Below are 144,179 nucleotides of genomic sequence, written 5' to 3' on the forward strand. Positions count from 1 at the left end.
GCTGAACAGTTTAAAATATACACGTGCCAACAGAGCCACATCTGCCTCTTTCTATGCCGTCAGACCCTCCTCCGCAGGACCCAGCATTTGTCACACATGTCCCCATGCTCACCAGCTACTGACAGTAGTGCCCCTTATTTACATTATGCCACACGGTATGAGCCAAATTCACATTATGCCATACGGTATGAGCCAAATTCATATTATGCTACACGGTATGAGCCGAAATTCATATTATGCCACACGGTATAAGCCAAATTCACATTATGCCACACGGTATGAGCCAAATTCATATTATGCCACGCAGTATGAGCTGAAATTCACATTATGCCACACAGTATGAGCTGAAATTCACATTATGCCACATGGTATGAGCCAAATTCACATTATGCCATGCAGTATGAGCTGAAATTCACATTATGCCACGCAGTATGAGCTGAAATTCACATTATGCCACACGGTATGAGCCAAATTCACATTATGCCATGCAGTATGAGCTGAAATTCACATTATGCTCACGGTATGAGCCAAATTCACATTATGTCCAGAGCCGGCCCTAATGAATTTGTTGCCCCTAGCATCACCACTACAGATGTAGCCAGCCTCATTGTTGTCGCAGTGTGTACCCATGAACATACGCATCACGGCAAGCTGCACTGAATGCCGTATTGCGAATAGCTGCCGCCAGCGTTTGCGTGAATATGCATGTGCGCAACACAATTGCACACCAGTTCTTTTAGTCTCATCCTGTACTTTTAATGACATCTATTCTGTGCCTCAATAGTCAGGGAAGATGCACAATGCTAGACACACTCTGAGCAAAGTAACAGAAAGCCTTACACAGGCAGAAAGGTGGCACATGTAATAAAGATAGCCATAATACACACACACACACACACACACACACACACACACACACACACACACACACTGACAAATGCACTGACACACACACTGATGTGATACCCGGGACTTTAATTATTTACGGGTATCCCTAACCTTGAATGACAGCTTCAAAGGAACTATAATGTGGTGTGGGGAATGTTGACATGTGTAAGACATGGAGGTCGTATAGACCCAGTACGGTGGAGTTGAACGGAAAAAGTGTCCCCGCGCCGCTGGCGGGACACATACAGGGAATCTAAGGAGAGAGCTTAAAAGAGAGGAGAGAGAGAGCTCGAGCGTGGTGACGCAGACGACTCAGGAGGCGAAGGACGGAGCAGCTGTGAGGAGAAAGCGCTAGACCGAGAGGCGGATCGGAGGGCACAGGGAAGAAAAGGTCAGACGCTTACCGCTAACAAGTCGAGCGGGTCCCCGGCACACAGAGAAGAACAGAAGGGTTGTGCAGAGCCGGTGACGGGAGTGGATTCAGCTGCGCTGAGAAGTTTATGCTGGCAGATTTCTGGTGAGGTACGGGGCAGCATTGTAATCACCCGCCTCAGTAGCAGGGAGGAAGCGACTCCGTGGAAGTCCGCCCAAAGGGAGGCACTAGGTGGGGAATTGACTGGTAATTAAGAGTGAAGAGGTGGAGGCAGGACACAATGTAAGGGTGATAAATTACTCCTAACCAGACTAGTACGAAGCATTGAGGCTGTCCTGCAGTTCACACTCTCCAACCCCACACTCCCCATCCAGATTAAATTGTATACAGAATAAGTGAGGGAGAAAACTACCTCTGCTACTCCTGCAATATTTTGCCCATACCGGTTGCTATTAAATGCGTCATTACCCCAAGCTGTGCCACACAGACTCAAAGTTAAAAGCGGATAGAGAGACTGATATTGCTGTCAACTAACGCTCGTCAGCGATCCCTTATAAGTGAGGGAGAAAACTACTTCTGCCACTCCTGCAATATTTTGCCCATACCGGTTGCTATTAAATGCGTCATTACCCCAAGCTGTGCCACACAGACTCAAAGTTAAAAGCGGATAGAGAGACTGATATTGCTGTCAACTAACGCTCGTCAGCGATCCCTTATAAGTGAGGGAGAAAACTACTTCTGCCACTCCTGCAATATTTTGCCCATACCGGTTGCTATTAAATGCGTCATTACCCCAAGCTGTGCCACACAGACTCAAAGTTAACAGCGGATAGAGAGACTAATATTGCTGTCAACTAACGCTCGTCAGCGATCCCTTAATATTAACTCCTCAACCTTAATCGCCTCAGCTAAACCCTCTTTCATCCCCAGAAGTGAGTTTGAGTACAGCAGTGCAGTTATCGTTGGCCGTACATACTTGACAGGGAGGAGAAAGACAAGGAAAGTGCCCTTAAGGCGTACTAGCTGTGGACCAGCACCAGATAGAAATTTGCGACTTATAAGAGGACAGCCGGAACAGATAATCTTAAATATATAGAAACCAAGAGTTGTGCCAGGACAGTAAAAGAGATATTACGAGACGGTTACTGTTAGAGTCTTACTGTAGTTCAATGATATAATTGACAAAGGATTACAATTCAGTAAGAAAAATAAGATTCAGAGAAGGATATCTGTAAATATCACACTTCTACAGAGAGATCTTCATATGAAACTTGGCAGGGATTCATGTAGAGACTATTTTATGTGCACCAACGAGAGAGCTCTCAGCTGAACTGGGATAGTCTTACAGGGATACTGAGTATTATATTAGAAATGCAATATAACCTGAAAGTGTAATATTAACATACAGGTCTAAGTTATAGTGAGTTATGAATTGTATGTACTAGAGAACTAACCTTTAATTAGCCCTTTTCTGTGTTCACGGTATAGAGTACAACGGTGTTCCCGTTTCCAGTTCAATAAATTATTTTAACATGTGCATTCAATTATTGTAAAGTATATAAGTCTGCTCGCAGTTGTGTTATTCTCGTACTCCGTGAAAGAGATAGAGAACAAGAACATCTTGGCCAAGGTTTAAATCCTACGGTGATCTAGGCTCAGGTCCAGGACAAACCTACGGAAAAAAGAAAAGGAAAGAAAGAAACAAGGTAAAATTTACACGCCTGTACACACTTACCTGATACTTACTTAATTATAACACTTGGATATCACATTAGTAGACTTTTGTGGCGTCACGAACAGGATTCATAACTTAAAACGAGGAACCCTATATAAGTAAAGGATGTCTAAAGAGCAACCTATGAAGACTGGGGCATTCAGTGGAGAGTCTAGCAAGCCTACGCAAGAGACGCCTAGCATGGCGCAGATAAACCCAATTACTTTACCCTACTATTTCGGGGCCCCATGGCTTCCCACCTATTATGGCGACCGATACAAGGCGGAGGGGAATACATTGACCGACTTCAAGAACAAGATGAAGTCGATGTTCCGTCTCTACCCATTAAATGAGCAACAAAAGGTTGAGATCCTCATCGGTCAACTGAAAGGGTCAGCACAAAGAGAGGTGATCTCGTGGCCCACTGAGGAGAGGAGAAATATTGAACAGATACTCCAACGGTTAGCCACCACGTTTGAGCTTCATACAATTTCGGAGTTAAAAATGAAATTCTATGCTAGAAAACAACGTTTGGGAGAGACCTTGAGAGATTATGCGCTGAGCCTACAAGAAGCTTTGAAGGCAATATGGACAGTTGATGAGAATGAAATCGAAAACAGCGATGAAGCTCTCATATCCCAATTCATAGAAGGGGCAAATAAAGAAAGCATACAAGCTCAATTGAGATTGTTGAGGATGCAGAAACCCGAGCAATCGTTTTTAGACTTCAAAGAAGTTGCTATTAAGGTGGTCGGAACAGAGAGGGCCCAAGAAGTAGAATTTCCGGAAATGCCCGGGTACCAGGAGAACCAATTATCGAATGAGGATGTCCCTCTCCATATACTTAGGAACAAGAGAATCGGAGACACCATTGGTCAAGGCTTCCAGACGCCCATGGCAGATCCCATAAGAACTTTAAAGAAGCAGATGGAAGAGCTCGCTATGGGAATGACAGAAATGTGTAAGGAAGTACAGAATTTAGCTCGAAGGCAGGGATCCAATCCCAATGAAACTAGGTGGCCCCGGGAGCGAAGGAGAGCCAGAAGTGATTGGTGGAGCCCACCTCAGACTAGCGGAAGGAGGAGCACGGATCGTTTCGATCTCCAAGGCCGTCCTATTTGTCGGCGTTGTCAACAGCCTGGGCATATCGAATGAAACTGTGACCAGGAGGAAGCTTTAAACTCCAGTGCCCCGAGGTTGGAGACCGAGCCTCGGGGGGAGATACCGCAGTAAGTGCAAGGTCTGAAAAATAGTGGTCCCAGTACGTGGGGTGATGCCCTCACATCCCCATTTCCATCAATGGGGTAGAAATCATGGCTATGGTCGACACCAGTTCCCAAATAACCAGCATCCAGCATTCCACCTTCCTCCAGCATTGGGGAGAACACCAAATTGTGACCCCTCCTCCCGCATGGCTCCAATTCATAGCAAGTAATGGATCGAGTATCGCATGTGTGGGCTACTGGGAGGCTGAAGTCAAAGTAGGGGACACCGAGATGCCTCACCAAGGGTGCCTGATCACCCATACGAGTGACCCGAATGCTATCCCTATGACTTTAGAAATTAATATTCTACAAAGATGCCCAGATGAATTAATCACTATTCTCAAGCGTGACTTAGCAGAAAAATTGACAACCGAGCGGTATGCCTTGCAGAAGACTATCAAGACGTTGCAGAACCAGCGGGCATTTGTACATGGTAATGGCTATTTAGGGAAAGTGCGGATTACAGACAGTAAACCAATCAAATTGCTTCCTAATTCCGAAGTGATCATTTGGGGCAAGGCTCATTGTGGACCAGGAGGAACCAGTTACGAAGCACTGGTTGAACCTTGTGAGAAAAATGAGGAAGATGGAATTGTAGTCGCTCATTGTTTAGCCCATATACAAAATGGAAGGGTTCCCGTTCGAGTTTTAAATCCTCATAATCACGTGATCAAGTTGTATCGTCAACGACCCCTTGCTAACTTGACCTGGATCACCTTTCAGGATGTTATACATGCCCAGACACAAGCTCGTCAACAGAGTGAGGATGATAACAGGGAAGAAGATGGCACGTCAAGGGAATGGTGGATGGATATCCACCTTGGAGATGAGAATACCCCTCTGGAACACAAGGAAGGAGCCCTACGAGTGGTAAAAGAGAATGCCTTAACTTTTAGCCAAAATCCCTTGGATTTTGGGACTGTCACGACTATAAAACATCGTATTCAGACAGGAAATGCTGTGCCCATAAGAGAGAAACATCGGCCGTTAGCTCCAGCTCTATATCAGCCCGTTAGAAAAATGCTAGAGGATATGAAGGCCACTGGTGTCATACAGGAGAGTCATAGCCCTTGGGCCGCACCGATGGTGCTGGTCCAAAAGAAGAACAGTCATTTGCGGTTTTGCGTTGATTACCAGAAATTAAATCAGGTCACTCATAGGGACGCGTATCCGCTCCCCAGAATAGAAGAATCGTTAGCCGCATTGAAGTCTGCAAAGTATTTCTCCACATTAAACCTAACGAGTGGATACTGGCAGATAATGATGGCGCCGGAAGATCAGGAGAAGACGGCCTTCACTACCCCTATGGGACTTCATGAGTTTAAAAGAATGCCCTTTGGATTGTGTAATGCCCCCGCAACCTTCCAAAGGATGATGGAACACTGCTTGGGGCATAGAAACTTCGAAATGATATTATTATACTTGGACGATATAATCATCTTTTCCAAGTCCTATCCGGAACATTTGCAGCACTTACACAAAGTTTTCCAGCGATAAGCCCAGTACGGGCTAAAGGTGAACCCAGCCAAATGTAATTTGTTGAAACCCCAAGTTCACTATCTGGGACATTTAGTCAGTTCCGAAGGGATCGCTCCAGATCCAGAAAAAAATAGAGTTGTCCAAGAATGGCCAGCACCCCAAACTATTAAAGACGTAAGAAGATTCCTGGGTTTTGTAGGGTACTATAGGCGCTTCGTGAAAAATTTTGCCAAGATAGCCACTCCATTGCATGAGTTGCTGAGGGATGTACCCCAAGTTAGTCAAAGTCGACGATTACCAATTACCTGGACCTCTCGACAACAGGCGGCATTTGAGCATCTAAAGAGAATCTTAACGCAAGCGCCCCTTTTGACATATCCAGATTATAGCAAACCTTTTATCGTGCAAACGGATGCAAGTCAACAGGGGCTTGGTGCGGTGCTCGCACAGTTACAAGACGGGAAAGAAAAAGTGATAGCCTATGCCAGTAGAGGCCTTCGGAGAACGGAACGTAACAATGCGAACTATAGTGCTTTCAAATTAGAATTTTTAGCACTAGTGTGGGCCATTACGGAAAAATTCCGGGATTATCTTGCTGCCACCCCATTCGTGGTCTACACCGATTGCAATCCCCTTGCTCATTTAGCTACCGCCAAGATGGGAGCACTGGAACAACGATGGTATGCTCGTCTATCCCATTACAACTTTACCATCAAATATCGACCAAGACAAAATAATGGTAACGCTGACGCGTTATCCCGCCTCAACGATCAAGGGGAATATGAAGCAAAGGAGCAATGGGAATCGGTAGAATTGCCCCCTTTCCAATTAACAAGACAACCCGTGATGCAACATAACACTACCTCGAAAAGAAGTGAAATAGAGGTGCAATTGGAAGAAAGGGATTTGAGTGAATGGCAGGCATGGCAGGAAGAATACCCGCCTTTCCGTCAATTGAAAAAATTGATTCTGCAAAAGAAAAGTTTGCCAAGGGCTGAAAGACAGGCATTAACACCAGAAGTGATGAAATTGTGGAGACAGCGGGATCGCTTAGAGATCCATCACAATGTCTTGAGTCGGAAAAGTATTGACCCTAAAACTCACTTAACGGTCACTCAAGTGCTAGTCCCCGTGACAAAAGCATCCACCCTGTTAGATGCTAGCAAAAAGAAAGAAATGAACCTTAGGCAACGGTTTTATTGGGTGGGGTTACGTAAAAAGGTGGAGGAATGGTGTAAGAATTGTCCTGAATGTAATCTCAGAAGAACACCTCTTCCCACTGAAAAGGCTCCGCTCCATCCGATAGTTAGTCATCAACCACTCGAACTGGTCACCATAGACCATGTGAAACTCGAAAGGAGTCGACTGGGCTACGAATATGCCATCATGATAGTAGATCACTACACTAAATTCGCAGTGGCTTTACCAGTGAAGAATATGACAGCCAAGACAACTGCAGAAATCTTTTGGAGGGCTTTTGTAAGAACATATGGGTTTCCTGACAAGATTTTGACCGATCAGGGGCCCGCCTTTACATCTAAACTTTTCCAGGAACTATGTCTACTTTATAGATGTAAGAAAATTAAGACTACCCCATACCATCCTCAAGGAAATGGACTTTGTGAAAGAACTAACCAGACATTAATTCAAATGTTACGGGCCCTCCCGGCACAGCAGCGAAACGAGTGGCCTTTGTTGTTACCAGAGTTCATGTTCATATATAATAATACTATTCACAGCTCAACAGGGTATACACCATATTACTTACTGTTCAGTCGACAAGGAAAATTGCCCATAGATGTAAGTTTAAACATGGAACTAGAAACCGAGCCATTCTTGGAAGCCGACTGGGTGGTCGAACACCAACGCCGATTAAATGCCGCACATAACCTGGTAGAGCAACGTAGAGAAGTGGTGCAAAAGCGGCAAGAAAACTATTATAACCTGAAGGCACAAGCCGAACCACTGCCAGTTGGATGTAAAGTACTGAAAAGAAACAACCAACGACGAAACAAATTAGATCACCAATGGGAGCCCCTGCCTTATAGAGTGTCCGAAAGACCGAATCCAGAAGTTGCTATATATCGTATTATGCGAGAAGACGGAAGTGGACAAGGCCTAGTTCACAGAGACCAACTGAAATTATGTCCTGTCTGGCCGGAGATTGAGTGTCAGGTCCTTCAGCTACAAGAGATAGATTCAAATGTGAATCCATACCCAGACACAATGATGAGCCTTTGTTGGCCAGTTCTAGGCATCTTCGAATCACCCCCGTCCTCTGGGGGTACCGAGATGATAACTGAAATTGAAACTGACCCTATAAGTACAGAGGTCCCTTCGTTGAGACGCTCTGAAAGGAGCGCGAGGGGAAAGTTACCTATTAGGTATCAGTCTTAAAGTATTACTATTAAACTAGTAATTTAAAGTTGTGAGGTAAAATAAGTTCATAGATATGAGTGTATAAATACCGTTAAAATAGCATGTTATGCTTAGCTAGAGTGCCATGGCCTGTTGTTTTCAGTAGTTCTAGGAGGGTCAAGAGACTACCCATGATTCACTGACGCATAAGGATATGCATCAAATTACTTGGGAGGAATGTGATACCCGGACTTTAATTATTTACGGGTATCCCTAACCTTGAATGACAGCTTCAAAGGAACTATAATGTGGTGTGGGGAATGTTGACATGTGTAAGACATGGAGGTCGTATAGACCCAGTACGGCGGAGTTGAACGGAAAAAGTGTCCCCGCGCCGCTGGCGGGACACATACGGGGAATCTAAGGAGAGAGCTTAAAAGAGAGGAGAGAGAGAGCTCGAGCGTGGTGACGCAGACGACTGAGGAGACGAAGGACGGAGCAGCTATGAGGAGGAAGCGCTAGACCGAGAGGTGGATCGGAGGGCACAGGGAAGAAAAGGTCAGACGCTTACCGCTAACAAGTCGAGCGGATCCCCGGCACACAGAGAAGAACAGAGGGTTGTGCAGACCCGGTGACGGGAGTGGATTCAGCTGCGCTGAGAAGTTTATGCTGGCAGATTTCTGGTGAGGTACGGGGCAGCATTGTAATCCCCTGCCTCAGTAGCAGGGAGGAAGCGACTCCGTGGAAGTCCGCCCAAAGGGAGGCACTAGGTGGGGAATTGACTGGTAATTAAGAGTGAAGAGGTGGAGGCAGGACACAATGTAAGGGTGATAAATTACTCCTAACCAGACTAGTACGAAGCATTAAGGCTGTCCTGCAGTTCACACTCTCCAACCCCACACTCCCCATCCAGATTAAATTGTATACAGAATAAGTGAGGGAGAAAACTACCTCTGCTACTCCTGCAATATTTTGCCCATACCGGTTGCTATTAAATGCGTCATTACCCCAAGCTGTGCCACACAGACTCAAAGTTAAAAGCGGATAGAGAGACTGATATTGCTGTCAACTAACGCTCGTCAGCGATCCATTATAAGTGAGGGAGAAAACTACTTCTGCCACTCCTGCAATATTTTGCCATACCGGTTGCTATTAAATGCGTCATTACCCCAAGCTGTGCCACACAGACTCAAAGTTAAAAGTAGAGATGTGCACTTGAAATTTTTCGGGTTTTGTGTTTTGGTTTTGGGTTCGGTTCCGCGGCCGTGTTTTGGGTTCGACCGCGTTTTGGCAAAACCTCACCGAATTTTTTTTGTCGGATTCGGGTGTGTTTTGGATTCGGGTGTTTTTTTCAAAAAACACTAAAAAACAGCTTAAATCATAGAATTTGGGGGTCATTTTGATCCCAAAGTATTATTAACCTCAAAAACCATAATTTCCACTCATTTTCAGTCTATTCTGAAAACCTCACACCTCACAATATTATTTTTAGTCCTAAAATTTGCACCGAGGTCGCTGGATGACTAAGCTAAGCGACCCTAGTGGCCGACACAAACACCTGGCCCATCTAGGAGTGGCACTGCAGTGTCACGCAGGATGGCCCTTCCAAAAAACACTCCCCAAACAGCACATGACGCAAAGAAAAAAAGAGGCGCAATGAGGTAGCTGTGTGAGTAAGATAAGCGACCCTAGTGGCCGACACAAACACCTGGCCCATCTAGGAGTGGCACTGCAGTGTCACGCAGGATGGCCCTTCCAAAAAACACTCCCCAAACAGCACATGACACAAAGAAAAAAAGAGGCGCAATGAGGTAGCTGTGTGAGTAAGCTAAGCGACCCTAGTGGCCGACACAAACACCTGGCCCATCTAGGAGTGGCACTGCAGTGTCACGCAGGATGGCCCTTCCAAAAAACACTCCCCAAACAGCACATGACGCAAAGAAAAAAAGAGGCGCAATGAGGTAGCTGTGTGAGTAAGATAAGCGACCCTAGTGGCCGACACAAACACCTGGCCCATCTAGGAGTGGCACTGCAGTGTCACGCAGGATGGCCCTTCCAAAAAACACTCCCCAAACAGCACATGACGCAAAGAAAAAAAGAGGCGCAATGAGGTAGCTGTGTGAGTAAGCTAAGCGACCCTAGTGGCCGACACAAACACCTGGCCCATCTAGGAGTGGCACTGCAGTGTCACGCAGGATGGCCCTTCCAAAAAACACTCCCCAAACAGCACATGACGCAAAGAAAAAAAGAGGCGCAATGAGGTAGCTGTGTGAGTAAGATAAGCGACCCTAGTGGCCGACACAAACACCTGGCCCATCTAGGAGTGGCACTGCAGTGTCACGCAGGATGGCCCTTCCAAAAAACACTCCCCAAACAGCACATGACGCAAAGAAAAAAAGAGGCGCAATGAGGTAGCTGTGTGAGTAAGATAAGCGACCCTAGTGGCCGACACAAACACCTGGCCCATCTAGGAGTGGCACTGCAGTGTCACGCAGGATGGCCCTTCCAAAAAACACTCCCCAAACAGCACATGACGCAAAGAAAAAAAGAGGCGCAATGAGGTAGCTGTGTGAGTAAGCTAAGCGACCCTAGTGGCCGACACAAACACCTGGCCCATCTAGGAGTGGCACTGCAGTGTCACGCAGGATGGCCCTTCCAAAAAACACTCCCCAAACAGCACATGACGCAAAGAAAAATAGAGGCGCAATGAGGTAGCTGTGTGAGTAAGCTAAGCGACCCTAGTGGCCGACACAAACACCTGGCCCATCTAGGAGTGGCACTGCAGTGTCACGCAGGATGGCCCTTCCAAAAAACACTCCCCAAACAGCACATGACGCAAAGAAAAAAAGAGGCGCAATGAGGTAGCTGTGTGAGTAAGCTAAGCGACCCTAGTGGCCGACACAAACACCTGGCCCATCTAGGAGTGGCACTGCAGTGTCACGCAGGATGGCCCTTCCAAAAAACACTCCCCAAACAGCACATGACGCAAAGAAAAAAAGAGGCGCAATGAGGTAGCTGTGTGAGTAAGCTAAGCGACCCTAGTGGCCGACACAAACACCTGGCCCATCTAGGAGTGGCACTGCAGTGTCACGCAGGATGGCCCTTCCAAAAAACACTCCCCAAACAGCACATGACGCAAAGAAAAAAAGAGGCGCAATGAGGTAGCTGTGTGAGTAAGATAAGCGACCCTAGTGGCCGACACAAACACCTGGCCCATCTAGGAGTGGTACTGCAGTGTCACGCAGGATGGCCCTTCCAAAAAACACTCCCCAAACAGCACATGACGCAAAGAAAAAAAGAGGCGCAATGAGGTAGCTGTGTGAGTAAGCTAAGCGACCCTAGTGGCCGACACAAACACCTGGCCCATCTAGGAGTGGCACTGCAGTGTCACGCAGGATGGCCCTTCCAAAAAACACTCCCCAAACAGCACATGACGCAAAGAAAAAAAGAGGCGCAATGAGGTAGCTGTGTGAGTAAGATAAGCGACCCTAGTGGCCGACACAAACACCTGGCCCATCTAGGAGTGTCACTGCAGTGTCACGCAGGATGGCCCTTCCAAAAAATACTCCCCAAACAGCACATGACGCAAAGAAAAATTAAAGAAAAAATAGGTGCAAGATGGAATTGTCCTTGGGCCCTCCCACCCACCCTTATGTTGTATAAACAGGACATGCACACTTTAACCAACCCATCATTTCAGTGACAGGGTCTGCCACACGACTGTGACTGAAATGACGGGTTGGTTTGGACCCCCACCAAAAAAGAAGCAATTAATCTCTCCTTGCACAAACTGGCTCTACAGAGGCAAGATGTCCACCTCATCATCATCCTCCGATATATCACCGTGTACATCCCCCTCCTCACAGATTATCAATTCGTCCCCACTGGAATCCACCATCTCAGCTCCCTGTGTACTTTGTGGAGGCAATTGCTGCTGGTCAATGTCTCCACGGAGGAATTGATTATAATTCATTTTAATGAACATCATCTTCTCCACATTTTCTGGATGTAACCTTGTACGCCGATTGCTGACAAGGTGAGCGGCGGCACTAAACACTCTTTCGGAGTACACACTTGTGGGAGGGCAACTTAGGTAGAATAAAGCCAGTTTGTGCAAGGGCCTCCAAATTGCCTCTTTTTCCTGCCAGTATAAGTACGGACTGTCTGACGTGCCTACTTGGATGCGGTCACTCATATAATCCTCCACCATTCTTTCAATGGGGAGAGAATCATATGCAGTGACAGTAGACGACATGTCCGTAATCGTTGTCAGGTCCTTCAGTCCGGACCAGATGTCAGCATCAGCAGTCGCTCCAGACTGCCCTGCATCACCGCCAGCGGGTGGGCTCGGAATTCTGAGCCTTTTCCTCGCACCCCCAGTTGCGGGAGAATGTGAAGGAGGAGATGTTGACAGGTCGCGTTCCGCTTGACTTGACAATTTTCTCACCAGCAGGTCTTTGAACCCCAGCAGACTTGTGTGTGCCGGAAAGAGATATCCAAGGTAGGTTTTAAATCTAGGATCGAGCACGGTGGCCAAAATGTAGTGCTCTGATTTCAACAGATTGACCACCCGTGAATCCTTGTTAAGCGAATTAAGGGCTCCATCCACAAGTCCCACATGCCTAGCGGAATCGCTCCGTTTTAGCTCCTCCTTCAATGTCTCCAGCTTCTTCTGCAAAAGCCTGGTGAGGGGAATGACCTGACTCAGGCTGGCAGTGTCTGAACTGACTTCACGTGTGGCAAGTTCAAAGGGCAGCAGAACCTTGCACAACGTTGAAATCATTCTCCACTGCGCTTGAGACAGGTGCATTCCACCTCCTATATCGTGCTGAATTGTATAGGCTTGAATGGCCTTTTGCTGCTCCTCCAACCTCTGAAGCATATATAGGGTTGAATTCCACCTCGTTACCACTTCTTGCTTCAGATGATGGCAGGGCAGGTTCAGGCGTTTTTGGTGTTGCTCCAGTCTTCTGTACGTGGTGCCTGTACGCCGAAAGTGTCCCGCAATTCTTCTGGCCACCGACAGCATCTCTTGCACGCCCCTGTCGTTTTTAAAAAAATTCTGCACCACCAAATTCAAGGTATGTGCAAAACATGGGACGTGCTGGAATTTGCCCATATTTAATGCACACACAATATTGCTGGCGTTGTCCGATGCCACAAATCCACAGGAGAGTCCAATTGGGGTAAGCCATTCCGCGATGATCTTCCTCAGTTGCCGTAAGAGGTTTTCAGCTGTGTGCGTATTCTGGAAACCGGTGATACAAAGCGTAGCCTGCCTAGGAAAGAGTTGGCGTTTGCGAGATGCTGCTACTGGTGCCGCCGCTGCTGTTCTTGCGGCGGGAGTCCATACATCTACCCAGTGGGCTGTCACAGTCATATAGTCCTGACCCTGCCCTGCTCCACTTGTCCACATGTCCGTGGTTAAGTGGACATTGGGTACAACTGCATTTTTTAGGACACTTGTGAGTCTTTTTCTGACGTCCGTGTACATTCTCGGTATCGCCTGCCTAGAGAAGTGGAACCTAGATGGTATTTGGTAACGGGGGCACACTACCTCAAGAAATTGTCTAGTTCCCTGTGAACTAACGGCGGATACCGGACGCACGTCTAACACCAACATAGTTGTCAAGGCCTCAGTTATCCGCTTTGCAACAGGATGACTGCTGTGATATTTCATCTTCCTCGCAAAGGACTGTTGGACAGTCAATTGCTTGGTGGAAGTAGTAAAAGTGGGCTTACGACTTCCCCTCTGGGATGACCATCGACTCCCAGCAGCAACAACAGCAGCGCCAGCAGCAGTAGGCGTTACACGCAAGGATGCATCGGAGGAATCCCAGGCAGGAGAGGACTCGTCAGAATTGCCAGTGACATGGCCTGCAGGACTATTGGCATTCCTGGGGAAGGAGGAAATTGACACTGAGGGAGTTGGTGGGGTGGTTTGCGTGAGCTTGGTTACAAGAGGAAGGGATTTACTGGTCAGTGGACTGCTTCCGCTGTCGCCCAAAGTTTTTGAACTTGTCACTGACTTATGATGAATGCGCTGCAGGTGACGTATATGGGAGGATGTTCCGAGGTGGTTAACGTCCTTACCCCTACTTATTACAGCTTGACAAAGGCAACACACGGCTTGACACCTGTTGTCCGCATTTCTGTTGAAATACTTCCACACCGAAGAGCTGATTTTTTTGGTATTTTCACCAGGCATGTCAATGGCCATATTCCTCCCACGGACAACAGGTGTCTCCCCGGGTGCCTGACTTAAACAAACCACCTCACCATCAGAATCCTCCTGGTCAATTTCCTCCCCAGCGCCAGCAACACCCATATTCTCCTCATCCTGGTGTACTTCAACACTGACATCTTCAATCTGACTATCAGGAACTGGACTGCGGGTGCTCCTTCCAGCACTTGCAGGGGGCGTGCAAATGGTGGAAGGCGCATGCTCTTCACGTCCAGTGTTGGGAAGGTCAGGCATCGCAACCGACACAATTGGACTCTCCTTGTGGATTTGGGATTTCGAAGAACGCACAGTTCTTTGCTGTGCTTTTGCCAGCTTGAGTCGTTTCATTTTTCTAGCGAGAGGCTGAGTGCTTCCATCATCATGTGAAGCTGAACCACTAGCCATGAACATAGGCCAGGGCCTCAGCCGTTCCTTGCCACTCCGTGTGGTAAATGGCATATTGGCAAGTTTACGCTTCTCCTCCGACAATTTTATTTTAGATTTTGGAGTCCTTTTTTTACTGATATTTGGTGTTTTGGATTTTACATGCTCTGTACTATGACATTGGGCATCGGCCTTGGCAGACGACGTTGCTGGCATTTCATCGTCTCGGCCATGACTAGTGGCAGCAGCTTCAGCACGAGGTGGAAGTGGATCTTGATCTTTCCCTAATTTTGGAACCTCAACATTTTTGTTCTCCATATTTTAATAGGCACAACTAAAAGGCACCTCAGGTAAACAATGGAGATGGATGGATACTAGTATACTTATGGATGGACGAGCGACTGCCGACACAGAGGTAGCTACAGCCGTGGACTACCGTACTGTGTCTGCTGCTAATATAGACTGGATGATAATGAGATGAAATCAATATATATATATATATATATATAATATCACACTAGTACTGCAGCAGGACAGGTAGATATATTTATTATGTAATGACTGATGACGGACCTGCTGGACACTGTCAGCTCAGCAGCACCGCAGACTGCTACAGTAAGCTACTATAGTAGTATGTATAAAGAAGAAAGAAAAAAAAAAACCACGGGTAGGTGGTATACAATTATGGATGGACGAGCGACTGCCGACACAGAGGTAGCTACAGCCGTGGACTACCGTACTGTGTCTGCTGCTAATATAGACTGGATGATAATGAGATGAAATTAATATATATATATATATATATATATATAATATCACTAGTACTGCAGCCGGACAGGTATATATATTTATTATGTAATGACTGATGACGGACCTGCTGGACACTGTCAGCTCAGCACCGCAGACTGCTACAGTAAGCTACTATAGTAGTATGTATCAAGAAGAAAGAAAAAAAAAAACACGGGTAGGTGGTATACAATTATGGATGGACGAGCGACTGCCGACACAGAGGTAGCTACAGCCGTGGACTACCGTACTGTGTCTGCTGCTAATATAGACTGGATGATAATGAGATGAAATTAATATATATATATATATAATATCACTAGTACTGCAGCCGGACAGGTATATATATTTATTATGTAATGACGGACCTGCTGGACACTGTCAGCTCAGCACCGCAGACTGCTACATGAAGCTACTATAGTAGTATGTATCAAGAAGAAAGAAGAAAAAAAACCACGGGTAGGTGGTATACAATTATGGATGGACGAGCGACTGCCGACACAGAGGTAGCTACAGCCGTGGACTACCGTACTGTGTCTGCTGCTAATATAGACTGGATGATAATGAGATGAAATTAATATATATATATATATATATATATATATATAATATCACTAGTACTGCAGCCGGACAGGTATATATATTTATTATGTAATGACTGATGACGGACCTGCTGGACACTGTCAGCTCAGCACCGCAGACTGCTACAGTAAGCTACTATAGTAGTATGTATCAAGAAGAAAGAAAGAAAAAAAAACCACGGGTAGGTGGTATACAATTATGGATGGACGAGCGACTGCCGACACAGAGGTAGCTACAGCCGTGGACTACCGTACTGTGTCTGCTGCTAATATAGACTGGATTATAATGAGATGAAATTAATATATATATATATAATATCACTAGTACTGCAGCCGGACAGGTATATATATTTATTATGTAATGACGGACCTGCTGGACACTGTCAGCTCAGCACCGCAGACTGCTACATGAAGCTACTATAGTAGTATGTATCAAGAAGAAAGAAAAAAAAAACCACGGGTAGGTGGTATACAATTATGGATGGACGAGCGACTGCCGACACAGAGGTAGCTACAGCCGTGGACTACCGTACTGTGTCTGCTGCTAATATAGACTGGATGATAATGAGATGAAATTAATATATATATATATATATATATATATATAATATCACTAGTACTGCAGCCGGACAGGTATATATATTTATTATGTAATGACTGATGACGGACCTGCTGGACACTGTCAGCTCAGCACCGCAGACTGCTACAGTAAGCTACTATAGTAGTATGTATCAAGAAGAAAGAAGAAAAAAACCACGGGTAGGTGGTATACAATTATGGATGGACGAGCGACTGCCGACACAGAGGTAGCTACAGCCGTGGACTACCGTACTGTGTCTGCTGCTAATATAGACTGGATGATAATGAGATGAAATTAATATATATATATATAATATCACTAGTACTGCAGCCGGACAGGTATATATATTTATTATGTAATGACAGACCTGCTGGACACTGTCAGCTCAGCACCGCAGACTGCTACATGAAGCTACTATAGTAGTATGTATCAAGAAGAAAGAAAAAAAAAAAACACGGGTAGGTGGTATACAATTATGGATGGACGAGCGACTGCCGACACAGAGGTAGCTACAGCCGTGGACTACCGTACTGTGTCTGCTGCTAATATAGACTGGATGATAATGAGATGAAATTAATATATATATATATATATATATATATATATATAATATCACTAGTACTGCAGCCGGACAGGTATATATATTTATTATGTAATGACTGATGACGGACCTGCTGGACACTGTCAGCTCAGCACCGCAGACTGCTACAGTAAGCTACTATAGTAGTATGTATCAAGAAGAAAGAAAAAAAAAAACACGGGTAGGTGGTATACAATTATGGATGGACGAGCGACTGCCGACACAGAGGTAGCTACAGCCGTGGACTACCGTACTGTGTCTGCTGCTAATATAGACTGGATGATAATGAGATGAAATTAATATATATATATATATAATATCACTAGTACTGCACTTGGACAGGTATATATATTTATTATGTAATGACGGACCTGCTGGACACTGTCAGCTCAGCACCGCAGACTGCTACATGAAGCTACTATAGTAGTATGTATCAAGAAGAAAGAAAAAAAAACCACGGGTAGGTGGTATACAATTATGGATGGACGAGCGACTGCCGACACAGAGGTAGCTACAGCCGTGGACTACCGTACTGTGTCTGCTGCTAATATAGACTGGATGATAATGAGATGAAATTAATATATATATATATATATATAATATCACTAGTACTGCAGCCGGACAGGTATATATATTTATTATGTAATGACTGATGACGGACCTGCTGGACACTGTCAGCTCAGCACCGCAGACTGCTACAGTAAGCTACTATAGTAGTATGTATCAAGAAGAAAGAAAAAAAAAAACACGGGTAGGTGGTATACAATTATGGATGGACGAGCGACTGCCGACACAGAGGTAGCTACAGCCGTGGACTACCGTACTGTGTCTGCTGCTAATATAGACTGGATGATAATGAGATGAAATTAATATATATATATATATATAATATCACTAGTACTGCAGCCGGACAGGTATATATATTTATTATGTAATGACGGACCTGCTGGACACTGTCAGCTCAGCACCGCAGACTGCTACATGAAGCTATTATAGTAGTATGTATCAAGAAGAAAGAAAAAAAAAAACCACGGGTAGGTGGTATACAATTATGGATGGACGAGCGACTGCCGACACAGAGGTAGCTACAGCCGTGGACTACCGTACTGTGTCTGCTGCTAATATAGACTGGATGATAATGAGATGAAATTAATATATATATATATATATATATATATATAATATCACTAGTACTGCAGCCGGACAGGTATATATATTTATTATGTAATGACTGATGACGGACCTGCTGGACACTGTCAGCTCAGCACCGCAGACTGCTACAGTAAGCTACTATAGTAGTATGTATCAAGAAGAAAGAAAAAAAAAACCACGGGTAGGTGGTATACAATTATGGATGGACGAGCGACTGCCGACACAGAGGTAGCTACAGCCGTGGACTACCGTACTGTGTCTGCTGCTAATATAGACTGGATGATAATGAGATGAAATTAATATATATATATATATATATAATATCACTAGTACTGCAGCCGGACAGGTATATATATTTATTATGTAATGACGGACCTGCTGGACACTGTCAGCTCAGCACCGCAGACTGCTACATGAAGCTACTATAGTAGTATGTATCAAGAAGAAAGAAAAAAAAAACCACGGGTAGGTGGTATACAATTATGGATGGACGAGCGACTGCCGACAGAGAGGTAGCTACAGCCGTGGACTACCGTACTGTGTCTGCTGCTAATATAGACTGGATGATAATGAGATTAAATTAATATATATATATATAATATCACTAGTACTGCAGCCGGACAGGTATATATATTTATTATGTAATGACTGATGACGGACCTGCTGGACACTGTCAGCTCAGCACCGCAGACTGCTACAGTAAGCTACTATAGTAGTATGTATCAAGAAGAAAGAAAGAAAAAAACCACGGGTAGGTGGTATACAATTATGGATGGACGAGCGACTGCCGACACAGAGGTAGCTACAGCCGTGGACTACCGTACTGTGTCTGCTGCTAATATAGACTGGATGATAATGAGATGAAATTAATATATATATATATATATATATAATATCACTAGTACTGCAGCCGGACAGGTATATATATTTATTATGTAATGACTGATGACGGACCTGCTGGACACTGTCAGCTCAGCGCCGCAGACTGCTACAGTAAGCTACTATAGTATGTATCAAGAAGAAAGAAAAAAAAAAAACACGGGTAGGTGGTATACAATTATATATATATACAATTATATATATATATTAAACTGGTGGTGATTAATTAAACTGGTGGTCAGGTCACTGGTCACACTATCCGCAACTTGCAAGTAGTACTCCTAAGCTGACAATCACAATATACTGGTGGTCAGTGTGGTCACAATGGCAGTGTGGCACTCTGGCAGCAAAAGTGTGCACTGTACGTTAAAATATGTACTCCTGCTCTCAGACTCTAACTGCTCCCCACTGTCTCCCCCACAAGTCAGATATACAGTCCCACTATCACTTCAGCAAGTAGTAGTACTCCTAATGCTCCCCAAAATTACTAAATACTGTGTCTCTCTCTACTCTAGTCTCTTCTCTATAAACGGAGAGGACGCCAGCCACGTCCTCTCCCTATCAATCTCAATGCACGTGTGAAAATGGCGGCGACGCGCGGCTCCTTATATAGAATCCGAGTCTCGCGAGAATCCGACAGCGGGATGATGACGTTCGGGCGCGCTCGGGTTAACCGAGCAAGGCGGGAGGATCCGAGTCGCTCGGACCCGTGAGAAAAAAGCTGAAGTTCGGGCGGGTTCGGATTCCGAGGAACCGAACCCGCTCATCACTAGTTAAAAGCGGATAGAGAGACTGATATTGCTGTCAACTAACGCTCGTCAGCGATCCCTTAATATTAACTCCTCAACCTTAATCGCCTCAGCTAAACCCTCTTTCATCCCCAGAAGTGAGTTTGAGTACAGCAGTGCAGTTATCGTTGGCCGTACATACTTGACAGGGAGGAGAAAGACAAGGAAAGTGCCCTTAAGGCGTACTAGCTGTGGACCAGCACCAGATAGAAATTTGCGACTTATAAGAGGACAGCCGGAACAGATAATCTTAAATATATAGAAACCAAGAGTTGTGCCAGGACAGTAAAAGAGATATTACGAGACGGTTACTGTTAGAGTCTTAGTTCAATGATATAATTGACAAAGGATTACAATTCAGTAAGAAAAATAAGATTCAGAGAAGGATATCTGTAAATATCACACTTCTACAGAGAGATCTTCATACGAAACTTGGCAGGGATTCATGTAGAGACTATTTTATGTGCACCAACGAGAGAGCGCTCAGCTGAACTGAGATAGTCTTACAGGGATACTGAGTATTATATTAGAAATGCAATATAACCTGAAAGTGTAATATTAACATACAGGTCTAAGTTATAGTGAGTTATGAATTGTATGTACTAGAGAACTAACCTTTAATTAGCCCTTTTCTGTGTTCACGGTATAGAGTACAACGGTGTTCCCGTTTCCAGTTCAATAAATTATTTTAACATGTGCATTCAATTATTGTAAAGTATATAAGTCTGCTCGCAGTTGTGTTATTCTCGTACTCCGTGAAAGAGATAGAGAACAAGAACATCTTGGCCAAGGTTTAAATCCTACGGTGATCTAGGCTCAGGTCCAGGACAAACCTACGGAAAAAAGGAAAAGGAAAGAAAGAAACAAGGTAAAATTTACACGCCTGTACACACTTACCTGATACTTACTTAATTATAACACTTGGATATCACACTGACACAAACCTTACCTTCTCTTTCCTGGCCGGGCACCATGGTATAGCTGCTGTTAGAGATCCACCTGCACCAGCAAGAGAAGGCAGGGCTGCACATAGATCGTCGGGCCCAGGGAAAGCGGGGGGTGTGGCCTAATCGTGGACCCCTTTGGCCATGCCCACTTTTAGAAAGACACCTCTAAATCAGCAGGAATTGCCCGGCCGGGGCCGGGAGAAGAGGCACACGGGACTTCAGTCAGTGCAGAGCAGCAAGCCGAGCTCGGCGGCGGACCGCGGCAATCACCACTCCACTGTGCAGCAGCAGGCGTGGTGTGTGGGGGGTGCCGCACATTAGTGGGTGCCTGTGCGCACCAGGCACCCCCCCCTGCGCACGCCTATGTTTACATATAACTTATAGATGCTTAGTTCATGTTTTATGGGACCATGATTTCATCTAAGAGCCTTTGTATTTAGGTGTAGCCATGTTAGAAGTTATAACACCCGCACGGTTAAACTGCTCCAAGCAGCATTGGGGGTCATTCCGAGTTGTTCGCTCGTTATTTTTTTCTCGCAACGGAGCGATTAGTCGCTAATGCGCATGCGCAATGTCCGCAGTGCGACTGCGCCAAGTAAATTTGCTATGCAGTTAGGTATTTTACTCATGGCATTACGAGGTTTTTTCTTAGTTCTGGTGATCGTATTGTGATTGACAGGAAGTGGGTGTTTCTGGGCGGAAACTGGACGTTTTATGGGTGTGTGCGAAAAAACGCTGCCGTTTCTGGGAAAAACGCGGGAGTAGCAGGAGAAACGGAGGAGTGTCTGGGCGAACGCTGGGTGTGTTTGTGACGTCAAACCAGGAACGAAACTGACTGAACTGTTCGCAGATGCCGAGTAAGTCTGGAGCTACTCAGAAACTGCTAAGAAGTGTCTATTCGCAATTCTGCTAATCTTTCGTTTGCAATTTTGATAAGCTAAGATTCACTCCCAGTAGGCGGCGGCTTAGCGTGTGCAAAGCTGCTAAAAGCAGCTTGCGAGCGAACAACTCGGAATAACCCCCATTATTCCCAAAACAACACAGATGAGTGTTCCAAAGCACTCATCTGTGTTGTTTTGGGAATAGTGGGGGTAATTCCAAGTTGATCGCAGCAGGAAATTTTTTAGCAGTTGGGCAAAACCATGTGCACTGCAGGGGAGGCAGATTTAACATGTGCATAGAGAGTTAGATTTGGGTGTGGTGAGTTCAATCTGCAATCTAATTTGCAGTGTAAAAATAAAGCAGCCAGTATTTACCCTGCACAGAAATAAAATAACCCACCCAAATCTAACTCTTTCTGCACATGTTATATCTGCCTCCAATGCAGTGCACATGGGCCCTCATTCCGAGTTGTTCGCTCGCTAGCTGCTTTTAGCAGCATTGCACACGCTAAGCCGCCGCCTACTGGGAGTGAATCTTAGCTTATCAAAATTGCGAACGAAAGATTAGCAAAATTGCGAATAGACACTTCTTAGCAGTTTCTGAGTAGCTCCACACTTACTCGGCATCTGCGATCAGTTCAGTCAGTTTCGTTCCTGGTTTGACGTCACAAACACTCCCAGCGTTCGGCCAGACACTCCTCCGTTTCTCCAGCCACTCCCGCGCTTTTCACAGAAACGGTAGCGTTTTTTTTCGCACACACCCATAAAACGGCCAGTTTCCGCCCAGAAACACCCACTTCCTGTCAATCACATTACGATCACCAGAACGAAGAAAAAACCTTGTAATGCCGTGAGTAAAATACCTAACTGCATAGCAAATTTACTTGGCGCAGTCGCACTGCGGACATTGCGCATGCGCATTAGCGACTAATTGCTCCGTTGCGAGAAAAATATAACGAGCGAACAACTCGGAATGACCCCCATGGTTTTGCCCAACTGCTAACAAAATTCCTGCTGCGATCAACTTGGAATTACCCCCAATGCTGCTTGGAGCAGTTTAACCGTGCGGGTGTTATAACTAGAAATTCTTCAAAGGACTTTGCGCTTTGGACCACTCATCTGTGTTGAATGTGGGGGGGAATGTGGTGAGTAACACACTGGAGCCTGCACTCATGGCGGGTCCCACACCCACCACGAGTGCAGGCTCCAGTGTGTCGCTCACCACATAACACGCTGGAGCGGGAGGGAGGAGTGTTAATAACACGCTGGAGCGGGGGGGGGGGGGGGGTGTGTTAATAATAACCGATCAGATGAGGGACCAAGTCGCGGGACTGCATGGAGGAGTGGGGGGGGGGGAGCGCGGATGATAACAAGTTACAGTCGATCGTAGGGGGAGGCGGCGCCGGAGCGGTAATACGATGCGGCAGCGGAGCGGACCAGGCCAGCGGGTGACTGCTTCATTTGCCCAAATGCAGGGGGGATGGGGGGGAGCGGCAGCCAGTGATAGCTCATAATGTGGGACCCCGTACTCAGGAGCACATGCGGCAGGTGGCAGCAGCCTGAACATAGGCCCTCATTCCGAGTTGTTCGCTCTGTATTTTTCATCGCATCGCAGTGAAAATCCGCTTAGTACGCATGCGCAATGTTCGCACTGCGACTGCGCCAAGTAACTTTACTATGAAGAAAGTATTTTTACTCACGGCTTTTTCTTCGCTCCGGCGATCGTAATGTGATTGACAGGAAATGGGTGTTACTGGGCGGAAACACGGCGTTTCAGGGGCGTGTGGCTGAAAACGCTACCGTTTCCGGAAAAAACGCAGGAGTGGCCGGAGAAACGGTGGGAGTGCCTGGGCGAACGCTGGGTGTGTTTGTGACGTCAACCAGGAACGACAAGCACTGAACTGATCGCACAGGCAGAGTAAGTCTGGAGCTACTCTGAAACTGCTAAGTAGTTAGTAATCGCAATATTGCGAATACATCGGTCGCAATTTTAAGAAGCTAAGATTCACTCCCAGTAGGCGGCGGCTTAGCGTGTGTAACTCTGCTAAATTCGCCTTGCGACCGATCAACTCGGAATGAGGGCCATAATACATTCCACTATGTGGGTTATCGCAGAGGTGGGGGGGCGGCACGGCAGGCTTGCAGAATCAGGGACTCACACACAGTCAGTCAACACACTCACGTTTGAAGACAGACAGACGTGGTGGGCGCCCACGAGCTGCTCCTCTGCCTCTTAAAGGAGGAGTCTGGCTGGGCTGAGGCGAGGCAGATGACAAAGTGTTCTCTTTGATTCACTAAGCGGTGCAGCCCTCCAGTGGTCGCCGCCCATAGGCAGCTGCCTAAAGCTGCCTAGTGGTAGCGCCGGCCCAGTCTGGTTGGCTGGCGGCCGGCGCTTCATTTGAAATGCCGCCTCATTCAGTGTGTCCATGGTTGCCGCCCGCCTAATAGTAAGTAGTATTACTTACACCCACCCTCCCTCCGTGCAGTCAGTGCTCCCTACAGCCTTCCTCCCTCACGCGCCGCTACCAACCCTCCCTGCTGCGACCTACACCCTCCCTCCCGCACCGCTACCTACACCCTCCCTACCTCCCGCACCGCTACCTACACCCTCCCTCCAGCGCTGCTCCCTACAACCTTCACTGATTCCTACTGCAATCCCGGGATCCCGGGAATCCCGGGATTGACCGTTTTTCAATCCCGAATCCCGGGATTGAAAAAACGGCCTGGGATTGGCCTCCCTATCAGTGACTATGGGATTATGTATGTCCTGAGTGGGAGTGGGCATAAAGTATGAGTTTAGTCAGTGACTATGGGAGTGGAGTTTGTCCTGAGTGGGCACAATATAAGAAATACAGTCAGTGTTTATGGGAGTGGAGTATGTACTGAGTGGGAGTAGAAAGACAGTATGAGAAGTATAGCGGCATATGTAATAGGGTCCGAGTTTGCCGGAGGTGCAGGATGCCGACTGATCTCGGATGTTTTTTTTAAAGCGGCAATCATTTACAAGGCAAAACCATGTCGGTTTTGCCTTGTGATTGCCGCTTTAAAAAAAACTTCCGGAATTGGCCTGCATCCCGCACCTCCGGCAAACTCGGACCCTATTACATATGCCCCATAGTGTTTATTGGAGTGGAGTATGGGGGTTATTCAGAGATGGATGCAGATCTTGCTTCCTGCAGCAAGATCTGCGTCCATATACTCATATACTGGGGGCCACCCAGCACAGGGCAAGGCCGCCCAGCATGTGTGTCGCCGCCCCGTGATGCATTCGCAATTTGTGAATGCATCTATTAAAGGTTGACCCCTGGCTGCGCTAGCAGGCGGTCTGGCGCCATTTTCGTAGTGGCTGCGTGTGATGTCATGCTGCCACTCGAAAATGCTCCCACCACGCCCCCGTTTTGCCCACCATGCCTCCGTAACGCCATGTCGCTACAGTTACTCACATTGCGGCCGCATCCTGTAGTGAAGAGTCGTGTACGTGCAGCGTCTATGTCCACCTCTGAATAAGGCCCCATGGGGGACATTTACTAAGCAGTGATAAGAGCGGAGAAGTGAGCCAGTGGAGAAGTTGCCCCATCAACCAATCAGCAGCTCTGTATCATTTTATAGTATGCAAATTATAGATGTTACTTCACTGCTGATTGGTGGCTATGGGCAAATTCTCCACTGGCTCGCTTCTCCGCTCTTATCACTGCTTAGTAAATGTCCCCCATAGTCCCTTGTGCAGTGGTTCCCAAACCGTGTGCCGTGGAACCATGGGGTGCCTCAGGGCACTTGCAGCGTGCCTTGGATTGGTGGTCCAGGACCAATTCAAATTATGTATGGTCAATGTACAGTACTAGTCAAAACCAGTGCTGGTGGCTGCAAATCATACCAGCCAGGTCGGCTCAACAGGCGGGCCGGGGAGCGCTGTGACGTAAGGAGGGGGTGGGCCGGAGGCGGAGCAAGGACGGGTTACGGTGACGCCTCCTTTAAGCCACGCCCCCGCTCTGTAATGCCGCGATCACCGGCATTACACTGCAGGGGGCGTGACTATGATGACGCAATTCAGCAAGAATCGCGTCATCGACTGCCCGGACCTCCCACTTTACACACAAAGTGGGCGAACGGCCAGGGTGGACCCCTCAAATCGTGAGACTTGCCTGCTCTTCTGTGGGGGCCGGGAGGGTCATCCGATTTTCGGGAGCCTCCCGGCCATTCCGGGAGAGTAGGCAAGTATGCTGCAAATTATAAAATATGTTGACAGACGCAAATCATATCCCTCACCACATAACTGACCCTAACAATGACATACAACACAATTTACTTCATTTAATATCTTTGTTTATAAATTTCTCAATAAGAAACTTTTGGCCACAGGGTGCCATAAAAAAAAATTCTGATACTCTAGGGAGCCGTGATTTAAAAGGCTTGAGAACCTCTGCCCTAGTGAAAGGCAGACAGTGTGAGAGAGTGGAGTATGTCCTGAATGGGAGGTGGCAGACAGCAGGGCCGTAACTACGTGTGTGCCAAGTGGGCTTGGCACACAGCGCAGTTGCCCTGAGGGCGCACGGCCAGCAGCATGTAATGAGTCAAATTGACTCATTACATGCCTATGAAGTCTGCGCCGCCGCCGCGCTGTGAAGGAGAGCTACAGCGCCGGGCAGGTGAGAAGGAGGAGGAGGGAGGGGGACTGGAGCCGCAGCAGCGCTATTTCATTGGTAGTAAGCGCCGCTGCAGCATCCCCCTCTCCTTCCGTATTGGCTGCCCGGCGCTGCTGTGGATGCTGGGATGCGGTTCCTCCATCCCAGCATCCACAGCAGCGCCAGGCAGCCAATACGGAAGGAGAAGGGGCTGCTGCAGCGGCGCTTATCACCAATGAAATAGCGCTGCTGCGGCTCCAGTCCCCCTCCCTCCTCCTCCTCACCTGCCTGCACCGAGGAAGCTGCACGAGGAGCCTGTCAGCGGGGAGATGGTAAGTATATCTCTCTCTCTCTCTCTCAGGGGGACACCGTCTGCCATAATGTGTAAACAGGGGGCCTGGCTGCCGCAATGTGTAAAAAGGGGTGCCTGGCTGCCGCAATGTGTAAAAAGGGGGCCTGGCTGCCGCAATGTGTAAAAAGGGGGACTGGCTGCCGCAATGTGTAGAAAGGGGGACTGGCTGCTGCAATGTGTAAAAAGGGGGCCTGGCTGCCGTAATGTGTAAAAACGGGGACGCTGTCTACTGTAATGTGTAAAAAGGGGACGCTGTCTGCCGTAATGTTAAAAAAGGGGACGCTGTCTGCCGTAATGTTAAAAAAGGGGACGCTGTCTGCTGTAATGTGTAAAAAAGGGGACGCTGTCTGCCGCAATGTGTAAAAAGGGGGACTGGCTGCCGCAATGTGTTAAAAGGGAGACTGTCTGCTGTAATGTGTAAAAAGGGGGACGCTGTCTGCTGTAATGTATAAAAGGGGCCCTACCTGGTGTAGTGGCGCTATTGTGCAGCGTAATTTGAATAATGTAGACTACTGTGCACCGTAGTATGAATTGCTATTATTTTGTGGCCACGCCCCTTCCCCATGAAGCCACGCCCTTGTCTTACATGGGGGGGCGCCACTGTCGTTTCTTGCACACAGCGCTAAAATGCCTAGTTACGGCACTGGCAGACAGTATGAGAAGTAGTGTTTTTTAGTGGGAGTGGAGTATGTCCTGAGTGGGAGGGGGCAGACAGTATGAGAAGTATAGTCAGCCGGTGTGTATGGGAGTGTGGATATTCCGGGTGGAGGACAGTGTAGATCACACACAGTGTACGTGGGTTAGGGCAGCGTGCTGCTGAGGTCTCTTCCCGTCAGTCGCCCTGTGGGAATTACACAGCCGCCAGTGGCAGCAGGGAGGGAGGAGGAGGGCCGGAGAACGCTCAGCACCAGCAGCGGCTTATTATTATCCTGAGTGGGAGGAGACCCAGCAGCAGCAGCAGCCGGGACGCTGCGGCCTGAGCTCTGAGCCCGGCCACCAGCGGGGCATGCCGGGGCATGCGTGTCACCAGGTGTGCGGGGTGTGACTCCTGACTGAGTGTGAGTGCAGGATGAGAGCTGGCGGGGAGTGCACCCTGTACTGCCCAGCTTCCTGATCCAGAATGGACCCCCCCATCCGTCTCCTCTTCCTGGGGCTGCTCTGCGCCCTCCCCGCAGCTGCCAGCTCCTCTCAGGGTGAGTGCACCTTACACACCTGCCTGCCTTTCTCTATGTGATCATTGCTGTGCTATTAGATTGTCAGCTCCTGTGTTTTACTTCATGGTGCTGCCTGGAAAAGGAGACTTGCCAAGGCCAGGCACCTGTAAGCAACTCATTCTGGGCCATATGTACTAAACCTTGGAGAGAGATAAAGTACTAGCCAATCAGCTCATAGCTGCCATGTTGCTGGCTGTGTTTGAAAAATGATAGGTAGGGGGTTGGTTGGTTGGTACTTTTATATCTCTCCAAGGCTTAGTACATATCTGTATGGAATAGGCCTCATTTAAGTGCTTGCAATCCGTGAGTAGGGTGTTAGATAAGGGGGCATGTTGCCTGGGCATATCCAAAGAAGAAGAAAAGAAAAGAGAGGTGCCCGTATTCTTATACCTTGGGGAACTTCCTATTGCCGCACAAATTGGAAGAGAGGGGAAATTGCCAACCCCTCAATTGGGATACAAAACAGAAGAACAAATCCCAATACGTGCGCAGAAGGAAGAATATGTAGTATAAATTGTAAAGAGTTTATTACTTCATATAGATAAATAAAAAAATTAAAACATAACCTCAGAGTGACCACATTTGTTGACATTATATAAAGCTGTCATACTTTAGTATAAGAAGCTGTCATACTTTTAGTATAAAACATCTACCAATGTCCGTATGAATACCTCTGTATACAAGAGGCTCTGTAATTATTTGGAACATGTAACAGTCTCCTTAGGAGTTGTTATTGCTCAAAATATGGTAACTTTGTAATAGATGAAGTGTCTATCGTTTCATAGTTCAATAAATTAGACTTAGTGGATATTCAATATATCTTTTAGGCTGGCCAGCCTGTTTGATCACGTAATCTGCTGGACTCTCTCTGTTTGGTAATGAATAATTATCCAACAGCCAGTTATGAACAAATGGTCATTTATTGACCGTCAGTGAAAGTACCTGTATGTTTCCAAAGGTTTGTATGCAGCTGTGCTGTTTGACAGATAAGGGTCGCCGTGGAACTGCACACCTATGTTTCAAAATAGCTGAGACCCATAGTTAGCCATCCGCTGTCCAGATTAAAGTATGACAGCTTTATATAATGTCAACAAATGTGGTCACTCTGAGGTTATGTTTTAATTAATTTTTAATTTGTTTTATTTATCTATTTGAAGTAATAAACTTTCTACAATTTATACTACATATTCTTCCTTCTGCGCACGTATTGGTATTTGTTCTTCTATTTTGCCTGGGCATACACCGCACGGAGGTCAGCTGTGACGCAGGACAACAAAAGCATAAATAAACTGTGTATCTTGTGTGTCAGTGGGTAAAAACGTTTATTATCCTGACTTATAAAGCGCCAACTTATTACACTATGCCAAGGGTTAATCCTTCTTCATGTCAGTCCCTGCATGACTGGAGCTTGCATTCTAATATTTGTTTTATTTCTTACACAAACATTGGGTTTAATTTGGGTAGATGCTAGATCCAAGTGGCCTAAGAGACCTTTTACGCCAGGGGGAGGAGCTAGGCCAGCGAGATAGTTCCTCTACTATCCACGCCACCAACCTTTATCTTTAGTAACCCGGTGGCAATCGGATCGAGCCACCAAGCCCTGAAGCGTGGCGAGCGTACTTTTCGGGTACCCTGTTCGGCCGTAGCTCCTCCCCCTGGTGACGTGTCTCCTCCCCTAGTGGCGTCAGAAGGTCCCTTCTCCCACTCCGATTTAGATCCAACTGTTTCATTTGGTCTGAAGCAGATTGCCCGGCCAGTGTGTTTTTTGGACTCTGGGAAGAAACTAGAGCAAGTGGAATATACCCCTTCAAATTGGGGGTACATGCAAACTCCACACCAAACGCCCTGGTTGGCATAGATTGCACGGGTAGAGTGCATTAACACGAGACGCATGCTATGCTTGCGCTTTCTAGGCATTGGCATCTGACAGCATTAACAGCTGGTACTGCTGCAAATGAGAATGACAGATGAGCCCTTTCCACTTTCTTGTGCTTTTAAAATGTTAATGAACACCTTAAAAATGGCAATTATAAATGTCAAATAAGTGCAGATAGCACAGGCCACTTCTTTACGCTGTATTATTTTTTTATACCATGTGTAAACTTTTAAGGGTAATATTCAATTGTTTTGCGAGCCAGATCTAAAGTGACGGGAGAGCCCAAGGCGCAATTCAATTGTTTGTTTTTCTTTCATTTTAATCGTGCCCATAGAGGTCAGGTTAAAGCAGCTAAACCCAACCAAAGTGCTGATCGCGTAAAGTGTCGTTTGGGCACCAGCTAGGATTACCACCTCATCCCTTTAAGTCTGGACACCTATTTATTACACAGGTTCTGTGGCTGGCTGACTTCAAGACTCCATTTCACCGGATTTTAATCAGCCACAGAACCTGTGTAATTAATGAGTCCAGTATTAAAGGGATGTGGTGGTAACCCTAGCACCAACTCGGGTCACTTTTTGCACAAATCAGCTCACCATCCCTGGTGGGTGCCAGCTGAAATGCAGGCGGAGGCAGCCATCACTCCCCAACGGAGCAACAATTGAATTGCTCCGTTGGGCGCCATCTAATGGCTGCTGGCGGGCCCAACAATTGAATACCAGTGTACGCTTTCTTCTGCATTAACAAACACACGACTAGTCCTAGTGACTGTCCTGCTAGAAATCTATAACCAAAGTTTGCTTGAATTTTCATACACCCGTATTTGTTTTCCCATTGTGTAGAAAAAAAACCCTCAGAGGTGTAGAACGTATTAATGCATTTTGCTGTCACTGCTGCTGATCGATGTAGCCATCAAGCTGTATTTATTGTGCCCTCAAACAGTTTGCTAACTTAAAAAAAAAAAAAAAAGGGGATTCTCCTATTAATGCCCACATGTTACTCAAAGGGTATGCATAGATGTAACTGTGGGTAGCACAAATATATGGGTGCTCTAGCACCCACAGGGCTGGTTCCTATGCCTCTATATATATATATATATATATATATATATATATATATATATATATATATATATATATATATTACACAGACAGACACTCGCTTGCAACGCTCAATTGCATTGTCTTTGGCTGGACTCCACAAAACAACAGTGATACCAATTCACCATTTGCTATATTTATTCTAATACAGATTGCTGATAATGACATGAAGGTGTTCATCAGCTTTGTAACTCATTATCCTCCCTAGCTGCCTTACACACAAATACGTACTCACAAAATTGTGCAAGGGCAACAAGCCGTACATTACACAGATGTATTAGTCAGCTGTGTTCCAACATTAATAAAGCTGTGAAGTTTCCAGGGCTCTCACATGACGTCAGATGGCCACACAGGGCAATTTAGTTGCATTGTTTTCAATGTTTGCATTTTTGTATTATGTCCTGAGGTAGAAAGCGCTCACGGATTCAGAACATTGTGTACGTAATCTGGTGATGCACAGGGAAGTACTGTAAAATGTCAAAATTAAGGGGAAGTCAGTGGCAAACGCAGGATTTGCATGGGGGGGTTTCCAGAACTGGGCGGAGCCAATCACGGGGGTGGGGACTGAGGTGACCCAGTATATGCTGGGTCCGTAAAACTAGTGTGTCTGTGTGTGTGTGTGTGTGTGTGTGTGTGTGTATACACATATATCTACACATATATCTACACATATATATATATATATATATACATACACACACATACATATACACATATACATAGCATATTAAACAAGTATATATATATATATATATATATATATATATATATCTATGTGTGTGTGTATAGTACGGGTGACCGGCGGTCTCCTGACCGCCGGTCACCTTACCGACGCCGGGATCCCGGCAGCATACCGACGCCGGGATCCCGGCGGGGAAGGGCGAGTGCAGCAAGCCCCTTGCGGGCTCGGTGGCGACCTGCGGTCGCCACGGGTTCTATTCCCACTCTATGGGTGTCGTGGACACCCACGAGTGGAAATAGTCCCTGTTGGTCGACATGCCGACCATCGGGATAGTGAGCCGTCGGGCTCACGGAGGGATCATGTGACTGTCGGTCAGCCGACCGGCGGTCACATGACTACCACATATATATATATATATATATATATATATATATATATATATATATATATATATATATATATATATTTCTCTATCGTCCTAGTGGATGCTGGGGTTCCTGAAAGGACCATGGGGAATAGCGGCTCCGCAGGAGACAGGGCACAAAAAGTAAAGCTTTACGATCAGGTGGTGTGTACTGGCTCCTCCCCCTATGACCCTCCTCCAAGCCTCAGTTAGATTTTTGTGCCCGGCCGAGAAGGGTGCAATCTAGGTGGCTCTCCTAAAGAGCTGCTTAGAAAAGTTTAGCTTAGGTTTTTTATTTTACAGTGAGTCCTGCTGGCAACAGGATCACTGCAACGAGGGACTTAGGGGAGAAGAAGTGAACTCACCTGCGTGCAGGATGGATTGGCTTCTTGGCTACTGGACATTAGCTCCAGAGGGACGATCACAGGTACAGCCTGGATGGTCACCGGAGCCTCGCCGCCGGCCCCCTTGCAGATGCTGAAACGAGAAGAGGTCCAGAATCGGCGGCAGAAGACTCCTCAGTCTTCTTAAGGTAGCGCACAGCACTGCAGCTGTGCGCCATTTTCCTCTCAGCACACTTCACACGGCAGTCACTGAGGGTGCAGGGCGCTGGGAGGGGGGCGCCCTGGGAGGCAAATGAAAACCTTTTTTGGCTAAAAATACCTCACATATAGCCTCCGAGGGCTATATGGAGATATTTAACCCCTGCCAGAATCCACTAAAGAGCGGGAGACGAGCCCGCCGAAAAAGGGGCGGGGCCTATCTCCTCAGCACACAGCGCCATTTTCCTCACACAGCTCCGCTGGTCAGGAAGGCTCCCAGGCTCTCCCCTGCACTGCACTACAGAAACAGGGTAAAACAAGAGAGGGGGGGCAAAATTGTGGCAAAACTATATTATTAAAGCAGCTATACAGGGAGCACTTATTATAAGGCTATCCCTGTCATATATAGCGCTTTTGGTGTGTGCTGGCAAACTCTCCCTCTGTCTCCCCAAAGGGCTAGTGGGGTCCTGTCTTCGTTAAGAGCATTCCCTGTGTGTCTGCTGTGTGTCGGTACGTGTGTGTCGACATGTATGAGGACGATATTGGTGTGGAGGCGGAGCAATTGCCAAATATGGGGATGTCACCTCCTAGGGGGTCGACACCAGAATGGATGCCTTTATTTATGGAATTACGGGATAGTGTCAACACGCTAAAGCAGTCGTTTGACGACATGAGACGGCCGGACAATCAATTAGTGCCTGTCCAGGCGCCTCAAACACCGTCAGGGGCTGTAAAACGCCCTTTGCCTCAGTCGGTCGACACAGACCCAGACACAGGCACTGATTCCAGTGGTGACGGTGACGAATCAACCGTATTTTCCAGTAGGGCCACACGTTATATGATTTTGGCAATGAAGGAGGCGTTACATATTGCTGATACTACAGGTACCACAAAACAGGGTATCATGTGGGGTGTAAAAAAACTACCTATAGTTTTTCCTGAATCAGATGAATTAAATGAGGTGTGTGATGAAGCGTGGGTTGCCCCCGATAAAAAAAATGCTAATTTCAAAGAAGTTATTGGCTTTATACCCTTTCCCGCCAGAGGTTAGGGCGCGCTGGGAGACACCTCCTAGGGTGGACAAGGCGCTCACACGCTTATCAAAACAAGTGGCGTTACCCTCTCCTGAGACGGCCGCACTTAAAGATCCAGCAGATAGGAGGATGGAAAATATCCAAAAAAGTATATACACACATACAGGTGTTATACTACGACCAGCTATAGCGACAGCCTGGATGTGCAGTGCTGGGGTAGCTTGGTCAGAGTCCCCGATTGAAAATATTGATACCCTGGATAGGGACAATGTTTTACTGTCTTTAGAGCAAATAAAGGATGCATTTCTTTATATGCATGATGCACAGAGGGATATCTGCACACTGGCATCACGGGTAAGTGCTATGTCCATTTCGGCCAGAAGAAGTTTATGGACGCGACAGTGGTCAGGCGATGCGGACTCAAAACGGCATATGGAAGTTTTGCCGTATAAAGGGGAGGAGTTATTTGGTGTCGGTCTATCGGATTTGGTGGCCACGGCTACAGCCGGGAAATCCACCTTTTTACCTCAAGTCACTCCCCAACAGAAAAAGACACCGACTTTTCAACCGCAGCCCTTTCGTTCCTTTAAAAACAAGAGAGCAAAGGGATATTCATATCTGCCACGAGGCAGAGGAAGGGGGAAGAGACAGCAACAGGCAGCTCCTTCCCAGGAACAGAAGCCCTCCCCCGCTTCTACAAAAGCCTCAGCATGACGCTGGGGCTTCTCAAGCGGACTCGGGGGCGGTGGGGGGTCGTCTCAAGAATTTCAGCGCGCAGTGGGCTCACTCGCAGGTAGATCCCTGGATCCTGCAGATAATATCTCAGGGGTACAGGTTGGAACTAGAGACGGATCCACCTCGCCGTTTCCTGAAGTCTGCTTTACCAACGTCCCCCTCCGACAGGGTGACGGTCTTGGAAGCCATTCACAAGCTGTACTCTCAGCAGGTGATAGTCAAGGTACCCCTTTTACAACAAGGAAAGGGGTATTATTCCACTCTATTTGTGGTACCGAAGCCGGATGGCTCGGTAAGACCTATTCTAAATCTGAAATCCTTGAACCTGTACATAAAGAAGTTCAAGTTCAAGATGGAGTCACTCAGAGCAGTGATAGCGAACCTGGAAGAAGGGGACTTTATGGTATCCTTGGACATCAAGGATGCGTATCTCCACGTTCCAATTTACCCCTCACACCAGGGGTACCTCAGGTTCGTCGTACAGAACTGTCACTATCAGTTTCAGACGCTGCCGTTCGGATTGTCCACGGCACCTCGGGTCTTTATCAAGGTAATGGCCGAGATGATGATTCTTCTTCGAAGAAAAGGCGTATTAATTATCCCATACTTGGACGATCTCCTAATAAGGGCAAGGTCCAGAGAACAGCTAGAGATGGGATTAGCACTGTCTCAAGAAGTGCTAAAACAGCACGGGTGGATTCTGAATATTCCAAAATCCCAGTTAATTCCGACAACACGTCTGCTGTTCCTAGGGATGATTCTGGACACGGTTCAGAAAAAGGTTTTTCTCCCGGAGGAAAAAGCCAAGGAGTTATCCGAGCTTGTCAGGAACCTCCTAAAACCAGGAAAGGTGTCTGTACATCAATGCACAAGAGTCCTGGGAAAAATGGTGGCTTCTTACGAAGCAATTCCATTCGGCAGATTCCACGCAAGAATTTTCCAGAGGGATCTGTTGGACAAATGGTCAGGGTCGCATCTTCAGATGCACCAGCGGATAACCCTGTCTCCAAGGACAAGGGTATCTCTTCTGTGGTGGTTGCAGAGTGCTCATCTATTGGAGGGCCGCAGATTCGTCATACAGGATTGGATCCTGGTGACCACGGACGCCAGCCTGAGAGGCTGGGGAGCAGTCACACAAGGAAGAAACTTCCAGGGCGTGTGGTCGAGCCTGGAAACGTCTCTTCACATAAACATTCTGGAACTAAGAGCAATCTACAATGCTCTAAGCCAGGCAGAACCTCTGCTTCAAGGAAAACCAGTGTTGATCCAGTCGGACAACATCACGGCAGTCGCCCATGTGAACAGACAGGGCGGCACAAGAAGCAGGAGTGCAATGGCAGAAGCTGCAAGGATTCTTCGCTGGGCAGAGAATCATGTGATAGCACTGTCAGCAGTGTTCATCCCGGGAGTGGACAACTGGGAAGCAGACTTCCTCAGCAGACACGACCTTCAACCGGGAGAGTGGGGACTTCATCCAGAAGTTTTCCACATGCTGGTAACCCGTTGGGAAAGACCAATGGTGGACATGATGGCGTCTCGCCTCAACAAAAAACTGGACAGGTATTGCGCCAGGTCAAGAGATCCGCAGGCAATAGCTGTGGACGCGCTGGTAACGCCTTGGGTGTACCAGTCGGTGTATGTGTTTCCTCCTCTGCCTCTCATACCAAAAGTATTGAGAATTATACGGCAAAGAGGCGTAAGAACGATACTAGTGGTTCCGGATTGGCCAAGAAGGACTTGGTACCCAGAACTTCAAGAGATGATCACGGAAGATCCGTGGCCTCTACCTCTGAGAAGGGACTTGCTTCAGCAGGGTCCCTGTCTGTTTCAAGACTTACCGCGGCTGCGTTTGACGGCATGGCGGTTGAACGCCGGATCCTAAAGGAAAAAGGCATGCCGGAAGAAGTAACCGCGCAACATTATCACCGCATTTGGCGAAAATGTTGCGTGGTGCGAGGATCGGAGTGCTCCGACGGAGGAATTTCAACTGGGTCGATTCCTACATTTCCTGCAATCAGGATTGTCTATGGGTCTCAAATTGGGATCTATTAAGGTTCAAATTTCGGCCCTGTCGATTTTCTTCCAAAAAGAATTGGCTTCAGTTCCTGAAGTCCAGACTTTTGTTAAGGGAGTGCTGCATATACAGCCCCCTGTGGTGCCTCCAGTGGCACCGTGGGATCTCAATGTTGTTTTGGACTTTCTCAAATCTCATTGGTTTGAACCACTAAAAACTGTGGATTTGAAATATCTCACATGGAAAGTGACCATGCTACTAGCCCTGGCTTCGGCCAGGAGAGTGTCAGAACTGGCAGCTTTATCTTACAAAAGCCCATATCTGATTTTCCATTCGGACAGGGCAGAACTGCGGACTCGTCCGCATTTTCTCCCTAAGGTGGTGTCAGCATTTCATCTGAACCAACCTATTGTAGTGCCTGCGGCTACAAGCGACTTGGAGGACTCCAAGTTGTTGGACGTTGTCAGAGCTTTAAAAATATACATTTCAAGGACAGCTGGAGTCAGGAAATCTGACTCGCTGTTTATACTATATGCTCCCAACAAGTTGGGCGCTCCTGCGTCTAAGCAGACTATTGCTCGCTGGATTTGTAGTACGATTCAGCTTGCACATTCTGTGGCAGGCCTGCCACAGCCAAAATCGGTAAAAGCCCACTCCACAAGGAAGGTGGGTTCTTCTTGGGCGGCTGCCCGAGGGGTCTCGGCATTACAACTCTGCCGAGCGGCTACGTGGTCGGGGGAGAACACGTTTGTAAAATTCTACAAATTTGATACCCTGGCTAAGGAGGACCTGGAGTTCTCTCATTCGGTGCTGCAGAGTCATCCGCACTCTCCCGCCCGTTTGGGAGCTTTGGTATAATCCCCATGGTCCTTTCAGGAACCCCAGCATCCACTAGGACGATAGAGAAAATAAGAATTTACTTACCGATAATTCTATTTCTCGGAGTCCGTAGTGGATGCTGGGCGCCCATCCCAAGTGCGGATTATCTGCATTACTTGTACATAGTTACAAAAATCGGGTTATTATTGTTGTGAGCCATCTTTTCAGAGGCTCCGCTGTTATCATACTGTTAACTGGGTTTAGATCACAGGTTGTACGGTGTGATTGGTGTGGCTGGTATGAGTCTTACCCGGGATTCATAAATCCTTCCTTATTGTGTACGCTCGTCCGGGCACAGTACCTAACTGAGGCTTGGAGGAGGGTCATAGGGGGAGGAGCCAGTACACACCACCTGATCGTAAAGCTTTACTTTTTGTGCCCTGTCTCCTGCGGAGCCGCTATTCCCCATGGTCCTTTCAGGAACCCCAGCATCCACTACGGACTCCGAGAAATAGAATTATCGGTAAGTAAATTCTTATTATATATATATATATATATATATATATATATATATATATATATATTATATATATATGTACACATATATATATACACATTTATATATATATATATATATCATATGTGCGTGTGTGTTTATATGTATGTATATACATGTGTGTGTATATATGTATGCACATGGATATATATGTATTCTAATTAAAATAAAGTAAACTTTTATTGCACTTGCAAGTGCCACCAGGAAGACAGCAGGCTGCAGAGGACGCTAGACAGTCGCTAATAATACTCATGCAGCTAAAAAAAAAAAAAAAAATGTTTTTTTTTTTGTGGAGGGGGGTTTCTGGGTACTCGGAAACCCCCCCTGGGTGCGCCACTGGAAGTGTGTTGCCACTCTGTTACCCTATGTTAGAGGTCTTACCTCCTGTGGTGCAGGTTATATGGATATGAAACACAAGTGGCGTTAATATAGGTTTAAACCCCTGTGAATAATATTAGCTAAACGTGGAGTTTTGATGTAATTGCTTGCATTTATTAGGAAAACGTGTGTTATATAGATTATAGTACTGTCACTAATTACGGATATAACCAGGGAGACCTGTATAAGACACTTTTACAGGTCCACATAACTGCTAATCATTTACATTGCATTATTTCATATACAGTATAATGTGCATGAGTGTATATATAACACTAGGTGATTCATCGCGCCCTACGGGCGCTCTTCACACCGTAAGGGGCTACGCCCCTTAACCCCTGCACGCCCTTGTGATGTGCAATATTTTTATTATATGGAGTATTACCTCCAATCATAATTGTGTGAGTGGTTAAATATTGCATGGACAAAGGGCGTGCAATGGTTAAGGGGTCGTAGCCCCTTTCATCAGGCCCTGTGTGCGCTTTTCACGCCGTTGCATCACCTAGTAGGTTCTGTGGTTGGGGGTGTGGCAGGTGCGGGGGAGAGGCGGATGGGGTTCTGGGGGTGCCGCGGGTGGGGGGGGGGAGGCGGTTGCGGGCGTGCCGTGGGTGGGGGAGTGGCGGGTGTAGGGGTGCCATGGGTGGGGGAAGGGCGGGTTGCGGGGGTGCCACGGGTGGGGGCAAGGCAGATGCAGGAGTGGTGGGGGAGGGGGTCCGGAGCCACCGCGGGTGGTGGGAGGGGGTGTCGCGGATAGGGCCCGGAGGTACTGCAAGTAGGAGAGGGGCGGGTAATGCTTCTCCTCCTGGAAGCAGCTAAGCTGCTGTCCTCCCTTTGGCAGTGAGACTCGCACAGCAGCCGAGCAGCCAGTCACTATTGTTAGCGCCGGTGTCCTAACGCGCCGCATTATATGGAAGAAGATGCACTCAATAAACTACAGCTCCCAGCAGCCTTTAGCACCGGAATGTTCAGACGCTAAGGGCTGTTGGGAGCTGTAGTTTATTTAGTGTGTATACTTCCCTGTAATGCGCCGCGTTGGGACACTAGCGCTGGCAGAACTGACTGACTCACTGAATCAATGTAAAAGGTGAGAGTGCTGTGCAGTGTCGGTGACACTGCACAGCACAGCACTGTCACCTTTTACATTGATTCAGCGTCTAGACATTACCCTCTGCGATATCACCCACTCTATCCGTTACATTAGCCATCTCGGGGCTTCCAGGCTGGCAGCCCAGGTGCTGTGTTGCGGAGTCAGGGCCTCTGGGGATCTGGGCACGGCTGTGGCGGGGAGGCACTTCTGTGACATCACACGCAGAGGAGGCTTTTGTTCCACCTGCGCTGCGGCTAGGGAGTGGGGATTGTTGATGCCGGAGGGGGCAGGCGGACTGGCAGCAGGACAGGACATAGGACGCTGCAGTAAAAGGATTGTTTTTCCCCTATCTACAGAGCAGACACTTTTTTTTTATGGTCTGTACCGATTTTTGGCTCTCCAAACTTCCATTGAAAGTATAGGAAAATGTACCTGTGGCCATGCCCCCTTTTGGAATTTGAAGCAATTTTTATGTGTTAATTGTTGGAGGGTGTGTTGCTGCAGATGCAGTGGGCCTATTTTGGGTTGTGGACCTGGAGCTGCAGCTCCATCAGCCCCATTGTTAATCCTGCTCTGGGAACACACAGCAGCCAAAGGGCAGGGGTGTAGTATGGTATGCCGGCGGCCGGGCTCCCGGCGACCAGCATACCAGCGCCGGGAGCCCGACCACTGGCATACCGACTGTGTGGCGAGCGCAAATGAGCCCCTCGAGGGCTCGCTGCGCTCGCCACGCTGTGGGCACGGTGGCGCGCCACGCTATTTTATTCTCCCTCCAGGGGGGGTCGTGGACCCCCACGAGGGAGAAAAAATGTTGGTATGCCGGCTGTCGGGATTCCGGCGCCGGTATACTGTGCGCCGGGATCCCGACAGTTGGCATACTGAAGACCACCCAAAGGGCAGAGCCTCCCATTGGATGTAACCTGTGTGGAAGGGCGTTTCTCGCCCAATCAGCTATGGACTGGGTGTGAAAGACCTGCTGCTAACCCAATGAGAGCTCCTAGTCACGCCCAGCGTTATCCAAACAGTCACAGATCTGGGCTATTATATAGGAGAGTCTCTCTCTCTCTCTCTCTCTCTCTCTCTCTCTCTCTCTCTCTCTCTCTCTCTCTCTCTCTCTCTCTCTCTCTCTCTCTCTCTCTCTCTCTCTCTCTCTCTCTCTCTCTCTCTCTCTCCACTTTAGGTTTTACAACCTATGCTCTTTGGTTCAGAATACTGATCTGTACTCTTCTAATCTGGCCGTGATCAAAGGCCAGCCGAATCAGAATCCGCTTTATAGGCAAGGTATACTTTTGTATACTAGGAATTGTTTGCGGTTACAGTGCATCGCCAGATAACAACATTGAGGGGGGGTTATTGACATGGTATGGTACATAACGTGTAGACAGACATACATACATACAGTACATAGCATATTGTACATTACTACGGGAACACTGTGCAAGATAGCATCTCAGTCCATAACTTCATGCGTTTTAGACAACAGTAAGTGGGAAGAAGCTCTTAGAGGTTCTGGTCGACTTGGCGGGAATGGACCTCTACGCTTGGCTGATGGGAGAGTTTCAAATAGGACGTGGCCAGGGTGTATCTTGTCCGCCACTATTTTCCCAGCCCGCTTCTTGACTCTGAACATGTATATGTCGTGGGCAGAGGGGAGATCGGGCCCGATGACCTTTTCTGCCGACCTCACCACCCTCTGTAGCCGCCGTCTGTTGCAGTCTTTGGCAGATCCATACCATAATGTGATTGATGAGCATAGGACAGACTCCACAATGGCTGTGTAGAAAGTGAACAGCAGCTTCTGCGGGATGTTGAATTTCCTGAGTTGCCTCAGAAAGAACATTCTCTCTCTGTTGTACCTTCTTGACGATGGAGCCTATGTTTGGCCCAGATTTAACAACGCGTGATATTCTTATTATCACCCGTTAATAATCTTAAATGGCACTTCTGTCATTTCTCTGACGTCCTAGTGGATGCTGGGGACTCCGTAAGGACCATGGGGAATAGACGGCTCCGCAGGAGACTGGGCACATCTAAAGAAAGATTTAGGACTATCTGGTGTGCACTGGCTCCTCCCCCTATGACCCTCCTCCAAGCCTCAGTTAGATTTCTGTGCCCGGCACAGCTGGATGCACACTAGGGGCTCTCCTGAGCTCCTAGAAGAAAGTATAGTTTAGGTTTTTTATTTTCAGTGAGACCTGCTGGCAACAGGCTCACTGCAACGAGGGACTAAGGGGAGAAGAAGCGAACCTACCTAAGTGGTGGTAGCTTGGGCTTCTTAGGCTACTGGACACCATTAGCTCCAGAGGGATCGAACACAGGACCCGACCTCGTCGTCCGTTCCCGGAGCCGCGCCGCCGTCCCGCCGTCCCCCTTACAGAGCAAGAAACAAGAAGGTGGTCCGGAAAATCGGCGGCTGAAGACTTCTGTCTTCTCCATGCAGCTGTGCGCCATTGCTCCTCATGCACACCACACACGCGGTCACTGATGGGTGCAGGGCGCTGGGGGGGGGGCGCCCTGAGCAGCAATAATAACACCTTGGCTGGCAAAACTAACACCGTATATAGCCCCAGAGGCTATATAGGTGTATATTAACCCCTGCCAGAAACGATAAAATAGCGGGAGAAAGCCCGCCGAAAAAGGGGCGGAGCCAACTCCCTCAGCACACTGGCGCCATTATTCCCTCACAGCTTCGCTGGAAGGAAGCTCCCTGGCTCTCCCCTGCAGTCCTGCACTACAGAAAGGGTAAAAAAGAGAGGGGGGGGGGCACAATTTAGGCGCAGTATATATATATTATAGGCAGCTATAGGGGAAAACACTCTGTATAGTGATATCCCTGTGTTATATAGCGCCCTGGTGTGTGCTGGCATACTCTCCCTCTGTCTCCCCAAAGGGCTTTGTGGGGTCCTGTCCTCTGTAAGTGCATTCCCTGTGTGTCTGCTGTGTGTCGGTACTGCTGTGTCGACATGTATGATGAGGATAATGATGTGGAGGCGGAGCAAATGCCTGTGAATGTGATGTCACCCCCTGCGGGGTCGACACCAGTGTGGATGGACTTATGGAAGGAATTACGTGACAGTGTCAGCTCCTTACATAAAAGGTTTGACGACATAGGACAGCCGGCTACTCAGCTTGTGCCTGTCCAAGCGTCTCAAATGTCATCAGGGGCTATAAAACGCCCGCTACCTCAGATGACAGATACAGATGTCGACACGGATACCGACGCCAGTGTCGACGATGATGAGACGAGTGTACCCTCCAATAGATCCACCCGTTATATGATTGAGGCTATGAAAAATGTTTTACACATTTCTGATGATACCCCAGGTACCACAAAAAAGGGTATTATGTTTGGTGAGAAAAAACTACCAGTAGTTTTTCCTGCATATGACGAATTAAATGAGGTGTGTGAGGAAGCGTGGACTTCCCCAGATAAGAAATTGATCATTTCTAAATGGTTAATGGCTGCGTACCCTTTCCCGCCAGAGGATAGGTCACGCTGGGAAACACCCCCTAGGGTAGATAAAGCATTGACACGCTTATCAAAGAAGGTGGCACTACCGTCTCCGGATACGGCCGCCCTAAAAGAACCTGCTGATAGAAAGCTGGAAAGTACCCTAAAAGCTATATACACACACACTGGCATTATATTGAGACCCGCTATTGCATCAGCTTGGATGTGCAGTGCTGCTGCTGCGTGGTCAGACTCCCTGTCGGAAAACATTGATACCATGTATAGGGACAATATTTTGCTAACGATTGACCATATAAAAGACGTGGTCTTATACATGCGTGATGCACAGAGGGATATTTGCCGGCTGGCATCAAAAATAAGCGCTAGGTCCATTGCCGCCAGACGGGGGTTATGGACTAGGCAATGGTCAGGTGATGCCGACTCCAAGCGGCACATGGAAGTTTTACCCTATAAAGGGGTGGAACTTTTTGGGGAAGGTCTTTCAGACCTCGTTTCCACAGCTACTGCTGGGAAATCGACTTTTTTGCCACAGGCTACCCCACAGCAAAAGAAAGCACCGTATTATCAGGTACAGTCCTTTCGGCCCCAGAAAAATAAGCGGGCTAGAGGCTCATCCTTTCTGCCGAGGGGCAGAGGAAGGGGGAAAAAGCTGCAGCACACAGCTAGTTCCCAGGAGCAGAAGTCCTCCCCTGCGTCCGGTAAGTCCACAGCATGACGCTGGGGCTGCTCAGGCGGAATTGGGAACGGTGGGGGCACGTCTCAGGTTTTTCAGCACACAGTGGGCTCTCACAAGTGGATCCCTGGGTCCTTCAAGTAGTATCTCAGGGGTACAGGCTGGAATTCGAGACGTCTCCCCCCCGCCGTTTCCTGAAATCTGCCTTGCCGGCAACTCCCTCTGCCAGGGAGGCAGTGTTGGTGGCTATTCAAAAACTGTATTCACAGAAAGTGATTGTCAAGGTACCCCTCCTTCAGCAAGGAAAGGGTTACTACTCCACAATGTTTGTGGTACCGAAACCGGACGGTTCGGTAAGACCCATCTTAAATTTAAAAGCCTTGAACACTTCTATCAAAAGGTTCAAGTTCAAGATGGAATCGCTCAGGGCGGTTATTGCGAGCCTGGAGGAGGGGCATTACATGGTATCCCTGGACATCAAGGATGCGTACCTGCATGTCCCCATTTACCCTCCGCACCAGGAGTACCTCAGATTTGTGGTACAGGACTGTCACTATCCGTTCCAGACGCTGCCATTCGGGTTATCCATGGCACCGAGGGTCTTTACCAAGGTAATGGCCGAAATGATGATACTCCTTCGCAAGAAGGGAGTTTTAATTATCCCGTACTTGGACGATCTCCTGATAAAGGCGAGGTCCAAGGAACAGTTGATAGTGGGGGTAGCACTTTCTCAGGAAGTGCTACAACAGCACGGCTGGATTCTAAACATTCCAAAGTCACAGCTGGTCCCGACGACACGTCTTCTGTTCCTGGGAATGATTCTGGACACAGACCAGAAAAGAGTGTTTCTTCCACTGGAAAAAGCCGAGGAATTGTCATCTCTGGTCAGAGACATCCTAAAACCAGGAAAAGTGTCGGTACATCAATGCACACGAGTCCTGGGAAAAATGGTAGCTTCGTACGAAGCAATTCCATTCGGAAGGTTCCACGCAAGGACGTTCCAGTGGGACCTGTTGGACAAATGGTCCGGGTCCCATCTCCAGATGCAACAGCGGATAACCCTATCGGCCAGAACCAGGGTGTCGCTGCTGTGGTGGTTGCAGAGGGCTCATCTACTAGAGGGCCGCAGATTCGGAATACAGGACTGGGTCCTGGTGACAACGGATGCCAGCCTTCGGGGCTGGGGGGCAGTCACAAAGGGAAGAAATTTCCAAGGACTGTGGTCAAATCAGGAGATTTCTCTTCACATAAATATCCTGGAGCTAAGGGCCATTTACAATGCCCTAAGCCAGGCAAGACCCCTGCTTCAAAACCAGCCGGTACTGATCCAGTCAGACAACATCACGGCGGTCGCCCATGTAAACAGACAGGGCGGCACGAGAAGCAGGATGGCGATGGCAGAAGCCACAAGGATTCTCAGATGGGCAGAGAATCATGTGTTAGCACTGACGGCAGTGTTCATTCCGGGAGTGGACAACTGGGAAGCAGACTTCCTCAGCAGGCACGACCTCCACCCGGGAGAATGGGGACTTCATCCAGAAGTCTTCCAAATGCTAGTCAACCGGTGGGAAAAACCACAGGTAGACATGATGGCGTCCCGCCTCAACAAGAAGTTGAAAAGATATTGCGCCCGGTCAAGAGACCCTCAGGCGATAGCGGTGGACGCTCTAGTGACACCATGGGTGTACCAGTCGGTTTATGTGTTTCCTCCTCTACCTCTCATACCCAAGGTACTGAGAATAATAAGAAGGCGAGGAGTGAAAACCATACTCGTGGTTCCGGATTGGCCAAGAAGAGCTTGGTACCCGGAACTTCAAGAGATGCTTACAGAGGACCCTTGGCCTCTGCCGCTCAGACAAGACCTGCTGCAGCAGGGACCCTGTCTGTTCCAAGACTTACCGCGGCTGCGTTTGACGGCATGGCGGTTGAACACCGGATCCTGAAGGAAAAGGGTATTCCGGAGGAAGTCATCCCTACCCTGATCAAAGCCAGGAAGGATGTCACCGCAAGACATTATCACCGCATTTGGCGAAAATATGTTGCTTGGTGTGAGGCCATGAAGGCCCCGACGGAGGAATTTCAACTGGGTCGATTCCTGCACTTCCTGCAAGCAGGGGTGACGTTGGGCCTCAAATTGGGGTCCATAAAGGTCCAGATTTCGGCTCTGTCGATTTTCTTCCAAAAAGAACTGGCTTCACTGCCCGAAGTTCAGACTTTTGTCAAAGCAGTACTGCATATTCAGCCTCCTTTTGTGCCCCCAGTGGCACCTTGGGATCTCAATGTGGTTTTGGCATTCCTGAAATCACATTGGTTCGAACCACTTAAGACTGTGGATTTAAAATATCTCACGTGGAAAGTGGTCATGCTGTTGGCCTTGGCGTCGGCCAGGCGGGTTTCAATTGGCGGCTTTGTCTTGTAAAAGCCCTTATCTGATTTTCCATATGGATAGGGCAGAATTGAGGACTCGTCCTCAGTTTCTCCCAAAGGTGGTCTCAGCTTTTCACTTGAACCAACCTATTGTGGTGCCTGCGGCTACTAGGGACTTGGAGGATTCCAAGTTGCTGGACGTAGTCAGGGCCCTAAAAATTTATATTTCCAGGACGGCTGGAGTCAGAAAGACTGACTCGCTGTTTATCCTGTATGCACCCAACAAGCTGGGTGCTCCTGCTTCTAAGCAGTCTATTGCGCGCTGGATTTGTAGCACTATTCAGCTGGCGCATTCTGCGGTAGGCTTACCGCAGCCTAAATCTGTAAAAGCCCATTCCACACGGAAGGTGGGCTCATCTTGGGCGGCTGCCCGAGGGGTCTCTGCTTTACAACTTTGCCGAGCAGCTACTTGGTCGGGGGCAAACACGTTTGCAAAATTCTACAAATTTAATACCCTGGCTGAGGAGGACCTGGAATTCTCTCATTCGGTGCTGCAGAGTCATCCGCACTCTCCCGCCCGTTTGGGAGCTTTGGTATAATCCCCATGGTCCTTACGGAGTCCCCAGCATCCACTAGGACGTCAGAGAAAATAAGAATTAACTCACCGGTAATTCTATTTCTCGTAGTCCGTAGTGGATGCTGGGCGCCCATCCCAAGTGCGGATTGTCTGCAATACCTGTACATAGTTATTGTTACAAAAATCGGGTTTTGTTGTGAGCCATCTCTTCAGAGGCTCCATTTGTTATCATACTGTTAACCGGGGTTCCTATCACGTGTTATATGGTGTGGCTGGTATGAGTCTTACCCGGGATTCAAAAATCCTTCCTTATTGTGTCAGCTCTTCCGGGCACAGTTCCTAACTGAGGCTTGGAGGAGGGTCATAGGGGGAGGAGCCAGTGCACACCAGATAGTCCTAAATCTTTCTTTGGATGTGCCCAGTCTCCTGCGGAGCCGTCTATTCCCCATGGTCCTTACGGAGTCCCCAGCATCCACTATGGACTACGAGAAATAGAATTACCGGTGAGTAAATTCTTATTTTTTCCAACACATGACAGGAGCTGATTGGCTGGACCACCATTAAAGATTAGTAGTGAGTGATATCACTCATTAAAATCTGCCCATTTTCTTTTCTGGAGCCAGATATGTTCGGCATGTTTAATTATTGTGTAATTGTTTAGCCGATTTCAGTTGTGTTTTGTGTTCCCCAATGGCGGCCACTCGATAGCGCCATGGGGGCACTAACTGAGCAGCACTAACTGAGCAGTCGTTGGTCTGATAGGGCCTTAGTGCCGTGGTTGGGGGACACGCATTTCTTCCAACAGCCTCGTGAGGTGGTGAAATGTTCAAAAGTTTGGACACCCTAACCAGGACTTTAGTCGGGATTTTGGCAGTCACAATACAAACGCCTGGATCCTGACTGGGTTACCATACCGTCGCCGGTATACCGGCGGGGTCGGTGAATCCACCCCCCATGGCTGTCCACGACACCCGTAGGGCTGTAACACATTCGCCGCCTTTGCCAGGCGTGAAAAAGCCGAATGGCTTTTTCCCGTGCCGGTTTTGTAGTTATCAGTGTGAGGGGTAGGGTCCTTTCACACTGCACGGCCCCGGCCCGGCTACCGTCTTTGAAGGCAGTGGACCGTGTGTATGAAGGAGAGCTTTCACACACAATGAGGTTTTTTCCAAGCCGTGTCTGCTGCTGCGCATGCGCACAGCATCACACACGGCTCAAAGCCGCTGTGTGTGAAAGACTCTGCCAGATGGCAAAAAGCCGGACAAAGTTTGTCCGGCTTTTTGCCATCCGGGGAAAACCGGGTAGTGTGTTACAGCCCATAGAGGGAGAATAGAACCTGTGTCTGTATCTTGACAATTTGCATCCCGAGCGGCGGGAAAATATACCGATCCTCTTTAGATGAGTCCTGGTTAGATAAATAAAGCGAGTAACAGGTAGTTGTAGCTCGGTGTAGCGCTCTTTCATTCTTTCTAACTACCCATTGAATTTGTGAATTGCACAGTTCCATTTCTCTCCACTTAACAAGATCATTTTCTGTTGTTTACTGTCTGGACTGAGGCAGTGACCTCTAGGGGATACGGTCAAAAGGTGGACCACACTTAAGGTGCATACACACGGAGCGATATAACTGAGCGATTTTGACTATATAGTCAAAATCGCTCAGAAAGTTAGTGCAGATCGCTCCGTGTGTACACAGCCAGCGATAGCGATGCGCGTCCCCGCTAGGTCGCTATCGCTGGGAAAAATAGTCAGTGCAGGCAAGTCAATTTTGGCTATGTCGCTGCAAAAGTTAGTCAAAATCGCTAACACTTTAAGAGGCCAGCGATTTTTCCCAGCGATAGCGATGTGCAGGCGGCGGCGGTGCGGGCGGCGGCGGGTGGCGGTGTGGGCGACGGCGGGTTGAGGCGGCGGTGGGTTGCGGTGGCGGTGCGGGCGGCGGCGGGTTGCGGCAGCGGTGCGGGCGGGGGAAATTTACCTTTCTATTGCAGAGTTTGGCAGCGGAGCGGTACCAGTTTCAAAAATGGCGCCTCAGCGTCATTTTTGAAATTCAAGATGGCCGCCGCGAGCCAATCACGGCTCGCCGCGTCATCGCCCCGCCCCCTCCCGCTGACTTATATAAGTCAGCGCGAGGCAGCGGCTGTCAGTCCGACGGCGGAGGAGGAGCGGAGAAGAGCTCCTGAAGACGCCGTGGAAGTCCTGGATGGGCGGCGGCTATGCAAAAGAGCTTAGCAGCCGCCGCCCACCAGGTGAAGATGCTGGAAGTCCTGGGAAGGCGGCGGCCATGCAAAAGAGCTTAAAGGCCGCCGCCTCCCAGGTGAAGACGTCGTGGAAGTCCTGGATGGGCGGCGGCTATGCAAAAGAGCTTAGCAGCCGCCGCCCACCAGGTGAAGACGCCGGAGCAAGACCCCAGAAGCCCTGGGGAGGTGGCGCCCCCCCAGGTGAAGACGCCGGAAGCCCTGGGAAGGCGGCGGCCATGCAAAAGAGCTTAAAGGCCGCCGCCCCCAGGTGAAGACCCAGTTTAATAAAGGATTTTTAAAAGAATGTGTTGTGTTTTTTTTTTTATATTTTCTTTACAGGTGGACTACAGGTGCCAGCGGGCCCTTTATGTCCGGGCATGCTGGCACTTGTGGTTCTCCAAGTGCCAACATGCTGGGGCAGGCTTGCTGGGACCTGTAGGCCTCCTGTAAAGAACAATATTACTATTGAAAGGCTATCGGCCTCCCATCCACCGGGCCACGGATGGGGGGGGACAGCCTCGGGCTTCACCCCTGGCCCTTGGGTGGCTGGGGGGGGGGGGGCTCCTTGATTTAAGGGGTCCTCACTCCTCCAGTGTACCCCGGCCAGGGGTGACTAGTTGGGGGGGTAATGGCACGGCCGCAGGGACCAATATAAAAGTGTCCCCCGGCTGTGGCATTATCTCCCTGGCTAGTGGAGCCCGGTGCTGGTTTGGAAAATACGGGGGACCCCTATGTCTTTTGTCCCCCGTATTTTTTAAACCAGGACCGGACGCAGAGCCTGGTGCTGGTTGTCTAAATATGGGGGAACCCTACTCATTTTTTCCTCTGTATTTTAACAACCAGGACTGGCTCAAAGAGCCCGAGGCTGGTTTTACATAGGAGGGGGGACCCCACGCAAATTTTTTTTTTAACTTTCAGCTATTTAAATACCAGCCACCCTGTAAAATCGTCCTATATATGACACTCATCCCCTTATTTAAATGAGATAGTCAAAATCTCCCATAGCCAAAATCTCTTGCATAGTTAGACAAAATCTCTGGTAAAGTTAGTCAAAATCTCCTACTGCCAGTTCAAGGGTAAAGTTAGTCAAAATCTCCTACTGCCAGTTCAAGGGAAAAGTTAGTCAAAATCTCTCATAGACAAAATCTCTCCGTGTGTATGCACCTTTAGGTCGACATGGTCCCTAGATCGACATGACAAAAGGTCCATATGAGTTTTTCACAGTTTAAAAAAAAAACAAAAAAAAACTTTTTGATACTTTACGATCCACGTGGACTACAATTGGGAACAATGGTCTTGCCTGAAGCATGGCGAGGGGACACTGTGCACTAATTCCGGTTTATGGTTACTCTACAAAGAAAACTACACCAATTTTTTTTTTTTACAAAATCTCATGTCGACCCTTTGTCAATTTGACCTAGAACAGGTCGATCTAGAAACCTTGTCGATCTAATCACTGTCGACCTAAGTGTGGTCGACCGAATGACCCATACCCACCTCTGGTTAGTGTAACCCCCTTCCTGACATTATAATATTGGGGGTCATTCCGAGTTGATCGCTAGCTGAAAATGTTCGCTGCGATTAAGTAAAAAACTGGCACTTCTGTGTATGCGGCGCAGTGCGCATGCGCGACGTACTTTCACAATGAACAATGTATTTTCACACAAGGTCTAGCAAAGCTTTTCAGTCGCACTGGCCGCCACAGAGTGATTGACATGAAGTGGGCATTTCTGGGTGTCAACTGACCGTTTTCAGGGAGTGTTTGAAAAAACGCAGGCGTGCCAGGAAAAACGCAGGCATTGCTGAATGGTCTGAAGTGATCGCAAGCGCTGAGTAGGTCTGAAGCTACTCAGAAACTGCACAATATATTTTCTCATACGTCCTAGAGGATGCTGGGGTCCACTTCAGTACCATGGGGTATAGACGGTTCCGCAGGAGCCATGGGCACTTTAAGACTTTTTCAGAGTGTGAACTGGCTCCTCCCTCTATGCCCCTCCTCCAAACCTCAGTTTAGAAAATGTGCCCAGGCAGACTGGATGCACTCCAGGGGAGCTCTACTGAGTTTCTCTGAAAGACTTTGTTAGGTTTTTTGTATTTTCACGGAAGACTGCTGGCAACAGTCTCCCTGCTTCGTGGAACTTTGTGGTCAGAAGTAGGAGCCAACTTCCTGAATAGTTTCATGGCTCTGCTTCTGGCTGACAGGACACCATTAGCTCCTGAAGGGTACTGAACACTAGCTGCGGCTATGTGCTCACTCCCACAGCCCGCCGTCACACCCCTTACAGAGCCAGAAGTCAGAAGACAGGTGAGTGTACAGAAGAGAATCTTCAGTCATCGTGACGGCTAAAAGGTACTGTGCGGCGGGCGGGAACGCTGCGCGCCATGCTACCCATCAACACAGGCGCAGCAGGGGGGGGGGGGGCGGGCGGCGCCCTGGGCAGCATGAACCTACTCAAAACTGGCTAACAAGGGGACATAAGATGCTGAGGCACAGTCCTACCCCTGCCAGTATAAAAAATAGTATTGAAAAGTCTGAGGGGAAACGTGCCATTACGGGGGGCGGGGCTTCCCCCTCAGTCAGCCAGCACACTACTCAGCACCATTTTTTCTCCTAGCAAGATGCAGAGAAGAACGCTGGTCCTCCTCCACTTCTGAACCAAGTATCAGGGTGCAAAACAGGAGGGGCACAGTATAATTTGGTGCTGTATGGTGAATTTGTCATTATAAAAGCGCTACAGGTCTGTGGGCATTTTGTGTTGCACAGGGATTATATCACTAGCGCTGAGTTGTGAACTGGCAAATCCTTTCTGTGTCCTTCTGACAGATTTTACTGTGGGTGTGTCCCCTATAAGTCTCGGAGTGTCTGTGGTGTGGTTGTGCATGTGTGTGACATGTCTGAGGCAGGGAGCCATTTTAGGGACACAGTCGTAATGTGGTGGTGCTGCCGGCACACCACGAGCCTGAATGGGTGAAAGAATTACGTGTTAGTGTGAATCATATCCGTAAGAGATTGGATAAGTCTGAGTCTCATGCAGAAAACTGGAGAAAATTAGTGGAAGATGTGATTTTTTTTTTTTTTCATAGTTCTGCCTTTTCATCCACAGGGGATCCCTCTGGGTCACATAAGAGGCCATTTGCACAAATAGTACAAACTGATACCGACACGGACTCTGATTCCTGTGTCGACACTAGTGATTCCAGGGGAATAGATCCTAAATTGGCAAAAAGCATTCAATATATGATTGTTGCTATAAAGGAGGTCTTAGAAGTTACGGAAGCCCCTCCTTTACCTCAGGAGAAGGCTTATTTTTATAAGGAAAAGAAAATGAACGTAACTTTCCCTCCTTCTCACAAGCTAAATACTCTCTTTGAGGGAGTTTGGGCAAACCCTGAAAAGAAATTTCAGATTCCCAAAAGAATTCAGGTTGCTTATCCTTTCCCGGCAGAGGACAGGAAAAGGTGGGAGTCACCCCCCATTTTAGACAGTGCCCTGTCGCGATTAACTAAAAAAGTGATTCTCCCTGCGCCTGGGACGGCTTCACTAAAGGAGCCGGCAGACCGCAAGTTAGAGACTACGTTAAAATCTATTTATGTGGCCAATGGTACGCTACTCAGACCCACCATTGCTTGTGCGTGGGTGAGTAGTGCTATCGAAAAATGGTCAGATAACTTGTCATCTGAAATTGACACGATAGATAGAGACGAGATATTCCTAACATTAGGTCATATCAAAGACGCTGCTGCATACATGCTGGAAGCCATGAAAGATATTGGGCTTTTAGGTTCAAAAGCCGCTACCAAGGCAGTCGCAGCTCGGAGGGCGTTGTGGATTCGCCAAAGGAATGCTGACGCAGATTCCAAAAGAAATATGGAGGCTCTCCCGTATAAAGGTGAGGCCTTGTTTGGAGATGGGCTGGATGCTTTAGTCTCTGCGGCTACCGCTGGTAAGTCGACATTCTTGCCTTATGCTCCTGCGCCGGCAAAAAAGACTCATCACTCTCAGATGCAGTCCTTTCGGCCCAACAGATACAAAAAGAGTAAAGGTTCCCCTTCTTTGCAGGTAGAGGGAGGGGAAGAGGAAAAAAGTCCACAGCGTCCCCAGGATCACAGGAGCAGAAATCAACCCCTGCTTCTGCCAAATCTGCAGCATGACGCTGGGGCTCCCTTGCGGGAGTCCGCTCGGGTGGGAGCACGTCTGAAACTTTTCAGTCAGCTCTGGGTTCAATCTGGCCTGGACCCATGGGTCTTGCAAATAGTGTCCCATGGATACAAACTGGAGTTTCAAGACGTCCCCCCATGCCGATTTTTCAAATCGACCTTGCCAGCTTCTCTCCCAGACAGAGAAGTAGTAACAGCTGCAATTCAAAAATTGTCAGGATCAAGTCATTGTCCTGGTGCCCTTGTCACAACAAGGAGACGGTTTTTATTCAAGCCTCTTCGTAGTTCCGAAGCCGGACGGCTCGGTCAGACCAATTTTAAACCTGAAATCTCTGAATCTCTACCTGAAAAGGTTCAAGATGGAATCTCTGAGGGCAGTGATTTCCAGTCTGGAGGAAGGGGACTTCATGGTGTCAGTGGACATAAAAACTGCCTACTTACATGTCCCCATTTATCCTCCCCATCAAGCTTATCTGAGATTCGCAGTACAGGATTCCCATTACCAGTTCCAGACGTTGACGTTCGGACTCTCCACGGCACCGAGGGTATTCACCAAGGTGATGGCAGAGATGATGTTCCTCCTTCGACAGCAAGGAGTCAATATAATCCCTTACCTGGACGATCTCCTGATAAAAGCGAGATCCAGGGAACGGTTGGTGCAGAACATTGCACTCTCCCTGTCCATACTCCAACAACACAGTTGGATCATGAATTTTCCAAAGTCGCAGTTGGAACCGACGACAGGATTGTCCTTTCTGGGGATGATACTGGACACAGAAGTGCAGAGGGTATTTCTTCCAGTAGAAAAGGCTCTGGAAATCCAGAGAATGGTCAAACAAATTTTGAAACCAACAAGAGTGTCGATCCATCAATGCATTCGGTTGTTGGGAAAGATGGTAGCGGCATACGAGGCCATACAGTTTGGCCGATTCCATGCCAGAGTATTCCAGTTGGACAAGTTGTCCGGATCCCACCTACACATGCACCAGATGTCTTCAAGAGCCAGGATTTCGCTCCTGTGGTGGCTACACAGTTCTCATCTAATAGAGGGACGCAGGTTCGGGATTCAGGACTGGGTCCTAGTAACCACGGATGCAAGTCTCCGAGGTTGGGGAGCAGTCACACAGGGAAAAAGCTTCCAAGGAAAATGGTCAAGTCAGGAAACCGGTCTTCACATAAACGTTCTGGAATTGAGAGCCATTTACAACGGCCTTCTACAAGCGGTGCATCTTCTTCAAGATGAACCCGTGCAGATCCAGTCAGACAATGTAACAGCAGTCGCGTACATAAACCGTCAGGGTGGAACGAAAAGCAGAGCGGCAATGGCAGAGGTGTCAAAGATCCTCCGCTGGGCAAAAAGACATGCAAAAGCTCTGTCGGCAATTTTCATTCCGGGAGTGGACAACTGGGAAGCAGACTTCCTCAGCAGACACGATCTCCATCAAGGAGAGTGGGGCCTCCACCAAGAAGTCTTCGCAGAGGTGACAAGTCTTTGGGGAATTCCTCAAGTAGACATGATGGCGTCTCGTCTCAACAAGAAGCTTCAGAGATATTGTTCCAGGTCGAGAGACCCTCAAGCAACAGCAGTGGATGCACTGGTGTCACAGTGGGTGTTTCGGTCGGTGTATGTCTTCCCTCCACTTCCACTAATACCAAAAGTTATCAAGCTCATAAGTAGAACAAGGGTTCGAGCGATCCTCATTGTCCCAGACTGGCCAAGGAGGGCTTGGTATCCAGATCTTCAGGAGTTGCTCATAGAAGATCCTCGGCCTCTTCCTCTTCGCAAGGACCTGCTGCAGCAGGGGCCGTGCGTGTATCAAGACTTACCGCAGCTACGTTTGACGGCATGGGCGCAGGATCCTAGCCCGAAAGGGTATTCCCAAAGAAGTCATCCCCACTCTTATTCAGGCCAGGAAAGGAGTAACGTCTAGACATTACCACCGTATTTGGAGAAAGTATGTGTCTTGGTGTGAATCCAAGAAGGCTCCTACGGAAGAGTTTCAGTTGGATGTTTTCTCCATTTTCTGCAGGCGGGTGTGGATGCGGGCCTAAAATTGGGTTCAATCAAGGTCCAGATTTCGGCCTTATCAGTTTTCTTTCAAAAACAATTGGCCTCCCTTCCAGAAGTTCAGACGTTCGTGAAAGGGGTGCTGCACATCAAACCTCCATTTGTGCCTCCGGTGGCACCTTGGGACCTTAATGTGGTGTTGCAGTTCCTTCAATCGGATTGGTTTGAACCTCTACAGGAGATAGAGTTGAAGTTTCTCACTTGGAAAGTGGTCATGCTGTTGGCCTTGGCATCCGCAAGGCGGGTGTCTGAGTTTGGGGCCTTGTCTCACAAGAGCCCTTACCTGATCTTACATGAAGATAGGGCAGAGTTAAGAACTCGTCAGCAATATTTTCCGAAGGTGGTTTCGTCTTTCCATATAAACCAACCTATTGTGGTGCCAGTGACTACTGACACCTTCACTGCGTCAAAGTCTCTTGATGTGGTCAGAGCTTTGAAAATTTATATTGCTAGAACAGCTCAGATACGGAAAACAGAGGCTCTGTTTGTCCTGTATGCTCCCAACAAGATTGGGTGTCCTGCTTCTAAGCAGACCATTGCGCGCTGGATCAGAGGGACGATTCAGCGCGCTCATTCCATGGCAGGATTGCCCATACCGAATTTGGTAAATGCCCATTCTACTAGAAAGGTGGGCTAATCCTAGGCGGCTGCCCGGGGGGTCTTGGCATTACAACTTTGCCGAGCAGCTACTTGGTCAGGGGCAAACACGTTTGCAAAGTTTTACAAGTTTGACACCTTGGCCGATGAGGACCTCAAGTTTGGTCAGTCTGTGCTGCAGGGTCATCCGCACTCTCCCGCCCATACTGGAGCTTTGGTATAACCCCATGGTACTGAAGTGGACCCCAGCATCCTCTAGGACGTATAAGAAAACAGGATTTTAATACCTACCAGTAAATCCTTTTCTCCTAGTCCGTAGAGGATGCTGGGCACCCGACCCAGTGCGTACTTTACCTGCAGTGGTTAGTTTTGTAGTTACACAAGTGTTGTTACAATTATTTTCAGCATGTTGCTGCAATTGTTCATGCCTGTTATCATGGGTTATGTTGAATGCCATGTTGTGCGGCATGGTTGATGTGTGAGCTGGTTTGAATCTCACCATTAAATTGAAAGTAAATCCTTTCCTCGAAATGTCCGTCTCCCTGGGCACAGTTCCTATACTGAGGTCTGGAGGAGGGGCGTAGATGGAGGAGCCAGTTCACACTCTAGAAAAGTCTTAAAGCACCCATGGCTCCTGCGGAACCGTCTATACCCCCATGCTACTGAAGTGGACCCCAGCATCCTCTATGGACTAGGAGAAAAGGATTTACCGGTAGGTATTAAAATCCTGTTTTTGTAGCCGTTCTGCGATGCATTCGTTCGTACTTCTGCTAAGCTAAGATACACTCCCAGTGGGAGGCGCCATAGCGTTTGCACGGCTGCTAAAAACAGCTACAGATGTGTCCTCATACATCCAGCCTCAATACACCTTGCAGCGCAAGGTGCCGGGCATGAGTGAGCCATCAGGTCGCAGTTCAATGCAACTAGGACACACGAGGAGACTGGGCTAATGAATGTGATATGACACCTGTATATTGTGTTTGACTGTATATGTAGCAGAGCAGTTAGGTGCTGGATGGATTCGCCTGGTGATTCCGCCTGCTATTGCCACAATTTACGGCGGCGGGGATCTCGCTCAAAAGTGCACACTACCCCATAGATAGCGAGCACTTTTAGGTGAATGGGGCATTCGGCCGACCAGGCAAAGGGGGCTGCCATTGCCGTGGCATTTTCTCCCTTCATCCATAATTGAATTCCTTCTAGAGACTGTCGCACACAGATATATAACTGGCAGTATATCTAATCAGCACAGTTTCCTTGTGCGTCCTAGTCACATTGTGTTGCACTAAACCACCGCATTCTAGAAGAATCTCATGTGACCTGGCGTGCCCAGAGAAGCTGTTTGGTGTGACTGCTGCAAAGATGTATGAGTACATATCTATATATGTGTGTCACAGGTCCAGGCTATTTCATTCTTAACATTTCATTCCATTTCATATTAGAACCTTCATTCATGGCAGCGTTTGGGAAACTCTGCACTAGAGAATAGATGTAGAGAGGGAGACCTAATAAGACAGAAGTTCCCTAACGCAGTCCTCAAGGTCCCCTAATAGTCCAGGTTTTAAGGATAGCCATGCTTGGGCAAAGGTGACTTAATTAGTACTTCAATCAATTTGATTTAACCATCTGTGCCCAGCCATAGATATCCTTAAAACCTGGGCAGTTAGGGTGCCTTGAGGACCGCTTTTGGAAACCTCTCTGTTAAGATAAACGGCGGGATGTAATGAAGTCCGAGTTTGGCAGCCGTGGGGGATATCGGCTGAACTCGGACGTGTTTTTTTTAAGGGGCAGTCATATACAAGGCTAAACCATGGCTTCTAAATGATGGGTGTGGTATGGAAGGTAGATAGTAACTAGGTCGACAGTGTCTAGAAACCCTGTCGACCTAGAGACCAGATCCCCTAAATGATTGCCCCTTTAAAAAAAAGTTCATTACATCCTGCCCATATTTTGTACTTCAAATCTTTAACTTTCTTTCTCTGACGTCCTAGTGGATGCTGGGGACTCCGAAAGGACCATGGGGAATAGCGGCTCCGCAGGAGACTGGGCACAAAAGTAAAAGCTTTAGGACTACCTGGTGTGCACTGGCTCCTCCCCCTATGACCCTCCTCCAAGCCTCAGTTAGATTTTTGTGCCCGAACGAGAAGGGTGCTCACTAGGTGGCTCTCCTGAGCTGCTTAGTAAAAAAGTTTAAGTATAGGTTTTTTATTTTCAGTGAATCCTGCTGGCAACAGGTTCACTGCACCGAGGGACTAAGGGGAGAAGAAGCGAACTCACCTGCGTGCAGAGTGGATTGGGCTTCTTAGGCTACTGGACATTAGCTCCAGAGGGACGATCACAGGCCCAGCCATGGATGGGTCCCAGAGCCGCGCCGCCGGCCCCCTTACAGAGCCAGAAGACTGAAGGGGTCCGGAAAATCGGCGGCAGAAGACGTCCTGTCTTCAATAAGGTAGCGCACAGCACCGCAGCTGTGCGCCATTGCTCTCAGCACACTTCACACTCCGGTCACTGAGGGTGCAGGGCGCTGGGGGGGGGGGGGCGCCCTGAGACGCAATAAAAACACCTTATATGGCAAAAAATACATCACATATAGCTCCTGGGCTATATGGATGCATTTAACCCCTGCCAATTTTTCCTTAAAAAAGCGGGAGAAAGGCCGCCGAGAAGGGGGTGGAGCCTATCTCCTCAGCACACTGGCGCCATTTTTCCTCACAGCTCCGTTGGAGGGAAGCTCCCTGACTCTCCCCTGCAGTCCTGCACTACAGAAACAGGGTAAAACAAGAGAGGGGGGGCACTAATTTGGCAGATAAATCTATACAGCAGCTATATAAGGGAAAAACACTTATATAAGGTTATCCCTGTATATATATAGCGCTCTGGTGTGTGCTGGCAAACTCTCCCTCTGTCTCCCCAAAGGGCTAGTGGGGTCCTGTCCTCTATCAGAGCATTCCCTGTGTGTGTGCTGTGTGTCGGTACGTTGTGTCGACATGTATGAGGAGGAAAATGGTATGGAGGCAAAGCAATTGCCTGTAATAGTGATGTCACCCCCTAGGGAGTCGACACCTGACTGGATGGTCTTATGGAAGGAATTACGTGATAGTGTCAGCACTTTACAAAAGACTGTTGACGACATGAGACAGCCGGCAAATCAGTTATTACCTGTACAGGCGTCTCAAACACCGTCAGGGGCTCTAAAGCGCCCGTTACCTCAGATGGTCGACACAGACCCAGACACGGACACTGACTCCAGTGTCGACGGTGAGGAAACAAACGTATTTTCCAGTAGGGCCACACGTTACATGATCACGGCAATGAAGGAGGTTTTGAACATTTCTGATACTACAAGTACCACAAAAAAGGGTATTATGTGGGGTGTGAAAAAACTACCCGTAGTTTTTCCTGAATCAGATGAATTAAATGAGGTGTGTGATGAAGCGTGGGTTTCCCCCGATAAAAAACTGCTAATTTCTAAAAAATTATTGGCATTATACCATTTCCCGCCAGAGGTTAGGGCGCGTTGGGAAACACCCCCTAGGGTAGATAAGGCGCTCACACGCTTATCAAAACAAGTGGCGTTACCGTCTCCTGATACGGCCGCCCTCAAGGAACCAGCTGATAGGAAGCTGGAAAATATCCTAAAAAGTATATACACACATACTGGTATTATACTGCGACCAGCAATCGCCTCAGCCTGGATGTGCAGTGCTGGGGTGGCTTGGTCGGATTCCCTGACTGAAAATATTGATACCCTGGACAGGGACAGTATATTATTGACTATAGAGCATTTAAAGGATGCATTTCTATATATGCGAGATGCACAGAGGGATATTTGCGCTCTAGCATCAAGAGTAAGTGCGCTGTCCATTTCTGCCAGAAGAGGGTTATGGACGCGACAGTGGTCAGGTGATGCGGATTCCAAACGGCATATGGAAGTATTGCCGTATAAAGGGGAGGAGTTATTTGGGGTCGGTCTATCGGACCTGGTGGCCACGGCAACGGCTGGGAAATCCACCTTTTTACCCCAGGTCACCTCTCAGCAGAAAAAGACATCGTCTTTTCAGGCTCAGTCCTTTCGTCCCCATAAAGGCAAGCGGGCAAAAGGCCACTCATATCTGCCCCGGGGCAGAGGAAGGGGAAAAAGACTGCAGCAGGCAGCCTCTTCCCAGGAACAGAAGCCCTCCCCCGCTTCTGCCAAGTCCTCAGCATGACGCTGGGGCCTTACAAGCGGACTCAGGCACGGTGGGGGCCCGTCTCAAGAATTTCAGCGCGCAGTGGGCTCACTCGCAAGTGGACCCCTGGATCCTGCAGGTAGTATCTCAGGGGTACAAATTGGAATTCGAGATGTCTCCCCCTCGCCGGTTCCTGAAGTCTGCTTTATCAACGTCTTCCTCCGACAGGGAGGCGGTATTGGAAGCCATTCACAAGCTGTATTCCCAGCAGGTGATAATCAAGGTACCCCTCCTACAACAGGGAAAGGGGTATTATTCCACACTGTTTGTGGTACCGAAGCCGGACGGCTCGGTGAGACCTATTTTAAATCTGAAATCCTTGAACACTTACATACAAAGGTTCAAATTCAAGATGGAGTCACTCAGAGCAGTGATAGCGAACCTGAAAGAAGGGGACTATATGGTGTCTCTGGACATCAAGGATGCTTACCTCCATGTCCCAATTTGCCCTTCTCACCAAGGGTACCTCAGGTTTGTGGTACAGAACTGTCACGATCAGTTTCAGACGCTGCCGTTTGGATTGTCCACGGCACCCCGGGTCTTTACCAAGGTAATGGCCGAAATGATGATTCTTCTTCGAAGAAAAGGCGTCTTAATTATCCCTTACTTGGACGATCTCCTGATAAGGGCAAGGTCCAGAGAACAGTTAGAGGTCGGAGTAGCACTATCTCAAGTAGTACTACGACAGCACGGGTGGATTCTAAATATTCCAAAATCGCAGCTGATTCCGACGACACGTCTTCTGTTCCTAGTGATGATTCTGGACACAGTCCAGAAAAAGGTGTTTCTCCCGGAGGAGAAAGCCAGGGAGTTATCCGACCTAGTCAGGAACCTCCTAAAACCAGGCCAAGTGTCAGTGCATCAATGCACAAGGGTCCTGGGAAAAATGGTGGCTTCTTACGAAGCGATTCCATTCGGCAGATTCCACGCAAGAACTTTTCAGTGGGATCTGCTGGACAAATGGTCCGGATCGCATCTTCAAATGCATCAGCGGATAACCCTGTCTCCAAGGACAAGGGTGTCTCTCCTGTGGTGGTTACAGAGTGCTCATCTTCTAGAGGGCCGCAGATTCGGCATTCAGGACTGGGTCCTGGTGACCACGGATGCCAGCCTGAGAGGCTGGGGAGCAGTCACACAGGGAAAAAATTTCCAGGGCTTGTGGTCAAGCATGGAAACGTCACTTCACATAAATATCCTGGAACTAAGGGCCATTTACAATGCCCTAAGTCAGGCAAGGCCTCTGCTTCAGTGTCAGCCGGTGTTGATCCAGTCGGACAACATCACGGCAGTCGCCCACGTAAACAGACAGGGCGGCACAAGAAGCAGGAGGACAATGACGGAAGTTGCAAGGATTCTTCGCTGGGCGGAAAATCATGTGATAGCACTGTCAGCAGTGTTCATTCCGGGAGTGGACAACTGGGAAGCAGACTTCCTCAGCAGACACGACCTCCACCCGGGAGAGTGGGGACTTCACCCAGAAGTCTTCCACATGATTGTGAACCGTTGGGAAAAACCAAAGGTGGACATGATGGCGTCCCGCCTCAACAAAAAACTGGACAGATATTGCGCCAGGTCAAGGGACCCTCAGGCAATAGCTGTGGACGCTCTGGTAACACCGTGGGTGTACCAGTCAGTGTATGTGTTCCCTCCTCTGCCTCTCATACCCAAGGTACTGAGAATCATAAGAAGGAGAGGAGTAAGGACTATACTCGTGGCTCCGGATTGGCCAAGAAGGACTTGGTACCCGGAACTTCAAGAGATGCTCACGGAAGACCCGTGTCCTCTACCTCTAAGAAAGGACCTGCTCCAGCAGGGACCCTGTCTGTTCCAAGACTTACCGCGGCTGCGTTTGACGGCATGGCGGTTGAACGCCGGATCCTGAAGGAAAAAGGCATTCCGGATGAAGTCATCCCTACCCTGATCAAAGCCAGGAAGGATGTAACTGTGCAACATTATCACCGTATTTGGCGTAAATATGTTGCGTGGTGTGAGGCCAGGAAGGCCCCTACAGAGGAATTTCAACTTGGTCGTTTCCTGCATTTCCTGCAAACAGGACTGTCTATGCGCCTAAAATTAGGGTCCATTAAGGTTCAAATTTCGGCCCTGTCGATATTCTTCCAAAAAGAACTAGCTTCAGTTCCTGAAGTTCAGACGTTTGTCAAGGGGGTACTGCATATACAGCCTCCTTTTGTGCCTCCAGTGGCACCTTGGGATCTCAATGTAGTTTTGGGGTTCCTAAAATCACATTGGTTTGAACCACTCACCACTGTGGACTTAAAATATCTCACATGGAAAGTGGTAATGCTGTTAGCCCTGGCTTCAGCCAGGCGTGTCTCAGAATTGGCGGCTTTATCCTATAAAAGCCCTTACCTAATTTTTCATACGGACAGGGCAGAATTGAGGACTCGTCCTCAATTTCTCCCTAAGGTGGTTTCAGCGTTTCACTTAAACCAGCCTATTGTGGTACCTGCGGCTACTAGGGACTTGGAGGATTCCAAGTTGCTGGACGTAGTCAGGGCCCTGAAAATATGTTTCCAGGACGGCTGGAGTCAGAAAATCTGACTCGCTGTTTATCCTGTATGCACCCAACAAGCTGGGTGCTCCTGCTTCTAAGCAGACTATTGCTCGTTGGATTTGTAGTACAATTCAGCTTGCACATTCTGTGGCAGGCCTGCCACAGCCAAAATCTGTAAAATCCCATTCCACACGAAAAGTGGGCTCATCTTGGGCGGCTGCCCGAGGGGTCTCGGCTTTACAACTTTGCCGAGCAGCTACTTGGTCAGGGGCAAACACGTTTGCTAAATTCTACAAATTTGATACCCTGGCTGAGGAGGACCTGGAGTTCTCTCATTCGGTGCTGCAGAGTCATCCGCACTCTCCCGCTTGTTTGGGAGCTTTGGTATAATCCCCATGGTCCTTTCGGAGTCCCCAGCATCCACTAGGACGTCAGAGAAAATAAGAATTTACTTACCGATAATTCTATTTCTCATAGTCCGTAGTGGATGCTGGGCGCCCATCCCAAGTGCGGATTGTCTGCAATACTTGTACATAGTTATTGTTACAAAAATCGGGTTATTATTGTTGTGAGCCATCTTTTCAGAGGCTCCTCTGTTATCATGCTGTTAACTGGGTTCAGATCACAAGTTGTACGGTGTGATTGGTGTGGCTGGTATGAGTCTTACCCGGGATTCAAAATCCTTCCTTATTGTGTACGCTCGTTCGGGCACAGTATCCTAACTGAGGCTTGGAGGAGGGTCATAGGGGGAGGAGCCAGTGCACACCAGGTAGTCCTAAAGCTTTTACTTTTGTGCCCAGTCTCCTGCGGAGCCGCTATTCCCCATGGTCCTTTCGGAGTCCCCAACATCCACTACGGACTATGAGAAATAGAATTATCGGTAAGTAAATTCTTATTTTTTCCCCCCCCCCCATTTGCATGCTTGGGAGAATCTAGGCCATGGATGAACAGAGTAATATAGAATTCAGTTCCAGTTATTTAAATCAAGGAGCCAGCAGGGTATTTTAAGGTGCCAGTTTTCCTTAAAAGTTATCCTGTAATTGTTTTTATTTCAAATGACTTCGCTCCCTGAATTTGACTTCCATAATCCCCCCCCTCCCCCCCAATAATATGATTATTCCTCGATATTGTTTAAAGCAGTGGTTCCCGAACTTGGTCCTCAAGGCACCCTGACAGTCCAGAATTTAAGGATATCCATGATTATCACAGGTGATTTAATTAGTACATCATTCACTTTGTTTATACCATCTGTGCATAAACATGGATATCATTAAAACCTGGACTGTTAGGGTGCCTTGAGGACAGAGTTTGGGAAACCCTGGTTTAAAGGCTCTACAGAGTTCATATAAAAGAAAAAAAATATAGTTTGTAAGGAAGTGCCTTTTTGCAGACCTAACAGTCCCAGGCCATATCACGCTCTTGTCTTAACCGATTATCGACATTCCGATGATCAGCCCGCAGCTTACTTCTCTGGCGGTCCAGTAGATGTTAGTTTGGGATTCTGGTGTCGTCATACTGACTGCCGGGATGACTACCGAATCCCATCTTAGCACTGGACCTGTTTCATCCCTGTCAATGTCCCATTCTCATTAGCGTCTAACTCACTTGAAAGAAAGGCGATTACATGGGAATGGGGAAACGTCATCAGTGTCAAGCTGTAAGGAGAGAAATGAGAGCGGAATGGCACTATAGCAGACGAGGGGCACTGGGCTGTTTTACGCCTCCAGCTCCGATCACTGTCCTTTTGTCTTCAGGGTGTAGACGCTGGGCTCAGTCACTTTTACAGTTGACTGCTTGTTCCTGCCTCAGAAAATACAAATTGCTGCATACAGTCAAATAGATAATAGAAAAATGAAGGGGAGGCAAATTGTATATTTATGTAGCCCTTGCATGCCTAAAATTCAAAGCTCATTACCAGTCTGTTCTCTCCGGTATCACGCAAAAACTACTGGATGAATTTGGATGGTGTTTTCACTGTTGCATAGCTTAGTGACCTAGAAATAAACTTAGGTATGTTGATCTCGAAGTGACATCAGGGAGTGGAGCAATAGGGCGATTCTCCATGATGCACGGCACAGCTACACAAATTCAAACATGCTTCTCCAAAATACTAAGATATTAGTGGGTCTTAAGTTATAGGGTAAGGCATTACTACTAAGCAATTAAGTTTTCATATAACAACAATTTCTTAACAGACCAGTTTAAAAGGAAAAAAATTAAATAGGTGTGACGCACGGGACTTTATGTTCACTGTCTGGAGAATCACCTAAATTATGCAACGGAACCCGACTAAAGCTAGGTACATACTGTCAGATTTTTCTTTTTGGTCGGCCCGACAATCGGACGATTTTTCAGGAAATGGTAGGCACCAATATCTGAGCTACACACACACACACACACACACACATATATATATATATATATATATATATATATATATATATATATATATATATATATATATATAATATTCTGCATCTACCACAGCTGTGGAGGGTGCACTCTCACCAAAAATCAGTCCATACAGTATAGTCGTAGTTCAACTTCTTTAATACAGGTCAAAGATAATGCCGTTTAAGTCGACGTTTCGGTCCAAATATGGGCCTTTCTCAAGACAGGCAATTCATAATATCTGAGCCAGGTGTATACAAAGCAATCAAGGCAGATCTCAACAAAGCAATCAAGGCAGCTGTCTGGTGCCCCTGTAGAACTGGCTCCGGCGTACACATCGTATGGCATAATCGGATGCCAGGACAGCTGCATCATGTTCTTCGACTATCCTAATTTTAGTGGACCGTAATAATTAGACCGTTTCTTGAACTTTGTTGTGATCTGCCTTGATTTGTTGTGATCTGCCTGGTTCAGATATTATGAATTGCCTGTCTTGAGAAAGGCCCATATTTGGACCGAAACGTCGACTTAAACGGCATTACCTTTGACCTGTATTAAAGAAGTTGAACTATGACTATACTGTATGGACTGATTTTTGGCGAGAGTGCACCCCCCACAGATGTGGTAGATGCAGAATATTCGTGTAGCCCTACAAGGTTACTTGTAGCACCCATATATATATATATATTCTCTATTTTGTTTGTTTTTTAGGTTACCAATTTCCTGCCACATCACACTGCATTTGCATATGTCCGTCCACAAGGAGGATGACATAGTGACAGGAGAACATAGAAAGTATGGGCAGATAATTGAGAACGCGCACACACACTGCTAGATATCGTGAGATTGTGGCCGGGATTTTTGGTTTAGGACGACAGATTGCAAAATCGATCGCTCGTGTATGTGTGTGGCTAAGGTTTTCTAGAATTATTGGCAAAACGATCGTTTGTACACGCTATACGATAAATCAGGCTGATGTCGGAATTATTGGCAAATCGGACCAATAATTGTGTAGTGTGTACCTAGTTTTAAAGGGACTGCTGTGCAGAGGAACCTAATTGAGGCAGAGATTCTAACGGGATGTGGTACAGGTGAGACTGTTTATACCACGTATTCTCAACAATTTTCCTTTTTAGTTCAAGCCCCTGCAGTTTCCTGTAAGCGTCTGCTTTGCTATGAAGATCAGAAAGTCACAGGTGCAAATGCTCAGGGCTGCGGACATAGATTGCAGGACCAGCTGCTTCTCCCATGGGCAGCTTTACGTGCCTTGCTTACGAATGTTAATCCCTAAAGGAAAAGCTACAATTATTGTTTACAAAGAAATTGTAATGTGTACAATATAAAATATACATCACAATATTAGATGGCACTACTGTATTTGTAAAATTAGTTCCGCTGAGCAATTAGTCATCCAAGCGAGCGAGCGCTAGTAGGAAATAAAAGCTTTAATTTTATAGCACTTTTTTTATGTGCATTTTAAGCAAAAAATCTGCATGTTCCAAGTACAAGTTATACTGTAGCTGACTTGAACAATGTACAGTTGATCAGAACACTAGCTACACAAAGGAGCTTCAAACTGTGTATGATTATTTTGTTCACCGACCTATCATGTCGGCCCTCCAGCACAGCCGCTGCAGATATATTGGTACATCTGTCTGTGTGTAAATCCAACTTGCCGACCGCAGTATCCATTGATTATGATGTCAAAAGTAGGAATGCATATTCAAATTGGTCTGCTGCTATATATATCGTGTGGCGGGTTGGTAAGTGTGTATGCAAAAGATCTTTTGTGCATAAACCTTACCAATTAATAGATTGGGTGAGTGGATCGGCTGGAAGGATAAGTATAAACCCAGTTTTTAACTTTGGGGAGGGAATTCCTGTGCGGTGAATTGCCCGCACTGCAGGTGGTCCTGGCTGGTTGATTGCTTGTCTGTGTAGCCTTACACAAGCTTCTTCCTTCCCACTCCCCCCCCCCCACCCCCCCCCCCACCCCCCCCCCCAGACCTCTTTTGGGAAGAAGAGGGTGCTCTTTTTCACAAGATGGTGAGACTACATAAGGTCACAATTTTTTGTTGTTACAGCAGGGTTAGCTTGCGTGGGAGGGATGGTTAGGTTTAGGCACCACCGGGGAGGGTTAAGGTTAGGCTGCGGGGGGGAAGGGATTCTCTGCTTCAGGAAGCCAGTGTCCGTCATATGAACGCCGGCATATCGTTTGTATTCCCGAAGTACAAATTATTATTCATTTTTTTTTTTTTTTTTTGGAGTATGATCTAAACAATTATGAGATATGAATAGACAATTTCAAGTGGCAATATTGTAGGGGGTGAAACCAGGTAGGCGTTGCTCTTCTAAATACAGCGGCTAAATCGCCAGACTTCCACAGTCGCCTGCAGTTCTGTTGTATTTACCAGAGTCTCTTCCATGCTGTGTCTTGTGAGGTAAAAGTCCGGAGATCAGATGCATCCAGAACCAGCAGTGCCAGTGGTACTCCCTGCCTTCTATACAGTGGTTGTGGGAAAATGAGTGCGACATCCGGTAACACCGTCACATGACTGTAACTGTATGGTAACTAACTACTGTCCCTCCTTCCACTGCCGACTCAGCTAGAAGGGATGCAGTTAATTCGTCGACTGCCAGGATACTGACGCCAGAATCCCAATTATTGACCATGCCGACAAACAGAATCCAGGCTAACGGTCTATTCCCACTTGTGGGTGTCCACTACACCCATAGAGTGAGTAGAACCTGTGGCGAGCCTGCAGCAAGGAGACGCTTTGCGCTCACTCCGCTCATGCCGTTGTCTGTATCGTGACGGCCGGCATCCCGTCTGTCGGTATGTCATACTGATCCGGGCTAGAATATCTAGTGAGTAAGAACATGTGGGGTAGGTCTGAGAGGCATGTGCGGAAGTCTGAGTGGCGTGGGGAAGTTTTTGAGTACACGTATGAGAGAATTGGGGAGGGGGGGGGGTGTCATTCTTGTGCATATGTCCCTTATGATAAGTCAGGTTCCTAACACTGCTCTCTACAAATTAGCGGTACTTGGCGCTATAGTCCTTGGGGTAAATTTACTGTGTGTCGCTTTGGAAGCTGCTACTGTTCCGGACACTGGATTTAAAGGGGCAATAGTATTAAATCTAAAACCAGATGTTTTGTATTCGATATTATTGCCTCTTTAAATCCACAAGGTGAACCAAAAAAAAAAAAGATAGCATCATTTTGGTTTAGGTTGTGGTATTCCCATATCGTGCATCTATGACGTTGGTGGACTGGGTCCCTGTCTGAGCCGCTATGTAAAAAAGCCAGGAGAAGGTATTAGAGCAGGTGTGGGGAATAAGCGGCTCTCCAGCTGTTGAAGAACTACGATAGTTTTGCTATTTAGCCATGCTAAATCTGTTGCAGGGCATGCTGGGATGTGTAGTCATACAACAGCGGCATTAGATGCAGGCAATGGGTGCTCTCACAGTTCTGAAAAATAAACTTACTGATGTTCCTCTAAGCAGTGCGTGAGATCAGTTAGACTTCTGAATGCAACATATTTGCATTGACACCAACTTGTACAGACTAGTTGAAGATCCTGAATTTTCTTTTTATTGCAGCACACGTAAACAGTACGGCAGACATTTACCAAGCTACCTATTAGCTAGGAACAGCTGTGAGATTAGTGCCTGGACGCTTACTACAGCTGGTCTTTGCCACGCTGCCTCTTTTCTCTGCTGTCTGCATAATGTAGTTCCTGACACTTGATTATAGTACAAGATCACGCCAACCGTTAGAAGTCTCTGTGTGCGCATTAGCAGCTGACTGCTTTCTTGTTTTCTTTTTATGTTCTGTGCTGAAAGTTCTACTTAAAGTTCACCCACCGTTTACAGTGGACGTAGCCGTTGTGTAAGCCGATTGTTAGCATGTAGCCTACCAAGCCATTAAATAACTAGGTACATCACTGAGGCATAAGGCACAAGTTAACATTTTCAGTATTTAGTACAGTTCCATTGTTTGCGTCCTTTACCCCATGACTTCCTCCTATAGCTCTCCCAGGGAGCGACAGTGCTCTCCCGATGCAATATCTATATGTGCAGGTCAAATACTATAACGGAGCAAATAAAGATGTTGCAGGCTCACCGGTCAGCCGAACCCAACCCCCTATGTTTAGCATATACGTTCCTGCGCTACCTACAGTGAGACACAAGAAAACGCACTTGGTTAATATTAGATTTATGTCTCTTTTTTTTCTCTCTTCCAGATCTGTCTTACGTGTCCGAGATCTTCTCTCAAAGTCCCCAGCGATTGTCTTTTTACAGCTGGTACGGGAATGTGCGCTTGTTCCAGTTTCGGGTGCCTGCAGACTCTGTGCTGCTCAGGTGGTTCCTACAGGCCTCGCGGGGAAGAGGGGAAGGGTGCGGCAATGTGGAGATCACTGTGTAAGTTCCTCTTGTCAGGTCTGCTCTGTCCCACTGAATAACTGCTCCTTACCTATAGCATCACCTCTGCACCTTTACCATCCAGCGAGACTCTTGTGGGTGTTATGACAGTGGGTTATATAGCTTCTATCCTATGTTCTGTACAGTAAGTCTGTTATATCTGTACTATATTCTGTTATGTGCTTTGTAAGGCACTGCTGATCCTTTGTGGCGCACAGAAATAAAGGTTAGTAATAACGGTTACTCTCATCGGAATTGTTTTGTTCTATAATTATTTTACAGACATTTCCGTTACGGAGCCCCCCCGGTAGTTAATCCCTTGAACTACAGCTTTGCCGCGAACACCAGCATCCCACATTCCTTTACCAAGACCATAGTATTTAGAAATTCTACACAGAGTAACCTGTACCTGAATATTACCAATCCCACCCCCGGAGACTGGTTTATTGCTGCCCACCTGCCTAAGGACACCGAAAAAATAGAAATCCAGGTCAGTCCAGTGCTCTTGATGTCAATAGAAAAAAATGTGTGTGTGTGTATTATATTATATCATATGTATATATAGAGAACAAGTAAAGCGGCACTCTAAGTCTGTAAGAAAGTCAAATGTATTTCACACACAAAGTGATCCGACATTTCGGGGTCCAAGCGCCCCTTTGTTCACATTGTTCACCTTGGCAAAGGGGCGCTTGGACCCCGAAACGTCGGATCACTTTGTGTGTGAAATACATTTGACTTTCTTACAGACTTAGAGTGCCGCTTTACTTGTTCTCTCTATCCATCCTCACCTGAGATGGCACCTAAGCACTGAGTCTTGGAGGGGGAGTGCCGGTCCTCAGTCTTTCTATATCTATATATATCTATATATATCTATATATATATATATATATATATATATATATATATATATATATATATATATATATATATATATATATATATAGCTCTGGATACGACCGGCACTCCTACAGCAAAAAAGGATAAACACCAGGGTGCCCTCCCGTGGCACTACAAGGCCCAGCAGACAAGGTAAAGTAAAGGGCGGCACTCCAATGGTTTTGGGAAAAAAACAGCTCACTAGGCCAGCTTAGATTCAATCTAAGCTGGCCTAGTGAGCTGTCTTTTTCCCAAAACCATTGGAGTGCCGCCCTTTACTTTACCATATATATATATATATATATATATATATATATATATATATATATATATATATATATATATATATATATATATATATATATATATATATATTATTCATTCAATACTGATATGGATATTGGGAGTTGCAACGAATTTGGTGACCCCCTAACTAGAGCACATACAAGGGTATTTCTCGATATTTCGCACTCTCGCTCTCTCAAAGAGGTGTACAGAAGCCCTTTCTGTTCAAATTTCTATATAAACATCTTTCTTTACACCTTCATTATATTAAAGTAGAAATCGTCTTTCTCCCTTTTTTTAAATTTTTTTTATTTCAAAATAATTTTTCCAGGGTGAAACCGCATTGAGATTTAGCTTTTGTAAGATACGCCAACTGTTACACGCTCACCATATGAAGTGACAGATGTTAGAAAATACCGTAGGCCGGAGGCTGTTTGGTATAGATCAGTCAATTTGGTTGCTCATTAAACTACTGGCATCTCGCCAGCCTTAATCTATGAACTATGCCTCTGTTTTTATATTGTCGCCACAAGTATTGCAAATGAGCACACTGGGCTCTAGCCATCAACGCAGCGGTGATAATGCAATAAAAGCATGGATGAGAGTGAAATTTGCATTATGTTCCGCACTCATCATTTATTTCTCCCCACCGTTCAGGGTCTCACAGCATCGTGTACATACATCTTCCAGCCAGAGCTATTTGTTCTCCGAGAAGTGGATGTGCCAATCCTACAAGCAGATTCCCCCATACAGCACATTTTACAGCCAGTGAGGAGGCTGGCACGCTACAAGTAATTATACTTCTCTGCTTCGTGTTATCAGCAAATGAGAGGATTCCTGGCTCAGTGTACAAGGGGGTGAAAGTAAAATGTCAATACAGTACATCTATATTTACATTATAGGTCATTTGCTTTCTGCTCTAGTAATTAGCAGCGTAGTATTTTTATATAACATTTAATTTGTAATTCGCACCAGACAAGACAACTTTTTCAGGTCAGTGTGTTGTCTCTTTGGGCTTGTTCACTAGGCCATTTGTACAGTGTGTTCATATGACTGTGTGCACAGAATTGGGATGCCTTCAGAATGCTCTGCTAATTGCACCATCACAGTTTCGGTGGCCAATCCCGGGCCATTTTTTTCAATTCTGGGAATTGGGATTGAAAAATGATCATACCCGGGATTGGTTCCTTTGCAGTGTCCCCTGCCCAGTCCCACATAAATTACCCTCCCCTGCCTGGGTGGGTCCACCTGCTGCTGAGTTGCGGATGGGCTAGTGCAGACGCTGAGTACCGAGCGGTGGGCAGCGTGACCTCTGACACCACGTCACGCTGCACAGCCGGGAGCAGTGGGAGCCAGGCAGCGTCTTGAGCCACCTGAGGACGCTCAACTCTGCCCGGCATTGAGAAAACAGAGGGGCTTCCTAATCCCGAAATCCCCAGGATTGGAAACCCCAATCCCAGGATTGAATCCCGGCCAATTTGTGGGCTAAAATCCTGAGATCCCGCTGATTCCAGGATTGGCCACCCTAATCCAAAGTTATAGATGAAATAGATTTGTTTTTTGGTGCTTTTACTGCAGCTTGTCCCAACAGTGGGATCGATGATCCCAACACTGGCACCATTTTCCAAAATGTTTGTGCATGCGGTTTGAGAAAATTCTCTCAATATAGTCATCTGGACAAGCCCTACTTGTTATCTGTATTTACAAAGCCAACGTTTGGGTGTGTCATTTCATTATCTGTGCCTCACAGCCAGGCCTCCATCAGTCATTTTTGTTTGGGTGCTGTAGTTCAATACTGATGAGAGGTATGAATGAGCGAGACAGTGTATTCTGATGGGATTTGACCATCTTGTTAAATAGTCCATGTATTTGGTTAACAGGCTCTATGTTCCTGAATATACCCTGGACCTACAGCTTCAACTGCTGAAATGCGCTTCAAACGACACAAAAAGTGCTTGCCCCCTAATTGTCACGATCGGGTCAATCACTCAGCCGGACTCCACACCCCAAAGGGTCAACTGCAGCGACCGTTCAAACTGCAGCCTCCGCCTGCACTCTCCGCCATGGGAGAAGTGGCTGAATGTCATCGTCGAGATGTCCCAGGACACTAACTCCAGCGTGGCCTTCGAGCTTCTTTACAACATTTCAGGTAGGTGAGGAACCCGAGAATGGTATTTAAATATTGATGTTCTAAATTCAGCTTATGATCTAGTTGTAACATATGCTTCTTTCAGACCGCAAATGCCGGATCCTACCCGGTAAGACAAACGTGTACTTACCGGGTGGGATCCGGCATTTGCGCTCCGCTGCTGGCTTTCCGACCCGGCAATATACCGGGTCGGTTGCCATAGCAGCGGAGGGAGCAGCAGCAGCAGGGGCGGGGGTGGAGGCGGCGCCGGGAGATGAGCTCCTCTCCTGCGCCGCCTCTTCCTATGCTGTGAATGGGAACCGTGTCGCATCGACACGGCTCCCATTCACACCGCACCTGACCCGGTAATCAACCCGGGTAAAACCCTTCTTTTGTACCGGGTTGAATTACCGGGTCAGGCGACCCGCTAAAACGACCAAGGACCTTTCACATCGCACACTGACCCGGGTCGACACGGCAATATGCCGTGTCGATACTGGGTTATTTGTGCGATGTGAAAGGGGTAATAAAGAGGTCCTTTAAGGGCTGTCATTAAATATACTGTGTATTCTGCCTTGCTGTAGTGTCACAGAGCTGTACACTACATTTATGGTGTTTAAAATGTCTGTTTTTAATGTATTCTTGTGCAGTGCTAGATTGGTGGGGAGGGTCCCTAACTATTAAAGTTGGTGGAGGGTGCAGGATTCTGCTGTGATGGGGACATTACACCTGCAAGAGTATGTGTGTATGTATGTATGTGTGTGTGTATATATATATATATATATATATATATATATATATGACTGGGCACAACTAAAGGAAGCTTTAGGACTACCTGGTGTGCACTGGCTCCTCCCTCTATGACCATCCTCCAGACCTCAGTTAGAATTTTGTGCCCGGCTGAGCTGGATGCACACTAGGGGCTCTCCTGAGCTCCTAGAAAAAGAAAGTTTATTTTAGGTTTTTTATTTTCAGTGAGATCTGCTGGCAACAGACTCACTGCTACGAGGGACTAAGGGGAGAGAAGCGAACCTACCTGCTTGCAGCTAGCTTGGGCTTCTAAGGCTACCGGACACCATTAGCTCCAGAGGGATCGAACACAGGGCCCGACCTCGATCGTCCGTTCCCGGAGCCGCGCCGCCGTCCCCCTTACAGAGCCAGAAGCAAGAAGAGGTCCTGAAAATCGGCGGCAGAAGACTTCGGTCTTCAAACAAGGTAGCGCACAGCACTGCAGCTGTGCGCCATTGCTTCCCATGCACACCTCACACTCCGGTCACTGATGGGTGCAGGGCGCTGGGGGGGGGGGCGCCCTGGGCTGCAATATAAAGTACCTTGGCTGGCAAATAACACATAATATAGTCATAGAGACTATATATGTGTAAAATACCCCTGCCAGATATACATTGAAAAAGGGGCGGGGCTATCTCCCTCAGCACACTGGCGCCATTTTCCCTCACAGCTCCGCTGGAAGGATCGCTCCCAGGCTCTCCCCTGCAGTTTCCAGACTACATAGGGTAAAAAAGAGAGGGGGGGCACTAAATTTAGGCGCAATATTGTGTATACAAGCAGCTATTGGGTAAATCACTCAGTTATAGTGTAATCCCTGTGTTATATAGCGCTGTTGGTGTGTGCTGGCATACTCTCTCTCTTTCTCCCCAAAGGGCTTTGTGGGGCCCTGTCCTCAGTCAGAGCATTCCCTGTGTGTGTGCGGTGTGTCGGTACGGCTGTGTCGACATGTTTGATGAGGAGGCTTATGTGGAGGCGGAGCAAGTGCCGATAAATTTGATGTCACCCCCTGCGGGGCCGACACCTGAGTGGATGGACTTGTGGAAGGAATTACGTGAAAGTGTCAACTCCTTACATAAAAGGTTTGACGACATATCAGATGTGGGACAGCCGGCTTCTCAGCTTGTGCCTGCCCAGCTGTCTCAAAAGCCATCAGGGGCTCTAAAACGCCCGCTACCTCAGATGGTGGACACAGATGTCGACACGGATACTGAATCCAGTGTCGACGACTATGAGACGAATGTACATTCCAATAGGGCCACACGTTACATGATTGAGGCAATGAAAAATGTGTTGCACATTTCTGATATTACCCCAGGAACCACAAAAAAGGGTATTATGTTTGGGGAGAAAAAACTACCAGTGGTTTTTCCCCCATCTGAGGAATTAAATGAGGTGTGTGAAGAAGCGTGGGCTTCCCCCGATAAGAAACTGGTAATTTCTAAAAGGTTACTAATGGCGTACCCTTTCCCGCCAGAGGATAGGTCACGTTGGGAAACATCCCCTAAGGTGGATAAAGCGCTCACACGTCTGTCAAAGAAGGTGGCACTACCGTCTCCGGACACGGCCGCCCTAAAGGATCCTGCTGATAGGAAGCAGGAGGCTATCCTGAAGTCTGTATATACACACTCAGGTATTATACTGAGACCAGCTATTGCTTCAGCATGGATGTGCAGTGCTGCAGCTGCGTTGTCAGATTCCCTGTCGGAAAATATTGATACCCTAGACAGGGACACTATATTGCTAACCATAGAGCATATAAAAGACGCAGTCTTATACATGAGAGATGCACAGAGGGATATTTGCTGGCTGGCATCTAAAATAAGTGCAATGTCCATTTCTGCCAGGAGAGGATTATGGACTCGGCAGTGGACGGGTGATGCAGATTCTAAAAGGCACATGGAAGTTTTGCCTTATAAGGGTGAGGAGTTGTTTGGTGGATGGTCTCTCTGACCTTGTTTCCACAGCAACAGCTGGGAAGTCAGCATTTTTACCCCATGTTCCCTCACAGCCAAAGAAAGTACCGTATTATCAGGTACAGTCCTTTCGGGCCCATAAAGCCAAGCGGGTTAAAGGCGCGTCCTTTCTGCCCAGAGGCAGAGGTAGAGGGAAAAAGCTGCAGCATACAGCCAGTTCCCAGGAGCAAAAGTCCTCCCCCGCTTCCTCCAAGTCCACCGCATGACGCTGGGGCTCCACAGGCGGAGCCAGGTACGATGGGGGCCCGTCTCAAAAACTTCAGCAATCAGTGGGCTCGCTCACGGGTGGATCCCTGGATCCTTCAAGTGGTATCTCAGGGATACAAGCTGGAATTCGAGACGTCTCCCCCCTGCCGTTTCCTCAAATCTGCCTTGCCAACAACTCCCTCAGGCAGGGAGGCAGTGCTAGAGGCAATTCACAAGCTGTATTCCCAGCAGGTGATAGTCAAGGTGCCCCTCCTTCAACATGGACGGGGTTACTATTCCACAATGTTTGTGGTACCGAAACCGGACGGTTCGGTGAGACCCATTTTAAATTTTAAATCCTTGAACACTTATATAAAAAAATTCAAGTTCAAGATGGAATTGCTCAGGGCGGTTATTTCAAGCCTGGACGAGGGGGATTACATGGTATCACTGGACATCAAGGATGCTTACTGCATGTCCCCATTTACCATCCTCACCAGGAGTACCTCAGATTTGTGGTACAGGATTGTCATTACCAATTCCAGACGTTGCCGTTTGGTCTGTCCACGGCACCGAGGGTATTTAACAAGGTAATGGCCGAAATGATGATACTCCTTCGAAAAAAGGGAGTTTTAATTATCCCGTACTTGGACGATCTCCTGATAAAGGCGAGGTCCAGGGAGCAGTTGTTGGTCGGGGTAGCACTATCTCGTGAGGTGCTACAACAGCATGGCTGGATTCTAAATATTCCAAAGTCACAGCTGGTTCCTACGACACGTCTACTGTTCCTGGGGATGGTTCTGGACACAGAACAGAAAAAAGTGTTTCTCCCGGAGGAGAAAGTCAAGGAGCTGTCATCTCTAGTCAGAGGCCTCCTGAAACCAAAACAGGTGTCGGTGCATCACTGCACGCGAGTCCTGGGAAAAATGGTAGCTTCCTACGAAGCAATTCCATTCGGCAGGTTCCATGCAAGGACTTTTCAGTGGGACCTGTTGGACAAGTGGTCCGGATCGCATCTTCAGATGCATCGGCTGATAACCCTGTCTCCAAGGACCAGGGTGTCTCTGCTGTGGTGGCTGCAAAGTGCTCATCTTCAAGAGGGCCGCAGATTCGGCATACAGGACTGGGTCCTGGTGACCACGGATGCCAGCCTTCGAGGCTGGGGGGCAGTCACACAGGGAAGAAACTTCCAAGGACTATGGTCAAGCCAGGAGACTTCCCTACACATAAATATTCTGGAACTGAGGGCCATTTACAATGCCCTAAGTCAGGCAAAACCCCTGCTTCAAAACCAGCCGGTACTGATCCAGTCAGACAACATCACGGCAGTCGCCCATGTAAACCGACAGGGCGGCACAAGAAGCAGGACGGCGATGGCAGAAGCCACAAGGATTCTCCGATGGGCGGAAAATCACGGGTTAGCACTGTCAGCAGTGTTCATTCCGGGAGTGGACAACTGGGAAGCAGACTTCCTCCGCAGACACGACCTCCACCCGGGAGAGTGGGGACTTCATCCAGAAGTCTTCCAACTGATTGTAAACCGTTGGGAAAGGCCACAGGTGGACATGATGGCGTCCCGCCTAAACAAAAAGCTAGAAAAATATTGCGCCAGGTCAAGAGACCCTCAGGCGATAGCTGTTGACGCTCTAGTGACACCGTGGGTGTACCGGTCGGTTTATGTGTTCCCTCCTCTTCCTCTCATACCCAAGGTACTGAGGATAATAAGGAGAAGAGGAGTAAGAACTATACTCATTGTTCCGGATTGGCCAAGAAGAGCTTGGTACCCGGAACTTCAAGAAATGATCTCAGAGGACCCATGGCCTCTGCCGCTCAGACAGGACCTGCTGCAGCAGGGGCCCTGTCTGTTCCAAGACTTACCGCGGCTGCGTTTGACGGCATGGCGGTTGAACACCGGATCCTGAAGGAAAAGGGCATTCCGGAGGAAGTCATTCCTACGCTGATTAAAGCTAGGAAAGAAGTGACCGCAAACCATTATCACCGCATTTGGCGAAAATGTTGCGTGGTGTGAGGCCAGGAAGGCCCCAACGGAGGAATTTCAGCTGGGCCGTTTTCTGCACTTCCTACAGTCAGGGGTGACTATGGACCTAAAATTGGGTTCCATTAAGGTCCAGATTTCGGCTCTATCGATTTTCTTCCAGAGAGAACTGGCTTCGCTACCTGAAGTTCAGACTTTTGTTAAGGGAGTGCTGCATATTCAGCCCCCTTTTGTGCCTCCAGTGGCACCTTGGGATCTCAACGTGGTGTTGGATTTCCTAAAGTCACATTGGTTTGAGCCACTTAAAACCGTGGAATTAAAATATCTCACGTGGAAAGTGGTCATGCTGTTGGCCTTGGCTTCGGCCAGGCGTGTGTCAGAATTGGCGGCTTTGTCATGTAAAAGCCCTTATCTGATTTTCCATATGGATAGGGCAGAATTGAGGACTCGTCCCCAGTTTCTCCCTAAGGTGGTATCAGCCTTTCATTTGAACCAACCTATTGTGGTGCCTGCGGCTACAAAAGACTTGGGGGCTTCCAAGTTGTTGGGCGTAGTCAGGGCCCTGAAAATTTATGTTTCCAGGACAGCTAGTGTCAGGAAAACTGACTCGTTGTTTCTCCTGTATGCATCCAACAAGCTGGGTGCTCCTGCTTCAAAGCAGACTATTGCTCGCTGGATCTGTAGTACGATTCAGTTTGCACATTCTGCGGCTGGACTGCCGCATCCTAAATCAGTGAAAGCCCATTCCACAAGGAAGGTGGGCTCTTCTTGGGCGGCTGCCCGAGGGGTCTCGGCTTTACAACTTTGCCGAGCAGCTACTTGGTATGGGTCTAACACATTTGCTAAATTCTACAAGTTTGACACCCTGGCTGAGGAGGACCTAGAGTTTGCCCATTCGGTGCTGCAGAGTCATCCGCACTCTCCCGCCCGTTTGGGAGCTTTGGTATAATCCCCATGGTCCTTACGGAGTCCCAGCATCCACTTAGGACGTCAGAGAAAATAAGATTTTACTCACCGGTAAATCTATTTCTCGTAGTCCGTAGTGGATGCTGGGCGCCCATCCCAAGTGTGGATTGTCTGCAATACTTGTATATAGTTATTGTTTAACTAAAGGGTTATTGTTGAGCCATCTGTTGAGAGGCTCAGTTATTATTCATACTGTTAACTGGGTATAGTATCACGAGTTATACGGTGTGATTGGTGTGGCTGGTATGAGTCTTACCCGGGATTCAAAATCCTTCCTTATTGTGTCAGCTCTTCCGGGCACAGTATCCTAACTCAGGTCTGGAGGAGGGTCATAGAGGGAGGAGCCAGTGCACACCAGGTAGTCCTAAAGCTTTCTTTAGTTGTGCCCAGTCTCCTGCGGAGCCGCTATTCCCCATGGTCCTTACGGAGTCCCAGCATCCACTACGGACTACGAGAAATAGATTTACCGGTGAGTAAAATCTTATATTATTATATATATATATATATATATATATATATATATATATATATATATATATATATATATATATATATATATATGAACCTCCTGTTAGAAAAGGTTCCTAGAATAGACAAATACAAGATCTGAGGGCACTGAATATAAAACTTCCCGATTTTAAGCCATCCAGTGTTGCACTCTTATTCATATTGATATTCTTTCAAGTCACTATAGAATTATTTCTCATATATAAAAAATGTATCCACAATAGAAAGGATAAAAATGCAATGGCATCAATTTATATCCACATACACAATATTTATCATTTCAATTCACAACAGTGAAGGAGAATTCATCCACTTTAGATTCAGCTCATTAGGTGCCTTTAGTGGAGTTTGATCTTAATATAATGCAGATGTTGAATAAGCCAGATAAATCCAACGCGTTTCATCACCAAGGACTTTTTCAGGGGTAGAAAATCAAATGCCACGGTCTCTTAGAGGTATAAACCGCAAACCCTTAGTTTTTTTTTTGAGACGCAGCAAAAAAGGGATACAATTCAGACAGAAGGCATAGGTGTGTCCTTCCCAGAGAAGTTTATATTTAGCGCCCTCAGATCTTTTGTAAAAATTAAATTAAAAAAATCTATATATATACTCTGCAAGTTGCGCCTATTATGCACCACAGCAATTATCCAGTTGGGGTTTGAGGTCCCGGTTTGTATGAGCTGGGGAAGGTGCGCAGTATAGCATTATAGTAAATAAAATGACTTCTTGCATTATTCAACTTCTGCAAAGTTCAATGTAATATGCAAATTAGGGTTCATGATCAGTATTTGTCGTAAAGGGATTTGGCACCCAGCCAAATGGTAAAATATACATTGAGCTCTGTGACCCACCCTCCTGGTAGTACAACCGCGGCCTGTAGCTGCAGCCAGTAAATAAATATTTTGTGTTGACGTTGTAGAAGTCATTTGTGGGTTTTCTTTGTCGTCAGTTCTTATCAACGCTCTACCGCCCAAGTGGTGGTGTAAAGTTGCTGATCAGCTCTTCAAGCTTCAGAAGTGTAAACACATATCCAAGTGCTGGAGTTATCAGGAGGCTTCCTGAGCTGATGCTCATTTATAGCGTTCCAATATTTAACTCGTTCCCCGTGATACCTTCCACGGAGGAGCAGAGATGTGTGTTCTGCACAAACAGCTACGTTTTCTTAGGATTCACTGCAGGGTCTGTACCAGGATGCAAGCCTGGGGGCTACTTGCGGCTTCATTTGTAGCGCAGACGCATCAGGCCGATCACTGCTTTGTCTCCAGCGATCCTTACCACGTCTAAGGTGCTAATCCTATATAAACGTCAGGGTTCAGCTGCTGTTAGTAAAACAAGGAGATGGCTCTGCAGTTCCTTTCTTGGTTGTGCCTGGTACCATAGTGTAGGGGAGTGGTTACGATTCTAGCACAGTGCTTGGGAAACACTTCAGACGAGAGTGATAAAAGTGGAGACATTGCCCATGACAACCAATCAGCTGCTCTGTATACTTTTATAGTATGCAAATTGTAAATGTTATGTCAATGCTGATTGGTTGCCATGGGTAACTTCTCCACTGAATCCCTTTTTTATCACTGCTTAGTACAGCTCCCCCTTAAACTGCTCTTTTGATATTTAATGGCAGGCACAATTTATAGTTCACCATCCTCTAGGACCTCAATTAACATATTACTTTACACAGTTTAGTAGCACTTTTAATGACTCTGAATATCTGCATTTATCAATGAAAACGGAGCCATCTTTCCTTAATTTCCAGGTAAATAAGAAACTTTCTTGATGGCATAAAGTGGTTTCCTCACCGCAGGTGATATTTGTATGGTTTGCACTTGTTAAATGTTTACTAGTTATATTGCAATAGGTTTCCTACCATGCTTTTAACTATATCTTTGTATCATCAATGCATTTGTTTATTTATGTGAATCCTCCATTTTGGTGTTATGCTGACATTGTTGAACTATTGACAGTGAATGCCGACATGTGAAGTATCAACGTTCTGTACAGACCAGAGGGTTAAACTGCGGCAGCAGGGATAGGATCAGACTAGGAAAGGGTAAGGGTTTGGCGCTAGGGGAAAGGGTTAGGGGTTAACGATACTCACCACCAGAAGTCACCGTCGGCAGACTGCCCAACCTAGAAGATGTAGCTGGAGCCGCCGTACCAGGTAAGTAATTTCTAAACCACCAGGAATGTTTGTCAATGTTCTACTCATATTGGCGTTTCATCGTTGTCAACATTCTCATGTCCGAGAACAGAGCTGTGCTGTTTTACCGCAACAAAACATTCTGGATTACATAATTACATGGCCGTTTTGAAGATACAGCATTGTGTGTAGTAAATACTGAGTTAAGGTACTTACAAACAAACAAATAAGTCTTCTTGATCTCCTTCACTAGCAGCACCTCTTTATTACTGCAAGACAATTGTACCGTAAGCACCGCTTTGTATACCAAAGAACCATTGTTTAGATTGTTACATTTACTCTTTACTTACATTTCTAAACAATTTATGTAAAGTTCCTTCATTACGTTTATTAAACCCAGGTGTATTTCTTTTACAGTCTGTAAACCAGGAGCTTTAGGATCTAGAACGCTACTTGCGTTCCTAAACTACCTCTCCTCTTCCAATGATAACGTCACTTTACGAGTTGGCAATCAGACCACCAGCAATACCACTGTTCTGCCTAATGAGGGCAGCAACTCCTGCCTGCGCAAGTACCCAGTAATCCGAGAGGACCTGGACGTGGTGTCTGTGAGATTCCATCCTATAAACAGCCCGTCTCTGCCGGTGGTCGCCCGGCTACCCAGTGTGGTTCTGCTCAGTCTGGACTCCGAAATGGACAGTGGCGGGATGCTGGTTGTGAATTTGAAGCTAAATAAGGTATTGATTTCTGACCTGTCATGTATGGATAATATTGTTACAGTGTTTCAGGGCACCGGTCCCCTACACGCAGCATTTTTATGATTTGGGCCAATAAAGGAGATTTATTCTCCCCCCCCATGATAATCGGGCCACTAGGTGGCAGCACTATTATGCTTGTTTCAAATAAGCCACTAAGGGCAAGATTCAGTTAGTTGGGGCCACGTGTGAGATAAGGCTGAGCGCACTTCCGTGTATTACGCTATGTAAAACATGCATAATGATATTTTACTACACTTGGTCAACACGGAACCTTGCAGCAAATTGAATCTCCCTCTGTGTTTGCGGTGACAGACTGGGAAAGCGCTGTGATAGAGGTTCACAAACTCGGTCCTCAAGGCACCCTAGCGATCCAGGTATTAAGGATATCCATGGCCGAGCATAGATGGTTAAATCAAATTGATTGAGGTGCTAATTAAGTCACCTGGGCCCAAGCTTGGTTATCCCTAAATCCTGGATCGTTAGGGTGTCTTGTGGATGGAGTTTGGGAACCTCTGCGCTATAGTATATGCTGGTGCCGGATAAATAAACGTTAATAAAAAGTAAACATTATTTGCCTGATAGCTATTTAAGGAAGGGCTTTGCCCAGTTGTGGGTTTGAAATATGACCTAGACCACTGTCCTGGCTCCAGACAGACTATTTTGTTCTTACCAGAGCTCATCAGTGTAGGATAGAGGTGTTCACCATATGACGTGCCATAGAGCCATCTACTATTCGATCATTTTAATGAGAGCCTATAGCAATCCCCTTACAGCTAGCTACGCCGCTACTTTTTTAGAGCACAGATTTGACCACAGTCTGGGTGAAATGTAATAGCCTGCGTGTAGCTGGCTGTACGGGACTTGTCTGGAAGTATACAGTATCTTTAAAGCAGCCATCAGTTACCCTGCAAAACCTACCTGGTCCTGCCATGTAATTGATTGCTGCGTATAAATACCTGCAGACTCGCACTAAAGGCCTAATTCAGACCTGATCGCTAGACTGCATTTTCGTACAGCCTGCGATCAGGTATACACCACAATGCGCAGGCCCGTCGGTCCGCAGCGACGGGATGGTGCGAGAAAAGCGATCGCAAGGTGACTGATGGGAACAGGCAGTTTGTGGGCGGCAACTGACCGTTTTTAAGGAGTGTCTGGAGAAACGCAGGAGGGATCAGGCGTTTGAAGGGAGGGTTTCTGACGTCAGCCCCGGCCCCGATCATCGCACCGGAAGAGTAAGGCATGGGCTGTGCAGAGACTGCACAAACTTCTGTTTGTGCAGCTCTCCTGCACATGCGATCGCACCCCTGCACACCGAATTCCCCCTCCCTCTGTAGGCAGCGACTACCTGATTACAGGGATGCAAAAAACGCACCCTAGCGATCAGGTCTGAATTAGGCCTTAAGTCCGCACAGCTTGCGACCTGCAAACTATTACATTTCACCCTCTGTCCTTAGGGATAATGTTATAGAACCCCTGCAGGACACTTATTCGCCTTTATGTCTTGTGTCTTTGTCTCAGACCGCTGGGAGCAATGTGAATACCACAGTGATTGCATGCTTGAGCGCGGCCGCTCCTGTTCTTACATTGAATTCTACGCAGGATTGCACAACAGGTACAGTGTGGGCTCTGCTCAGTGTATTTGGGGGGCGAGGGCAGCACAATGCACTGCAAGTATATATGCAGGTGCCTGAGATTTCCTCTATATTTTATACTACAATGTGCATAGCATCTCCACAGCATTAAAAGTTGTATCCTCATCAGGGGTTTCGTTCAAATTGCCGACTGTCAGGATCCTGACAGGATACAGTCGCCGGAATCTCCCCAGCCGCCAATGCCGTCAGTCGGAATCCCAGTAAAACTGGGCTGTTCCCACTCGTGGGCGTCCACGACACCCATAGAGTGGGAATAGATCCTGTGGCAAGCGCAGCGAGCCACCAAACCCGCAAGGGGACTCTTTGCCCATGCCCCGCTGCCGGCATTCTGGCAGGCATGATGCCGCTGTCGGGATATGGACAGGTGGCATCCCACCTGCCAGTAAATCATGCTGAGTCCCTCATCGGTACGCTTCACATTCATTAAGCTTTACGCTCTCATGTCACTCCGCAGTTTGTCCTGCACGTAAGTGTGTCATAAATATATTCAGTTATGTCGTACGTCATGCTCCTAGGTCTAGAGTCCAAGTTGATCCGTTACCGAAATGCTTTTTTGCATCGTTAAATGGTTGAGTGTGGTCATTTGGGCTTTAAGTGTATTTACCAGGCCCCAAAAAACATTACTATTGACTTGGGTAACCGGAAACGTGAACTTTTGCCTAAAAAGCAGTGTACAAATAGATTGGCATGCCACAAGCGCAGAAAAACATGTGAAAGAAATATGGAGGCTTATCCTGAGTCAGGCACAGTAGCGTCCGACCATAGCACCCTGCTTACGACTTTTTGCAAACTCCAGTATCTGCCCCTGTATTCTGCTTATGTGCACAGCATGCAGACGTCTCTTACCCATGGTGTTTCCAGCCGTTAGTATAAGGACATGCACACACCCCATACTGGGTACAAAACACCCATCTGTAATAGGTGTCCCTAGTCTGTCCATGCGCTACTAACGGAGCAAGGCACTCTGCTTACACGCCCACAGGACGGACCGTTTTGCTGCATGATTGCCTCCCAGGTATGCCCACTGCACAGAGAGAGTGGTCCGTCCGCGCAATCATAGAGGTCTTTCCATGGAAGGTATTGGCTGGCACACAGAGTGTTACTTATATTATTATTCAGCCTGCGCTCACTATACATGTGATGCACCGTGTAACTTGGATAATCATATCTGCGCGTAATCTGTGCTGTGAGATCTCCCTAGGTATAGACTCTGTAACACACACATATTGGCAACTGCAAGGTCTCCTAGAATATAATCACACTGCAATAGAACAATAGTGAGTGTTGGCAGTGGTGCCTTAGAGGTTTATTCCGCCGCCAGGAAATGTGACTTGTCCCTGGCAGGTTTGTTTGTCTTGCTGTCCTGAGGCACGACCGCAGATTAGCTCCGCTCTGTGTGCTGGATCTGCTGACTCTAGGGGCGACTTCTATAAACAGATCTGTGTTGGCGATAGAATCCTCTGCAGGTGTAGTTTCCCTTTGCAAAGTCTGTTGCACTCTCAGCAGCATTAGTCTCTGACGCCCCGATCTGACACATCTTCAGCTCTCAGAAATGGGTAGTAACCTGTACCTCTTTCTCACGAGACAACATGCACTTAAAGTGTAGTGCTTCCGTTCAGGTTTGTTTTTGCTACAAATACAGTAGGGGCCAGACCATATCTTGTTACAGCTACTGAGCTACCGTTTACACCTGCTTTCTATAGCCTCCATTGTTGCATGACTTTGTTGCCTGGCAATCCCTTAATACAGTCCCTATATCGGAGACAGCGGTGTATACAATGGTGGCTGCAGTGTGTCACATAAAAACCCTGCTGTGTTTATTAAGTGTTTAGTCTACACTTACAATTGTGTTTTTTTAAAGTTGTGTTTTAAACACAAGGTGGAGCCTCAGCAGTCTCATAGTTCTGGACATAACTTAATGGCAGAGGAGGGACAGGTATAGGGTACAGCCAATGTTTTCTTATCTGTCCAAATGCCCACTCAACCTTAAATCCATGGATGTGAGGATGTATGATGGTAAATAGGAGTTTGCTGTAATGTGGGACAATTGATGCATTGCTGCAACCCTAGAGGGATTTCTACTTTTGGAACATTGAGGTCTGTCTTCCTCCTTTCCTGCTCTACATTTTCCTTGGCTATGGGGGTAATTCTGAGTTGATCGCAGCAGGAACTTTGTTAGCAGTTGGGCAAAACCATGTGCACTGCAGGGGGGACAGATATAACATGTGCAGAGAGAGTTAGATTTGGGTGGGTTATTATGTTTTTCTGTGCAGGGTAAATACTGGCTGATTTATTTTTACACTGCAATTTAGATTGCAGATTGAACACATCACACCCAAATCTAACTCTCTGCACGTTATATCTGTCCCCCCTGCAGTGCACATGGTTTTGCCCAACTGCTAACAAAATTCCTGCTGCGATCAACTCAGAATTACCCCCTATGTCAGTTACCCAATGCACAGCTCCCCTGGCGCGCACACAGTGGTATTAGAAACTAGTTCGGTACATAATGCACACCTAAATATACAGTGGCAGCAGAAGACTAGTACAGTACGCGGTGCACCTCCTATACATGACAGTGGCGGAAGACTAGTACAGTACACGGTGCACCTCCTATACACGTCGGCATAAGGAGACTAGTTCAGTACACTGTTCACCTATACACGGCAGCATAAGGAGACTTTTACAGTACGCGGTGCACCTCCTATACACGACAGTGGCGGAAGACTAGTACAGTACACGGTGCACCTCCTATACACGTCGGCATAAGGAGACTAGTTCAGTACACTGTTCACCTATACACGGCAGCATAAGGAGACTTTTACAGTACACGGTGCACCTCCTATACACAGCAGTGGCGGAAGACTAGGACAGTGCATGGTGCACCTCCTATACACGTCGGCATAAGGAGACTAGTTCAGTACACTGTTCACCTATACACGGCAGCATAAGGAGACTTGTACAGTACACGGTGCACCTCCTATACACGGCAGCATAATGAGACTTGTACCGTACACTGCACTTCCTATACACAGCGGCATAAGGAGAGTAGTTCAGTACACTGTTCACCTATACACTGTGGCATAAGGAGACTAGTACAGTACACGTTCACGTATACACTGCAGCATATGTTGACTAGCACAGTACATGTTCACCTATACACCGCGGAATTAGGAGACTTGTACAGTACACAGGGCACCTATACATGGCGGCATAAGGAGACTAGTACAGTACACGTTCACCTATACACTGCAGCATAAGGTGACTTGTAGAATACACGGTGCACCTCCTATACACGGCGGCATAAGGAGACTTGTACAGTACATGTTCACCTATACACGGCAGCATAAGGAGACTAGAACAGTATACGTTCACCTATACACGGCAGCATAAGGAGACTTGCACAGTACACGGTGCACCTCCTATACACTGTCGCATAAGAAGACTAGTACAGTACACATTCACATATACACGGCAGCATAAGGAGACTTGCACAATACACTGTGCACCTCCTATACACGGCGGCATAAGGAGACTAGTACAGTACACTGTGCACCTCCTATACACGGCGGCATAAGGAGACTAGTACAGTACACATTCACCTATACACGGCGGCATAAGGAGACTAGTACAGTACACTGTGCACCTCCTATACACGGCGGCATAAGGAGACTAGTACAGTACACTGCACCTCCTATACACGGCGGCATAAGGAGACTAGTACAGTACACGTTCAACTATACACGGCGGCATAAGGAGACTAGTACAGTACACGTTCACCTATACACGGCATCATAAGGAGACTAGTACAGTACACTGTGCACCTCCTATACACGGCGGCATAAGGAGACTAGTACAGTACACTGTGCACCTTCTATACACGGCGGCATAAGGAGACTAGTACAGTACACGTTCACCTATACACGCCGGCATAAGGAGACTTGCACAGTACACGGTGCACCTCCTATACACGACGGCATAAGGAGACTAGTACAGTACACGTTCACCTATACACGGCAGCATAGGGAGACTTCTAGAGCACACAGTGCACCCCCTATACACGGCAGCATAAGGAGACTTGCACAATACACTGTGCACCTCCTATACACGGCGGCATAAGGAGACTTGTGCAGTACACGGTGCACCTCCTATACACGGCAGCATAAGGAGACTTGTACCGTACACTGCACTTCCTATACACAGCGGCATAAGGAGAGTAGTTCAGTACACTGTTCACCTATACACTGTGGCATAAGGAGACTAGTACAGTACACGTTCACGTATACACTGCAGCATATGTTGACTAGCACAGTACATGTTCACCTATACACCGCGGAATTAGGAGACTTGTACAGTACACAGGGCACCTATACATGGCGGCATAAGGAGACTAGTACAGTACACGTTCACCTATACACTGCAGCATAAGGTGACTTGTAGAATACACGGTGCACCTCCTATACACGGCGGCATAAGGAGACTTGTACAGTACATGTTCACCTATACACGGCAGCATAAGGAGACTAGAACAGTATACGTTCACCTATACACGGCAGCATAAGGAGACTTGCACAGTACACGGTGCACCTCCTATACACTGTCGCATAAGAAGACTAGTACAGTACACATTCACATATACACGGCAGCATAAGGAGACTTGCACAATACACTGTGCACCTCCTATACACGGCGGCATAAGGAGACTAGTACAGTACACTGTGCACCTCCTATACACGGCGGCATAAGGAGACTAGTACAGTACACATTCACCTATACACGGCGGCATAAGGAGACTTGCACAATACACTGTGCACCTCCTATACACGGCGGCATAAGGAGACTAGTACAGTACACTGTGCACCTCCTATACACGGCGGCATAAGGAGACTAGTACAGTACACTGTGCACCTCCTATACACGGCGGCATAAGGAGACTAGTACAGTACACGTTCAACTATACACGGCGGCATAAGGAGACTAGTACAGTACACGTTCACCTATACACGGCATCATAAGGAGACTAGTACAGTACACTGTGCACCTCCTATACACGGCGGCATAAGGAAACTAGTACAGTACACTGTGCACCTTCTATACACGGCGGCATAAGGAGACTAGTACAGTACACGTTCACCTATACACGCCGGCATAAGGAGACTTGCACAGTACACGGTGCACCTCCTATACACGACGGCATAAGGAGACTAGTACAGTACACGTTCACCTATACACGGCAGCATAGGGAGACTTCTAGAGCACACAGTGCACCCCCTATACACGGCAGCATAAGGAGACTTGCACAATACACTGTGCACCTCCTATACACGGCGACATAAGGAGACTAGTACAGTACACTGTGCACCTCCTATACACTGCGGCATAAGGAGACTAGTACAGTACACGTTCACCTATATATGCCGGCATAAGGAGACTTGCACAGTACACTGTGCACCTCCTATACACGGCGGCATAAGGAGACTAGTACAGTACACTGTGCACCTCCTATACACGGCGGCATAAGGAGACTAGTACAGTACACGTTCAACTATACACGGCGGCATAAGGAGACTAGTACAGTACACGTTCACCTATACACGGCATCATAAGGAGACTTGCACAGTACACTGTGCACCTCCTATACACGGCGGCATAAGGAGACTAGTACAGTACACGGTGCACCTCCTATACACGACGGCATAAGGAGACTAGTACAGTACACGTTCACCTATACACGGCAGCATAGGGAGACTTCTAGAGCACACAGTGCACCCCCTATACACGGCAGCATAAGGAGACTTGTATAGTACACGTTCATCTATACACGGCAGCGGCGGAAGACTACTACAGTACATCATTCTCCTATACACGGCAGTGGCAGGAAACTACTACAGTACACAGCGCACCTCATTTGGTTTTATAAATAGATTATATTGTAATCCTAGATCTTACAGATTACAGTAGAATACTGCATTTCTGCTGCAGTATGCATTTTGTTCTCTAACCGCTTGTTAGAGGCGGATGTGTGTGTAAACGCTTGTCTGCAACTCGTAGCGTTTTACAAGGCTTTTTAGTTGGCAATTAACACAAGATTTCAACTGCAATGACCTACCTTAGAGCACCTGAAATGACACGTCAAACGTTCTAAACCATACACCACACAGTTAAATGCACTTAAAATCGCAATTTCAAACAATCTCGTTTGATACAATGATTTTTCTCTTCCCATCTGGTTACGTGCTGAGCTTGAAAACACCTTATTTGCACAAATATCGCCAGTGTGCAGATTACTTGTCTCTAGAGATGTCTGCATGCTCCCCTGTGTACGTATAGTGTGCAGGTATTTTGCCTGAGGGTAACCCTTAATCTCCTGTCATTACCCTGATCTAGGCAGAAGGGAGGAGGCTGATTGGGTCTGCAGCGAGGCGTCTGGTAATTTATAGTCCTATAGTAAGGAGGAAAAGAAATACATGCTCTAATAACTTGTAATTGTGTTGGTCTGAAGGAAGGCAACACCTTAAAATGGGGATAAAAAGGGGAAGAACAATAATAAAATAAAATCTGACTAGGGTGACAGACCAGGGAATTTATCAGACTGACAATTTTTGAGGACACAAAATCTTTCTTTCTTTTTCTTTCTTTCTTTTTCTCTTTCTTTTTCTCTTTCTTTTTCTCTTTCTTTTTCTCTTTCTTTTTCTCTTTCTTTTTCTCTTTCTTTTTCTCTTTCTTTTTCTTTTTCTCTTTCTTTTTCTCTTTCTCTTTCTTTTTCTTTTTCTCTTTCTTTTTCTTTTTCTCTTTCTTTTTCTCTTTCTCTTTCTTTCTTTCTTTTTCTCTTTTTCTCTTTCTTTCTTTCTTTCTTTCTTTCTTTCTTTCTTTCTTTCTTTCTTTCTTTCTTTCTTTCTTGCTTCTGAGGATTTTATCGGCCTTTGCAGCTATTGGCAGGAACTGTGTAATTCCAACTGTGCATAAACTTTACCTGATACGCTGCCCTTTTATCACAGCTTTCTTTCAGGGTTATCCTTTCAGACTGTCTGAGCGTACCGCCGAGTGGACGCACAACCTTCCCTACCCAGAGACGGACAGGTGGTACCTATCTATGCAAGTGCTGTGCTCAGGGGATGAGAGGTAAATGCACAGCGTCAGTGGTCATTCTGCTTATTTAAATGTGTGCTCTTAAATGCTATATATGGCCGTATAATCAGCGCTGCGGACATCGCAATCACTCAGTTAGTGAGGCATGTAGTTACTATACCGATGGCTCTGTGATTTAACCGTTTAGCCTTAAATGTATTTTTTCTTTCATTAACAAAACTAAAATAAAGTACATAAAAATAGGATTTCGCTTAAATAGCTCTGCCGCTTTAATTCTAAAAGGAAAGAGAAGCAGCGGGCTCGTTAATGAGTGAGCGATTGCTGCAAGTTAGCATCACCTGTCTGTTTGGTTTCTCTCTTGTGTTTATTAAGTAAACCGTTTAGCCAAATGTCAATAACAAATTGTGTCAGGCCATTGTATTATTGCAGTGTATGTTGACTTGTGCGATCAAACAGACTGTACATGTGTTCCCTAATGCAAATAGAAATGCCTGGACTGTAGGATCTCCCTCCTGCTTGTGTGAGCGTCTTAACACCAGCATAGGCAATACGGTGCACTTATGTCTTATGGGGTCAGATGTATTAAGCCTGGAGAAGGGATAAAGTTATAAGTGGAAGGTGATAACGCACCAGCCAATCAGCTCCTAACGGTCATTTTTCAAATCCGTAATGATTGGCTGGTGTGTTATCACCTTGTGCTTATCACTGGTTTATCACTTCTCTATCCCTCCTCCAGGTTAATACATCTGCCCCATGGTCTCATATGTGGTACAGTCATTACAGACTGGTGATGCTTGCAGCATATTGGTGCAGCGGGATCTTCCACAACTGCAGTTTTGCTTCAAGATAGGGATCAGTGTTGGCACCAACTATCCATGCAATCAGAGGGTTTTTGTTTTGTTCTTCTCCTTGCCAGCTGTTAGCAGAATGTAGCGAACTGTACCTGCACTCTCCTCTTTAGTAGGGGACATGTTATGCAGCCCCTCTGTACATTACCTCCGTCTAGCTGCATCGTCTGCCCATGGTCAGTAGTTGTAAACTCCATCCTGCCAGCGTCTCTGCGGTGGTGATTACTCAACTGCCGACGTGCTGAAGCTTCCGCTACAGCTCCTGTTAGATACCCCACAGCAGAGTGCAGCTAGCCTACTAAGTGAGAGACTGAGACCCTTCTCTTTCTTACTAACTTTATAGTTATTTAATACATTTTGAAGTGTCCCTAATATCTCCATTAAAGTGGCCATTTATTTACCGTAATGAATGTCCTTCTCTGGCGGGGCATAAATCCAGGGTCTATTCTGTTGGTCACTGTGCATCATAGGATGCTGCTGAGATGGGATAATATCTCTCTCCCCATATGACTGCTATGCTACGTACTCTGGTCTCTGGTGATCCTGCTCATTTGCTGGTTGGGTTGGGGGAGGTAGGTGGGGGATGGGGGGCATCTCAATCTGTACATATTTGATAAATCTCTTCTCCTCCCCCCATGTTTTTGCTAAAGACATGGATAGGGTGAATGCACCGCACTGTAGCAATCAGCAATATTTGCAGTGCTTATAATACAACGTTTAGCCTGTGAGTATAGTTTTGTGGAGTTTTGTTTCTCTGTGCGATGTTAGATAAATGTTTTATGTTTCCCCCAGTGCATGCCAGCAGCAGATCTCCAGAGTGATTGTGACTGCGTACCTCAATCCCTGCCTGGATGACTGTGGTCCCTATGGAGAATGCCGACTGCTGCGGAGAAATGGGTTTCTCTATGCGGCCTGCAGTTGCAAAGCAGGTGAGAACTGCTCAGGGAACATCCGGAACACTTGTTCTGCTCTATGTAACCTATTCTCTATTAGGCAGGCTGAATGTACTGCCCTATTGGTGAATCTCTTCAGAGGTTTGCTGTACATCAGAAGAAAAAAAAATCTTTGCACGTGATGCAAATGATACTCTACTATCTTCAGCTATGACCATCTCCTGGAGTTTCAGTATATGTTATATGCAAATGTCTTCATTGTATCATCTGCTATAAAGCACTGTGTCGCCATTCTGTTTATTTATTGACGGACACGGTGATCAATGAGCGACAAAGCAGGAGAGAGCAGTATTTGCCTGGACCTGAACTGGTGGATTTAGACTGCTCGATCTATTATACTCTCTTTCTCCACCCCCTATCCCTTCCCCAATGTCAGAGTGATTCCACCACACAGGGGTTACTGAAATGCAGAATGGGTCTTACAGTGCTGACCCCTCCTGTCCACTGACTTGCTGCACATTTTACAATTAGGGATTTAAATACCTACATTTACAGGCAGCTGCAGTCTGGAAATGGTGTTTGTTCATTGAAAAGCGAAGGGTGGACCTCACTGACGGGTTTTATTGTTTGATGTCGTTTAGTTGGCAGTACCGGATTTAATTTCCATTGCTTTGTCTCACAGGCTGGGCTGGCTGGAGCTGTACGGATGACAGGAATGCACTGTCTGTTGCGAGGCAGTTAATGGCCGTAATATTGCTGACACTCAGTAACCTGCTGTTCGTGCCCACCATCATAGTGGCAGTTTCCCATCTGTACTTTGTTGAGGCTGCCGTCTATACCTACACCATGTTCTTCTCAACGGTACGTGCATGAAGTGCGCTCCTTAATATGGCTTATCCGGGAACTGTGAGATAATATCCTGTCCGTAGTAAGCATCCCACCTTAGCTACATGTTATGCATCTACATCAAAGGTAAGCCATTGTCAACTTCTAGCTCACCAGCTGTTGTTGGACTACAAGTCCCAGGCATGCCCTGCTGATATGGCTGAATTGGTGTTTTTAAAACTGTAAATGAGACTGTTATTCACTCAAAGGCTCATTCCTTTTCGCTGTGGCCCCAAAAGAGGCGGATCCCAACAGTGTGATACTTATCTGATATATACAGATCGTGTGACCCCACTAATGTAATTTGCTGATCTGCGAGTTGGGCACCTCTGTGATAACATTTCATCCTGCTCTTTGCCCCAGAGTGTAAGGCTGGCATAGTGTCTGAGTCCCTGAGCTGGTATCCGGTCTCCTGGTCGACCACACCTAAGTCGACAATGTCTAAGTCAACCGCTATTGGTCGACAGGGTCTCTAGGTCGACATGATTTTTTTCCTCCCATTTTTTTTTTTTTTTCATACTTAACGATCCACGTGGACTACAATTGGGAATAGTAACCTATTCCTTGCCCACAGCATGGCGAACAAAGCGGTGCACTAATTGGGGTTCCCGGTCACTGTACGGAGAAAACAACACCAAATAAAAAAAACTCATGTTGACCTTTTGACATGTCGACCTAGAATCCCTGTCGACCTAGTTACTGTCGACCAATAGTGGTCGACCTAGACACTGTCTACCTAAGTGTGGCCGACCCTCCATACCACACCGTCTGAGCTAGGGAGAGTGGGGATATGCTTGCGTCTTCTGCTTCACATGGCATTTCTGTGTGGCTCTTCCAGTTTTATCACGCCTGCGACCAGCCTGGAGTAACGGTCATGTGCATCATGGACTACGACACGCTGCAGTTCTGCGATTTCTTCGGTTCTGTTGTTGCCATCTGGGTGACCATACTATGTATGGCCAGGCTGAAGAAGACTATGAAATATGTAAGTGACAAGCCCCCTACTGATCATCTTATCGTTCTCTAAAACACTATTTTTCTTCTAGTGTATCTATTAATTTCTAAAAACAAAAGTACGTGTGTATTTGTATGGGGGATGGTATATTTTGTTGACGATGACATTGACCATGGCTGCACTGATTAAATATCGGCATGACTAGGATGTTGACAAAACGTCCCTGGTGGTCTACTGGTGACTTACTTGGTCTGGCAACTCCAGGCGGTGTCTTCTGGGTCTGACTGTAATGTCATGATGACTTCCAGCTCATTGTGCGGTGCTTCTGGCGGGGAGTACATCTCTAACCATCTCTCTGGTGCCCGACCTCTCTCTTGTAGCCTAACCCCCCCGTCCCTGCAGAATTTTACATGTCCGCATCATAACTGTGGATATTGTGATTGCATCCCATTTTGTATTACGTGTGTGTACATACGCATGCATTTGTGTGTATACAGTATGTTAGTTTTTGTAAGAGATGTCCGTATTTAAGGATTCAAAAAAAACAAGAAACCGTTCACCTTTTTTTTCTATGTGTGCAACCTCTATAGGACACCTTGGGGCATGAGGGTCTATAGGCATATTGCTTGCTAATACGTTACTCTATAGGTAGGAAGGAAGACATATCCCGCTTGTTATTAGTTAAAGACCGTCAGTATTTCCCCATCGTAATGGCTGGAAATCTGCGCAGTTGCATATAACATGAGGCTCCGATTGAACCTCGTGCCGACTTGTGTCAGCCACATAGTGTCATCAGCATCAATAGCAGCTCCAGTTACAAGTTTGGGAATTATGCCAAGTGTGACGGATGAGCTTTCCATTAAGATACGCCCGATAAATCTTAAAACTGGCAGTCGTATAAATATCTAGTCATGTTGCTATAGGAATGGGAAAGTTAAAAATGTTTGACGTGATAAGTAAGCTTTTTGTATGGTGGTGGTTGTTTTTTGTAACACTATTCTTATTCTTGTACTGGTTTTAGGTCCTATTTTTGCTGGGAACGTTAGTTATCGCTATGTCTATGCAACTTAACCGCAGAGGAATTTGGAACATGCTGGGTCCTTGTCTGTTCGCTCTGATAATCCTGGTGATTTCATGGGTAATGTCCTCATTTCCCCGACAGAATGTTTACTTCGTCTTGAAAGATATTGGAAGCCTTGTTTTCTTACATGTCCCTGAATGACGTTATCCCTCTTTTCCATTTCAGGGCGTCCGAGGGGTGAGGCGTCGCCACTGCTACCCGCCCAGCTGGAAGCGCTGGGTCTTCTTCCTCTTACCCGGGGTCTCCTTGGCTTTAATCGCTATTTCAGTCTACGTCTTTGCGGAGACCAGCGCCAACTACTATTACACCCACAGCCTTTGGCACATGATGGTGGCAATTAGCGTGGCCTTTCTGCTGCCGCCACGCGAGCAAAGCAAAACAACCTGGGCATGGTCACAATTTCTGGACTGCGGTTATAAGATCTGCAAAGAGGATCGCGAGGAATTGTACGTAGTCGCATGACCCCTTTTACACCCGGCCTAACCTCCATATTCCATCCAACGGGAAGGAGTCCTGGAGTCAGTCCCTTTTAAAGCCGTACTGTCGCACTTTAATCACTATTTTGCATTTCGCTGTAGAAGAGCGGCGCAAAATGTATAAAACAGAACACAAGGAATTTAGGTAATTTTACGATTTACTAGAAACTCAGTCGGAAAGGCCGCTAACGGAATATCAGACAGTTTTTTATTCTTTACCTCTGTGAGGGATAGCAGCTGCAAATCTCTGATGGAACCTAATTTCCTAATGGTGCTGAAGAATCACCCGTGAATTACACACAATCTGTTGGCCTGGATGACATTTTTTATTCTATTTTTTGCATTATACAATGAGGTTTTTTTTGTTTTGTTTGTTTTTGGAGAACCTGAGAAATTGACTATTAGCTGCATGTATCGATGCCTTAACTAGATTACCTGTAGTGACTAACGCATGTGATTAATAACCTTTGAATCACATGTGATGAGTTACCGGGATCCTGCATTTTCCAAGTAAGCAATAGTTCCTAAGGTAAGCAGATGCTCATTTGGCCAGGTTGAGTGGTCGTGATTTTGCATAAGGACAGTATGGTGGAAGCCATCGGTTTGTATCTCCTTGGAATAAAGTATGAATCCAAATATGGTGACATCTAATTGTATTAACTTGTTATCCAGCTCTTCTAAGTAGGAGAACTGCGGGAAATCCGTGCCAAGAGAGCTCCTATGTTACTTGCCTTTGCATCAACAGCCAGCGCTGGTAATGCGTCTCCTTGTTGTGGCATCCCCACATTTTTGCTGTTTTGGGGATAATGTGTACAAAGTACATTTTAGGGGCGTTATGTGATGCTCAAGGGGAGATGTATCAAACCTTCAAGACAGATAATGTGAAGAAGTTGCCAATAGCATCCAATTGGTAAATAACTGTCATTTTAATAGTCTGTGCTTGATCAATGATTAAAATCTGATTGGTTGCCACTTTATCGCTCTCAAAGATTTAATCCTTCTCCCATTCTCAGGCCACTCTATAATATATTAAGCCTGGAGAAGTGATAAAGCAGTGATAAGTGCAAGGTGATAACGCACCAGCCAGTCAGCTCCAATATGTAAATTGACAGTTTGGAGCTGATTGGCTGGTGCGTTATCACCTTGCACTTATCACTACTTTATCACTTTTCCAGGCTTAATACATCTGCCCCAAGGTTTGTAACCCAGTAAGTTTAATTTTGTGGTATATGTTAATGTTTCTTTAAAAAAAAATTGTAGTCCATAGCAACCAGTCAGATTCTATCTCTTATCCAATGCATTCTAGAAAAGGATCACTAGAGTCTAGTTGATATGGTCCTTTTTAGATATTTTACTAAGACTAGCCCTAGGAGTTACTGCCTGATAGTAGCATGGGAACAGTAAGGCTAAGGGGAACATTTACTAAGCAGTGATAAGAGCGAAGAAGTGAGCCAGTGGAAAAGTTGCCCATGGCAACCAATCAGCACTGAAGTAACATCTATAATTTGCATACTATAGAATGATACAGAGCTGCTGATTGGTTGATGGGGCAACTTCTCCACTGTCTCACTTCTCCGCTCTTATCACTGCTTAGTAAATGTCCCCCTTTTATTTCTTGTATATACTGTTCGCCACTTTTCCTGTGCAGTCTATGGGTAATACTTGTTTGAGTGGGCCACTAAATCTAAACTACAGGTTGGTTTCTAATAACTCATAAATCTATCTGATCTGATGTTATTTGTTTATCTACTTGTAATTGGAAGCAATTGCTTTCCTATGCCGAATAGACTTCCGCCGTTTAAGTCTATAGGAAAACGCAGGTCGTAGGTATGTCAGTGTGCAGTTGCTGATAACAATAGTTTGTTATCATTAATGTCGTCAGTATGAACACAGAGTTAAAAATCTTGGTGATTTCAGGGCATGGGAAGTTTATCTTGTATATTTGGGAAAGTTTTTAGCACTTACTCCAGCAAAACTTATAATTTAGGGGGTTTGTTAATGCTGTTATTTCCTGTGTGCAGGTGTTTTGTTATGGCTGTCTAAAAAATGTAGAGAATAACACCAAAGCAAGCACATTTTATATATATATATATATATATATATATATATATATATATATATATATATATATATATATGCCAAAAAATAGATTCTTTTTTTTTCCGGGTAAAAAAAAAAAAGGTGGCATAATTGAATTGGACAGAAAAAGAACGCAGAAAATCCCCCATTATTTTGTGCCCAAAAAAATGAGGTCCTTATGGAATCTGTTTTTAATTTTCTTTTATTCTTCAAGTCTTTCTATTTCTATCTAGACTCCAGATTCAGTCTCCTCCCCATAGTTTCGCACTTATTTGAAATGTAATATTTGAGAGCGTTGTTTATATTGAAGATAAATTCTTCCTGCTGATTTGGAAAAGTTGTATGTGTCAATGGCGTCTCGTCTACGTACTGCTGCTGTCTCCTGTTATTTCCTTGGAGTATAGTGCATAGAAAATATCTAAATGCGTCTAGTATAATAGGTTTATTATTTTACAAGGACAATGGAGTATAATTTAGAAATCACCAAAATTAATTAAAAGCCGTCACAATGTAACAGAGCCTGGGTCCACGGCTCCACTATGCCGCCATTAAACTTCCCACAGCGTGAGCAATGTGCTCCAATTCTGTGTCCTCCTCCACCTGCTGCTGCCATGGAACCAAGAACCATTGATATTGTGCCGGCTTCTCTCTAAAAGGGACATGTACTACGCAGTGATAAAAGTGAGCCAGTGGAGAAGTTGCCTATGGCAACCAATCAGCTGCTCTGTATACGTTTATAGTATGCAAACTCAAAATCTTGCGTCAATGCTGATTAGTTGCCATGGGCAACTTCTCCACTGGCTCACTTCACTACTTTTATCACTGCTTAGTACATGTCCCCCTAATTCCGTTATACGTTTCTGAGTCAGCAGGAAGAATTTATCTTTAATATATTTAACGCTCTCTAACATTCTTTAATAAATAAGAGCAAGACTATGAGAGGTGATGGAGTCTGGATTTTACATATAACTTATAAAGAGACTTGATGACGAAGTAAAGAAAATCAAACACTGAGCGCTACATAACATCATTTTTGGGTGGGGGTTTAAAAGGTCGGTTTCTCTAAGTGCAGTGGACAGCTGCAGAATGCCATTGGAGCGCTTGAGCAATACTTTTTTCTTTTTTTTTTTTTTTAGAATTCTGTTTATACCCCATGTCTCTTTAATTAGAATAAGATTGTGGGGTTTTTTTTTAAAATCTTCGTCCTGCTCTGGCGAGTAGCATGTGACGTTCCTAATGGTTAAGGCGAGTACAAAGTCCTTTCTACATGGACATTTGCTAAGGAAAACGCTACTTATTCAGAGCCTCCAGTGTAACCAAAGACTGAGTGATATGCAATTACTGGCAGTGTATGTGCATTATTCTGTACAGGCTTTAATGAATAGAAATGTGGTCTGTAGAATAGGTATTAGTGTTATTGTAATTGTGTTATATGGAGTGAGGATTCGGTTCTATACCGGTCACTAATCCTTAGCTGTTTACAACATCTATTTGGTACATATGCACTATAATTTGTAAATAAAAGCAGTCGGCTTGTTCACACAGGGGCAGATCTATCAGTTAAGAAGTTGCCCATAGTGTCCAATAAGATTCTAGCTATCATTTTATAGCATTGACTTGATAAATGCTAGCTAGAAACTGGTTGGGCAACCTCTTTACACTGCTTGTGTCCATCCCTTCCCCCCCTCACACACACACACACACACACACACACACACACACACACACACTAGTAGGCTATGTGCACGGTGAGCTACATCGCCTAGTGCTTCCCCTCCTGGGCCGGGTAGCCCGACGGCGGGCATGCACACTGTGTGATATCACTAATGATATCTCTCAGTGACGTCATGCTGCGACCGGCCGGAGCATGCAGTTTTGGATGATGAGTCCTAATTGAGCTGCATGCATGCCGACACCGAGGGTCGTTAACGACCTGCAGGGCTGCGCATCACTCGGCAGCGTACACGCTATAGTAAACAACGTTGCTAAGGAAGGGTCAAAATGAGCAACGTTGTTTACTTTATCTCTTAAGTGTGTACCCACCTTTTACACGTTTCCTTAGCTGTATGCTCCTCACCTAGTCAGACTGAGGCAGCCATTTTGAGATGAACCAATGAGGCAGTATTTCCGAGAAGTCAGCCTATTGGTTCATTAGGAGTGTGGTTACTAGCTCTTCTTGAATATGTGGTCTTCACGGGCAACACATTTGCACCTGCCCTAGGATCCAAGATCATCGCAGCGAACAAGGGGATAACATCCAATGTTTTCTTAGAGTATATGCAGGTTTTAATTTTGTCATTCAGACCACCAATGTGAGATGAAGTCTCATAGATTTGTAACGTTCTGTTGTCTATGCAAAATCTGTGACACAATGGCTTCTTCCCTACTCCTATTAAAACAATAGCTGGCATCTTTACTCCTGGTTCCCTGCCATTCCTTTTCTTTTTTCCATTCCGTTTTCTGTTCCCAGGACAGAGTTAAAACTTTTCTTAAAATGCGGTAGGAACTTCAGAGGAGGGTCCCCCATTTTCAGTCTGAGACTGGGCCTCTCTAAATCTTTGATACCAGTCAATGTATCTTCTATCCCGAGCACAGGTCACATAAATACGCAGGAGTAAAAAATAGCAAAAGTAATCAGCCAAAAATGTTGCTTGACGTTACTGGCCGGATCTCATTTATAGGGAATGTAACCTCAAATGTTATCTTTGGTTAATTGTCTAGCCCAAGATATGTATTTGGTTGACGCCCATAGCTCGCAGGCAGGGTGGGGTGCAGTGTCCACCACAATTATGGGTCTCCTCGGGCTGGGACTTCCCCATTGATGTCTCACACATCCCTTGCCTGTTGGCCACTGCCCTGTTGTGAGTGATTTATCATACCTGAATAAGATTGACAGGGGGGCTCCGGGTGAAATTAAAGGGATTCCGGGGGAAGAGAAGACAAACAATAATACATTTACTGAAAGGTCAGAAAAAGTGCAAAAGAGCTCAATTCATTTAGTGGTTAGACTTGGTAGAACTCCCAACACCCCTTTTTCAGATACAGGTGGAGTATCCCTTTTCCAAAATTCTTGGGACCAGAAGTATTTTGGATATCGGATTTTTCCGTATTTTGGAATAATTGCATACCATAATGAGATATCATGGTGCTGGGACCTAAGTCTAAGCACAGAATGCATTTATGTCTCATATACACATTATACACACAGCCTGAAGGTCATTTTAGCCAATATTTTTAATAACTTTGTGCATTAAACAAAGTGTGTGTACATTCACACAATTCATTTATGTTTCATATACACCTTATGCACACAGCCTGAAGGTCATTTAATACAATACTTTTAATAACTTTGTGTATTAAACAAAGTTTGTGTACATTGAAACATCAGAAAACAAAGGTTTCGCTATCTCACACTCGCTCAAAAAATTCTGTATTTCGGAATATTTGGATATGGGATACTCAACCTGTATATAGATTGGCTTCTTATCATAGTAGCACTATGATAGTTATGGGAATTTGGGGGGGAGAGAGTTAATTAGATTTCACATGGGACGTGGGAGGAGATTCTGTAAATCTGCAAAGAAACACAGATTGATGGTATAAAAGTATAAATGCCAGCTCCAACCATATCGCTTTCATCTCTGCAACTGTTCCAGTGGGTTTAACCTTTACATAATACACAAACAGCATTTCTAAGTTCAATTAGTCATACAGGTAGAGTATCCCATATTCGGAATGCTCGGGACCAGGAGCATTCCGAATATGGGATTTTTCCATTTAACAATCAATACCGGTTATCTGTATGGGTCCCGAGGGTCCGCGGCAGGTCCGGTACTTTGGTGGTGGTGGGGGGTCTAGAAATCAGCGGGAGTCGGCAGCGGGTCTTGGGAGTATGGACATTGAGGGAATGGCTGCAAAGCCACACCCCTACCTGTCTGTGATTGGCTCCAGTGACTTAATGACGCCGGGAACGTTATGACATCATTACAGGGCCGAAATATTCAGTTTTTTTGAATATTTTGGTTAATGAGTTTCCGGGTAACCGTTACCCAACCTGTAGTCTGATGACAAGTGCATGGTCTGAAATAATTTAATATCTGTAACATCATATGGAGGTAAAGTAGGGTCCGTATGTTAATTATATTTATTTTTTCCATTTGTAAAACTAATTGCAGCCTGCGAAAACTGCTTTACATATATAATTTTACCATTGTTTTATTTTGTTTACAGATGTCTGCAAAACAAATGTTCCCTTATTGTCTGGTTTTCTGTTCGGTTTTTCTAAATTATTTTTTCTTAATTTATTTGTGATTTGTATGTATCGGAAGAAGATAAGTGCATGGTTTATAATTTCCATTTTGTTGATTCTGGGATTTGTATTTGAGCGGTTAATAAACGGTTAAATGCTGGTGTTTTTCCATACAAAAAAATGTTAATGGTCTACCAAAATGACTCACCAAAACTTATATTGCACTATGTATAATGGTTTGTTAAAATTGTCTTTTCTAATCGTTATAAAGTACAATATAATGCAACAGTGGCTTCGGTTCTTTTTTGTTCTGTTTTTTTATACATTTTAATCAGTGACTTTAACTTTCCATATTTATTCTGTTTAGTTGCTTAATGTCAGGCTATAGGCTGTAGAAGAGTCTAAAATTATGTTTATTGTAAAGATTTAATTGTAGGAAGAAAAATGTATTAGGCCACATAATTCATTACATTTCTTAAAGTAGACTAAATAATTTTACTATTTGAAAGTAGTATGTGTTTTGTATGACCTTACTAGCTAAAGCAGGTTTGATTGCTTTTACAAAGTTGCATTATGTTGGGGGTGGTTTCAAATTTTTGCAGCACAATTTTAGTTTAAGGGCAATATTCAATTAGTATGGAAATTACTGCACTTTCCTTCAATAATCGACACTTTACGGTTAAATTTAAGTTCTGGTTTTCCACCCTGTCTAAAATTCCGAATGTCGAAAAACACATGGATAAGCGGAATCTCAGCTCATCCGTTTGTTCTCGACCCCACCGCTGTCGAAAATGGGTCTGATTTCAACCATTAATTTTCGCCCATAAGAGAGGACGAATAGAATAGTGAGGTATCGGACCTGACACTAATTGAATATACCGCTAAATTGACAATTTTATGGGACTGGACATGAATGTGCATCAAAAATTTTACATAAATTTTTTTTTTTTATCTCTCAAGTCATTCATTTTGAATTTTTTGTACTTCCATGACATGAGCTGTAGAATGCAGAAAATATTTATCAAGCGTATAAAACGGCTTTCTCAGCAGTATGTAGAACAGGGTGGGACAAGTAATAAAGAAACCAGGAGTCAGCTGGATCTAAGGCGCAGCACTGAGGTCATGGGTTCGTTTCCCACCATGGCCCTGTGTGGAGTTGGTATATTCTCCCCGTACTTGTGTGGATTTCTTCCGGGTACTCCGGTTTCCTCCCACAATCCAAAAATATACTGGTAGGTTAATTGGCTCCCAACAAAATTAACCCTAGCATGAATATGTGTGTGTGTACATGTGGTAGGGAATAAAGATTGTAAGCTCCACTGGTGCAGGGACTGATGTGAATGGGCAACTATTCTCTGTAAAGCGCTGTGTATTATGGTGTGCACTACACAAATAACAGGTAAAAAATAAAATAAATGTAAAGTAAATAAATAAGGTTCTATAAAGCATATTCTTTTGAGGCTTTGATGTAGATGTGTTTATGGATTGTAGTGCTGTTGAGCAATCCCCACACTTAATTAGTGCCCCCCCGACTTCAGGTAACTTTAAAATGAGGGTTATTACCATAAATAACTAATTGGTATCTGCAGTTCTAGATTGCCCTTGTGTCTATTGGGCTCATGTCGTTACAGCTGTATGATTTTAAAGAAGCACATCATTTTATACCTGTTCAGTCTGTTGCCACCTTTGCCCTCACACTAATGTTCATGACCAATATCTCCTACATATTCAGTGAGCCAAGGGCTATTTGCAGTTCCCGGATCTATTAAATTGCAGCATGTGGGCTGCACTTACCATGGGATTCTGCTTGCATTCTCTTGAGATGCAAATAGAAATCCGCAGTAAGTTTGCCTTTTCTCTAACGTCCTAGTGGATGCTGGGGACTCCGTCAGGACCATGGGGAATAGCGGGCTCCGCAGGAGACAGGGCACATCTAAAAAGCTTTTTAGGTCACATGGTGTATACTGGCTCCTCCCCCTATGACCCTCCTCCAAGCCTCAGGTTTTTGTGCCCGTCCGAGAAGGGTGCAAACTGGATGGCTCTCTTAAGGAGCTATTTAGTAAAGTTTTTTCTTAGGTTTCTAATCAGTGATTCCTGCTGGCGACAGGATCACTGCAACGAGGGACTTAGGGGAGAGACTGGCAACTCACCTGCGTGCAGGAGGATTGAAGTCTTAGGCTACTGGACACTGAGCTCCAGAGGGAGTCGGAACACAGGTCAGCCTGGGGTTCGTCCCGGAGCCGCGCCGCCGATCCCCCTTACAGACGCTGAAGAAAGACGGCGGAACGGAGGTCCGGAAACAGGCGGCAGAAGACTTCACAGTCTTCAGAGAGGTAGCGCACAGCACTGCAGCTGTGCGCCATTGTTGTCACACGGCTCACTGACACGGTCACGGAGGGTGCAGGGCGCTGCTGGGGGCGCCCTGGGCAGCAATATAAATACCTATTTGGCAAATAAATACATCACATATAGCCATTAAGGCTATATGTATGTATTTTAACCCAGGCCAGTTATTAAAAAACCGGGAGGAAAAGCCCGCCGAAAAGGGGGCGGAGCTTATTCTCCTCAGCACTCAGCGCCATTTTCCTGATCAGCTCCGCTGGTGAGGAAGGCTCCCACTCTCCCCTGCCCTGCACTACAGAAACAGGGTTAAAAGAGAAGGGGGGCATAAATTGGCGATATAATGATATATTAAGAGCGCATATATAGAAACAACACCTTCTAGGGTTGTTATATACATTATAGCGCTTTTGGTGTGTGCTGGCAAACTCTCCCTCTGTCTCCCCAAAGGGCTAGTGGGTCCTGTCCTCTATCAGAGCATTCCCTGTGTGTGTGCTGTATGTCGGTACGTGTGTGTCGACATGTATGAGGAAAATGTTGGTGAGGAGGCGGAGCAAATTGCCTGTAATGTTGATGTCACTCTCTAGGGAGTCGACACCGGAATGGATGGTCTACTTATGGAATTACGTGATAATGTCAACACGCTGCAAGACGGTTGACGACATGAGATGGCCGGCGGACAAATTAGTACCGGTCCAGGCGTCTCAGACACCGTCAGGGGCTTGTAAAAACGCCCATTTACCTCAGTCGGTCGACAGACACAGACATGGACACTGACCCCAGTGTCGACGGTGAAGAAACATACGTAATTTTCCTTTAGGGCCACGAGTTACATGTTAAGGGCAATGAAGGAGCTGTTACATATTTCTGATACTACAAGTACCACAAATAAGGGTATTTTGTAGGGTGTGAATAAACTACTTGTAGTTTTGCCTGAATCAGATAAATTAAATGAAGTGTGTGATGATACGTGGGGTTCCTCCGATAGAAAGTTATGGGCGGTATACCCTTTCCCGCCAGAAGTAAGGGCGAGTTGGGAAACACACCTTAGGGTGGATAAGGCGCTCACACGCTTATAAAAACATGGCGTTACCGTCTCTAGATACGGCCGCCCTCAAGAAGCCAGCTGATAGGAAGCTGAAAAATATCATGACAGTATATACACACATACTGGTGTTATACTACGACCAGCAATCGCCTCAGCCTGGATGTGCAGCGCTGAGGGGGCTTGGTCGGATTTCCTGACTGAAAATTTTGATACCCTTGACAGGGACAAGATTTTATTGACTATAGAGCATTTTAAGGATGCATTTCTATATATGCGTGATGCGCAGAGGGATATTTGCATTCTGGCATCAAGAGTAAATGTGATTTACATATCTGCCAGACGAAGACACGACAGTGGTCAGGTGAGGCAGATTCCAGACGGCATGTGGAAGTATTGCCGTATAAAGGGGCGGTCCATCGGACCTGGTGGCCATGGCAACAGCTGAAAAATCCACTTTTTGTTACCCCGAATCACATATCGGCAAAAAAGGACACAGTCTTTTCAGTCTCAGTCCTTTCGTCCCCATAGGGGCAGGCGGGCAAAGGCCAGTCATATCTGCCCAGGGGTAGAGGAAAGGGAAGAAGACTGCAGCAAGCAGCCCATTCCCAGGAACAGAAGCCCCTCACAGCTTCTGCCAAGTCCGCAGCATAACGCTGGGGCCGTACAAGCGGACTCAGGTGCGGTAGGGGGTCATCTCAAGAGTTTCAGTACGCAGGGGGCTCACTCGCAAGGGAACTCCGGGATCCTACATGTAGTATCCCAGGTGTACATTGGAAATTCGAGACATCTCCCCCTCACACAATTCACAGGCTGTATTCCCAGCAGGTGATAATCAAAGTACCCCTCTTACAACATGGAAGGGGGTAGTATTCCACACTATATTGTGGTACTAAAGCCAACCGGCTCGGTGAGATCTGAAATATTTGAACACTTACATACAAGCGTTCAAATCAAGATGGAGTCACTCAGAGCAGTGATAGCGAACCAGGAAGAAGGGGACGATATGGTGTCACTGGATATCAGGGACGCTTACCTACAGGTCCAAATTTGCCCTTCTCTCCAAGGGTACTTCAGGTTCCTGGTACAGAACTGTCACTATCAGTTCAGACGCTGCCGTTTGGGTTGTCCACGGCGCCCCGGGTCTTTACCAAGGTAATGGCCGGAATGATGATTTTTCTTAAAAGGAAACATGGACGCTTTCCTGATAAGGGCAAGGTCCAGAGAACAGTTGGAGGTCGGAGTAGCACTATCTTAAGTAGTTCTACGTCAGCACGAGTGGATTCTAAATATTCCAAAATCGCAGCTTTTTCCGATGACACGTCTACTGTTCATAGGGATGATTCTGGACACAGTCCAGAAAAACGTGTTTCTCCCAGTGGAGAAAGCCAGGGAGTTATCCGAGCTAATCGGGATCCTCCTAAAACCAGGAAAAGTGTCAGTGCATCATTGCACAAGAGTCCTGGTAAAAATGGTGGCTTATTACGAAGCAATTCCATTCGGCAGATTTCCCGCAAGAACTCTTCGGTGGGATCTGCTGGACAAATGGTCCGGATCGCATCCTCAGATGCATCAGCGGATAACCCTATATCCAAGGACAAGGGTGTCTCTCCTGTGGTGATTACAGAGTGCTCATCTTCTAGAGGGCCGCAGATTTGGCATTCAGGATTGGATGCCGGTGACCACGGAGGCCAGCCTGAGAGGCTGGAGAACAGTCACACAGGGAAAAAATTTCCAGGGAAGTGTGATTAAGTCTGGAGAATTCTCTCTGCATAAATAAGCTTAGAGCAAATTTATAAGGCTCTAAACTTAGCAAGACCTCTGCTTCAAGGTCAGCCGGTATTGATCCAGTGGGATAACATCACGGCAGTCGCCCACGTAAACAGAAAGGGCGGCACAAGAAGCGGGAGGGCAGTGACAAAACTGCAAGGATTTTTCGCTAGGCGGAAAATCATGTGATAGCACTGTCAGCAGTGTTCTTTCCGGGAGTGGACGACTGGGAAGCAGACTTCCTCAGCAGGCATGACCTCCACCCGGGAGAGTGGAAACTTCATAGGGAAGTTTTTCAGCATGATTGTGGATCGTTGGCAAAGACCAAAGGTGGACATGATGGCGTCCCGCCCGAAAAACGGGACAGGTATTCCGCCAGGTCATGAGACCTTCAGGCGATAGCTGTGGATGTTCTGGTAACACCGTGGGTGTACCAGTCAGTGTATGGGTTCCCTCCTCTGTTTCTCATAACCAAGGTATTGAGAATTATAAGACATAGAGGAGTATGAACTATACTAGTGGCTCCGGATGGGCCAAGAGGGACTTGGTACCCGGAGCTTCAAGAGATGCTCACAGAGGACTAAGGGCCTGGGGAGCTAAGAAGGGACTTGCTTCAGCAAGTACCATGTCTTTTCCAAGAATTACCGCGGCTGCGTTTGACGGCATGGCGGTTGAATACCGGATTCTGAAGGGAAAAAGGCATTCCATAAGAGGTCATACCTACCTTGGTCAAAGCCAGGAAGGAGGTGACCGCACAACGTCATCACCACATGTGGTGAAAATATGTTGCGTGGGTAAGGCCAGGAAGGCTCCACGAAGGAAATTCAACTAGGTCGATTCTGCACTTCCTGAAAACAGGAGTGTTTTGAGCCTCAAATTGGGGTTCATTAAGATTTAAATTTCGGCCCTGTAGATTTTCTTCCAGAAAAAATTGACTTCAGTTCCTGAAGTCCAGATTGTAAAGGGTGTATTCCATATACAGTTCTTTTGTGCCTCTAGGGGCACCGTGAGATCTCAACATAGTGTTGGGATTCCTTAAAATCATATTGGTTTGAACCGCTCAAATCTGTGGATTTGAAATATCTCACATGGAAAGTGACCATGCTGTTGACCAATATCTCACATGGAAAGTGACCATGTTGTTAGTCCTGGCCTCGGCCAGGCGATTGTCAAAAAGAATGGGCGGTTTTGTTTTACAAAAGCCCATATTAGAATTTTCCATTTGAACAGGGCAGAACTGGGACTCGTCTCCAGTTTCTTCCTAAAGGGGTGTCAGCGTTGTCACCTGAAACAACCTATTGTGGTGCCTGCGGCTACTGGGGACTTGGAGGACTCCAAGTTACTAGACGTTGTCAGGGCCCTAAAAATATATATATATATATATATATATATATATATATATATATATAGTTAGGACGGCTGGAGTCAGAAAGTCTGACTTGCTGTTTATATTGTATGCACCCAACAAGCTGGGTGCTCCTGCTTCTAAGCAGTCTATTGCACGCTAGATTTGTAGTACAATTCAGCTTGCACATTCTGTGGCAGGCCTGCCACAGCCGAAATATGTAGATGCCCATTCCACAAGGAAGGTGGCCTCATCCTGGGCGGCTGCCCGAGGAGTCTCGGCATTATAACTTTGCCGAGCAGCTACGTGGTCAGGGGAGAACACGTTTGTAAAATTTTACAAATTTGATACTCTGGCTAAAGAGGACCTGGAGTTCTCTCATTCGGTGCTGCAGAGTCATCCGCACTCTCCCGCCCGTTTGGGAGCTTTGGTATAATCCCCATGGTCCTGACGGAGTCCCCAGCATCCACTAGGACGTTAGAGAAAATAAGAATTTACTTACCGATAATTCTATTTCTCGTAGTCCGTAGTGGATGCTGGGCGCCCATCCCAAGTGCGGATTGTCTGCAATGCTTGTACATAGTTATTGTTACAAAAATCGGGTTATTACTATTGTTGTGAGCCATTTTTTCAGAGGCTACTTCGTTTTGTTATCATACTGTTAACTGGGTTCAGATCACAAGTTGTACGGTGTGATTGGTGTGGCTGGTATGAGTCTTACCCGGGATTCAAGATCCTTCCTTATTGTGTACGCTCGTCCGGGCACAGTACCTAACTGAGGCTTGGAGGAGGGTCATAGGGGGAGGAGCCAGTATACACCATGTGACCTAAAAAGCTTTTTAGATGTGCCCTGTCTCCTGCGGAGCCCGCTATTCCCCATGGTCCTGACGGAGTCCCCAGCATCCACTACGGACTACGAGAAATAGAATTATCGGTAAGTAAATTCTTATTTTTGCCCTTACCGTGGTCAGTGGGAGCAAGTTAACCCATAGCTTTAGACACTTAACCAGAATCTATGGGTTAACGCGCATTAGCAGTGGATTTACCATGGGTGAAAATGGCCTTTTAATTGAATAGCTCTGAGCATTAAAGCTTGAGGCTAGCGGGGGGTGTGGCCTAATCAGCTAAGAGGACAGATATGTGCCTGCAGAGCTCCTGCCGTTTGTTGGCATTCTCACTGCTCCTAGCCCTTCCAGTGGCTTACTTCATCGGCCCTCTCACCCCAAGTCGGAAAATACCTGCCGCTGAGCCGGGGGACACACAGGCCACAACCCAAAAGGATGGTATATGTACCTCCTCAAAGCTGGGACCTCGATTTTAGGCTGACATGCGGAGGTGAGCGACCTGGACCAGCCGTGGTGTCTGCACATAGCCACAGTGGACCTGCACAGCTGTGGTGGTTCTGCATCCTGGCAGACATGACACTTTCACTGCAGCTTCAGCAGCGGGGAATAGTCAGAGCCCTTCTCTTGCACACAGCGTGTAGTGGCCATCTTGCTTGCGCCCGACAGAAGTGCTCCACAGACCTCTCCTCAAGTTAGTTTCTGAGGTGCCCTGGTCGTTGGCTGGACCGCGACCTGTGCTCCCACCTTCACAGAGGCTATCTCTTGAAGCAGCCTGGGTCCCTCTTTTAAGGTAACGGCCGCCATCTTATACCAAGAGGTGGCCTGTTTGTTACTCTCAGGGCTATATTGATGGAGGGGCTCAGGGGTACTATCTATAATGCAGCCAGGCAGGACCCCTACACACCAGCTTGTAGCCCTGCAGTGGGATTAGAGCTGCACTTTAGAACTCTGCCTCAGTGATCTCAGATCTTAGCATAATATATTGGGGACTCCACTTGCAATGGTTCCTATATAATGTATCTATAAACTATTTCCTGACAATCCTAGTCCCTCACCTTTTATAATAGTGCTTTCTATTGAGTCTCCCATCCCAAACCATTGCAATGCAATTTACAGTGTGTGCTGCCATCTCTCTTCACATCTCTACCATGTCACAGAAGAATCAAGAAGCTTCTGCGAATTTCTTTGGAAGCAAAGCTCTAAAGGCTTGCAGAATCGGGGGTCCCTTCCAGAGTCACCTTCTTCACCTCATCCTTCTGAATCTGGTATTGATCCGCAAATACAAGCCATTATGACCAGCTTATTAGGAGTGCAGTCTGCCTTTAATCAAAAACTTACCAAAGCCTTACTGCGTTCCAGAACTGACACTTTGGAAACCAGAACTAACAACTTTTCTGTTGCGGGGTACACTGGGCTCCACAAGGAATGGACAATGGGGTGTAGAGTAGGATCTTGATCCGAGGCACCAACAGGCTCAAAGCTTTGACTGTTCCCAGAATGCATAGCGCCGCCTCCTATATCACCCCGCCTCCCTGCACAGGAGCTCAGTTTTGTAGTTGGTGCTGCAGTAGCAGGCACTTAACAGAGGGGCTGCTCCAGGCAGCCCTAAGAAGAGCTTTTTTTTCTGAGGAAATAAGTGAAGACTTCAAGGACAGCAGCAGTGTTACATGTCAGTGGACATTCACGGCTGCGGCTCCGGCTCTCCCCAGCGGCGCTGTACACTCCCGAGCCCTGGTTGCCGGGTAACTACAGCAGGAGGCTCCGATTTTCTTCTGGTCAGGCACACACGATGGGGGCTCTCTGGGATTGCGTGGCCGTGCTTCGGGAGGTGGTAAGTGGGTCCCGCTTGCGGGACCCGGTCTTTATCGCGATCCGGCGCGGTCAGTGGGAGGCGGGCCGCACGCGCTGGCGGTGGACACTGTGGCAGTACAGGCGATCCCACTAGCTCACCAAGGCATGGGACAGGTCAGGTTTTCTCTATAAACCGTTTTATTAGAGCCCGCAGTACCCGGTGGTTTTGCCAGCAGGGGGATAGAGCTTGGACCTGAAGCCCCTCCCCCAGCCCCAGGGCGCCATTTTCTGCAAATGTTCCCGCCCTGGAGCTGCATATCTGTCACTCCCTGGCAGTGTCTGCGGAGCCATTATCCCTCAGCTCACTGTTCCTGGGATTGCTTGGGCAAATCCTCCTGTGTAAAGCTGCCTGGTTGTCAGTGCTGTGACTTTACAAGACACTTAAGTATTCTACCTGCCTTTTTTAGTCAGTGTTGGTTAAGAAAGAGTGTACTTAGTCAGGGTTTCCTAGTACAATTACCCCATACTTGCCTACTCTCCCGGAATGGCCGGGAGGCTCCCGAAAATCGGGTGACCCTCCCGGCCCCCCGGAAGAGCAGGCAAGTCTCCCGGAATCAGGGGTCCCCCTGCCCGTCTGCCCACTTAGTGTGTAAAGTGGGCGGTCCGGGCAGTTGATGTGATTCTTGCTGAATCGCGTCATCATAGCCACGCCCCCTGCAGTGTAATCCCGGGGATCGCGGCATTACAGAGCGGGGGGCGTGGCTTAAAGGATGTGCCACCGAAACTCCACCCTCGTCCCGCCCCTGCTCCACCCCCGTCCCGCCTCCGGTCCACCTCCTCCCCACGTCACAGCCCTCCCCTGCCCCCTTGCTGAGCCAACCTGGCTGCTCTCTCCCGCAGAGAGCAGCCAGAATGTCGGCAAGTATGAATTATTGTTATATCTATTGACTATATAGCTGTGTAAGCTAGTCCAGTGCAGTATTGTTAGTAATAACCTCTGCATTGTACAGACTGTGACTATTTGTGCATTTGATAGCTGAGTGGTGTCCATTTCGTGTCTTTAACTCAACCTGCTATCCCTATATTCTATAACCTGAGGGGGCTTGGTGCGTCAGGTTTTATCTAATATAGGATTTTCACAAAGATATACTGTATTACATATTTTTCTCTGTGATTTAGTCACCATATCTCTCCTTTATCTCTGCTGGTGCTGACTACACTGCGCAGGGGTTTGGGCTAGAGGTATTGTGCTGCTGACAAATTGTACTGTTACCTGATACTGCAAGTTATATCATGTCTGCTTCTGCCAGTGTTGCTGAAGCTGCAGATACCTATGAGGAGAATATAGCAGCTTTGTGCTCTGGTTCTGGGGGCTTCTTGCCCCCCACTGGGACGGTGGCAACGGGGGCAAATAATGACCCGCCGTGCGCCGCTTTTTCAACACTTCTGAATACGCTAGTTTATAAACTAACACCCCCTATGGGACCCCCAATGCTGGTGCAACCGTTTGTGGTCCCTGCAAATAACCCGCCGTGGGCGGACGATTTATCTGCTCAAATAAAGAAGTTGAACCAGTCCCTGACTACTAAAAAGTCTGACCGTCGCTCGCCTACGTCCAAGGGGTCCTTTAAGCGAGCGCTTGTCTCCTCACAATCCACTGCTGTCCCTGACACCTCGTCGGATGAAGACGGCACTTACACTGACCCCACAGGTTCTGACTCGGATACGGCTGATGGGAAGGGTGGTTCACATGTGGGTGTTCCTGATCTCTTGGAGGCTATTAACTTAATTTTACAGATTACGGATGATCCCGAGCCATCCGTTCCTCCTAAGAAACCAGATAGGTTCAAGCGTCAGAAGATGATTAAACAAGTTTTACCTCACTCTGACCACCTAATTGATATACGTCGGGAACCCTGGGAAAACATGGGTATGCAGTTTGTGCCTCAAAAGAAGATGCTGGCTCGCTATCCCCTCACGCCGGAGCTGTCTAAGAATTGGGAAACGCCTCCTCCAGTGGACTCACATGTGGCTAGGATGGTGGTTCCCTCAGCTCTCCCGGTCACCACCGTCACGTCTCTAAAAGAGCCTACGGATAAACATGTGGAGGGTTGTCTGAAAGCGATTTACACCCTCACGGGTGCTGCACAAAGGCCCACTATTGCAGCTACATGGGCGGCAGAGGCTATTGAAGCATGGGCCTTGGAGTTAGAAGCTGAAATCTCCTCTGACCATGCTAGACAATGCTTGTCTTATATTGTCACAGCTTCTCGTTATAGTAAAGAGGCGGCTTCTGATGCCGGTATCCTGGCAGCCAAGGCCTCTACTACGTCAGTCCTGGCTCGCCGGATATTGTGGCTGGGATCCTGGTCTGTGGATCTGGACTCTATAAAAACCCTGGAGGTACTCCCTTTTAAGGGAGATATTCTGTTTGGGGAGGATTTAAATAAGATTGTGGCTGACTTGGCTACTGCCAACACTGCCTGTCTGCCAAGTACTGCTCCTTCTGTGTCGAATGCTAAAGGTACTTCCTTTCGCCCTTCCTGTAAAGCAAAAGGTCAGGCGTACAACAAGCAGGCCCGCACTTCCAAACCTGGTAAGCCTAAGCCCAAAAGAGCCTGGGCGGCCCGTCAGCCAGCTTCCAAGACAGATAAGCCTGTCGCATGATGGGGCGGACCTCCCTCTGGGGGATCCCAGGGTGGGGGGCTGGCTTCTAGGGTATACCCAGGAATGGTAGAAGACCACTTCAAATGCCTGGGTACGGGATGTCGTCACTCGAGGTTACGCCATAGCCTTCAAAAACCGACCCCCTCATCGATTTTGCCAGACAGATGTCCCGTTGGACAAGACAAAGGCAAACACTCTACATTCGGTGGTACAGACCCTCCTGGATACAGGAGTCGTAGTACAGGTGCTTCTTGCGCAGAGGGGCCGGGGGTACTATTCTCCGCTGTTTCTAGTCTCGAAACCGAATGGGTCCTCCCGGCCCATTCTCAACCTCAAGGCATTGAACAGGTTTGTGAAGGTTTCCAAGTTCCTGGATGGAAACCCTTCGCTCTATAGTTCTGGCCTTGGAACCTGGGGACTTCATGGTCTCCCTGGATATACAGGATGCTTACCTGCATATTCCTATAGCAGTGTCTCATCAGCAATACCTGAGATTTGCGATTGGCAACTGCCATTACTAGTTTCGGGCGTTACCTTTTGGTTTAACAACGGCTCCGCGAGTCTTTACAAAAGTCATGGCGGTGATGATGGTGGTACTCCACCGTCAAGGGGTCAGGATACTGCCGTATTTGGACGACTTGTTAATCCTGGCAAATTCCCCAGAACTGCTCCTGCGTCATCTAGATGTGACGGTCCGGTTTCTGCAAGCCCACGGGTGGTTCATCAACTGGAAGAAGTCATCCCTGATCCCTGCTCAGAGCATGGTGCATCTGGGAGCACTATTGGACACTCACAACCAGCGGTTGTTCCTGTCTCAGGAGAAAGTCCTGAAACTTCAGGACAGGATTCGTTGCTTCCTATCTCGTCCGCAAGTGTCGATACATTCGGCGATGCAGGTGCTGGGCCTCATGGTGTCAACATTCGACATGGTGGAGTACGCTCAATTTCACTCTTGCCCTCTCCAGAGGCTGATTCTAGCCAAATGGGATGGCCTGCCTCACCGGATCAGGTCTCAAATGATCTCATTGACTCCGGAGGTCCGTCTGTCGCTGCTCTGGTGGCTCCGGGACCAACAACTGTGCAGGGGCCGTCCGTTCTGGATATCCGACTGGGTCCTGTTGATGACAGATGCCAGTCTAAGAGGTTGGGGCACGGTGCTGGAGCAACACTCCCTTCAGGGGCGGTGGACCAAGGAGGAGTCCCTCCTCTCGATCAATATTCTGGAGTTGCGGGCGGTCTTCAATGCCTTGAACCTAGCCCAGCATTTAATTCAGAAGTACAGTCTGCCAACGCCACCACAGTGGCTTACATAAATCATCAAGGCGGCACTCGAAGCCACCTAGCAATGAAGGAAATCTCACGGATTCTACAGTGGGCAGAATGCCATCTACCAGCCATATCGGCAATATTCATTCCAGGAGTCCTGAATTGGGAAGCGGACTTTCTCAGTCGTCAGGACGTGCATGCCAGCGAGTGGGGCCTCCATCCAGAAGTGTTTCAACTCCTAGTGGAAAGGTGGAGCCTTCCAGACGTAGATCTGATGGCGTCTCGACACAATCACAAGGTTCCGGTCTTCGGAGCAAGGACAAGGGATCCTCAAGCAGCATTCGTTGATGCGCTGGCGGTACCGTGGAGGTTTTAGATGCCGTACGTGTTCCCTCCGGTGTCACTCCTGCCCAGGGTAATTCGGAAGTTCAAGCAAGAAAAAGGATTTCTGCTTCTCATAGTTCCAGCGTGGCCCAGACGGCACTGGTTCTCAGACCTGCAAGGCCTATCGTCAGAGCGTCCAATTCTACTTCCACAATGCCCAGACCTCCTCGTTCAGGGCCCCTGTGTCTACCAGGTCCTAGCCCGGCTGGCTTTGACGGCGTGGCTCTTGAAGCTTTCGTCTTAAGGGCTAAAGGGTTTTCTGAGGCGGTCATTCAAACTATGTTGCTGGCCCAGAAACCGGCTTCTGCTCAGATTTACTATAGGGTCTGGCATTCTTACTTTGGTGCGCATCTAACGATTATGACGCTTCCAAGTTTAGTACAGCCAAGTTGTTGGCTTTTCTTCAGCAGGGCCTGGACTTAGGCCTGCGTCTGGCCTCCCTCAAGGTTCAAATATCTGCCTTGACAGTGTGGTTTCAGAGAAAAATTGCGACCTTACCTGATGTGCATACCTTTACTCAGGGTGTGTTGCGTATCCAACCTCCCTATGTCCCGCTTGTGGCTCCTTGGGACTTGTCGTAGTTTTGGAGGCATTACAAGAGTCTCCGTTTGAACCTCTTGGTTCAGCTGACCTTAAGTGGCTTTCCCTTAAGGTGGTGTTTCTGCTGGCGATTGCTTCAGCTAGAAGAGTGTCGGATTTGGGTGCCTTGTCCTGTAGTTCCCCATATCTGATATTTCACCATGACCGGGCGGTTCTTAGGGCTTGTCCCGGCTATCTACCTAAGGTGGTTTCTTCGTTCCACCTTAATCAGGAGATTGTAGTTCCGGCACTTGTTTCTCCTGATCTGTCTCCCAAAGAGCGGTCTTTGGATGTGGTACGGGCTCTCTGTATCTATGTGAAGAGAACTGCTCCTATTAGGAAATCTGATTCTCTTTTTGTTGTGTTTGGGTTTCACAAACGGGGCTGGCCTGCTTACAAGCAAACTCTGGCCAGATGGATTAGAATAGTGATTGCACATGCTTATGTGAAGGCTGGTCTCTTTGCTCCTGATCACATTAAGGCCCATTCTACACGGTCTGTTGGACCTTCTTGGGTGGCCCAACGTGGTGCGACCCTTGAACAATTGTGCAAGGCGGCGATGTGGTCCTCTGTGACCACGTTCATAAGGTTCTATGCCTTCGATACTGCCGCTTCCCAGGATGCTTCCTTTGGACGCCGGGTTCTTGTGCCCGCTACAGTGCATACCCTCCCATAAGGAACTGCTTTAGAACATCCCCATTGTCCATTCCTTGTGGAGCCCAGTATACCCCGCAGCAGAAAACGAGTTTTATGTTAAGAACTTACCTTTGTTAAAACTCTTTCTGCGAGGTACACTGGGCTTCACAAGGCGCCCACCCTGACGCACTTAGCTTCTTTGGGTTGGTATGGCATTAGCCGCTGACACGTCTCCTGTCGTTGAGAATGCGGTGTTGTGGCTACTAACCGTTGTCGTCTCTTTTCCTGCTACTGCATTGGACTGGTTAAACGAATAACGGAGATCCTGTGCAGGGAGGCGGGGTGATATAGGAGGTGGCGCTATGCATTCTGGGAACAGTCAAAGCTTTGAGCCTGTTGGTGCCTCGGATCAAGATCCTACTCTACACCCCATTGTCCATTCCTTGTGGAGCCCAGTGTACCTCGCAGAAAGAGTTTTAACAAGGGTAAGTTCTTACCATGAAACTCGTTATATCGTTCGCAACAACGTCTAGATACAGAACTCACTCCATACTGAAATTGAATTCCTCAAAGAAAAACAAGAGGACCAAGACGTAATAATCTCAGAATTTGGAACATTGCAGATTCAGTCCCTAGTGCCTCTTTACAGTCTTTCCTAAAAAGTTTTTTCCAAAACCTAGACTCACTGATGAGGATTGCTTATGCAATAAAGCTCATAGGGCTCTCAAACACAAGCCCTCTGCATCCCCCCTCCCCCCCAAAGAGATGGAATAGTGTGTCTTCACTATTTCATGTCAAAAGAAAAAATCCTGTTCTCCATCTCCCATCATTACCTTTCTAGATATGCAACTTCAAATCTATCACGACCTGGCTCCCTCAACTACTCAGAAACGCAGGAAGCTACAACCCATTATGAAGAGCCTCCATCACCACCATGTTTGCTATAGATAAGGATTCCCATTCTTACTACAGGTCTTTGCTAATGTAATTGTGTATTCTGCGAAGACACTAACCCAAGGACAGGACTTATTAGCCAAGCTAGATCTGATCCCGGATTTGCCTCACACGTCTCCCAATCCGTCCTCTCCTAAACCCGAGCGGCCTAAGCCACCGTCATCAGAGTGGACGAGAGGGAGCCATCATCAACATTGGGACATGGATCCTACTTTATTATAATCTGACACCACTTGAGTCTCTTTTGCTCCTGTACTCCTCAGGGGGTACCTGCCTGTACTCAGTCCTTCCTAGACTGACCAACTAATATCTTTTATGTACTTAAATTGACCTTTTACTAGATCTTCCCCAAATGGGGAAGTGTCAGGAGGTGCTGCAGGTGGGGGAGGGGCAGAGAAGTGGGGGCTGCAGATGGGGGAGGGTTCTGGAGGCACTGCAGGTGGGGGAAGGGCAGGTGCGGGGATGTTGCAGATGGGTGAAGGGTTTCAGAGGTGCTGTGGGATGGGAAGGGGCGGGGGTGCCGGGGGTGGGGTAGTGGGTCCGGAGGTGCTGCAGGTGGTGGAGGGGCAGGTGCGGAGGTGCCGTGGGTGGGGGGAGGGGGGGACCGCGGATGGAGGAAGGTGTCTGCAGATGCTGCGGGTGGAGGGGGGGCAGGTGTGGGGGGAGACATATATGGGGGGTGGATGGTGGAGGGGCTCTGGAGGTGGTGGAGGGGCGGGGGAGTAAGAGCCACGGGTGGTGTAGGGAGTCTGGAGGCACAGCGTGTGGTGGAGGGATGGAGTGCCGCATGTGGTGGAGAGGAAGGTGCGGAGGTGTGGTGCATTGGGGAGGGGTCTGCAGGCACTGCGGGTACTGTACCTGCCAAAAAGGTAGTTGGGGGGTATGCAGTAAGAGGGTCAGAACAGGGGTGACAGGGTCAGAACAGGGGTGATGGGGCCAGGACAGGGGTGACGGGGCCAGGACAGAAATGACAGGGACAGGATAGGGGTGGCAGGACCAGGACAGGGGTGACAGGGTCAGGATAGGGGTGACGGCCAGGATAGGGATGACAGGGTAAGGGTGAAAGGGCAAGGCCAGGGGTGACAGGGCAAGGCCTGGGATGACAAGGCCAGGGGTGACAGGGCAAGCACAGGGGTGACGGGGCCAGGATAAGGGTGACAGGGCAAGGCCAGTGGGGACAGGGACATGACCGAACACAGGGCACGGGAGAGATTGGTATTAGGGACAGAACAGTGGTAACAGACAGATGTGTATTACCGGAGTCACTGCTGCTGGCTGCTGCTGTTCCACTCCAGCCTGTTGGGATCTGCTGCTGGGGGAGACTTGGCATGGCTGACTCTCTCAGGCTGGAGTCCTGCTTCCTCTGCCCGCCCGCATCCCTCCCCCCCACTCCTCAGTCACACAGCGCGGACCTCGCGTTGCTTCCGGGCACTGTGGTAAGGGGAGACTGGGAGTGACTGGTTAGCCCCCAGGAGACGCTGCGGCTGGAGGGAGGAGGGGGTCATAGCATGCACGCGGCGTGGACCTCGCAGCTGCCGGGCACTGTGGTAAGGGGAGACTGGGAGTGACTGGTTAGCCCCCAGGAGACGCTGCAGCTGGAGGGAGGAGGGGGTCGGAGCCTGCAAGCAGCGCGGACTTCTGCAGCGCTGCCCACTGGCTAAAGTGTGTGAAGGAGCTAGGCGCACCTCACTGCGGGTGGCAGCACTGCAGCTAGCGGTGGGGTTGCCGGGGCTGGAGATAACAGGCAGTACAGAACCTGCACAGCGGCAGGTATCCCACAAAACTGCAGCTAAGAAGCGTGGAGTGTGCCAGAAAGTGACGCTCCTCCACGCCAGAGAGACCCTGCTGAGTATGCTGATGTGGGGGATCAAGCACGCAGTGAGCCGGTGCCCGTCTGTCTGTACGGCATACCCCCTCGCACACCCCCCATACCTCCCCACTGTCCCGATTTTCGCTGGACAGTCCCGTTTTTTGGGGTCTGTCCCGCTGTCCCACCCGCGGGCCGCACTGTCCCGCGGTGGGGGTGGGGCAGTTGGGAAGCTCCTGTACTCGCTGTTCTGTTTAGCAGAGCAGCGGTGAATAGACGCATGCGCACAGCGTGTATTTAGTGGAGACAGGAGGATAGGGGGCATCAGGGGGTACGGATTAAGGGGGGGGGGGGTCCGGCAGCAGAGCCGGATTAAGGGGGGCCAGGGGGTACGTGCCCTGGGCCCCACAGGGTTAAGGGGCCCCCCGGCTGGAGTAGCTCTGAAGCTCCCCCGTCCTGCCAGCAACAGCAGCAGCATTGTGCTACAGCCAGCACACGCTGCTGCATGTTGACAGGTCTGTGGTGTTGCTGCCTCCCTGCTTTCTTCTGCCTGTGCGAGTGTGTAGGGGGGAGCGACCACCCCCTCTGGATTTACCACTAGCTGAGGGGCCAAAATCCCATTAAAAAAAACACAATTATCCCTGGAATTTGCATAAGGGGGTATGGCCACATGTCCCGCGATTAGGCCACACCCCCAAACCCACAGCGGGCACAGCAATGAGATAGGGCCCCCCTGTCTCAAGTGCCCTGGGTCCCGCAAACTCATAATCCGCCCCTGGGGACATGCCAGCAGCTCACAGAGCGCTGGGCATGCCCCCTCACTGACAAAAACGGGGGTGTAGCTCGTGATCGCGGGTCCTCCGTGAAGCCACGCCCCGTTTTCCTTGACCACGCCCCTTTTTGCTGCACGTGTGTCCCTCCTTTTGCCTGAAGAAAGTTGGGAGGTATGCACCCCTGTCTGCCTGAAGAAAGTTGGGAGGTATGCACCCCTGCCTGTGCCATGCCCATACCATCAGCTTCTGCTCCTAGTCTCCTATAGATTTGCCCAGATCTGTGCCTCATTTGACTAACTCCGCCCAGTGTTGTGGCTCCGCCCAGCGTTAGCAAATGAGGCACAAAGTCACAGATCTATGCTATTATATAGGAGATATTATAGGAAATCAAGACCGCACTCAAAGCCAAAAAACAAAAGGTGGTGCAAGGCAGTAACATAAACAGAAACACTCACTTTTCCAGCGTTGATGAAAAAGAAAACAAGCCAGCACTCACGTGACAGCTGTTTCAACCGAATCCTGGTTTTCCTCAGGGGCTAATGACACTGCACACAGAGCCTGATTAAATGCACAAAAACGGCAACAATTGAGTGATGTCACACTATGGGAGGGGTGAGAGCGCAGCAAGCTTTATACACTGCCCGCTGCCCCCTTCTGCTTCGTGACACCTATCACTAATGTAAACAAATCCGATGCCGTGCTTAGCAACGGCTCCGGCGCGCGGTGCTGTGAGCGGCTGGTGATCAGTGTAGCCGTGCTGATCCCGCAAGGGGCTTAAAGCAAGGGGGGTCAAATGACAAGGTGATGGGACAAACAGAAAGAAAAATGATGTGTGTGCTATAAAGTGATGATAAATGAAAAAATAGAGTGGTGGGTGCTGCACAATATAGATCTTATGCAGCAAAGGAAGCCATATGTGACAAGTGTTAATAAATATTAACTCTTACACACTTACCAAGTGTCCAATAGAAACCAAACCTGCCAGATAATATGGCTATTTGAACCTGGCCTCCAAATTATAAGGTCCTGACGAAATCCCATGCGGCGCAAATCCACTGGCCCATAATGATATTAAGTGATAAAAAAAACAGCACCCAGTATTCCCAGATAGTCTCCTAAAATGGTACTGACTGGGCCCAACACTGCTTAGTTTCCAAGATCGGACGGGATTGGACGTAATCCAGTGTGGTATAGCTGTAGACGTCATTAATCAAACATATCTGCCCCCTGGGAGACCTCATAAAGGCTCATAGAGTTCAAGGATATGATAAGATGAACACAAAGAATAAGCGGTGAGGGGTATTGGCAAGGTGAGTATAAAGATAGTGTGTGATTCACAAATGGGAACTGAGCCCAAACATCAATCAGAAAAAAGGCACTGTCACAATAAGGATGGAAAAAAGACACACGGCGGTGCCTGCCAAAAAAAAATGAACAATATGCAAAATATATTACAAACAGGACACACAGCAGTGTCTGAAGAAATAAAACCCAACAACGGAAAAACACTCAAACACAAGAAAACATGGAGAGCATCACAGGAAGCAACCTAAACGAAAATCTTCATTAAGGTCAATGGGAGTCAGTGAATTAAGTCTATATATCCATTGTAACTCCTCTGTAGCAGAATTCTGTCACGATCTCCGCCGCGCTGTAGAGGCAGAATCTGATCTATGGTGCAACACTTCAGTTGATTCACTGTGTGCTTTGCTTCCTTGAAGTGCCTGGCTACCGGTAAGTTCGTAAAGTCCCTTGAAGTGTCTGTAGTAGTTAAACATTTTTGATTGAGGAGTGGTGCTGACTAAGCCGCTCTTTCAACATTCTACTCGTTTTTCCAACGTAGAGGCGATTGCATGGGCATCTCAATATATAGACTACAAATCTACTATTGCAGTCCAATCTTTGTTTAATTGAATATTCTTTCCCATCAGAGGGTTTTTTAAAACGGTTGCCCAATATGAGATATAGACAATTCGAGCAGCCTGTGCACTTGAAGACTCCTGGTTTTAAAGTGAGCCAGTTCGACATCTTGTTCGTTTTCCGTTGAGAAAAGTCTGTTTTGACCAAAAGGTCCTTGAGATTGGGTCCCCGTCTGTATGCAAATCTAGGTGGTGAAGACAAAACCCGACACAATGTCGGATCACTGGAAATTAAATGCCAATGTTCTCTAATCTTATTCCGAATTAATGCAGAAGCCGTGGTCTGCATACTGCAGAAATTGAGTCTATCTTGATTAAGATTGGTAGAATCAACATTCTTGTGTAGAAGATCATCTCTTTTTAAGTTGTCCAATCCTGATTAGGGCATTGTCAATCTCCTTTTTGGGATATCCATGGACACATGGATGCTAAAGCATTTGGTGTTTCAATAGGATCGGAGGTAATACGTATCACCCTTCGTAGTTGGGAAAAGGGTAAACCCCTTTTGAGGGGTGCAGGGTGGAAGCTGGAGTGCAACAAAAGAGTGTTCCTATCAGAGTCCTTACTGTAAATTGAAGTGAGCAGTCTGTTGTTCTCCTTTTTGATGGTGACATCTAGAAAGTTGATATGGGTTTTGCTGAAAGACAAACTAAATCTGATGTATCCAGGGAGTGCATTGAAGTTCATTGATGAATGTCAAAAGAGTATCTTCACTGCCTTGCCAAATGAAAAATAAATAATCTATAAAGCGCACGTAAAATGCTAAAAAGTGGCTGAAGCGTGAGTTTCCCGTGATGTGCACCTGCTCTTATGCCGCCATAAAAATGTTGGCATAAGAGGGCGCCATGTTTGAACCCATGGCGGTTCCCTGTTTCTGCAAGTAAAAACCGTTCTCAAAGAGAAAATAATTTTTATTGAGAATAACATCTATAAGTAGCATCATAAAGGAAACGGGTGGACCAAATTATGCCTCATTGTTAGTGAGAAGATCCCTGCATGACTCCGTACCTTGCGTATGTGGAATGTTAGTATAGAGACTAGAAACGTCAAGTGTGACCAGCAGTGTGTCGTCTGTGATGTTATGTACTTTTTCCAATTTCCTCAAAAAGTAAGATGTTTCTTCTATGTAGCTGGCTGTTTGCCTGACCAGTGGGTGTAAATAAAAATGAACCAGCTGGGAAAGGGGCTGCCACAGAGATCCCCTGGCCGAAATAATAGGTCGTCCTGGTGGCTGAGTTAGCGACTTGTGTATCTTGGGCAGCGTGTATAGAAAAGGAATCTTGGGGTGTGTAGTGGTCAAAAGTTCTTGTTGATGTAACCATTGTCGAGAACTAATTGGATAATAGAGTCAATCTCGGCTTTGTACGGTCCTGTGGGGTCATAGTTGAGTTTCTGATAACAAGTTGTGACTGCAAGTTGATTCTTGGCTTCCCATGTGTAGTAGTCATAATCAAGTAGCACAATACCTCCACCCTTGTCAGCTGCCCTAATGACCAGTTGTGTGTCATTACGTAATGATTCAATGGCTTTTCTTTCGCCCAGGGTGATGTTATAATGAGAAATTCTTTGGTTGGTGACGTATGGAATGGTGTCCCTTTTTAGCACTCTCATGAAGGTCTGTGTTGAAGAATTTTGTGATGGAGGATCAAACAGGCTTGGCTTTTTCAAAGGACATATAGCGGCTGCTGAAGATACTGTCCCTGTATCACAACTGCCCATGGAGAAAAAGTCTTTGAGTCGTAGCTGTCTGCCAAATTTGTAAAGGTCCACCTGCCATTTGAACTCATCCTGAGCCACCGTGGGAATAAATGAAAGGCCCTTGCTCAAAATGGACAGCTCATCAGGTGAGAGGGAATGTTTGGAGAGATTGAATACTACCATATCTAACTGTGCTTTTGCTGTCTTTTCTTTTCTCTTTCTCCCACCTCGACGGGTTGCTTCCTGTGATGCTCTCCATGTTTTCTTGTGTTTGAGTGTTTTACAGTTGTTGGGTTTTATTTCTTCAGACACCGCTGTGTGTCCTGTTTGTAATATATTCTGCATATTTTGCATATTGTTCATTTTTTTTTGGCAGGCACCGCCGTGTGTCTATTTTCCATCCTTATTGTGACAGTGCCTTTTTTCTGATTGATGTTTGGGCTCAGTTCCCATTTGTGAATCACACACTATCTGCATACTCACCTTGCCAATACCCCTCACCGCTTATTCTTTATTGTGTTCATCTTATCATATCCTTGAACTCTATGAGCCTTTATGAGGTCTCCCAGGGGGCAGATATGTTTGATTAAGTGACGTCTACAGCCATATCACACTGGATTACGTGCAATCCCGGCCGATCTTGGAAACTAAGCAGTGTTGGGCCCAGTCAGTACCAGTTTAGGAGACTATCTGGGAATACTGGGTGCTGTTTTTTTTAACACTGAATATCACTATGGGCCAGTGGATTTGCCCCGCATGGGATTTCGTCAGGACCTTATAATTTGGAGGCCAGGTTCAAATGGCCATATTATCTGGCCGGTTTGGTTTCTATTGGACACTTGGTGAGTGTGTAAGAGTTAATATTTATTAGCACTTGTCACATATGGCTTCCTTTGCTGCATAAGATCTATATTGTGCAGCACCCACCACTCTATTTCTCTGACGTCCTAGTGGATGCTGGGAACTCCGTAAGGACCATGGGGAATAGACGGGCTACGCAGGAGACTGGGCACTCTAAAAGAAAGATTAGGTACTATCTGGTGTGCACTGGCTCCTCCCTCTATGCCCCTCCTCCAGACCTCAGTTAGAATCTGTGCCCGGCCAGAGCTGGGTGCTCCTAGTGGGCTCTCCTGAGCTTGCTAGAAAGAAAGTATTTGTTAGGTTTTTTATTTTCAGTGAGATCTGCTGGCAACAGACTCACTGCTACGTGGGACTGAGGGGAGAGAAGCAAACCTACCTGCGTGCAGCTAGCTTGTGCTTCTTAGGCTACTGGACACCATTAGCTCCAGAGGGTTCGAACACGGGGCCTGACCTCGATCGTCCGTTCCCGGAGCCGCGCCGCCGTCCCCCTTGCAGAGACAGAAGACAGAAGAAGGAGATTAAATCGGCGGCAGAAGACTCCGGTCTTCATTAAGGTAGCGCACAGCACTGCAGCTGTGCGCCATTGCTCCCACTGCACACCACACACTCCGGTCACTGTAGGGTGCAGGGCGCTGGGGGGGGGGGGTGCCCTGGGCAGCAATAAGAATACCTTTTGGCACTAAATACACATAATACAGTCTGGAAAACTGTATATGTGTAAAAAAAAAACGCCATTAAGCTATACAAAACGCGGGAGAAGCCCGCCGCTGAGGGGGCGGGGCCTTCTTCCTCAGCACACCAGCGCCATTTTCTCTTCACAGCTCCGCTGGAAGGACGCTCCCCAGGCTCTCCCCTGCAGTATCCTGTACAAGAAGGGTAAAAAAGAGAGGGGGGGCACATAAATTTAGGCGCAAATAGAATAATAAGCAGCTATTGGGAAAAATCACTCATTATAGTGTAAATCCCTGTGTTATATAGCGCTGTGGTGTGTGCTGGCATACTCTCTCTCTCTCTGTCTCCCCAAAGGACTTTGTGGGGTCCTGTCCTCAGTCAAAGCATTCCCTGTGTGTGTGCGGTGTGTCTGTACGGCTGTGTCGACATGTTTGATGAGGAGGGTCACGTGGAGGCGGAGCAGGGGCAGATAAGTGTGGTGTCGCCCCCGACGGGGCCGACACCAGATTGGATGGATATGTGGAAGGTCTTAACAGACAGTGTCAACTCCTTACATAAAAGGTTCGATGACGCAGCAGCCTTGGGACAGCCGGGATCTCAGCCCCCGCCTGCCCAGGCGTCTCAGAAGCCATCAGGGGCTCAAAAACGCCCGCTAGCTCAGATGGTAGACACAGATGTCGACACGGAGTCTGACTCCAGTGTAGATGAGGATGAGACAAATGTACAGTCTACAAAGGCCATCCGATGCATGATTACTGCAATGAAAAATGTATTGCACATTTCTGATGTTAACCCGGTTACTACCAAGAAGGGTATTATGTTTGGGGAGAGAAAGCAGCCAGTGACTTTTCCCCCATCTGATGAATTAAATGCATGGTGTGAAGAAGCGTGGAGTTCCCCCGATAAGAAACTAGTGATTTCTAAGAGGTTACTGATGGCGTACCCTTTCCCGCCAGTGGACAAGGCGCTCACACGCTTATCAAAAAAGGTGGCACTGCCGTCTCAGGATACGGCCGCCCTAAAGGAGCCTGCGGATAGAAAGCAGGAAGCTATCCTGAAGTCTGTGTATACACACTCGGGTACTATACTGAGACCTGCTATTGCTTCAGCATGGATGTGTAGTGCTGCAGCAGCATGGTCTGATACCCTGTCAGACAACATTGATTCCCTCGACAGGGATACTATTTTGCTAACCATCGAACATATAAAAGACGTTGTCTTATATATGAGAGATGCACAGAGGGACATTTGCCTGCTGGCATCTAGAATTAATGCAATGTCCATTTCTGCCAGGAGAGTATTATGGACTCGGCAGTGGACAGGTGATGCTGATTCAAAAAAACACATGGAGGTTTTGCCTTATAAGGGTGAGGAATTGTTTGGGGACGGTCTCTCGGACCTCGTATCCACAGCAACAGCTGGGAAGTCTACTTTTTTACCTCAGGTTCCCTCACAGCCTAAGAAAGCACCGTATTATCATGTACAGTCCTTTCGGCCTCAGAAAGGCAAGCGGGTCAGAGGCGCATCCTTTCTGCCCAGAGGCAGGGGTAGAGGAAAGAAGCTGCACCAGGCAGCCAGTTCCCAGGTACAAAAATCCTCCCCCGCTTCCTCTAAGTCCACCGCATGACGCTGGGGCCCCACAGGCGGAGCCAGGTGCGGTGGGGGCGCGTCTCCGAAACTTCAGCAACCAGTGTGTTCGCTCACAGGTGGATCTCTGGGCTGTACAAATTGTATCTCGGGGATACAAGCTGGAGTTAGAGGCGACTCTCCCTCGCCGTTACCTCAAATCAGCCTTGCCAGCTGCTCCCAGGGAAAGGGAGGTAGTACTGGCGGCAATTCACAAGCTGTACCTCCAGCAGGTGATAATCAAGGTTCCCCTCCTTCAACAGGGACGGGGTTACTATTCCACAATGTTTGTGGTACCGAAACCAGACGGTTCGGTGAGACCCATTCTAATTTGAAATCCTTGAACACTTATATAAGGAAGTTCAAGTTCAAAATGGAATCGCTCAGGGCGGTTATTGCAAGCCTGGAAGAGGGGGATTACATGGTATCACTGGACATCAAGGATGCTTACCTACATGTCCCCATTTACCCACCTCACCAGGTGTACCTCCGTTTTGTGGTACAGGACTGCCATTACCAATTCCAGACGTTGCCGTTTGGTCTGTCCACGGCACCGAGGGTATTTACCAAAGTAATGGCCGAAATGATGATACTCCTTCGAAAGAAGGGAGTTATAATTATCCCGTACTTGGACGATCTCCTTATAAAGGCGAGGTCCATGGAGCAGTTGTTGGTCGGAGTAGCACTGTCTCAGGAAGTGCTACAACAGCACGGCTGGATTCTGAATATCCCAAAGTCGCAGCTGGTTCCTAGTTCCTGGGTATGATTCTGGACACAGAACAGAAGAAGGTGTTTCTCCCAGAGGAGAAGGCCAAGGAGTTGTCATCTCTGGTCAGAGACCTTCTGAAACCAAAACAGGTGTCGGTGCATCACTGCACACGAGTCCTGGGAAATATGGTAGCTTCTTACGAAGCAATTCCCTTCGGCAGGTTCCATGCAAGGATCTTTCAGTGGGATCTGTTAGACAAGTGGTCCGGGTCGCATCTTCAGATGCATCGGCTGATAACCCTGTCCCCGAGGGCCAGGGTGTCTCTGCTGTGGTGGCTGCAGAGTGCTCATCTTTTCGAGGGCCAGATTCGGCATACAGGACTGGGTTCTGGTGACCACGGATGCAAGCCTCCGAGGTTGGGGGGCAGTCACTCAGGGAAGAAACTTCCAAGGACAATGGTCGAGTCAGGAGGCTTCCCTGCACATAAATATTCTGGAACTAAGGGCCATTTACAATGCCCTAAGTCAGGCAAAACCCCTGCTTCAAAACCAGCCGGTGCTGATTCAGTCAGACAACATCACTGCGGTCGCCCATGTCAACCGACAGGGCGACACAAGAAGCAGGATGGCGATGGCAGAAGCCACAAGGATTCTCCGATGGGCGGAAAATCACGTGATAGCACTGTCAGCAGTGTTCATTCCGGGAGTGGACAACTGGGAAGCAGACTTCCTCAGCAGGCACGACCTCCACCCGGGAGAGTGGGGACTTCATCCAGAAGTTTTCCAGCTGATTGTAAATCGTTGGGAAAGGCCACAGGTGGACATGATGGCGTCCCGCCTCAACAAAAAGCTAAAAAGATATTGCGCCAGGTCAAGGGACCCTCAGGCGATAGCTGTGGACGCTCTAGTGACACCGTGGGTGTACCAGTTGGTTTATGTGTTCCCTCCTCTTCCTCTCATACCAAAGGTACTGAGGATAATAAGAAAGAGAGGAGTAAGAACTATACTCATCGTTCCGGATTGGCCAAGGACTTGGTACCCGGAACTACAAGAAATGATCTCAGAGGACCCTTGGCCTCTGCCGCTCCGACAGGACCTGCTACAGCAGGGGCCCTGTCTGTTCCAAGACTTACCGCGGCTGCGTTTGACGGCATGGCGGTTGAACGCCGGATCCTGATGGAAAAGGGCATTCCGGTTGAAGTCATTCCTACGCTGATAAAAGCTAGGAAGGATGTGACAGCAAAACATTTTCACCGCATATGGCGAAAATATGTTGCTTGGTGTGAGGCTATGAAGGCCCCAACAGAAGAATTTCAGCTGGGTCGATTTCTGCACTTCCTACAGTCAGGAGTGACTATGGGCCTAAAATTGGGATCCATTAAAGTCCAGATTTCGGCCCTGTCTATTTTCTTTCAAAAAGATCTGGCTTCACTGCCTGAGGTTCAGACGTTTGTTAAGGGAGTGCTGCATATTCAGCCCCCTTTTGTGCCTCCAGTGGCACCTTGGGATCTCAACGTTGTGTTGGATTTCCTAAAATCACATTGGTTTGAGCCACTTCAGACCGTGGAGTTGAAATATCTCACGTGGAAAGTGGTCATGCTTTTGGCCTTGGCTTCGGCTAGGCGTGTGTCAGAATTGGCGGCTTTGTCATGTAAAAGCCCCTATCTGATCTTCCATATGGACAGGGCAGAATTGAGGACTCGTCCCCAATTTCTCCCTAAGGTGGTATCAGCGTTTCATTTGAACCAACCTATTGTGGTGCCTGCGGCTACTCGGGACTTGGAGGCTTCCAAGTTGCTGGATGTAGTCCGGGCCCTGAAAATCTATGTTTCCAGGACGGCTAGAGTCAGAAAAACTGACTCGCTGTTTATCCTGCATGCACCCAACAAGCTGGGTGCTCCTGCTTCAAAGCAGACTATTGCTCGCTGGATCTGTAGCACGATTCAACTTGCACATTCTGCGGCTGGACTGCCGCATCCTAAATCAGTCAAAGCCCATTCCACGAGGAAGGTGGGCGCTTCTTGGGCGGCTGCCCGAGGGGTCTCGGCTTTACAACTTTGCCGAGCTGCTACCTGGTCGGGATCAAACACGTTTGCAAAATTCTACAAGTTTGATACCCTGGCTGAGGAGGACCTTGAGTTTGCTCATTCGGTGCTGCAGAGTCATCCGCACTCTCCCGCCCATTTGGGAGCTTTGGTATAATCCCCATGGTCCTTACGGAGTACCCAGCATCCACTAGGACGTCAGAGAAAATAAGATTTTACTCATCGGTAAATCTATTTCTCGTAGTCCGTAGTGGATGCTGGGAGCCCGTCCCAAGTGCGGAATTCTGTAATACTTGTATATAGTTATTGCTTAACTATAGGGTTTTTTGTTCTGAGCCATCAGTTTAATGAGGCTCAGTTGTTGTTCATACTGTTAACTGGGTATAGTTATCACGAGTTGTACGGTGTGATTGGTGTGGCTGGTATGAGTCTTACCCTGGATTCCAAATCCTTTCCTTGTAATGTCAGCTCTTCCGGGCACAGTTTCCCTAACTGAGGTCTGGAGGAGGGGCATAGAGGGAGGAGCCAGTGCACACCAGATAGTACCTAATCTTTTTTTACAGTGCCCAGTCTCCTGCGGAGCCCGTCTATTCCCCATGGTCCTTACGGAGTACCCAGCATCCACTACGGACTACGAGAAATAGATTTACCGGTGAGTAAAATATTATTTTCTCGTAGTCCGTAGTGGATGCTGGGCGCCCGTCCCAAGTGCGGAGACTCTGCAATACATGTATATAGTTATTGCTTAACTAAAGGGTTATTGTTATGAGCCATCTGTTACTGAGGCTCAGTTGTTGTTCATACTGTTAACTGGGTATGGTTATCACAAGTTGTACAGTGTGATTGGTGTGGCTGGTATGAGTCTTACCCTGGATTCCAAATCCTTTCCTTGTTGTGTCAGCTCTTCCGGGCACAGTTTCCTTAACTGAGGTCTGGAGGAGGGGCATAGAGGGAGGAGCCAGTGCACACCAGATAGTACCTAATCTTTCTTTTAGAGTGCCCAGTCTCCTGCGGAGCCCGTCTATTCCCCATGGTCCTTACGGAGTTCCCAGCATCCACTACGGACTACGAGAAAAAAAATTACCGGTGAGTAAATTCTTATTTTTTCATTTATCATCACTTTATAGCACACACATCATTTCTTTTCTTTCTGTTTGTCCCATCACCTTGTCATTTGACCCCCCTCGCTTTAAGCCCCTTGCAGGATCAGCACGGCTACACTGATCACCAGTCACTCACAGCACCGCGCGCCGGAGCCGTTGCTAAGCACGGCATCGGATTTGTTTACATTAGTGATAGGCGTCACGAAGCAGGAGGGGGCAGCGGGCAGTGTATAGAGCTTGCTGCGCTCTCACCCCTCCCATAGTGTGACATCACTCAATTGTTTTGGCGCCGTTTTTGTGCATTTAATCAGGCTCTGTGTGCAGTGTCATTAGCCCCTGAGGAAAACCAGGATTCGGTTGAAACAGCTGTCAGGCTGTGACTGTGTATGCTGTATCTGACCATGCCGACTGGCTACAGATTAAACCCAGTTTCTTTTGATTCATCTTCACGTGAGTGCTGGCTTGTTTTCTTTTTCATCGACACTGGAAAAGTGAGTGTTTCTGTTTATACTACTGCCTTGCACCACCTTTTGTTTTTTGGCTTTGAGTGCTGTCTTGATTTCCTATTTCATTAACCCCTTTTCTCTGACGTCCTAGTGGATGCTGGGAACTCCGTAAGGACCATGGGGAATAGCGGCTCCGCAGGAGACTGGGCACAACTAAGAAAGATTTAGGACTACCTGGTGTGCACTGGCTCCTCCCTCTATGCCCCTCCTCCAGACCTCAGTTAGAATTTTGTGCCCGGCCGAGCTGGATGCACACTAGGGGCTCTCCTGAGCTTCTAGAAAAGAAAGTATAAATTAGGTTTTTTATTTTCAGTGAGATCTGCTGGCAACAGACTCACTGCTACGAGGGACTGAGGGGAGAAGAAGCGAACCTACCTGCTTGCAGCTAGCTTGGGCTTCTTAGGCTACTGGACACCATTAGCTCCAGAGGGATCGAACACAGGCCCAGCCTCGGTCGTCCGGTCCCGGAGCCGCACCGCCGTCCCCCTTGCAGAGCCAGAAGCAAGAAGACGTTCCTGGAAATCGGCGGCAGAAGACTTCGGTCTTCATTAAGGTAGCGCACAGCACTGCAGCTGTGCGCCATTGCTCCCCATGCACACACACACTCCGGTCACTGATGGGTGCAGGGCGCTGGGAGGGGGGGGGGGCGCCCTGGGCTGCAATAAGAGTACCTTACTTGGCAAATTACCACATAATATAGTCATTAAGACTATATATGTGTAAAATCCCCTGCCATAACTTCCATAAAAAAGCGGGAGAAGTCCGCCAAAAAAGGGGCGGAGCTATCTCCCTCAGCACACTGGCGCCATTTTCCCTCACAGCTCCGCTGGAAGGACGCTCCCCAGGCTCTCCCCTGCAGTTTCCAGACTCCATAGGGTAAAAAAGAGAGGGGGGGGCACTAAATTTAGGCGCAATCTGTGCAATATTGGCAGCTATAGGGGAAAAATCACTGTGTGTAGTGTGAATCCCTGCATTATATAGCGCTCTGGTGTGTGCTGGCATACTCTTTCTCTGTCTCCCCAAAGGACTTTGTGGGGTCCTGTCCTCAGTCAGAGCATTCCCTGTGTGTGTGTGCGGTGTGTCGGTACGGCTGTGTCGACATGTTTGATGAGGAGGCTTATGTGGAGGCGGAGCAGGTGCCGATAAATGGAATGTCACCCCCTGCGGGGTCGACACCTGAATGGATGGACATGTGGAAGGAATTACGTGACAGTGTCAACTCCTTACATAAAAGGTTTGACGACATAACAGATGTGGGACAGCCGACTTCTCAGCTCGTGCCTGCCCAGGCGTCTCAAAAGCCATCAGGGGCTCTAAAACGCCCGCTACCTCAGATGGCAGACACGGATACTGACTCCAGTGTCGACGATGATGAGACTAGTGTACATTCCAATAGAGATACCCGTTACATGATTACGGCAATGAAAAATGTGTTGCACATTTCTGATATTACCCCAGGTACCACAAAAAAGGGTGTTATGTTTGGGGAGAAAAAACTACCAGTGGTTTTTCCCGCTTCGGATGAATTAAATGAAGTATGTGAAGAAGCGTGGGCTTCCCCCGATAAGAAACTGGTAATTTCTAAAAAGTTACTAATGGCGTACCCTTTCCCGCCAGAGGATAGGTCACGTTGGGAGACATCCCCTAGGGTGGATAAAGCGCTCACACGCCTGTCAAAGAAGGTGGCACTACCGTCTCCGGACACGGCCGCCCTAAAGGAACCTGCTGATAGGAAGCAGGAGGCTATCCTGAAGTCTGTATATACACACTCAGGAATTATACTGAGACCGGCTATTGCTTCAGCATGGATGTGCAGTGCTGCAGCTGCGTGGTCAGATTCCCTGTCGGAAAACATTGATACCCTAGACAGGGACACTATATTGCTAACCGTAGAGCATATTAAAGACGCTGTCTTATACATGAGAGATGCACAGAGGGATATTTGCCGGATGGCATCTAAAATAAACGCAATGTATATTTCTGCCAGGAGAGGATTGTGAACTTGGCAATGGACAGGAGATGCAGATTCTAAAAGGCACATGGAAGTTTTGCCTTACAAGGGTGAGGAGTTGTTTGGGGATGGTCTCTCGGACCTCGTTTCCACAGCAACAGCTGGGAAGTCAGCATTTTTACCCCATGTTCCCTCACAGCCAAAGAAAGCACCGTATTATCAGGTACAGTCCTTTCGGCCCCAGAAAGGCAAGCGGGTTAGAGGCGCGTCCTTTCTGCCCAGAGGCAGAGGTAGAGGGAAAAAGCTGCAACATACAGCCAGTTCCCAGGAACAAAAGTCCTCCCCCGCTTCCTCTAAGTCCACCGCATGACGCTGGGGCTCCACAGGCGGAGCCAGGTACGGTGGGGGCCCGTCTCAAGAACTTCAGCAACCAGTGGGCTCGTTCACGGGTGGATCCCTGGATTCTACAGGTAGTATCTCAGGGGTACAAGCTGGAATTCGAGACGTCTCCCCCTCGCCGTTTCCTCAAATCTGCCTTGCCGACAGCTCCCCCGGACAGGGAGGCAGTGCTGGAGGCGATTCACAAGCTGTATTCTCAGCAGGTGATAATCAAGGTACCCCTCCTTCAACAAGGACGGGGTTACTATTCCACAATGTTTGTGGTACCGAAACCGGACGGTTCGTTGAGACCCATTTTAAATGTAAAATCTTTGAACACTTATATAAGAAGGTTCAAGTTCAAGATGGAATCGCTCAGAGCGGTGATTGCAAGCCTGGACGAGGGGGATTACATGGTGTCACTGGACATCAAGGATGCTTACCTGCATGTCCCCATTTACCCTCCTCACCAGGAGTACCTCAGATTTGTGGTACAGGGCTGTCATTACCAATTCTAGACGTTGCCGTTTGGTCTGTCCACGGCACCGAGGGTATTTACCAAGGTAATGGCCGAAATGATGATACTCCTTCGGAAAAAGGGAGTTTTAATTATCCAGTACTTGGACGATCTCCTTATAAAGGCGAGGTCCAGGGAACAGTTGTTGATCGGAGTAGCACTAGCTCGGGAAGTGCTACAACAGCACGGCTGGATCCTGAATATTCCAAAGTCGCAGCTGGTTCCTACAACGCGTCTACTGTTCCTGGGGATGGTTCTGGACACAGAACAGAAAAAAAGTGTTTCTCCCGGAGGAGAAGGCCAAGGAGTTATCGTCTCTAGTCAGAGACCTCCTAAAACCGAAACAGGTGTCGGTGCACCACTGCACGCGAGTCCTGGGAAAGATGGTGGCTTCTTACGAAGCAATTCCATTCGGAAGGTTCCATGCAAGGATCTTTCAGTGGGATCTGTTGGACAAGTGGTCCGGGTCGCATCTTCAGATGCATCGGCTGATAACCCTATCTCCAAGGGCCAGGGTGTCGCAACTGTGGTGGCTGCAGAGTGCTCATCTTCTAGAGGGACGCAGATTCGGCATACAGGACTGGATCCTGGTGACCACGGATGCCAGCCTTCGAGGTTGGGGGGCAGTCACACAGGGAAGAATCTTCCAAGGACTTTGGACAAGTCAGGAGACTTCCCTACACATAAATATTCTGGAACTAAGGGCCATTTATAACGCCCTAAGTCAGGCAAGACCCCTGCTTCAACACCAGCCGGTGCTGATCCAGTCAGACAACATCACGGCGGTCGCCCATGTAAACCGTCAGGGCGGCACAAGAAGCAGGATGGCGATGGCAGAAGCCACAAGGATTCTCCGATGGGCGGAAAATCATGTGTTAGCACTGTCAGCAGTGTTCATTCCGGGAGTGGACAACTGGGAAGCAGACTTCCTCAGCAGGCACGACCTCCACCCGGGAGAGTGGGGACTTCATCCAGAAGTCTTCCAAATGATGGTACACCGTTGGACATGATGGCGTCCCGCCTCAACAAACAGCTAAAAAGATATTGCGCCAGGTCAAGGGACCCTCAGGCGATAGCTGTGGACGCTCTAGTGACGCCGTGGGTGTACCAGTCGGTTTATGTGTTCCCTCCTCTGCCTCTCATACCCAAGGTACTGAGAATAATAAGAAGGAGAGGAGTAAGAACTATACTTGTGGTTCCGGATTGGCCAAGAAGAGCTTGGTACCCAGAACTTCAAGAAATGCTCTCAGAGGACCCATGGCCTCTGCGCTCAGACAGGACCTGCTGCAGCAGGGACCCTGTCTGTTCCAAGACTTACCGCGACTGCGTTTGACGGCATGGCGGTTGAACGCCGGATCCTGAAGGAAAAGGGCATTCCGGAGGAAGTCATCCCTACGCTGATTAAAGCTAGGAAGGAGGTGACCGCACACCATTATCACCGCATATGGCGAAAATATGTTGCGTGGTGTGAGGCAAGAAGGGCCCCAACGGAGGAATTTCAGCTGGGTCGATTTCTGCACTTCTTACAGTCAGGGGTGACTATGGGCCTCAAATTAGGTTCCATAAAGGTCCAGATTTCGGCTCTGTCGATTTTCTTCCAAAAAGAACTGGCTTCACTGCCTGCAGTTCAGACGTTTGTTAAAGGAGTGCTGCATATTCAGCCCCCTTTTGTGCCTCCAGTGGCACCTTGGGATCTCAACGTGGTGTTGGATTTCCTTAAGTCACATTGGTTTGAGCCACTTAAAACCGTGGAACTGAAATATCTCACGTGGAAAGTGGTCATGCTGTTGGCCTTGGCTTCGGCCAGGCGTGTGTCAGAATTGGCGGCTTTGTCATGTAAAAGCCCTTATCTGATTTTCCATATGGATAGGGCGGAATTGAGGACTCGTCCCCAGTTTCTTCCTAAGGTGGTATCAGCTTTTCATTTGAACCAACCTATTGTGGTGCCTGCGGCTACTAAGGACTTGGAGGATTCCAAGTTGCTGGACGTAGTCAGGGCCCTGAAAATCTATGTTTCCAGGACGGCTAGAGTCAGGAAAACTGACTCGCTATTTATCCTGTATGAGCCCAACAAGCTGGGTGCTCCTGCTTCAAAGCAGTCTATTGCTCGCTGGATCTGTAGTACGATTCAACTTGCACATTCTGCGGCTGGACTGCCGCATCCTAAATCTATAAAAGCCCATTCCACGAGGAAGGTGGGCTCTTCTTGGGCGGCTGCCCGAGGGGTCTCGGCTTTACAACTTTGCCGAACTGCTACTTGGTCGGGTTCAAACACGTTTGCTAAGTTCTATAAGTTTGATACCCTGGCTGAGGAGGACCTTGCTTTTGCTCATTCGGTGCTGCAGAGTCATCCGCGCACTCCAGCGCGTTTGGGAGCTTTGGTATAATCCCCATGGTCCTTACGGAGTTCCCAGCATCCACTAGGACGTCAGAGAAAATAAGAATTTACTCACCGGTAATTCTATTTCTCGTAGTCCGTAGTGGATGCTGGGCGCCCATCCCAAGTGCGGATTGTCTGCAATACTTGTATGTAGTTATTGCCTAACTAAAGGGTTATTGTTTAGAGCCATCTGTTGAGAGGCTCAGTTATTTTTCACACTGTTAACTGGGTATAGTATCACGAGTTATATGGTGTGATTGGTGTGGCTGGTATGAGTCTTACCCGGGATTCCAAAATCCTTTCCTTATTGTGTCAGCTCTTCCGGGCACAGTATCCTAACTGAGGTCTGGAGGAGGGGCATAGAGGGAGGAGCCAGTGCACACCAGGTAGTCCTAAATCTTTCTTAGTTGTGCCCAGTCTCCTGCGGAGCCGCTATTCCCCATGGTCCTTACGGAGTTCCCAGCATCCACTACGGACTACGAGAAATAGAATTACCGGTGAGTAAATTCTTATTTTTTTGATGTGCACCTGCCTTGTGGAGTTTATATGTTCTCCCTTTTTTTGATAAATATTTTTTCCTTACTCATTGCTTCTTTTTTGGATACTATTATTAACATACAGCTTTGCGGTGTGTTATCAAGCACGCCGGTACTGATCTCTGCAAACGGTAACAGTCTACTCCTGTCTGTTTGAATGTCTAACAACAAGGGAATCACATCTGTACTACAGTTTAATAACGAGGATGCAGAAAGAATTCTTTTTGATGATACCGACTCACTGGCCTTTCATCAGGACAGTCCAGAAGAATTCATTAGTGATCTCTTACGCTTAAAAAAGAGAGAAGTTGAGCTACAACTGCATGGACTGACCCTTTCACAATATTACAAAGAGCAGTTCATACCCAGGGGGTTTAGGTTACACAACCAACCAACACTGGGCAGACATAACAATGATTTTTGTACGAAGTGGTGTAACATACTTAATAAATGTTCCTTTGATCTGATGCTGCTAGTAATCGAACAAGCAGGCATAGATCTAAATGACATCAAAAAGGCCATTTCAGAATTAGAATCATCCGATCTTTTTAGGACAATTCAGACTCCTGATTGTGAACTACTGTCCAAATTGAATAAGGATATAGAAAAGTTCAAAGGGGATTTGTTAAAATTCAAGAAAAATAAATACAAACAGGTCAAATTAGACTACAAAGAGAACAGGGTATATCCCTGGTACTCGCGCAGTGAGCCCCGGAGATACAAACCCCAATTCTGGCGTGGCAGAAAAACTGTACAGCCGTTCACGGACCTTGAAAGCCAGTCTCGCACTTCAGCAAGCGATTCTGACGTTCCATCCACCTCTGGTCAACACCCCACATACCTTGCAAGAGCAGACAGAAATAGGAGACCGCCAAAAAACCCGCTATAAATCGAAATGTACATATACCAATCAACAAATATAGAAAACAAAATGTAGTTGGTCAGTCCAGGAAGGACTGAGTACAGGCAGGTGCCCTCTGAGGAGTACAGGAGCAAAAGAGACTAAGCACAGAATGCATTTATGTTTCATATACACCTTATATACACAGCCTGAAGGTCAATTAATACAATACTTTTAATAAGTTTGTGTACATTGAGCCATCAGAAAACAAAGATCACTATCTCACTTACTCAAAAATTCTGTATTTCGGAATATTTGGCTATGGGATACTCAACCTGTGTGTATTTATTATTATTATTATTACCTTTATTTATATGGCGCCACAAGGGTTCCGCAGCGTCCAATTACAAAGTACATATGCACATAATCAAAACAGGAAAAAAGTGACTTACAGTTGAAGACAATATAGGACAAGTACACGAAGCATAACTACTATTTTAAGGGGAGGGGTAGACAGACGGAGTGACACAGATGGGGTACATAGAGAGCATGGGACAGAGGGTTAGGATGAGATTTGGATGGGTTTGGTAAAGAAGTGGGTCTTAAGAGCCCGTTTGAAGTTTTGTGGAGAGTCTGAGGGGGAGAGGTAAAGAATTGCAGAGAAAGGGAGCAGCATGTGAAAAATCTTGGAGATAGGAGTGGGAGGAAGTAATCAGAAGACAGGAGAGTCCGCGTGCTTTGGCAGAGTGAAGAGGACGGGTGGGAGAGTAAAGGGAGATAAGGTCAGAGATGTAAGTGGGAGAGGGCTTTGTAAGTGCATGTGAGAAGTTTGAATTGGATTCTGAAAGGGAAGGGAAGCCAGTGAAGGGCTTGTAGGAGAGGGGAGTTGGGCATAGTACGTTTGGTGAGGAAGATGAGCCGGGCAGCAGCATTGAGGATAGATTGGAGTGGAGAGAGGTAATTGTCAGGGAGGCCAGTTAGGAGGAGATTACAGTAGTCCAGTCTGGAAATAATCAGTGAGTGAATAATGATCTTAGTGGCATCCTGGATGAGAAAGGGACTGATCCTGGAAATGTTTTTGAGATGAAAATGACAGGTTTGTGAGAGGTGCTGAATGTGGGGTTTGAAGGAGAGGGAGGAGTCAAGGATTATGCCAAGACAGCGTACTTGGGGGCTAGAAGAGATAATCGTGCCATCAATGGATAATAAGATTGTGGGAGGTGAGGTTGTGCGTGAGGGTGGGAAGATGATCAGCTCGGTCTTAGACATGTTGAGTTTAAGAAAGCGCTGGGACATCCAGGATGAGATAGCAGAAAGACATTTGGAGGTATGAGTGAGGAGAGCAGTGGAGAGATCAGGGGAGGAGAGGTAGATTTGAGTGTCATCAGCATAGAGGTGGTATTGGAAGTTAAAAGAACTTAGTTCACCAAAAGAGGATGTATAGAGAGAAAAGGAGAGGACCAAGAACAGAGCCTTGGGGGACACCAACAGTTAGTGGAAGTGGGGGTAGCATCATGAGAGGAGACAGAGAAGTTACGATCGGAGAGGTAGGAGGACAGCCAGGAGAGGGCAGTATCACGCGGACCAATAACGTGAAGGATTTGCAGAAGGAGAGGGTGGTCCACAGTGTCAAAAGCAGCAGAGAGGTCAAGAAGAATAAGCAGAGAGTAGTGGCCCTTAGATTTGGCTGCATTGAGGTCATTGCAGACTTTTGTGAGGGCAGTTTCAGTGGAGTGGAGAGAACGGAAACCAGACTGAAATAGGTCAAGCAGTGAGTGAGAGGAAAGAAAGGCAGTGAGGCGATTATAGACAATAATGTGGTAGCACCCCCCAAATACTTTGGAACAACACTAACGTGAATTGGATAATAAAAATGGGGGTTACTCTCTAAATGTATAACCTGTGCGACTAGCATTATAGCGATTATCGACAATACGCTCAAGAAGTTTGGAGGCAAAAGGGAGGAGAGCGATGGGTCGATAGTTGGAGAGAGTGTTTGGATCAAGGGTAGGTTTTTTAAGAATAGGGGAGACAAGAGCATGCTTGAAGGCAGAGGGGACAGTGCCTGATGAGAGGGAGAGATTGAAGGGGTGGGCAAGATGGGAACAGGCACAAGGAGAGAGGTAGTGGAGGAGGTGGGAGGGGATAGGGTCAAGTGGCGAGGTTGTGGGGGAGGGGGGGGGGGCGGATGAGGGCCTTGACTTCCTCGCCAGATACATGGGAGAAAGATGTCAGGGTTGGTGAGAGGGAAGGGGAGGGGGTGGCAAGGGGGATGGGTGGTGAATGGTTGCTGGTCTGGTGGGATGTGATGTCCTGACGTATGGAGTCAATCTTGGATGTGAAATAAGTGGCAAAGTCAAGAGCAGACAATGAGGAAGGGAGAGGAGGTGGTGGTGGACAGATGAGGGAGTTAACAGTGGCAAAGAGGCGCAGGGGATTGGAATACTGGGTAGAGATGAGGATTTTGAAGTATGATTATTTAGTGAGGGAAAGGGCAGTACTGAAGGATGAGAGCATAAATTTGTGAGGTTGTGTCCACCGGTAAGTACGACACCTTACATTATGTAGAGACAATAGCTCCCCGTATTATAGAGACAAACAGAAATGAAGTGGTTGAGCTAAACCCAGTCAGGGTGATTGCAGTCCCCAATGGGAAGACTGATAATCAGGGAGTAACTCCCATCAGGAACATGGCAATGCATTGTCCTTGGTCCTGATCAGAACTGAGATCAATTATGTCAGAATTCCCCGCTCCCAGAAAAGATCTAGTCGGATTCCAGAAATTTATTAGAGAATTGGGTAATGCCCATGAGCCCACAAACAAAGATTGGCGGACAGTGCTACGAGCAAGTTTACCCTCAAATATTGACATCCCAAAATTCATAACTCATTGTAAACTAGATGTAGAATTGCCTCTCACGGATGAGTACAACCAGGAGAATGTAAGGAAAATTAACATACAATTAGGATTGTATTTCCCTACTGTTGTTAAGTGGAACACAATTTTCTCCATAAGACAGGACGACAGTGAATTGGCGTCCGAGTATTTCCATAGGGCACTGCAGGAAATGGCTAGATACACAGGGATATTAAGGAGAATGCCAACCACAGGGAGGTAGCTGTCTCTGTACTAATGGATGGACCGAAGGAGGCACTGAGGACCAGAGTGCAAACCTCTCTGCCAAATTGGAGAGGTATCACGGTAGCTGCACTGAGAGAGTCTGCCATCGAGCATGATCGCAACATCACTAAACACGGAGTCGCAAGCGGATAAGCTGATGATGGTAAGTATACAGGCCCTTACATAGAAATCCCATCAGCCTAAACCCCAGACCCCTAATGGTAAGTCACAGTCAATAATATGTTATTTCTCATACATCCTAGAGGATGCTGGGGTCACATCAAGAACCATGGGGTATAGACAGGATCCGCAGGAGACATGGGCACTTTAAGACTTTCAAAAGGGTGTGAACTGGCTCCTCCCTCTATGCCCCTCCTCCAGACTCCAGTTTTAGAATTGTACCCAGGCAGACTGGATGCACACTGAGGAGCTCTACTGAGTTTCTCTGAAAAGACTTTTGTTAGGTTTTTTATTTTCAGGGAGTACTGCTGGCAACAGTCTCCCTGCTTCGTGGGACTTAGGGGAGAGAAGTCAGACCTACTTCTGTGAGTTTCAAGGCTCTGCTTCTTTGGCTACAGGACACCATTAGCTCCTGAGGGTTTGATCACTAGGTACGCCTAGGGGCTCATTCCCAGAGCCGTCCGTCACCCTCCTTGCAGAGCCAGAAGACAGGTGAGTAGAAGAAGAAAAGAAGACTTCAGTGACGGCTTTGAGGTACCGCACAGCGATCGCACTGCGCGCCATGCTCCCACACACAGTGACACTACAGGGTGCGGGGCGCCCTGGGCAGCATATCTGAACTCCATAATGACTGGCAAGAGTCTGAACTCCATAGTGCCAGGGCACTGTCCGGACCCCTGCCAGTATAAAAAATGTATTTAAAAAAGCGGGTCTGAAGTGCGCCATTACGGGGGCGGAGCTTTGCCCTCACAGCACACAGCCCGGCGCCATTTCTCTTCACAAGGCTGCAGGAATGCTGGTCCTTCCTCACACTGCTGCATGAATATCAGGGTGAAAAACGGGGGGGGGGGGGGGGGGTCACAGCTATTTTGGTGCATTGTTGATAAATTATAAAAGTGCAGCAGGTCTGGGTCATATCTGTGGTGTTTCAGACCGGGTTGGGCGTCGGGGTGTGAGAGCTGGCAATAACTCCCTCTGTGTCCCTCGGACAGGCTTTACTGTGGGTCTGTCCCCTTTAGGCCAGTGTGTCTGCGTTTGTTGGGTGCACATGTGTCGACATGTCTGAGGCGGGTGGCTCTTCCCAGGAGGAGACTGTCAGGGACACAAACGGCTGTGGGAGTTACCCTGTCGGCACCGCCGACACCTGACTGGGTGAATGCTCTGAATGCTAATGTGGCTTTGATAAATAAGAGATTGGATAAATCTGAGTCTCAGAACCAGGCATGGAAGAAATCTGTAGAGGATGCGTTGTTACAAGTCTAGACCCCCTCGGGGTCACAAAAACGTTAATTTACCCAGCTGGCAGACACGAATACCGACACGGACACTGACTCAAGTGTTGACTATAGTGATGCCAGATTAGATCCCAAACTGGCAAAGAGCATTCAGTACATGATTGTGGCAATAAAAGACATATAACATATCACTGAGGACCCTACTGTTCCCGATACTAGGGTCTGTATGTATGGTATCCGGACTCCAGGTCGACAGCACAAAGGTCGACACACTTTAGGTCGACGCCAATTGGTCGACACACCTTAGGTCGACATGGACAAAAGGTTGACATGGACAAAAGGTCGACAGGAACAAGGTCGACATGGAAAAAGGTCGATATGAGTTTTTCACAATTTTTTTCTTTTTTTGAACCTTTTCATACTTAACGATCCACGTGGACTACGATTGGAACGGTAAAGTGTGCCGAGCGAAGCGGTAGCGGAGCGAAGGCACCATGCCCGAAGCATGGCGAGGGGTCGCGGTGCACTAATTGGGGTTCCCGGTCACTCTACGAAGAAAACGACACCAAAAAAACAGAAAAAACTCATGTCGACCTTTTTCCATGTCGACCTTTTGTCCATGTCGACCTAAGGTGTGTCGACCAATTGGCGTCGACCCAAAGTGTGTCGACCTTTGTGCTGTCGACCCTGAGTCCCAGACCCGTATGTATAAAGGAAAGAAACCTGAGGTAACATTTCCTCCCTCTCATGAACCGAACACACTTTGTGAAAAAGTTTGGGAAAATCCTGACAAAAAGTTTCAGATTCCCAAAAGGAATCCAGTGGCGTATCCGTTTCCCTCTGGGGATAGGGGAAAATGGGAGTCACCCCCCATTGTGGACAAAGCTCTGTCACGGCTGTCCAAAAAGGTAGCTCTTCCGTCCCCTGACACGGCAGCCCTAAAGGATCCTGCAGATCGTAGGCAGGAAAATACATTAAAATCCATTTATGTCACCACGGGTACGCTACTCAGACCAGCCATTGCATCTGCGTGGGTGAGTAGTGCTATCGAAAAATGGGCAGATAACTTGTCTTCTGAAATTGATACCCTGGATAGGGATAGTATTCTTTTGAGACTGAGTTATATCAGGAACGCTGCAGTCTACCTAAAGGAAGCTGCGAGGGATATTGGCCAGTGCCATGGCAGTCTCAGCTAGGAGAGCATTGTGGATTCATCAATGGAATGCTGATGCTGACTCTAAGAATGCTATGGAGTCTCTACCGTATAAGAGTGGTGTATTGTTTGGTGACGGCCTCGCTGATTTGGTATCTACGGCTACCGCTGGTAAGTCGTCATTTTAACCTTATGTGCCTGCACCACCAAAGAAAGCACATCACTATCAAATGCAGTCCTTTCGGCCCAATAAATACAGAAAGGGCCGAGGGTCTTCCTTCCTTGCTACTAGAGGAAAGGGAAAAGGTAAACGATCACCGGCCGTGGCCGGTTCCCAGGAGCATAAGTCCTCCCCGGCTTCTGCTAAGTCCACTGCATGACGCTGGGGCTCCTCTGCGGGAGTCCGCACCGGTGGGGGCACGTCTCAAACTCATCAGTCAATTCTGGGCTCATTCATGGGTTTTAGAAATAGTGTCCCAGGGGTACAAACTGGAGTTTCAAGACGTTCCCCCTCACCGGTTTTTCAAATCGGCCTTACCAGCTTCTCTTCCGGACAGGGAGGTGGTATGCGCCGCGATACAAAAATTGTGTCACAATCAAGTCATTGTCAGGGTTCCCCCGTCGCAACAGGGAGAAGGCTTTTTTTCAAGCCTATTCGTGGTCCCGAAGCCAGACGGCTCAGTCAGACCAATCCTGAACCTCAAATACCTCAATTTCTGCCTAAAAAAATTCAAATTCAAGATGGAATCTCTCCGGGCAGTGA

The 144,179-nt window shown here is 47.4% G+C and overlaps 1 protein-coding gene and 1 pseudogene across 1 annotated transcript; one reads left to right on the top strand and one right to left on the bottom strand.

Annotated features, from left to right (window-relative positions):
• The first annotated feature begins 27,477 nt into the window (after positions 1-27,477).
• Positions 27,478-96,433, top strand: PGAP6 (post-GPI attachment to proteins 6). Its single transcript, XM_063934813.1, has 13 exons — positions 27,478-28,025; positions 68,799-68,976; positions 69,259-69,466; positions 70,795-70,928; positions 72,018-72,286; positions 81,237-81,556; positions 83,096-83,189; positions 90,228-90,351; positions 91,959-92,095; positions 92,742-92,920; positions 93,783-93,929; positions 94,921-95,037; positions 95,146-96,433. Exons 1-13 carry the CDS (start codon positions 27,953-27,955, stop codon positions 95,440-95,442), a joined length of 2,277 nt encoding a protein of 758 aa, XP_063790883.1. The 5' UTR covers positions 27,478-27,952; the 3' UTR covers positions 95,443-96,433.
• Positions 96,434-121,068: 24,635 nt separating this feature from the next.
• Positions 121,069-121,188, bottom strand: LOC134946037 (5S ribosomal RNA; annotated as a pseudogene).
• Between the last annotated feature and the right edge of the window lie 22,991 nt (positions 121,189-144,179).

Source organism: Pseudophryne corroboree, chromosome 7 (genome assembly GCF_028390025.1).
Source record: "Pseudophryne corroboree isolate aPseCor3 chromosome 7, aPseCor3.hap2, whole genome shotgun sequence".
Classification (NCBI taxonomy): Eukaryota; Metazoa; Chordata; class Amphibia; order Anura; family Myobatrachidae; genus Pseudophryne; species Pseudophryne corroboree.

Coding starts and splice junctions, on each gene's coding strand:
- PGAP6 (XM_063934813.1), top strand. CDS start 27,953: ATGGACCCCCCCATCCGTCTCCTCTTCCTGGGGCTGCTCTGCGCCCTC. Junction 28,026..68,798: donor AGCTGCCAGCTCCTCTCAGG/GTGAGTGCACCT, acceptor TCTCTCTTCCAG/ATCTGTCTTACGTGTCCGAG. Junction 83,190..90,227: donor TACGCAGGATTGCACAACAG/GTACAGTGTGGG, acceptor CTTTTATCACAG/CTTTCTTTCAGGGTTATCCT.